Source organism: Aricia agestis, chromosome 5, assembly GCF_905147365.1.
Source record: "Aricia agestis chromosome 5, ilAriAges1.1, whole genome shotgun sequence".
Lineage (NCBI taxonomy): Eukaryota > Metazoa > Arthropoda > Insecta > Lepidoptera > Lycaenidae > Aricia > Aricia agestis.
Genome location: NC_056410.1, coordinates 4,937,450 through 5,042,152, shown reverse-complemented (window position 1 = coordinate 5,042,152; position 104,703 = coordinate 4,937,450). Strand labels below are relative to the sequence as shown.

General features: G+C 35.9%; 1 protein-coding gene and 2 long non-coding RNA genes across 4 annotated transcripts; 1 reads left to right on the top strand and 2 right to left on the bottom strand.

Annotated features, from left to right (window-relative positions):
- Positions 1–19,468: 19,468 nt before the first annotated feature.
- LOC121727212 lies at positions 19,469–34,359 on the bottom strand. The gene is made up of 3 exons (XR_006035626.1): positions 34,289–34,359; positions 29,018–29,024; positions 19,469–19,480 (listed from the first exon to the last, which is right to left on the bottom strand). It is a non-coding gene; the product is annotated as an uncharacterized LOC121727212 (long non-coding RNA).
- Positions 34,291–99,599, top strand: LOC121727207 (scavenger receptor class B member 1). Of its 2 annotated transcripts, none has more exons than XM_042114906.1 (11): positions 34,291–34,455; positions 69,142–69,233; positions 72,848–73,008; positions 74,880–75,021; positions 90,953–91,159; positions 92,327–92,553; positions 95,371–95,528; positions 95,800–95,921; positions 96,598–96,723; positions 97,440–97,582; positions 99,143–99,599. In XM_042114906.1, exons 1-11 carry the CDS (start codon positions 34,398–34,400, stop codon positions 99,252–99,254), a joined length of 1,548 nt encoding a protein of 515 aa, XP_041970840.1. In that variant the 5' UTR covers positions 34,291–34,397; the 3' UTR covers positions 99,255–99,599. The 2 variants fall into 2 exon arrangements, with proteins under 2 accessions (XP_041970840.1, XP_041970842.1); XM_042114908.1 differs by lacking the exon at positions 34,291–34,455 and adding an exon at positions 54,079–54,196.
- On the bottom strand, positions 44,440–64,004 carry LOC121727213. Its single transcript, XR_006035627.1, has 3 exons — positions 63,994–64,004; positions 61,470–61,471; positions 44,440–44,520 (listed from the first exon to the last, which is right to left on the bottom strand). It is a non-coding gene; the product is annotated as an uncharacterized LOC121727213 (long non-coding RNA).
- Positions 99,600–104,703: the final 5,104 nt, after the last annotated feature.

The window sequence follows — 104,703 nt, the reverse complement described above, 5'->3', positions numbered from 1 at the left end:
TTTTTTACAACATTCCTTTTTATTTTCTTCAAGTAAAAAGTAAGTTGTACGTATTTTTGCTACTGTTGTTAATGAAACATTTTAATATTAAAGCAGCTGTTCACAGCAGTGCACTTGCCACTCTGGCTATAAACGCAGCTCAGCATTTTACTCCAGCAACAATCCGAGCATTATCTATCTGTAAGAATGAATAACGATTTTTAGACTTGCTTTATCTAAATTTTAGTCACGTTTTTTGGTTAGTTCAGTACTTGTGAACTTGTTTTATAGCGTGCTAAAGTCACCGATGTTTGGCGAATTATATTGGCTTATATTAAATAACTATTGCCATTAGTTCTTAGCTCTTCTACATCCCTTACATGTCCTGCTAAGACCAATTTATTTCCATTTAGCATATATTGGGCCTTGAAACTTATTTAGTGCCTTACACTCTCAAAACCATTTTTCCACAAGTAGTTTTTAACTAAATCTAACCTAAATACCATTAATTATTGTTCTAAATATATTTTATTTGCTATAATCTTTACAAATAAACAAACTCGTTGTTTATTTTTTGACACATGCCCCTAAAACTTCGTTTGAAATATGTCACTACTGACGTGCACGTTCCGAATAACGGTAAAAATTGGAATTAATACCGGTAAATAACGGTACATATATGTTCTTTGATAACGTTACCTTTTGTAAAATAAGTACTTAATTTTGTGGCGGTACCCACAATTCGCCTAACATTCCTGCATCGCGCTATCGAAGTTTTCTGAGCGCGTCGGTATATATACGACAGCTGAGATGTATCACGTGGGCTTCGGCCTGACCGAGCATAACACCTCGCTCGGTCGGATGATCTTCCTTTGGCGATTACGCATATATCCCACAATTTAATCAGTCAGTATGCACAAAATTAAACTAGACGTGTCTGGTGACCAGTAGGTCTATATACCTATATTAAATTATAGGAAAAATGACGTCTAATGAGAATGACATGGTCAGTAGTTCAGTGCTCTGTATCTTTGTTCAAATATTACTAATTTATGGTTTGTATAGTAAATTTTTGTATTGCCAGCACGTGCGCTGGCTACCGGGCGGACTCTGTTGTTTTGCAGACGACGGGGCGGGGCGGGCTTTTTGTCCACAAAGGAATAAAGACCGCGTCTGCCCGGCGATGTCTGCAGCTGCCCTCGCCGCGTAGGTACACAAAGCACACGACGGGTGGAGGCAGTCAGTTCAGGACGTTCGTTCTAGTGGAGATAGAGAGAATAGAGCTAGCTACCGCCCCGCGCCGCCGCGCCGTGTGTGTGATCCACGGCGGGCAGCCGCCGACATGTCGCGCCGCCAGAGCCCGCCGGGCACCTGCGGCGCGGTCTTTTTGCCATTGGTGTGCGTTGGTAATACATAATATTATAAGACTAGCTGTTGCCCGCGACTTCGTCCGCGTGGACTTCAGTTTATAGCGCGCGATGTCAACAAAATTGGTGTCAAAAGCTTTTATAAAAAAACCCTGGTCAATCATTAAATAATTAAATCAATACAGCTGTGCAGTGTGCACACAATAAGTATTTAATTTTTTTATATTAAACTTTATATTTTATGCCAAATTCTAAAGCTTATTTAGCCCCCCAATTACACAACTTTACCCATAAACTATTTATCATTGATAGGTTTAAGGTTACGTCACTGCACAGATAAAGTACTGAATTATTAATTAATACCGTAGAATAGATATAACAATCGAAAAAAATGAAACTTAAATGTAAGATGATACCACCTCTTATAGAAAGACTTTTGAGCAAGCGTCAGCGCGATGTAGAAGACGCACGGTGCCATCTATTATGAATTTTTGGAACTAACTTAATTTGAACAAATTTACGCATTTTCACCCCCTTACAACCCTTTTTTCCAGTAAAAAAGTAGCCTATGTCCTTTCTCAGGCTTTAGACTATCTGTATACAAAATTTCATTACAATCGGTTCGGTAGTTTTGGCGTTAGGCGTGAAAGCGAGACTGACAAATAGACAGACAGACAGAGATACTTTCGCATTTATAATATTAGTATATATTATGTGCACACTGCACAGCTGTTTTTGGGTATTTTGATTAATTAAGGGCCGCGCTACACCGGAATGGCAGCAGCGAGGCGAGCCCTTTCAGCGCTGCCATTCCGGTGTAGCGCGGCCCTAAGTGGGGTACCACTTACCAGGGTTTTAAAAAGTTTTTAAATTTGACACAAATTTTGTTGACACCACGCGCTATAAACTAAAGTCCACGCGGACGAAGTCGCGGGCAACAGCTAGTTATGAATAAAAACAATAAAGTATGATTGCATTGATATGTTTTCTGGGTGGAATATAGGCCAACACGGTACACTCGAACTCCTTTATTTTAGAGCGCCTTCTGTTGTCAACTTGTCACATATATTAGAAATTCAGTAGAAGTGATAATATTATTAAACATAATATTCTAACGTATTAAAAACTATAAACAAAAACATAAATAACTAATAAGTATGATTATTTCTATGTTACAATGAAGTAAAAAATAAGCCATCTGTTCAGTAGTTTTGGTGTGAAAGTAAGACAGACAGACAGACAGACGGAGATACTTTCGCATTTATAATATTAGTATGGATTCCCTTCGTGCTATCGTTCGCGGCGAAATTGACCGGTCCGGCCCGCCCCGTCGCGTCGTGTGCAAAGTGCCTCTGATCCGACGGGCTACGCTCCTTAAAATATTCTCCGTGTTATAATAGTTACCTATATTTTGTAAATGCTATCATATAATTTTGTGCTTCCTTTTTTAAATGTGTTGATATTTTTAACTACAGTCTACAAAATATATTACAGTCTACAAAATATACGTACCTATTTATTCATCTTAGAATGGGGATTGTCCATTTTTTTTTAATTTTGCTCATTACAAAAACATTTCGAAGAATAAGGTCAGTGATCGTTTTTCTGTATATAAACGAAAAAAATACCCATTAGCACGGACGTAAAAAAAATTTACGTCCGTGCCCATTAGTTACTTATATTTTTGAACGAATGTGTTTAACCTTTGTTTGACCTTCAATGGCGTTAAATTAGCAATAAATTCGACCAACATTACGTTTCGAACTTTTGGTAAGCTTCTCGTATCAGCTTTCACATAATGAGAACTTGCATTGACGAACCAGCCATTATAAATAAGATTGAAAGGAAATTTAAAACATACTCAGAGGTCAATTGGCCGCCGACGTTGACGTCAGAGCGAAACTTTAAAAATTTATTGAGAAAAAACTAGCCAATGAATTTCAAAATTATTTAATTAATTTTGAAATTCATTGGCTTAATATTCAAATTAGCAAATATTCTTAAAATACCATTAGCAAATATTCTTAAAATACCCTATTTGAATGAAAATAAATAAATAAAAAGTACATGTGATTTTTTTTTGGACAATGCCCATTATAGTAATAAATACTAAGACTAAAGACATACAAATAATTATCCATATTTTGCCCATCCCCCGCATTCGCCACAATTAAAACAAGTAAATAAATACGGACATAGGTACCTTGCATAATTTTCTGCATTCATTGACTAAACAAATTGCAGCACCATCTTGACTTGTTAAGTCAAAGTATCTATATACCTACAGTGTTTTACTTTTTACAGCCCATTTTTACTCCAAAACAATAACTATTATTTTTATTATTTTTCTATGCATTAAATTCCTAAAAGTAGGTAAGCATAAATCTCGCCAAAAAAACTGGTGCTCGGAAGCACCAGTAGCGCCCACGTGTCGGCGGCAGTCGACGGCACGTGTCGGCGGCAGTTGGCGGCAGTCGACGGCAACCGTCGACAGTTTATCACGCTTGCAGCTGTGACGTACCGCGTAAAGGTAAGCGTCCACAGGTCTGTATCGTACGCAACGGACGTCTCGCATCAAACGGATATTTTTTTCACAGTACGTCCACTGTATCGGCAGCGTACGGGATACCGACTAGCCAGTATGTTTATCTCCTAATAATTAGTCCAAACAAAGTTCCTAAGTCAAAATGTCTGCTTTCGACTTTCCCATCCACACCCCCTTTTTGAGCATTCATTAATAATTATTACTAGGCTAGCCGGTAATCCGTACGCTACGACGGCACCGACTTCAAAATGATGAAGATTGAGTACAGAAATAGTTGATTTTTAGCCGAATTCGGAAAAAGGCACTATTAGATAGGAAAAATTATTTACTTAATACGTTTTAGTTCATATAATATGGATGTTATTATTGTTTTTACCTTGGAAGTCGGTTTTAATTTTTTGTTAAAAATAATAATTTCACTCTCTTTAGTTAGGTTAGGTTAGGAAACCATCGCGTACTATACTTACGCGTTGACACACCTGCATATTATTCTACGATTTGTTAACAGTCACACATATTATTATTTTTAACAAAAAATTAAAACCGACTTCCAAGGTAAAAATAATAATAATATGAACTAATAAGTATTAAATAACTCTTACTCTATAATAGGGCCTTTTCAGAATTTGTCTACATCTCAACTATTTCTGTACATACTACAGTCCTCATTACTTTGAAGTCGGTACCAGCTAATTTTATCGTGAGTTCAGTCAATGTCAGAATGTCTGAAGCTTTTGGGACTGGTACCGACTTCAAAGTAATGAAGACTGTAGTATGTACAGAAATAGTTGAGATTTAGACGAATTCTGAAAAAGGCACTATTAAAGAGTAAGAGTTATTTAATACTTTTAAGTTCATATTATTATTGTTTTTACCTTGGAAGTCGGTTTTAATTTTTTGTTAAAAATAATAATTTCACTCTTTTTAGTTATCTACACGATAAGGCTTTATGCGTAAATAACCACTACGAATGTTAACTATTCCCATTATGTTACTGTAAGCGAAATTGTGGTAAATGCTTGCAGTTATCTAAGCGATGCTGCAATTTAAAAACTTTTATCTTTAAAGGTTCAGGAGTTCTGTTCAGTGCCTTTGGACCAAGAGACACCTTTGTATGAACTTTCTCTTATTCGTAACATATGTTTCAGTTACTAGAAACAACATTTTAACCACTATGAGTCTTTTGATAAATTGCAAGGATTTCCCTCGATTGCTCATAGATGCCATCATCAGCTCACCACTTTCGTATTTATTATACAAAATCAAGATTATATCCTATACAACAACACAAGAATTTTGAAAATCGGTCCACAAACAGCGAAATAATCATCAAAAACATCTGCTTCGATGCAAAATATCACGAAAAGCATCAATAATTGGGTCATAATGTGATGACCCATGGCATAATTATGATTTTGATGATGATAATCAAATAAATTGATGTGTTGGCTTATGCTTTCAGTTGTTTAAACAACGCCGAAATCCCCGAACCTGTATCTATAAGGATTCAAAAGTTCTGTTGGGTACCTTCGGATCCAGGGTATAACCTGGTATGAAATCTTACTTTTTAGTAGCATTTACCTCGAATGCTTCAGAAAAAATTGAAATCACTATATGTTTCCATACAAATTTCAAGCAGTCCTCTCGATTCCTCCAGGATCCCATCATCAGATCACCACTTTTGTGAACATGGTACCAAATTCGAGTTAAACCCTATACAACACAAAGAGAATTTTGAAAATCGGATCACAAATGGCTGAGTTATCGTTGAACATACAAAAAAAAAGATACATACAGCCGAACGTATAACCTCCTCCTTTTTGGAAGTCGGTAAAAAAGAAAAAATGTAGGTAAAATGTAAATGACGACCTCTGTGGCTCAGTTGGTGGGCTGTTGGTAGCTCAAGCCGGGGGTCGTGGTCCGCGGGTTCGAATCCCGCCGAGGGAACAAACAAAGTCGATAATGAATACTAGCATATTATAATTACGCAGGTATAATTTTACGTAGGTACTCGTAGGACAAAAATGCGTCGAAACTTTACTATGTCGAAACGGTTTGTGTAAATAGTGCACGGCATGCGCGCGGCCTGCAGCTGGAACTCGGCTGCGCACTTCCGTGCGCTTTGATAAGAATATTAAAAACTTAAAAGTATTAAAAATTTGTGTGCCTTTTTCAGAATTCGTCTAAATCCCAACTATTTCTATATACCTAATAGATTATACTCCTTCATTACTTTTGGGACTAACTGACAGATATTCTGACATTCATGACTGAACTTCCGATTAAATTAGCTGGTAGTCCTGGTACCGACTTCAAAATAGTGAAGACTTTAATGTGCAGAAATATATAAGTACCTAGTTGGGATTTAGACCAATTCTGAAAATGGCACTATCCAAGAGTAAGAATTAATGAATACTTTTTAGTTTATATTCTTACGGCTTTTACCTACCCTGGAAGTCGGTTTAATTTTTTTTTTGTTAAAAATATCTAGTAATCTACTGTTTGACATTCTTACGCTACTTCCTAACTTATTTCACATGTTTTTTATCTGACTTGACATACATAGCATTCGTAACCATCACGAGGCAATGGCAAAGATGTTGCCAACGAGAACATTTTTCACAGTTCCAAAGGAAATCCATCCTTTGCATGGACCTTTCCAGCAAGGTGCTGCAGACACGCAGAAGAAACGTGGGTCCAGCTCGTGACTTAGAAAAATTTGCGATTAATTATTGAAAAGCCATTGCAAAATGAACTTTAAGTTGTGAGGCACAAAATTATTGACACGCTTTCTGCAATAATTGTCGGTTTGGCGACGCAAGATTCGAAAGTGGTCAAGCTTAGTCAGTGAAGCGGCGTTTGCTGCATCGCTCGTTGAATGACGAAAAAAATATATAGACAGAAAAAAAACAAACTTGTGGCGCGAACTTATGACAGATATAAATATTCAATATTGTGTAAAAATTATATTGTGCTATTTTTATAAGTCGTGACTACAAACGTAATACGAACACCTCTGCATTCGAAGACTATTCCTGCAGGTAAGAGATACTTACGCATGTTCATAATATTTTGGCATTTTTAGTAGGTAGCAAGAGTAAAGAGAGATCATTTGGTAAAGTGATATAAGGGAAAGTACATAATATATACCCTAGTGTGTTTTGGGAGTTTTCTAGAACCCATAACAATTTATTGGCGCATTTTCTAAGCTACAAATAGATAGAAGATACATAATATTACGAAATTATGTTCAAAATACCACAGGTTTCTATTGGCGCTTTACTTCTTCGAAGGTACCTTTTAACTAAACCTTGTAGATACTAACTATTTCCCAAGTATTTTTATGTACTTATCCAAATCCTATTAGGTACGTAAGAAGAATAAATTAGTAAGTGGGTCAGGTTCCGCTGTGGTCTAAACAACTACTATTTAGTATTTATGCTACCATTTAGAGTAAGCACCCTCTAGCTATGGGCGGCTATAATTCTACCAATATTTAGCAGAGTTTTAATATTTTACTGTAGTAAATGAATTCAAACGGAGTTTAGAGTGGAAATGAGGTCAAGGAAATGAGTCTACAGGGATTAATTCTCTGTGGAACTACAACAATGGCTTGAATATTGAGTGACTATAATTATAGGGGTGCAGACTATTTTTAACCGACTTCCAAAAAACGAGGAGGTTGTAGTATGTTCGGCTGTGGATTTTTTTATTTTAACCGGTTTTGACCGGTTAAAAGGCTTAAAAAGTCAATTTTGTTAAAAGGCTTAAAAAGAAAATCGGATTAGTTCTGTAGTAGTAGTAGTAGTTAATACTAGTTTTTAACCACTGTGTACAGTCTGTCAAGAAAGAGAAAAAATTAAGAAGTGGCAACATCGTAGTGTCATCCCTTTCAAATCAATCTAAGAAAAAAGGGATGACACTACGATGTTGCCACTTTTTAATTTCGTCACTTTCTTGACAGACTGTATTTTTTTTTCTCGCGGACTAATCCGGTTTTGTTCGCCAGCTCCTCAATTAGGTAAAATAATTAATGATTTTGACATAAGCTCCATACATTAGGTATCTGTCAAATTCTTCATTTAATTGAAGTTTGATCATCATATTTTAATGTCTAACTGCCGCACTCAGAGTGGAACATTAATTAATTCAAAATTTTGACATAAGCCCCATACATTATTTGTCAAACTGTCTCTGAGTACGGCGGTCTAGGTAATTATAGTTCACTGACCTCTATAATACACTGGACAGGCTATGCCGTACAAAATGACAGCTATTTCTTATGCCGATTTGAAGCGCCGCGGTGAGCGTACTGTGAACTAATTTATATAGAAAATGACAACCGCCATTTGCAAAATAGTAGTTCCAAGTACACTCACTACTGCTTTCACATAGCAATCAGCGCCAATATGGCGACTTTCAAATAGGCATATTTTATTGATAGCGATCGCCTGTCCAGTGTATTATAGAGGTCAGTGTTATTGTTCCACTCTGAGTGCGGCAGTGAGTGTGCCAAAAGTTATCTTTGTTTTGCATGAGGTAGGTACTACAGACTTACAAGATAGACTGTCATTCTAGCGAGTGGTCAATTTCATACATTGCTCAGTCCATTTCTGAATGTATTTACCTGGACCATAGGGCCATCAAAGCATATGTAACAAAAACACGATGTCAGAGACCAACATGATTATTACCGAAGCGGTCGACCGATATAAAAGTGCGACATACGTAAAATGTACGGCAGGTTACATAGCGGTTACGTGGCGTTACGTCGGCGTGTCGCAACGCTCGTACTTTTAGTATAAAACAGGAAATGATTATGTGGCTACTTTAATACGACATATATGTTTTGTAGGTCAGTAGATAAATGGGGCGCGTACAATGAAGTCTTGATCAGATGTATGCTGCCATCCGTGGATAAGTGCGCCCCAATATGCGCATGTTTCTGAATGCGGTGGTTAGAATGTTTCTTGACGTGGGTTTGAGGTCGGTTAAGATTTTATTAACTTCTTCTTATTATATTCGTACTGATGTAAGGTCTAAAGCACCTGTACATTTATCTATTTGTTGTCTTCACGCACAAATCGGTTTTAATGGAAATTGGTGTGGAACCATTTTGAGTCCCGCGGGAGAGGACAAAAACAGTTTTATCCCGAAACACATAGCGCATCGTTGCGACTTGATTGAAACTTCTATAATACTCCCCCACACCGGTTTCGGTGACGGTGGCCAGTTTCATTGAAACCAGGCCAGGTACGCAGGAGTAATTTTATAGTGCCCAAGTGTGTGCGCAGTACACAAGAGCACTCTCTATTCCTTTTACTCTCATAACCCAGTGGGACGGAAGACCGACACGACTGGCGAGAGATCAGGCGCAGGACCGACTTTTTACATGCCCATCCGACGCATGGATCATCTTACTTGTCAGACAATCAGGTGATCAGCCTGCATTGTCCTAACCAAACTTGGAAATAACATGTTTCCAACGCGGGATTCGAACCCACGACCTCCGGAGTCGAGAGCGACGCTCTAACCACTAGACCACGGAGGCGTTGCAGCGTGAAACTTCTAGTCACTAGCTAGACACGAGACGGACAGGTAATAGGTATACAGTACTAAGTTCACTGGGTCGGCTGGTATTAAGTAAAATTAGAACGGCTTGCGTGTAACAGATCAGTAAAAGGTGTGCGGTAAGGTATACCTGATGAAATCTTTAAATCCATACTTCCATAACCCATACTAATATTATGAATGTGAAAGTGGGTCTGTTTGTTCCTTCTTGACGCCCAAACCGATGAACCGATTTTGCTGATAATATTTGCTATGGAGATACTTTGAATCTCGCGTAAGGACATATGTATGATACTTGTTATCCCGGAAAAGAGTACGGTTCCCGCGCGATAAACGAATTTTAGCGCAGCGGAGTTGCGGGCGTCATCTAGTATAGTAAGTTATAGGTAATAGGTATGTATTCTATTTTCTTAACCGATCAGCTTGTATCCGTAGTGACTTTTCAATCTGTACTTTAGAACACTTTTCTGAGAGGGGGCCACCTAGTTAGGGCACTAGTTTCTTTCTATAAGGGTGGGTTGCACCAATTTACTATAACTGTAACTTTAACTATAACTTTAACTACAATGCAAAATGTCAAATCTTTGGTTAAAGTTAAAAATGGACGCCATCAAGACGCTATATATAACCATAACCATAGAGCTCGATAAGGCTTTAAATGCACGTGGCGAAAAAAAGGAACTAACGCTGTTATCATACAAAAACGCCATTTTTTACAGTTCTACTTTAGCAGCAGCGCCCCCGCCCACGTACTTATAAAGCCTTGTCGGACCAGCAACGTCTTCTGTCAAATTCTGTGGTCAAAGTTAAGGTTATTAAGTTAAATTAGCCTTAACTAAAACCATAACTTTGACCATAGCTTTAACTTTAACCACGCCTCTGTTGCAACCCAACCTAAGATTTTATAAATACATCTTAATAATTGTGCTATATTCGTTTGTAATGTGGGACAAGTTGATAAAGATAAGACAGAATATTAAGAAGTTTCTAGTTCACAAAACAATTTCGTCAAGGCTGTTTTATCCCCTTTTCCGTTTTATGCGAGTTCAAGAGTCACACAGTTAGCAAGATGCGACTTTGCTAGTAATTTGGTAGAACATAAGTCCGTAAAACTTTAACTGTTGGTGATTTGTCGTTTATCCAGTTAATTGGCGTTATTAATTCGCCTAGGTGTCGTATAAGCGTCGTATATACCTCGTATAGGCCACGTACGGTTGCGCCACGCGACACACTTCGCCCATGGTCAGAGGCCAACTTCAGCGTCTAGGTCTCGCATAATTACTCGCCCGTTTAGGTCCGCCTAAACGAGCGTTAAATATTTGTTAAGGTTTTTGGTGTTTTTTTTTGATTTACTACAATATTTTCTAGAAGTTATCAGAACTTACTATGGTGAAGCTAAAAAGAAGGGTTAGGTGTGAACGGGTTCTCAAACTTATTTTGTCTACCGCCCACTTTGAGAACAAATTACTTTACAGCGCCCACAATGTTTATCTACTTTCTTATCCTTATTAAAAGTAAGGGGCTTTTTCCTATTTTTTCTCGATAATGGCACGGAACCCTTCGTGCGCGAGTTCAACTCGCACTTGGCCTTTTATTTCTGGGTCCCACACCGCCCCCCGTTTAGGCTTTTAGCGCCCACTAGGGAGCTTACCACCCACTTTGAAAAAGGGTAGTACCTATAACATAGCTCTTTCACTCTGCACCCAAACTGTTGAATATATTATAAGGTATGGATGGAGCAGGCGCGGTCGCAGCCTGAAATTTTGGGGGGGGTCATACAGTAGTCACTACATTTTTTTTTAACTGCGCCCTAGGACGGTTCTGGGTTTTATTTTATTTTCAATTTTACCTTAGATTTTGGGGGGGTCATGACCCCCCCCTTCGGACCGCGCCTGGGATGGAGGTCCTGGTAACATAGGCCATAATTTGTTGGCCATATAATAAGTATAATATTAATAAATATAAGTAAGTTGGATTTAATTTTTTACCTACTTTGGATTATTTCATCTAGCTAACTGGCTAATAATGCAAATACGAAGTGATAACAAAAAACTAATATTTAGAGAACTTTCTATAGAAAGTTGAACGTTTCCTCACTAATAGACACTACACAGAGGCAAATAAATTGTCATCACGTTATCTACTAAAGGACACATTGATTAATATTTTTAATTTTTATTATAAGTATAAAAATTTTGGTTTGATAGTAGTGCAATGACTTTTGGTTTTACATTTAGAGCAACCGCAAACGCGTTGATGTCGTTTTGATAGACTAGCGTTTCGTAGCATTTTGTCGCTCAGCCTGGCGGTGTCAATTGACAATGCCTTAGTTTATCTTAAACTAGCTGTTGCCCGCGACTTCGTCCGCGTAAACTTCAGTTTATAGCGCGCGATGTCAACAAAATTTGTGTCAAAAGCTTTTATAAAAAAAAACCCTGGTACCCCTTAAATCAAAACAGCTGTGCAGTGTGCACATAATATTTCATTTTTTTAAATTAAACTTTATATATTATGCCAAATTTTAAAGCTTATTTAGCCCCCTTAACTTTACCCATAAACTATTTATCATTGATAGGTTTAAGGTTACGTCACTGTATAATGTATATTATAATATTAAGTACTGACTTATTAAATAACGTAGAAAAGAAATAACAATCGAAAAAAAATCGGGACTCGAAGGTATGATGATACCACCTCTTATAGAAAGATGTTAGTCAAGCGTTAGCGCGATGTAAAAGACGCACGGCGCCATCTAGTATGAATTTTTGGAACTAACTTAATTTGAACAAATTTTCGTATTTTCACCCCCTTACAACCTTTTTTTCCAGTAAAAAAGTAGCCTATGTCCTTTCTCAGGCTTTAGACTATCTGTATACAAACTTTCATTACAATCGGTTCGGTAGTTTTGGCGTGAAAGCGAGACAGACAGACAGACAGACAGAGATACTTTCGCATTTATAATATTAAGTATAGATTATTAAATCTGGTAAGTACTAATACCTGCTGATAAGTAGTTTGGCATGGTTTGTACCAGCGCAACGTTACTATTGCATATTTTTAGATTAAAAAGTAGTTATTGTAAGATAATAATAATTGTAGTAGTCAGAGATACGATATCGCGGACTTTTACGTTGATATTAATGTCCTCTATAAGACTATAGTACATCACTTTGCGATAAGTAAGTATAGTCTATAATTTATAAAGCATAAGCAAGAAGGAATATTTTGGTAGATTTTTCACACAATTATTAACACTTAATACGGTTCCCTTTTTTCTCTCATTAAATATAGCCTATATTCAGCAGAAATAGTGTGGATTAAAAAATATGCATTAATACCTACTCCATCGTGCATCGGCATCGTGGGTATCGCAGACACAATAGATCTTCAATTGTTATGCTGGCAGCCGGCTGCCGCTATTGGAGATTTATAGTTAAAGAAATTAATTAATTATAGTAGCAATCAAAAATAATAGTCATTCAAAACTTATTTTAAAAAGTTCTAAAAATATTACTTTCGTAGTCATAACTTTTAAAGCTTTTTTGAAATTAGGATTATAATAATGAAGCACGATAGTCTATATCAAATCAATAAAGCAGCACCCGGCTGTCGCATAACTATTGAAAATCTATTGTGTCTGAAAATCTATTCCCACGATCGAGGTAATATTTACGTGGACTCTCCGGGCGAGTCTGTGGCACTGATAATTAAATCTCTCCCCTACCGCACGCACACCCGCGCATCGCGCCTTGACGCCCAATTCGCAACGTGCAGCAGAAATCGTAATATTTTAATTTCGCCATAACATTAAAACCAAACGTCCAATTTTAATCATTCAAAGACCGAATATTATCTACATTAACTGTACTTAGTGATGAAATAATTTATTTTGATAAGGGTCAATAGCATGATTTAATTAAACGCATTTAAATATAGTCCAAAAAAATTCTAGATTTTTTAATAAAAAAATGGTTATTGTGCCTCACTCAACATAGATAGGTATAGTGTGTCGCGGACTTTTTTGTAGATATTTAAAAGATCTATAATTACTTAGAACATTTTATGCCTCTATCTTTTATAGTTTAGGCAGCGTACGCAAAATAAGTAACTTTTCTGGTTGATTTTTTAAACCTTGCGTCCGAAAATCCCAAATATCTTACGGAACCTTATATTTTTCCAAAATAAAAATTAGCCTATGTTCAGCAGAAATAATGCAGGATTCCAATGGTAAAATAATTTTTCAAATCGGTCCAGTAGTTTCGGAGCCTATTCGACTCAAACAAACAAACAAACAAACAAACAAACAAAAAATCAAATCTTTCCTCTTTATAATAGTAGTGTAGATATAGATAATGTCTTCTTTGTAAACTGTATAATCTTTATATGAATAATTTATAATATACTGTGTTGACGGTTGATAGAATTTTTTAGAATAAGTTTGAATATTTTATTGAATGGAAAAATCATTGCGTTGTTTAAAAATCTCCGATTTGTGTTTATTTCATATAAAATAAATTTTACTAAATATACTGATGATTTTATTTAAATTTTGTTCCATTTTCCTCATTTCCATGCGAAGTATTCTCGCAAGTATCTGGTTAAATAGGTGTTATTTCGCCACGGTGAAGTAACGACAAACCAGTTCCAGTCTAGTCTAAGTTTAGCTCAGGTAATGCTGCGTTCGTACAAGTTAATGCCATTTGGTCCAAGACATAAGATAATGGCGATTCACTCGATTTATTTTTGATTTTTGATTCGAGTATTAGAGATTATACGTACCATCGAGGAAGTTGATTCCTATGCAATTGACAGACCAACGTTATTTGGTCGAATATGTCAATTCGATTCAATGTTAATTGTGATCTGTCCGCTGGGTTTGACGTAACGCAACCAAACTATTTAGGTCCCCGATTCGCATAGGAATCAACTTCTCTGATAGTACAATAATATATTCTCTGAAATTAATGTTCCATTTTTTCATTCGACGTATGTTTTATTTTATGATAGCGTTGTTTTATTGAGAATGAACTGTGAGTGTAAAATAAAAGAGAAAAATGAACACAATACACACAATAATAAAGTTTAAACGTCTCCGTATTATGTTTAACCTTCAATTTAATGAAAAGTTTGACGATAATGTGTGGGGCTTTTATATGGGGCTTGTAATTTGAATTAAGTACATTTAAGTAATTAATGTTCTACTCTGAGTGCGGCAGTTTGTGTGATAAAACGATCTTAGAGTAAGAGCCAGCGACATCCAGATTTTCTTCATTTTATATCTCCCAATGCCGAACATCAAATCATTGCCATTTTTATCATGAAAATATTATTTCTGTTAACAGTAAAAAACCCATGTCTTGTACCACAGTCTGCTTTCACCGTTTTCATCTTTGAGGCGCGTCTTTTGTGATCAAATCAATAGAGATGATGATATATGACACTGATTTTCAATAAATATTCATAGCTTGCCTTAGATCATTAATCTATCATAGCATGTGTACATATAAATGAAAATGAATTTATAATTTTATTAGTCGCTAAAAGTTGAGAACGGCTGAATCGATTTGGCTAATTTTAGTCTTGTAACATGCGGCGTTGGAGCGAGACAAATGGAAGACCTTGGGGGAGGCCCTTGCCCAGCAGTGGGATAGTAGAAACTTAAAAAAACATTCGTGGGAGTCCAGGGAAGGTTAATATCAGGAAAGTGATACAAAGTTCACTGGATCATCTAGTTAATTATATTTTTGCACGCTTACATATTGCACCTCGAAAAGTCGACAAAAATATGTGAAACACTGCTTGAATTGTATCACCTATATTTTTGCAAATCAAGATTATTGTTTAATTTTTTTTTTGTGTACTAAGTCTTTATAGAATTCTATTTCTGACTCCCGCAACTCCGTTGCGCCAAAATTTGTTTGTCACGTGGGAAACATACAATTTCTCGGAATAAAAATTATTCTACGTCCTTTCTCGGGACTTAAAGTATCTCCATACCCAGCAAAAACTGTCCAGCGGTTTGTACGTGAAGAGGTAACAGACAGATAGACGGACCTTTATGATAAAAAGATAATTATCACCAGTTGTAGATGATACATGTATTTTGTAGCTACTCACTACTCATACGCATAACTGCTCCTAATTAAGAATTGTCCTCTAAATATTTGAATATGTCTCTGACCTTCCTCTTCTTGCGCAAGTAGCATTGATGAGTCCAATCGTGTTAAAGAATAAATTAACAGGAATTTTAAATATTACATAATTTTAAACAAAATGATTTAATTATTGCTGACATTATTTCCGATCGAGTGCCCCCCTTTTTAACTCCCGACGAAAGAAAAAAGGATATAAGTTTGAGGTGTCTGTCTGTCAGTGTGTGAGTCTGTCTGTGGCATCTTAGCGTCCAAACGGGTGGACCGCTTTTGATTTACATACTTATTTTTGTTTGACAGTTTTCATCATGATCGAGACTCTAGTGTCTAGAGTGTTGAAAATTTGGGAATTATCTATTTAATGAAAGTTTGTAAGTAACTTCCAGTGATTTGATCGGCGCAATATTTTGTATATTCTGATTCCTAACACTCATTATTATATTTTTTAAATTTCTTAATTTAACTTTATTTTTAACTAGATGAACCGCGAACTTCGTATCAATTCCCAACTTCCCTGGACATCACGAATATTTCAGGACTAAAATTGTGAAAATCGAGTTTTCGATTCATTATTATTTATATAGATATTTGGTTAGAATATAGCGTGTAACAATTCCTTCTTTAGCCAAAGAGATGGAATGTAAAATAAAAGAGTGAGTGAAACTGCGCGTGCGCACACCAGCCGGCAGCCAGCGTGAACATCGCGCGGTAATTGCCGCAGACGCACTGATCTAGGGAGATATCGCGGTTCCTTGTGATGGATGATGATTTCTATTTATACTAAATATCATCTTCCACTTTTACTACGAAGAATATCTAGCCGTTTATCCGCCGAACTTATAAAGACAATGATAATTTAGCTTTATTTTAATGCCGAACAGTGCCGAATTTATATATTTTTTTAGGCCATTTTACTGTACGAAATCTGTCCTCCTACATGGACGCCGCTGCCCCCTAGAACGCTGCCGCCCCTAGGCCACGGCCTATTTATAAATCTGGGCTGATGCAGAGTTTGACTAAAATGTATGGAACTTGTGTTATAATATCAAAATCTTCATTAACCCATCAATCCCCAAGCGGCAGCCGGCTGCCGCATAAAAATTGACAATCTATTGTATCTGCCACCACCGTTAATACCGCCGTTAACAACTCCATCGTGGGTATACCCACAATGGAGGTATTAAATTAAAGAAATGTTGTCTTTAAACATCTCCGAGTGTGGCCGTAACACCCAAACAAATTACATTCTAAAATCTAGACGCTGTATACTGTAGAGTGTCTAAGAAATATATAGTTATAGTTATTTAAGTAATAAATCTATACCTATCAATAAAATATTTGACTTTATTAATTGTTAATAGGCAAAATATGGTGTAATATTGTAATTATTCGTTAATATTTTTGACGATTAACTACTCCTTACATAATACCTATTAAGTATAGACATTTTAATATTACTTCCAGTATCAGCTAAACATCATGCTCTTGCTGCTTGCTCTAGGTACGTGACGTGCAGATTTTTAAAGATTTTGTCATAAAAACATGAGTTTTTAGGGTACGGAACCCAAAGGGTAAAAACGGATTCATATTACTAAAATTTCGATGTCTGTCCGTCTGTCTGTCTCCAGGCTGTATTTCAAAAACTGCTTTAGCTAGACTTCTGAAATTTTCACAGAATGTGTATAATGTATATCTGTTGCTGCTATAACAACAAATACTGAAAATAAACAAATTAGATACTTAGGGGGGCTCCTATACAAAAAACTCATTTTTTGCCTATTTTTTCTCTATAATGGTGCGGAACCCTTCGTGCGCGAGTCCTAAACGCACTTGGCCGATTTCACTCCTTTTTTTATTCAAGCGAATATTAAATTTGCTTTAATCTTACGGAAGTCGCAGCACAATCATCCGTGATTAACATACAATGTGCTCGGGATGGGTGGCGAAGGTCAGGTTTTTCTTCATTGTTTATTATAAAAAAAAAAATATTGTATAAATAAACATATTAAATAAACAGGGCAAAGTTCATTGTTTCCTTATTAGCTTAGGCCGTAGAGGACCAATTATTCTTGTAGGTATCTTGATGTGATCGAAGTTATGCAAAGCAATATTGAAATTTAGGTACGGTACTGTAAATACTTAGGATATACTGAATTCTATTCAAGTGTAAGGACGCTCAAACCGAGAAGGATCTAAATAGACTGGATAATAATTTGTTAAGGACAGAAGTCAGGACTTATTACTACGGCAGGCTGGGAGGGGTAACTTTACCCAATAAACAGAATTTTGCTAGATCATAGCAGGATCGGACATGAGAGAATAATGGTCATTTTTATGTCAATAGTTGAATCCATTCAATTATTTAAACCACAAGTAATAATGAGCAAGTAAAATAGAATTTCTGATCAATTAGTACCTAAATGATTTTAACAAACATTACGTAAGGATCGACTGCTTGTAAAACTATTCAAGCTTTTTGTTATAATGAGCTCTGCATGCCTTAGCTGTGTCGTCACTCGTCAGCTCTAAGGTGGGTTCTCATTATCTAGTTGTTATAACAATATCATGAGATGTACATAGATGTATTTTTCATCTATATTATATAATAATATTATAAAACAGAGTCGCATTTTTTTCCCTCATATCCATTTGTTCCCTTTAATCTTTAAAACTACGCAACGGATTTTGATGATTCTTTCAGTGTTAGATAGCCCATTTATCGAGGAAGGCTATAGGCTATATTTTATCACGCTAAGACTAACAGGAACGAAGAAATAGAGGAAAATGTGGAAAAAACGGGGAAAATTATTTGAAAGGGCTAACTTGAACGCGCTAATTTCAGGAACTACTGGTCCGATTTGAAAAATTCTTTCAGTGTTAGATAGCCCATTTATTGAGGAAGGCTCTAGGCTATATTTTGTCACGCTAAGACTAATAGGAGAATGTGAAAAAAACGGGGGAAATTATTTGAAAGGGCTTATCTCGCGAACTACTGGAGCAATTTTTATGTTATTTGGCACATAAGAAGTAGACCTCGTGAAGGATCATAGGCTATCGATTTTAATCATATTTTCAGTGGTTATATATTTTATACCCGTGCGACGCCGGGGCGGGTCGCTAGTATTATTATAAAATGAAGCAGAGATCTGAGTCAATACATATTGCCATAATCCAGTGCTTGGTCCAGGCAGTGTCACAAATCCTATGTCACTCAGGAAATTTCCTGCACATCTTTTGTTTTTCATGATAAGACTTTAAAAAAAAGGCTCGGAAAGCTACCGAATTACTACTTTCTTTACGCAAATACATATATGCTTTATAAATCTTAAACAGGTAAAAAAAAAAAAACGGCCAATAAAAACCTTGTGTCAGTAGGAAGTGGGGTTAAAAATTGCCATGTAAACTGTTGAATTGAGGTGTCATTAACTTTAGTAATTATTAAGATTAATCTGACCCGAACGAGGAAACCGAAGCGAGTTCTCGTTTTATTTTAATTTGTAAATAATAAGAAGGTTGCACCAATGTCATACACCTGTTCAGCAAGGTTGCGTCTTCGGCCCGACAACCAGCAGGCGAATATATTTATCTCATTCAGTGTTTTTATCGATTTTGAATCATATTATGTAAGTTGCGACATGAAGAAGGAAACCCGAAGCTACCCAAGCAGCAAAACAGTCGAATAAGGATTTTTTTACTCAGCCTTTAATCGTATAAGAGCCGGGTAACCGTTCATAAAACACCTATTTATCGTATAATAGCGGTTATCTCGACTATTTGGCAATATTTGCTAATGTGTGCTTTAAGGACGTCGAATAAACGTTTACAGCACTATGTTTTAGCCCTTTTACTCCACCTTTTAGCAGATGCTGAATTAATATGGCTAAAATACTCATTATTCGATCGTTTGATCTCTAACAGTCGTATAATAGCTGTAGAATAGATGATTCGCTGAATTGGGTGCTTTTATACAGCCGTTACTCAGCTATCTTTTATGTTTCTATAAAAGCTCTATAAACGCAATCGAATTGCTTATGGCAACATTGCTGCTGTTACTGCACGCTTACAGACTAACTCTTATAGTAGAATTAAAAACGTTCGTATAGGAGCTGTAGTGTAATTAAGAGCTGTTATACGATATTTACGAAGCGAACCCTAAATCCTGTTATCATGGCGACACCTTGTGCTATAAATGTGGTGACCAGCACTCTTACTCGACTTTTAATGGAATAAGTTAGCTGTAACTGCAACTAGATTATCAATGTGGACAATGGCAGTAAAAAAATATATTTTAAGTAAATTTAATTATATTAATTAGTCTTCAAATTTAAGAAAATAGGCAGCGCATGAATGTTTATGTAAAAATGCCTTTGGGTTTATCAATAAAGCTTGTTGCGCATGATGTTTTGGAGTAGCTACACGAACAGTAAAAATAATCACATATTGATTTCTCAAAAACTTGATAATATAAATAAGGATTGAGATGTAGTTTAATAACTATAATTTTTTTACATTAAATTTATGTAGCACACAAGCTCGCACTCTTTACAGCACTAATTTGTCGAGTAAAAGCATTCTATTCGCTGTTATAGAACTAAAAAGGAGAATAAAAGCAATTCGTCTGCTATTATAGCACACTTTATCTGTATAATAGCAAATCAATTGCGTTTATTGAACTAAATATCCTATATACGCATTTTGGTTACTCTTAAAACTCTTTTAGTGTTTTCTACCACTTTTACTCAAATCTTACAGCATCTTTTTGTTGCTTACTCAGCGCTTATTCCACTTTAATAGGACTTTAGTCTGAATAATTTGCGCCTTTTTCGCGTCGAGTAAACGTTTACAGTACTTTTACTCGACTGTTTTAAGAACTTTTATAGAACATAAGCGAAAACAAGAACGTGCTCTCGACCATTATAGCACGTCCATTTGCTGCTTGGGTAGTCTTTGTAACCCAAACGATAGCTCTAAAGTCTAAGGCATCTATAAATGTTAGTAAAAATACGAAGCAAAAAGCTTGAAGAAACCTTTTCCTAAATGTTATAGGGCCTAGGGTAAGCATTTCTTAGATTTCTTGATGTTGTCACAGAATAGATAATAGTAAGTTGATGTTGTTGACTCCGACAACATAGATTGGAGTACCACCGGGCACCGAGTTTTAGTAGGTAGGACCTGCGTTTACTTAAAACATTTTTTTCAGGCTTAGCGGAGGGATTTTTTCAGGCTTAGGAGTCTCTGATCCCGAAAAGCGTATTTTTTCTGAAAAACAATAGATAGACGTCGAAAGGAAAGTCGCGGTACGGAACCCCACAATTAGCTTAGGTCCACTCGCACTTGTCTATTGTAAACGCTTAAACAAAACATAAAACTATGCAGATTAATGTGAGAACCGAGCACACCTAAATATAAGACAATAAGTTTTGCAACTGTAGCTCCCACACCGCCGCGCTGATCTAAATTAGCTGTACTGAAGGACAAGCTACTAATTGAAGATATTGTTGTTAAGGCAACTTAGGATGCCTAGGTCAATCTAAAAGTTGTAATATATTAAATAAACTCTTCCTTTTTGGAAGTCGGTTAAAAATAGACGGGTATCCTACAATAGGGATGATGACAAGGTCAAAGATTAGCAAATTTTGTTAATAAAATAAAGAAATCACGGTAAAAAATAAGTGTTCCCAAAATTTCAGCTTGATAGCATTTGTATTTTTTTTTTTGTTATGCACCTTCAAAGTTGCAGGATATTCAAGTCGAATTTTGTTTCAATTAAATTTCTTAATATTTGTATACAATTCGATAACTTATTCAATTAAAAGCAACTTTTGTTATGAAACTACTTTCATAAACGCAATATTTAATATACCTGTCGAACAAAGTTGTCTCCCGATGCGTACAAACTACGAAAGACTGACGTCATACTTTCGCAGCACTTTGTATGGAGCGTTTCGGGCAGGTCTTTTTTATGAGATATTTGAATTGTCATATCTTGGTGAATTTTTAAGCTATCAGAGTCATTCTTTCAACGATGTTTCTATTTTTTTAAGTGTCTTTCGATTACCGATAAGAAAAAAAAATGTCATCACGCCTATTAGTTTGCTAAGCTCTTAAATAAATAAAACATTATGAAGTCCCGAAATTTAGATATGAAATAAAAAAAAAACTATCAAAGAAATGCAGAGCTATAGTAAAACCACGCGAAATACTCAAAAATTTTGACAAACATGTAGAACATAAATATTAAATTAACATACGAGAGCATAAGTGTAATTTTATAAAATAATAACATTCAGAATCCCGTCACGTAAAAAACATCTAAGAAGTCCGACCTCAGATTCAGAATCCTAATTCCCACTAAGCAGTTACTGTGTCGGTAACTAGTAAAGTTCTAAAAACATTCATCCGTTTGACGCACGCCGTGATCAACGACAATTTTGGCTCACACAATGAGATATTACGGCAATAAAAGTTAAATCATCTGAGAGTTACAGTAACAATAACAGCAAAGCCACATTGCTCCAGTGCGGTGCGTCACTGCAGCGGCAACGCTCCGGGATTGCATGGTCAGCTTATATTGTTATGGACACTGGACAGTCACTTTATAGTCAGCTTTTTTTATCCTTTCCCCTAACAGTGCCAGGGCTCATTAGTCAGCTTATATTGCGATGCTTTTCAAAATTGGAATAGGCGGAAGAGACAAAATCAATTCAAAATTGGAATAGTCGGAACTCGGACCAAAAACGCGGGGGGCAAATCTTTAAATTCAGCGTGTCTTTTTGACATGAAGCATCAGAAATATTTGATCGTAGTGCAGCATTGATGTGTTGCATCTTCGGACACGGTCATTTGACGGAACCACGGACAGGAGATAAAGTAATGGTGCTTGCACACGCGCCGCTACATTACTCATCCTTGTGTTTCTATGGGCCCTTACACACGGCGCCGTGCGTAACCGCCTTAGAGTTTTGGGAATCTGTTATTGGGGCATACAATGCGTGAGTCCGTTTCGACGACGCCCCGCACCGCACCTCACTGGAGCAGCGTGGCCTCGTCCTAAGAGCACGTCTCGCTGGAGTAACACTGCCCCAAATTCTGATGCTTGGACAGTAGCTCTACCATGAGTTTAAAGCTATAGTATTTTTACTTTAGCTTTAAACTCATGGTAGAGCCAGAGTTCACAATATTAATATGGAGAAGTATGTAAATACTGGTTGGTTGTTGGCCAATACTTGTTTGTCAATAGAATGTTCAATGTGACTGCAGTCTGCAACGATGCTGGGGATTCCAGCACAAGTTATACTAGTGGACAGTGCCTTTTGCCCGCTTCTATTGTTTATTCAATATTTAAATAATTAGCTGTTTTTTTAAAGCAAAACACAAAGAAAAGACTCCCTTTTAACTCTGAATTTACCTACTATGTCAAATATGAGTCAACCTAATATACCTAGTCGTCAGAAAAATTATTATGAAGTAATAAGTATTAAATTTTAGTCACGTATGTAGGTTTACTGCATATCATAAGACTAGTGTATACAAAGTGTCCCAACACCGGTGTCCGATCCTTTAATGTTATGATGTATGGGGCATTAGGCGAGAGAAATAATAAAAAAAAAATCTTTCCCCTTTGAAAAGAAATCTCTGGCTCTCATACTAATCTGACCAATACTTCATAAGAAAATCGTAATCTTCTAAACTATCTGACTTAGAGAATAGAAACAAAGGCATTTATTTAGCATAAAAACCTCATATCTATCTTTTTAAAATAAAAAAGAACCAGTTTAATGCGCTAGATTTTCTCAAAAAATACACATTTTTTTCCTTAAACTTTGGTTTTTCTTTATTTTATTCCACGAAATTCATAACGTACCTATTGCCTGTGTGAGCAAAGCTCACAAGTTTAGCCAAATTTCAAATGAGACCTTTTTATCTACATAGGTAGGATATATTTTACATGAGAAGTATTGGTCAGATTAGTGTGAAAACTAAAATGGCTGCAATTTTAGAGAGAAAAAATTTGAGGGTCAATTTATCGATAACATAATATGCCATACATCATGACATTATAGGATCGGACACCGGTGTCGGGACACATTGTATAAATAAGGCTAATCCAGTGCCTATATCTAATACAGTCTAGAGCAGATACCTTCGGACACAGCGAAGTTTGAAGTGACAAGTAATTTTGTCGTTACCTCATTGTATTCATAGATTAGTCAATCTCCAGCGAGCGGATGTCTCAGAGAATAATATGACATGGTCTTGTGCAACGGCTTGGATTATCCAGTTAACAATATTAATGCTATGAATTATGATCCTACTTAACATTAGTGGACTATTACATTGGTACTTGCCCTAATAAATACTCGTACTTATATGTAATATTAGGGTCAAATTGTCCATTAAACCAGATTTATATTTTTGAGTGGCCTAATTCGACATTTGAAAGAAATGTAAGGTAGGTACTTGGACCTCTAAATCATCAGGGATTTAATAAAATGCAAAAATAATTATAGTTCTAAGTTAAGCTTTAGACGTGGGAGAGCCATGCTTCGGCACGAATGGGCCGGCTCGACCGGAAAAATACCACGTTCTCACAGAAAATCGGTGTGAAACAGCGCTTGCGCTGTGTTTCGCCAAGTGAATGAGTTTACCGGAGTCCCAATCCCCTACCCTATTCCCTTCCCTACCCTCCCCTATTCCCTTCCCTTCCCATCCCTACCCTCCCCTATTACCCTATTCCCTCTTAAAAGGCCGGCAACGCACCTGCAGCTCTGCTGATGCTGCGAGTGTCCATGGGCGACGGAAGTTGCTTTCCATCAGGTGACCCGTTTGCTCATTTGCCCCCTTATTTCATTAAAAAAAAGCTGCCTCAGGCTTCTGGGTAAGGTCAAACTTAGTAGAGCCTTAGATAAGTTTAGCCTAGATAAGTTTGAGATTATAGCCTTGGGGTTTAGACTATAATATTATAAACTTACAAGTTGGGACTCATCCTCCTCAAACCTTAGTACATATCAAGCTTTTGACGTGTGGCAGGGTCTTTAAGTTAATACGAGTATTTATAAAATTATAATATGCTGAGTTAACTATCAAGTAGTTAATTTTTTACCTGATTCGTCATAAAAACTGATGATAAATAAACCCGGTTAACAGCCAATGGGAACCGTTTTTAGCACCCCATTGTCATTCGCGTACCACGACGATTATAATCTTAAAAGTCATTATGGTAATTAAACAGAATCATTTAAATAAAAATAAATTAATAATAACAGTCGTTATTTAAATGTTTATCCTCTATATTTTAATATCCTGGTTTAAAATATACCCTCAGCAAATTCATTGGAAATAATATATTTTAAGTACAATATATAATTGTTAAGATTTTAAATGAAGGTATGACATATTAAATGCGTAGATTTTAATTTGGACTCAGAGGCAGCACTATATTATACGAAATTAAATAATGCAAAATACATTTTTTTATATATAAAAGAAAAATATTTATATTATAAACAGCTGAACATAGAACCTCCTCTTTTTGGTAGTCGGTTAAAAAGGCGTTTTCTATGAGCTTCTTGAACATTGAGTCTACGTCTCTCTCCCCCTGGTTCGGGAACTATGCCGGAGAAAAGAACCAATGTAAAAACTTGCCATCTTTTGCGAGAAACATGTTTTTTTTATTGACATTATTAGTTACTGTAGTACGTATGGATTTAAAAATCTTTCAATTAATACTTTTTAAGTAGTCAACTGAAGATACGAGCAAAATGCCTAATATGAGTAAATTGCAAAATGGTTTTGGAGAGAACAGACATTTGTCAACCTTCTATTGGCCCGGTACGGCCCGAAGACAAAGGCTGGTCGGATATAACATACATAATCGCATACAATCGGAAATCCGATATTTGTACAAGAACGTTTGCATCTATTATACTTTATTACGACATATAAGTACAACGTAGAAGAGGGAGAAGCATATTATAACATCCGATATCAATCATAACAAATGCATAGCATCTGTCAAATTGTAATAGTAAAATAGACATTAGATACTCCTTAGTCCTTATCTAAAAGAACACATCCTTGAAAAGAACTTCTGTAAAGTACCTACCACCACAGAAATAAATCCTTAGGAAGTTGGTGGATCTACGTTATTTAGTCGGTGTAAGTCAAATCAACATGGTGTCTGTCGTGGTCATGCAGGCAGGGTTTGCCATAGCCAGATCAAATGACGTAGGACCGTCATGCATATGTATCAATTTCTCTGATAGTATCCACCTAAGGTAGATTACCTTAAAATATCTATCAATTGTAATATTTTAAAAACCAATGAAGACTAGGTTATTTAATATTTATTGGACCTAGAGTCTTGTCATTATTGACTATTTTGGTTTCGCTTGGGCAAAATCTGACATTTCCAATTTTATAAATTGACCTTAATGCTAATTACTATAGTATAGTCTACATCTGACCTACTTCACCAGCTGCATAGCTACTATAGTTCCGGCAGCGAGCGAGGTAAACGTGAACTTATTGTAAAAGGTCAGTTTACGTGCCTGGGTTTTTGTAGTAGCTTTATTTCACCGCCTCGCGCGCTCGGTCGCGTTGAATTCATCTTTTTGAACGTTGGTCCTCTGGTGAAATTGTATTTTTAGGGTTCCGTACCCAAAGGGTAAAAACGGGACCCTATTACTAAGACTTCGTTGTCTGTCCGTCCGTCCGTTTGTCCGTCCGTCCGTCTGTCTCCAGACTGTATCTCAAGAACCGCTATAGCTAGACTTCTGAAATTTCCACAGATTATGTATATCTGTTGCCGCTATAACAACAAATACTAAAAACAAAATAATATTAATATTTAAGGGGGTTCCCATACAACAAACGTGATTTTTTTGGCCTTTTTTGCTCAATATCAATAATGGCAACTGCTAGGCACTTGAATTTTCACAAAGGCCTTAATTATAATATGTATACTTTAATAATTAACAATAATATTTAAATAAAATAAAAATTTCAGGGGGCTCCCATATAAAAACACAATTTTTGGGCTATTTTTGCTGTATAACGGACAGACCCTTCAGAACCCTTCGTGCGCGAGTCTGACTCACACTTGGCCGATTATTTTATGCTGTTCTTAAGATCTTTGAATAGAATTTTATATTTTTTTTTGTTGTTGCTTAGTTAAAGTTTTTGACATAGGCTATTAAAAGCGATTCTAAAATCCTGTAAAAATCACAAAACCGTCCTTTATATTAAAGTTAAAGTAAACGTAAAACGTTCTAGGTATCATATCAAAATTTAGATCGGTTAACCATCAAAATATTGATAGCCTGTTTGTCTGTCTGTCTGTCCCGTTGACAGTGTTAAGTTTCATGCTACTACATTTAGCCTCCGTCCAGGTCAAACGCATTGGAAAGTTCGGGATGCAGCTAGTTACTGGTTGCCAAACTGCACGTGTCGAAACGAACAAGGATTTTAATTTCCTGAAATGTTTTGTAACTACATCGTGAATGGGCTGTATGTGTGAAATTTATTTTCCGCTTCATTGTACTTGATTAGAGGTTAGCTTAGACGAGCTACAATAATAATTGCGGTAAGTACATATATAATATTTTGTTACTTATCCGTTTTTAAATAATATATAAATGTTATTTTCTCATGTCTCACTCGTAGGTGTGCGATTCTATGTACCAACGAAAAAATTGATTCATAGGCAGTTGACGTCATTTGGACGGATTATGTCAAATCAATGTCAAATCAATGTAAGTTAACGGCCGTTCCCAATATTTGATCTATCTCTGGTTTTGCCCTACTAGAGATAGGAATAGCTCACATTAGACATTAGAGACATATATTTTATGTCAATTGTGAGCTATTCCTATCTGTAGTAGGGCAAAACCAGAGATAGATCAAATATTGGGAACGGCCGTAAGTGATCTGTCGGCTGGGTTTTACATAACCCGACCAAACTTCGTAGCAACTACGTAGGTCCACACTCTGCCTATAAATCAATTTGTCTGATACATAGTACCTAAGTCGATGTTTACGGCACACAAAATTGTACAAAGTATTTACAATCCTTTTCTTTTTTTAAGTTTAAACTCCTATTTTATATTTCAATGTTAAATATCCTTAAGCAATTTTAAAATAACGACATCTCAAATAAAAATCAGATGAATAAGAATGATACGTCTTGCTTTTTTGTGCACGATGCGCAAAAACTGATGCCACGAATAAGTTTGTAGTAAGGAAGACTTTTAGCAGAATATAAGAAATAATATTTTAAAATAATAAAATGGATGCTGAACAGATGTAAAACTTTAGCACAGTAAAGTTTTTATGAGTAATACTTTTACGGGAATGTATATAAACGATGATGGAAGTACCTTGAACTCCTGCGGTTGTCAGGCAGACAATGGAAAGTGAATCACTGCGGTACACGGATAAATTAATTATATTACTAAGCACAAGCCCTCTGACTCATAGAGAAGAACATTCAGTAGTAAGACCACACAGAAGCATCCACTCGAGACATAAACCCTCCGTGAAATTTGTCTGTGTTCAATACCAAGTCTGTCTACCCTAACTTCTAAGTATCGTCGTTATACTAATGATACATTTTATGTCTCTTTCCCTCTCTTATCATAACAGTCCTTCTATACTGATTTCAGTACCTATCAGTACCCGGTGGCCAGCTTGACTGATCTACGCAGGACTTTTTACATGTCTCTCCAACACATGGATCATCTTTTGTGTCAGACATTCAGATGATCTACATTGTCATTACCAAACTTCAAAACAACATTTTTCTTGGTTCCACCGCTAGAATGGAACTCACTAGTCACTACCATTGAGTCCTCCTATTAAGTTTTAACTGATACATGGAGTCATCACAACCCATACTAGTCAGTAGTCACACTCATAGTCCAAGAACTCAAGGCGTTTCGTTATTATGTACTAATTAACTCCAAAGTTCAAACTGAATACTCTGAATGTCCTTCTTGTAAGTTGTACCACTTAAAACTATTGTCAAACAAGTTCTACGAGTATATTCTTAAACAAATGCTCAAGCAATTATATAACTCATGTCGTTACTAATGTGCTTACTCCATGAGGCAACAAATCACAGGAATTATTTTTACCCAGCTAATTTGTTATACCTATTAATGTGCTAGAACATGACTATAACTCATTGCATTTTGTAAAATGTCCTTTGCTGCATGTAATATATATTTCTTATGTCAGCAGTGTTGAGAAATATTTATTATAAAAATCCAATATTTAAGTCAGTATATTGGATTTTTATTATAATAAAGGTTGTAACTTGTAAGTAATTAGTAATTTTACCTATATTATGGGTGATTAAACAATCGATAGGAAATGTCATAGTATCATAATATTGTATGAGTGACTTACCGACTGCCTACTTAATAAAATAATCCCAATAAAATGACACACTTACGACATTGCATCGAAATGTATCTTAATGCTTTGAAATAAAGTTTGGAATAGTTTGGCTAGTCGTGGCTCTGCTTTCACTTGGTGTTATGCAAAACTGTGACGTCAACGATGCATTCGATTTTTAAATTTCATACTGACCGATACTACTGTTGGTAAACTCTCAGTTCTTTTGGAATCCATCAGAATCAGAGTTGATCTTATCTTGCTCGTTTTATTTTAGCAGAAAACACAAGTGGCTTTTTAGAGTGTTTTGTTTTTTTTAATTCTGAGAACGAATTCAATTCTAATTATTTTTATTTATTCTTTTTCTATTAAATTAATATTATTTTATTTACTTTGCTTTATTTTTTACCGTGACAATTTTTTCATATATTATGTATAACTGAATATGTGTACTACATATTCAGTTATACATATATCTGTCTGTAATATAATGTTTCTCAAATTAAACTTTTTTCAATGTACTTAAGACGTACTCCTATAGAATCTGATACTGTTATGAAATGTCTAACTGTCCTAGGTAACTCTTTGGCTATTGTTCTTTACTCTACATAAAAAGTATCTATTACGTAAACGTGATACGACGAATTGTTTAAATAAAAAAACATTATGCCAGTTTCCGCCTTAACCGGATAAGCTTGCTAAGTGTTTTCTTGTTTATACATTTTGTTAGCCAACTTCGTAAGTACTTATTTGTCGTTTGGTAACAAGTCATTTTAAGGAAAAATTATAGTATAATTAAATATTTAAGTGTAGCAATCACCTGTTTAGCGTTTATTATAAAACTAGCTGTCCCGGTGAACTTCGTGTCACTTTAAAACCTTCCCTGCCTGCCTACGCCAACGAGATATCTCACTATCGAGATAATTAAAAACTACTCGTCTTATAATGTCAAAATCTCGACATCATCTCGACAAAACTCTATAAAAATGATCTACGCGAGAAAATGTCATGCTAGGGTCAATAGAGATGAAGAGACAAACCATCAAACATCGAGAAAACATGTAGAGTGAGATATCTCGTTGGCGTATGCTAGGCAGGCTGGACTTCTACGAATATTTTGAGACTAAAATTAGCCCGACCCGTTCAGCCGTTTTTGAGTTTTAGCGTTACTAACACAATTGAAAATCCATTTTTATATAAGTATATAGATGTATTCGTTTAGTTTATACTTACAATAATTTAACACAATATACCACCCTCATCACCTTGATGAGGGGCAGTCTTCCACCGTGCATTTTTCGCGTAACTTTCTGCCACGCACAGTTATATTATAAATCTGGAACGAACTGTCGCCAGCAGTATTTCCAGATCAATTCTTTAATCTTACCTGCAAATCTTCAAGATGAGAGTGTACCTATTTACTCTTAAAAGGCCGGCAACGCACCAGAAAATTCTTTCGCCCATGGACACTCACAACATCAGAAGTTCTGATGTTGGGAGTATCCATGGGCGAAATGTCAATTGTAATGAAGATTGAAGAGTCTAGTTGTGTATGTTGATTGTTGTGCTCAATACTCGGAAAGTCAAGGGCAAGAAGAATATCACTTCGGTAATGAAATGTTTTCACCCTAATAAACCTTTCAATAAACCTTAACATATTACCAGCGCAGCCTTACACGGTCTGTGCTATGTAAGGGCCTTGTTACACCTACCGACAAGAGTAGCAAGACTCGGCCGAGCACTCGGCTTGTTTTGTATGGATATGCTCGGCCGAGGGCACTGTCTCGCCAGTCGCCACTCTACTGTAAGGCTGCATAGGCTGTATGTTGTGTTCTACCGACGTTGCAATGTCTGACTCTTGAGTCCTGACCTCAGGCCAAGTGTGAAATATCATTGAACTTAAAATGCTCCATACAATGATATTTCGCCAAAGGAAAATAAATTATTTTTGACATTAAGAATGCCATTAAGACGGAAGTGATTCCGGAGGCGTTCAGACTCAAGATTTGAGGTTTATTTGGTTTAACATGACATTATAAAGAATCCATACTTAAATTATAAATGCGAAAGTGTTTTTGTCTGTCTGTCTGTTATCTCTTTACGCTTAAGCCGCTGAACCGATTTTGACGAAAATTAGGTATGGAGATAGTTTGAGGCCGGGAAAGGATTACTTTTTTATCCCGAAAAATGTACGGTTCGCGCGCTGTAAACGAATTTCCAGGCAACGGAGCTGTGAGTAGTTAGTCTAATATATAAAATTCTCGTGTCACAGTTTTCGTTGCCATACTCCTACGAAACGGCTTGACCGATTCTCATGAAATTTTGTGAGCATATTGAGTAGGTCTGAGAATCGGCCAACATCTATTTTTCATACCAAAAATTATTTATATGGCAAAACAACGTTTGCCGGGACAACTAGTATTATTATAAGTTAGTATTAAGTAATATAATGATTTTTTTAATGTAATAACATAATTAGTTTTTGGGTAGAAAAAATATTTTAATTTATTTTTCAACGTTTTTTATATTAATATTTAATTTACATGACAACAACCGTTTTGCATACTAGAAGATACAGTACTATCAACACGAGTTACAAACGTCATATTATGCTATTACATTTTTTTTTATATTTAGAAGTAGATAGGTAGTGTTGTGTAATACTGGTTTTAATTAAAATAAGACATGAATCATATTAATATAATATTATATGCATTCGGTCTCGCTTCGCTTCGTCAGAGTGCCATCCAGTGATAAACTAATATGTTATCTATGATCTGAATTTAGAGCGGGTGGTGGATAGTAATATATTAAGTATTAAAATATGAGGACCCATTTTGATTTCTGTTAACGGGGTTAAACTCAGAAAAGCATATAAATAATAATTATGATTCTGAATGTTGCCAGGAGTCATACTGGTCCATTTCTTACAAAAAATAAAAAACTTGAAAGGTGTCAAGGGACACCCGAATGGAACGAATTTCCAGTTTATTATTTCTTATGTACAAAAAGCCCTGTATACATTTTTAAAAAATCGGCGCTACACCACACTGTTCAATGCGAGAGAGAGAGAGAGAGAGACGGAGAGAGAAACACGTGCTTACTACTATAGCATTTTTGCTATAGTTGTAAGCCGTAACTTTTCGTCTTATTTTTTTCTGTCTAGCCTCCTTTCGCAACGTCACAACGTGCGATGAGGAACTTCGTTCCAAAAAAGATTTAAAAAATGCATCAATATGACTCCTGCTTGCGCTGGTAGCCGGACTGATAGGAGTCGCAGCATGATTAATAATTTTTTTGGGCCAGTCATCTTATAATCTCAACTACCCTACCTAAAAATTGTGTGCGAAAGAGTCAAGAAGATATTATCAAGAAGTGACGATTTACTTGACATCAGACCAAAAAGTGTGCTAGACTCATTGGTGTGATATTGTCATCTACTCGAGGTTCGCACTTTGATTAGCGAACTTTTCTGTCTCTGTCGGGGTGATGTAAGAAATAGTAAAATAGAAAGATAATGATAACAAAAATGTTTGATAAGTTCATAAGGTCCAACAAAAACTATCTAATTTTAAAACGCTTTATTGCACAACCCTGGCTGCGATTCCACCGGAGATGAGCTAAGTACAAGAACCAATAGAATTGTTGCGCTGAATGTTGTCAGTCAAATGAAGCGTTTCTATTGGTTCTTAAAAACACATTCCTCGCAACGCAGCTTAGCTCAGCTCCAGTGGAAACGCAGCCTTATAGTGGCAAACATCTTCGGTTTTATTACATCTCGTTCCTCGTTCAAATTACATATTATTATCTATACGTCTCATTATATTACATTTTAAACTAATTACTCTTTTGTACCATATATTGCCATAGCTTGTTTAACATGTAAGTTCAATTTCCAGCCTCTCTTTAAATGGGTTTTTATCCTATTCCCTGTGCATGTAATATGAGTTGTCAACAAGTTGAGTGTTATTGCCTTGCAAAACCGGACACAATCCGCGAAACCCGCTCGGTCTTCATGCAATCAAGAATTAGCATGAAATAACGAACAAGGATGATTATTTAAAATCTAGGACTTAAAATTTACATCGAGGAAAATTATATTTCAAGTTTAAAACCATCAATAAACAGGTATTTATGGGTAGTTTTTATGAGTGTTATTTCTCAGAACTTTTAATTTTAAATAGATAAAAGTAAATAAAATATTTGCATTAGACTTATAAATTATAAGTATAATAGACAAAACGTCTTCATTGACTTACAAACTATTATTTGGAGTTTATTTGGGGCGTGCACTCGGCCAGTCTTGTCCTATAGTAGGTAACATTATCAATTCCTATTTAAAAAGGTTAAAAATTAGAACTAAGAAAATTTATTGCAAATAAATGATACCTATGTTATTATATCTATTATAAAATATCATGTTGTATATTATTCTTTCGTCTTACATTTTTTCTCATTAAAGTAGACAATCATAAAATTAATGATTACATTCATGAGAGGACTAGTAGGTAGTAACTAATAAGTTCCATTGCTACCTTTGATCTAGCCTAGACTTAGATCTAGTAGACTACTAGGAATGATGTTGTATTAGTCAGCCTGTTGAAAATTATAGTCAGGGAGCCCTAGAACAATTTTTTTTTCATCACTATCAAGCAAATTTTTTGTGAGTAGCTTCATTTTGATAAGACAAACAACATTTTTATCTGCGAAAAATCTTTAAAGTGGTAGCTAACAGAGATAGAAAGGATTTCATAGTTTTAGGGTTCTGTACCTAATCAACAAAACTTGGTTGACGAAAAACGAAACCCTAACCAGCTGATTTTTTGTATATTGGTAGGTTAATTGTTATATAGTTTAAGAGTAACATTGTCCTACAAATAGAACAATCCATATTTTAGGACCATCAAATCAAAGTATGAAATCCTTTCTATCTCTGTTACCTACCACTTTTAAGATTTTTCGCAGATAAAAATGTTGTTTGTCTTACCAAAATAAAGCTACTCACAAAAAATAAGCTTGATAGTAATAAAAACAATTCTAGGGCTCCCTGACTATTATATTATTTCTTTTCCTTATAAATAATAATTAAAAATATTGTTTACCGCAATGCATATTTAAACAACGCCTAGATACAAGACTTTAAAACATCAGGTTTTTTTAAACATTGGTCATTAAACATAATATGTCATTAAAATTAAAATTGCCATTTAACGAGGAGCCACAAAAATCCTTCATGGATCCTAGCCGTGGCCCGTGATCTTTGATTTTTTCCTTGTTACAGAACCGTGCGCGTACGCAGCTCCAGCGTCAGTCTGCGTGCGTCCGTTACGGGGTGCGGACGTGGATGGATAGTGGTTGTGTTGTGTTTTGTGAATTGTGACAGTCAAAATGCAGGGACGTGATAAATTGTGTGCGAAATTGACCAGTGCCTTCCTCAGGAAATGGTGTAAGTACTCGTATATTTTTTCATACGTTCCCCTTTACCTATGTCATCTGATAAAACCGTGTAGAAACTGTTTATGCACACGTATGAGATTTTCTCTTACATTTATCTAAAACTACTTCCTTTTGGTAGTTTTCTTGACTCCGATCTAGGCGTGGACAAAGTTTGCATGTTTGACCTGTAAATAAAGAACCATCTTGTCTTGCAGCCCCGACATTACCATGAATATTATTTGCTTTGCATTCTCTACTGATAGATGATTTCTTTGAAAATGTTTTTTAATGTCAGAATCGATGTATAATATTAACTTTTCCAATAGGATCACCCATATCAACCTGTCACCAAACTAAGTACTAGGAATATAAATAAACATATTTAACGGTTGATCATATTTTTGCATTTTAGTTGTTCATTAATCTTACAAGGATACCTATGTGAAGTTTTTATTTTGAATAACTCACAAATATCTGCAATGAAATTTAAATAATTTTCATTTCATTTACCCGGAATTTGTATCACATGTGCAATGTTATATTTTATATCATATACCTAAAATTGTGGGTTTATTTTCCAACTGTGTGAATTTATTACAAGGTTGGTGCAAAGCTTAAAAGGCTTTAATCGTGCTGATTTAATGACTGTTTGAATTCCGTTCCCTTAGACGCATAGCAACGTGTCCATTAACTGTTATTAGTAAATGTCCATATTAACTAATCAACCAATTACGTTCATGTACTATGTGGTAAACCATCAATTGATGTAAAAAGGTGTCAGGTAAAAATCTAACATAGTTAGGCTTCTAGGGACATTGAAAACACATACTCTTTAATCATTTTGTACTCGTTAGACAAGTCTTTAATGTTCACTAAGCACAGAGCTTTTTATCTATCTAAACGTTTTGCCTTTGGCTATAGATTCTTCCACCCCAAATTACAACTCTTTATGAACTTACTTTTCTCCTAATTTCTTTAACTTCTACATCTCTGCCACATTCGGTTTTGTTTTATTCTTAATTTTTGAATGTTTCTTTATTTGAATTATTAGACGTTTTTGTTTTAATGATCTTTATTGCGATTCTGATACTTGTTTTTTATCAGTGTATGTGTCTAACGCTATAACTTATAAGCGAAATTAATAACTACGAACTCTCCACTTTTTAAAATTCATTATTCACTATCCAATAGGCAATAACCATAATGAATAAATCATATCACGTCGTTACATTTTTATCGACATGTGGTTTCCCAACACTATTACATAGCCAAGTTCATTTCTCTTTGAAATGCTTATTTAAAGAGTTAGCGACTGGTCCAGTCCGGTGTTTTTGTACCGTTGGAACAGGTTTACATAAGAACTTATTCTAAGCCTTGGGTGCATCAACTCTTCTTTATGTCATTTGCAAGATTTTGATATCCTGCACTTAATAAAAAGTTAGGTGCTCATCTTAATCATGTCGTTAAATCAAAGTTGCCTTTGTAAGTATTTTGGAAACGGACACTTTTTGTAGAATTGTTAAAATGTATTGCCCCTTATGTGCTTTTACAGGTTTTTTTGTTATATTTCTTCAACGTTCATTGGGATTCACTTGTTTGTGTTTCGTTGAATCCGAAGACTAAAAAGCACAATAATCCTTGACTACGTCATAAAATTAATATTAAAAATGCTAATAATTTTAATATGTCGTTAGCGAGTCAAACATGAACAAAATTAAAAGAGTACGTCGAGTAAAGATTAAATTTTGTATTTTTAACGCGACGCGTTTAGACTTTTAATTAATAGGTAATTTTAATTAATGGGAAGATAATAAATAATATTGAATAAGTTTCAAAGAAATAGATAAAGTCTAGTTTTAACTAACATTATAAACAGGATTTTTAAAACCTAAAGTTTTTTGTGGACTATATTATGACTAGAATACTAAGCTGGCCACCGTGTCTTTAGATGTTAGCCTTATAAAGTTATAACCTTTAATAAAACAAACTATTTTGACAAGTATGGAGTTATGGAGTAAACAGTAAAACAGATATGTTTTACTGAATAGTAAAAAAGTATGAACAAAAAAATAATGAGAATACGGTAACGTGAGAGAATCTGTATGAGGTAATTCTACGAGCAATGATCATACTTAAACCTTAATTTAGCGTCATCTTACTGTTCTGGTCAAGGTCATTTATACGCAACATTTTAACTTTTTCATGATAACGACTCGAAAGTTGCCCATGGGCCATGATCCTTGATTTTGTATATAAAAACATGTTTTATGTTTTCTAAGGTAGATTTCCTTAATGTAGCATCGTGCAGAAGACAAATATAACATATTCATTGAGCTTTAAGAGAAGAAAAATTGTATCAACTGCTGCTCATACATTCAACACGCCAGCTGCACTAGCTAATTTCTAGTGCAAATTTAGAAAATATAAATTTTTAATGCATACAATACGGTTTCGATCCAGTCTCAATCCTACTAAAAAGCATATTAAAGCATTCTCATATCGGGTAACAAAGTTGGATTAATAGCAGATCCAGGGAACTGATTTGACTTTTAGAAAATGATCCTGTCCATCAAGAGAAGACCCTGGGTTATTAACGTGGTGTCATTATTCAATCCATTAATTAAAAGGCTGGAATAATTAACCGAAACCCGTTTAATTTTCCTCAACAACAAACTGGTCTCCATCGACATTCAAGATACATGCGAGAGTACGAAGGTTAATCGCAGACCCTGACGTACGAGGTACAGTCAAGAACGTTACTAAAAGGATAATATTTAAAGCAGATTTACATTGAGTCAGTAACTGACGTTAGTCCACTGGCGTGTCAGTACTGACTACTGACCTGGCACTGCCACAGTGTAAATTGATTTCAAGTCATCTTCAACTGAGCATAGTATACAGTGACGACAGCCACTTACTCAATGTAAATCTGCCTCTACAGGTCAGCACTGGCACGTCAGTGGACAGGTTAGTTACTGACTCAATATAAATTTATTTATTTTATTTAATAATTTATGTACACAAAAATGTTATACACAATTTGACTTAGCTTAGGCACATTCGACGGGGGAGTCTTTGCTAATGATAAGATAAAAAGTTCTAGTAGCCCCTCTTTGCTTAAGAGTTTAGATTTATTAATAACTAGATGACCCCTGTACTTCACATCACTTAACTCCTAAATTTTCTCGACGTATAAACGAAGGAAGGAATTCCACGAGTATTTCAAGACTATTATTTTTAAACAAAAAATTGAAAACCGATTTTCAACTCACAAAAAAGAGTTAAATAATAATTGTTATTATTTAAATAGTGGATCAGAACCCTCCTATAATAATTCAACGTTATTTGTACTCAGTCTTCACACTTTTGAAGGCGCGGGCGGTATCAGCCAACTTAAATATGAGTAAATATTCTATTATCAAAAGATTTTTAGCTATTTTTAAGGCTGGCACCAGCGTTGCCAGATTTTTTTTGTGCCAAGTCGGACTTTGGAACTTTTTGAGGGAAAAAGCAGGATTCTTCAGTCAAAAGCGGGACAAAGCAAAAAAACCGGCCAAGTGCGAGTTGGACTCGCCCATGAAGGGTTCCGCAGCAGCAATAAGGTTTATTTTTATGAAATTAAAAGGTTTTTGATTTATTTTCATATTTCAGTCGATTTAATGAAAGTTAAATTAAGGTTTACCATTTATGACGTATAAAAAAAACTACTGGCTAGATCTCGTTCGAACCAATTTTCGTTAGTAGTTTTTGTAGTAATGTACATCATATATTTTTTTTAGATTTGTCATGCCGCTACTTTAGAAGTTAGAGGGGGGGACACACATTTTACCAACTTTGGAAGAGTGTCTCTCGCAAACTATTCAGGTTAGAAAAGAATGATTTCAGAAACTATAATATGATTTTTGAAGACCTATCCATAGATACCCCACACGCATAGGTTAGATGAAATTTTTTTTTGTTTCATTTGTATCTATGGGGACCCCTAAAATTTTAATAATTTTTCCATTTTTGTATCAAAATCTTAAAGCGGTCCACAGATTACATCTACTTACCAAGTTTCAATAGTGTAGCTCTTATAGTTTCGGAGAAAAGTGGCTGTGACATACGGACGGACAGACAGACAGACAGACAGACATGACGAATCTATAACGGTTCCGTTTTTTGCCATTTGGCTACGGAACCCTAAAAATGGTACAAAATCAAAAGTTTTTTTAATTTTTTATCTTTTTATTTGCGTTAAAATAACGTTTACCTGATAATAGATAGCTAAAGTAGCCAAACACAATCCACCCCTCTACCTCCCACACTCTTATCTTCATTACGCACCTTTCTTTCTCAGCTCGCTGCACGTACGTTCGGGCTTTCCCCGAAAAGCGGGACTGAGCCTGTCCCGCGCGGGACATTTAATTTTGGTGAAAAAATCGGGACGTCCCGCCAAAATCGGGACGTCTGGCAACGCTGGCTGGCACCGACTTAGAAAGTGTGAAGATTGAGTGGAGAAAACGTTGAATTATTATAGGAGGGTTCTGAAAAATTCACTATTTAAATAATAACAATTATTATTTAAGAGGATACACAAGGGGCTAGAGAAATGAAAAAAAGTACGTGTAATATCTATAGCTGTCACCCTTACCTCAAGCTTATACCGTAGAACGCGATAGAGACAACTGCAGGAAATCAACGATTCGTTGTCCCCTGATTCCTTCTCCAAAACTTAACCGATTCAAGTACCTTTTTCATTAAAGATTAAAGAAAGGCTTGAGCTGTGTTCGTGTAATCTAGCCAAATCTGTTTTCTGGATGTTTGATCACAGCGGAAAATCTGGTCATTTTTTTGGGTTTTTGAACGTTCATATCTTATTTTAATAAATAAATTATGAAAAAAAAAGAAAACATAGGGACATTGTGTTAGTGGCCGTAGATATTCAGGAAAAAACTCTACTAGCATTATCCAGGGAGTAAACAGGAGACAACGTTTGTATGCAAAAACGGCGGTGTGGACTCCTCTTAACACTTTTTTGTGAGTTGGAAATCGGTTTTCAATTTTTTGTTTAAAATAATAATTTTTCTCTTTTTAGATTATATTATGTAAATTGAACTCTTAACTACTTAGTACAGTTTGGGTATGCAATAAAATTTCACATTACGTGGATCTTTTAAATGAGATATCCCGAACCAAAATAACAAAGAATGCTGCTAGTCTACTGACTTTAATCAAAATTTTATTAACCGACTTCTTTTAATACCAAGATTCAATTAAATGGTTTATTTTACGAGCCAGCGGTGAGCTATAAAGTCAAGGAGTTTTCTCAGAACTAGACTTGCCTCAATAAGTTTAGGATGGAAATTGTAAACATTGAAGAAAATGTATCTAAATTCTTCTATGTTTACAATTTTTATATGCACAGCACATACTCTAATAAAATATATGCTTTGCAGAATAAAACTTGCTGTAGTAGGATTTTTCATATCTTATATATAAAATTCTCGTGTCACAATGTTAGGCCCCGTACTCCTCCGAAACGGCTTTACTGATTTTAACCAAATTTTATATGCATATTCAGTGGGTCTGAGAATCGGCTACTGGGTACTTTTTATATTGATAAGTGCATTTGTTGAATAAATAATAGTAAATTATTACAACACGAGTCTGACGGCGACCATTGTTTGTGTGACGGGATAGCGACGGACGTTCCCAGGTACTCCAGGTAGCACAAAATTGCTGAGTAGCGTCTGTGGGCACGTTTTTTACATCGCCATTTGCTATGAAAAATTGATATATAAGCTTCTACTCAAGCTCTATATGACCTTTATATAGCAAATTATTACTATATAGAAACGATGTTATTAGCTTTGCTAAGAAGTTTTTGTCATTTAGGTCGCTTTCACGTTACCAAAAAACATAGATAATAAAAATCTGAAATATCACACGACTATAAATATAATATGGCGACTACAGAATTAAATAATTTTTAAAACATTGACGTATTACATATATTTTATGAAAATTGTTACTCGCCATAATATGAGCCTAATTTTATATGCAAATTAAGTTTTACTGTTAATGTATCTATGAATTATAAGTAAATTTTTAATGCGCTTCTAATTTTCGATGGTTTCATAAATTGTATTAATAATTAAAACATATTTTTGAAATATTTTATTTTTTATTTGTCACTAAAAGCTGAAATTAAGTTTCCTAAAAGTCTTAATACCTATTCGGTTAACAAAAACCACTGTTAAAAACAACTTATTATTAGGCGTAACCGAAATTAAACGTTAAAATCGATAATTCATAAAATTAGCAAAAATTTTGACAGATTGCACTCCATTAAAACCAATTAAAGGTCTCTACACTAGCATATAATTCACTTTTCATGACTGTTTTTCTTATGAATGCTATGTAATTCACCTTTCAGGACTGTTTTTCTTATGAATGCTGAGTAATTTGCTTCAAAGCAAATTACTCAGCATTCATAAGAAAAACAGTCATGAAAGGTGAATTATATAGCGGTCAGCAAATATTAATAGCTACTAGGCTATATTAATAACTTCTAATTGGCGAAAAGCTGTATAGATGGAACTTACTTGGCTAGAAATTACTGTATTGGGAGCTTCCATATGACAGCTGTGTAAAAACGCTATATAGACGTCTACAGCGCAATTTTACACAGCTTTTAATGAAAAAATATAGTTGGCTATGTAATATGGCGCTATTTGGCTCTTTCTAATGTAAATCACCGCTACATCACTGCAATATGACCAAAAACGATATAAGCCAAATCTTACATAGCATTTGTGCAACATACTTATTTAGTCACTTTAATAAAATAATAATAATTATGATTATTATCAGCCTACAGTGTCCCACTGCTGGGCAAAGGCCTCCCCTCTCTCTTTCCAAAGTTCACGATCCTGCGATGTTTTTGGCCACTCTTTATCAAACGCACCTTTTCTTGGGTCGGCCTCTGTTACGCCGACCAGTCGGTAGCCACTCCGAAACTAGACGCGCCCACCTGTCCGGGTGCATACGGGAGACGTGCCCTGCCCAGCTCCACTTAAGGCTAGCTGCCTTTCTGCCTACGTCAACGAGCTTCGTTTGGGAACGCAGGGTGGTGTTCCGGACGTGGTCAATCCTTTTTATACCTAGAATGCTGCGTTCCATAGCTCGTTGGCAAATTCCGAGTCGGGACTTCTGTGAAGCTGTCAAAGACCAGGACTGGGCACCGTAGGTTAGAATAGGCAAGATACACACGTCCACGAGTTTACGTTTTAGGCATATTGGTAGGTCCCCTTTCATCAGATGTTTCATTGACCAAAAGCTTCTCCATGCCTTCTCAACACGTTGGTCTATTTCTTTGTCTTGCCTGTTATAAAAAGATATTAGTTGGCCTAGATAAACGTACTCGTCGACATAGTGTATCTCCTCCCCATCCACTTTGACTCTACGTTTCGTGCTATTTGACATGAGCTTGGTCTTTGTTCGATTCATTTGAAGTCCCGCCTCGAGGCTCGCCATGCTGAGGTCGTCTAGCATTGACTGTAGGGTTTGAGCTGAAGTGGCAAACAGAACTATGTCATCGGCGAAGCGAAGGTTTGTTAACCTTTTCTTGCCGATAACAACACCTTTGTCTCCCCAGCCAATCGAGATAAATAAAATAATAATATGAGCAAAAAACATTTATATTATGGCAAAGCAACGTTTGCCGGGACAGCTAGTTTTGCTATAATATTAGATAGGATTTATCTTAGTTTGTGTTGACAAATTAAAAATATTATAATGACGAAAAAAAAATTGTGGACAAACAAGTTGTATGTGTTACTTTAAAATTAATATATAATATATTTTTGTATAACTTAAAATATTTAGCGGATTCTGGGAAGGATGACAATGACGGAGATTTAAATTATTTTATTGAATTTTTAACGTCCGTAATCATGAAATGTAAATAGTTCTCTTGGAAGTGCTTCATCGCAGATTAATTTGATAAGAAGCTGATGATCATCATCAAAATGCCCCATATGAATATTCAGAGGACGTTTGTGTCTTTATAACGTCATTTATTTAAATTATTCTTCGTCTATGTGATGTATGAAGCTGGTAATATAATATTAAAAAGAGTAGTAAAAAAGAGTAAGAGTATACGTGGGAGAGACATGCTTCGGCACGAATGGGCCGGCTCGACCGGAGAAATACCACGTTCTCACAGAAAACCGGCGTGAAACAGCGCTTGCGCTGTGTTTCGCCGAGTGAGTGAGTTTACCGGAAGCCCAATCCCCTACCCTATTCCCTTCCCTTCCCATCCCTACCCTCCCCTATTACCCTATTCCCTCTTAAAAGGCCGGCAACGCACCTGCAGCTCTTCTGATGCTGCGAGTGTCCATGGGCGACGGAAGTTGCTTTCCATCAGGAACCCATTTGCTCGTTTGCCCCCTTATTTCATAAAAAAAAGTCAATTGACTTGAAAATGTTGTGCTCTGATTACTCGAGAATCGAGGGTTATGTTTTTCGTTTGTGTGTAATGTCAAATGTGTAATATGTATTAAGATGATCAAGGTTCTTGCAAAGCCTGTTTCACTAGAGTTACAGGAGTATATAATCATTATTCATTACTGTAAAAGTGTTTTTAATGCCCATCATGTAACGAAATGGTTAAGAAAAACTATGGTAGAGTTTGACTGTTACAGGGTGCGAAGACTGTAGAGTAAGAACCTTGACTTACATCATAATAACTAGTTCTAGCCAGTAATCTCATACTGGCATAATTAATAATACTTGTTAAGAATGTTAGGTATTTGAGTAACTAAGTGATGACTGTTACTTAAATGGAAGGGCTTTGACATCCTCTCATGAACCTTAATTGTTTTGTTAATGGATCGGTGATAAGCTAAATATGTAATTACTTAAATTTTAATAAAATACAGGTATTTTATTTAATCAGCATCATAAAAGTTACAGGAGATATTTAATTCAAAGTGTAGGTATTGCTATTATGTTAAACGATTATGGTATTTGCCTGTCATCATTTTGTTTTACTTAGATCAAGTGAGAGCATTACTCTGAACTACAAAATTGTACCTAATTGGCTCGACCGCATTTTATAAGAATTTCTCTGCCCCCCTAGACAAGCGGCAAGCGATTAACGTAAACGCTAACGTTAACGCCACAAAATGTATGCGATTTGACATAAGTCATCGCTTCGCTAGCGAATACTAATGTCAAATCCCATACATTTTATGGCGTTAGCGTTAGCGTTTACGATAATCGCTTGCCGCTTGTCTAGGGGGAATCAGAAAAATTCGGACGCCCAGCCGGAACGCATTCTCTATCACATTTTGTTGTGGACCCCGCATACTATCAGAATACTGACGTGTCTGACGTTCGCGTCGATCGGATGACAGAAATGTTTCTGAACAGATAGATCTGCCGGGCTAAAATGGTCGCTTTGAAGAATCATGATATGAATCATAATATGATTCATTTTTCTAAAATCGCAAAATGCAACTCTGCTTGCAATTCATTTCTGTATTTTTGTACTGATTTGACATTTGTCAGTTTGACAGTTTTGACAATTCATTTAATGAATTGATTGAGAGGAATTGCTAAATGTGACCATTTTAGCCCTGCAGTATACATTTTATACTAGACCCCGCACACCTATCAGAAATTTCTGATAGGTGTGCGATGTGGTACCCGGCGGCGGGCGTCTGAATTTTTCTGATCAGATATTCTTATAATGTGCGGCCGGACTAAATGAATACAAAAAAAGTAACTCGTATTTTTTTACGTGACAATATTTAAGCAATGCACGATGCCAATAAAAATAGTAAAAATTTTCGGTGGCTCTTTCCCGAGTTGCTCAGAGAAGGAAATTGGAATACTTAATTCTCTTTTTAAACTATACTTGCTTTTGATTAATTCATCGTGGTTGCAAGATAGGCTCTTGAGATCAAAATTTTTAAAGACATTTCACAGTTGATCCTTTTTTTTTTGATGCGCAGGGGAAATCCTTTACGGGTACCCCGGGTTGGGGGTGTGCCTCAGTTTAGCTGAAGCACCCCGGGGGTATGTGGGACTCCCGGCGAGAAACGCCGGGCTTACCCACTAAAACCACCTGCTGTTTGCCTTCAGCCCTATACGGGGATGTCCTGGATCTGTCTAACACGAGGACTCTCTCCACGACCGGCCGATCTACCTCAAAGGGGACCGGACTTCCACCAAAATATGGGAACGCTTCGTCAAACTGAAGCGTTTCCCACTCAGCATCTCTTGCTTTAGTCAAGTATAATAGAGGTGGTTCCTCTCCGTGCCTTTACTGTAGGTACGTCTGGCATGGCAGCACAAAAAATACGTCAAAGGCAAATAAATCACTGCAAGAACATCGACAGCGGCTCTGTGGGTATTTGGCAAATCATAAAAATAGCATAAAACAATTTGACAGGGCCACGCCAGAGTCGTTGGCATCGTTTTTTAACAAAACCAAAGAAACATACCGTGTGTTAAACGATCAGAGTTTTAAATTGCGAATTTTCGTTCTTTATAACACAGGTAAAAGAATTTTGACAAGGCGTCTTTCTTTGTTTTTAAGTACGGACAAACCCCATTGTTTATTTTAGTGTATTTTATTTGGAATATTTTGACTTGAGGTATACCTACCTGGACTTACTGTTGGTCATTGACCGAAGTGGAACTTTGCACCTTATACTGCTAAAGTGTGACTTTGAGGTTTCTTTAGACTTCGACAGACGTTTTAATTTATTCGTACATAATATTATATTGAAGGTATATTTAACGTCTAACGAACTACTAAGTACATGTACTTACCCTTTAATTTTTAAAACTAGTAACTACGCAACGGATTTTTATAAGTCTTTCAGTGTTAGATAGCCTATTTATCGAGGAAGGCTATAGGCTATATTTTATCACGATAAGACTAATAGGAGCGAAGAAATAGAGGAAAATGTGGAAAAAACGGGGAAAATTATTTGAAAGGGCTAACTTGAACGCGCTAATCTCAAGAACTACTGGTCCGATTTGAAAAATTCTTTCAGTGTTTGATAGCTCATTTATTAAGGAAGGCTATATTTTATCACGCTAAGACTAATAGGAGAATGTAGAAAAAACGGGGGAAATTATTTGAAAGGGCTTATCTCGCGAACTACTGGAGCAGCAATTTTTCTGTTATTTCATATTTGGCACAGATAAGAAGTAAACCACGTGAAGGATCATAGGCTATTTTTTGTGGACTAATTTGTCTGTGAAATATCTAATTTACGTGGGCGAGGCCGCGCGGAACACAGATAAGAAGTAGACTACGTGAAGGATCATAGGCTATCGATTTTAATATTTTTTTCAGTGGCTATATATTTTATACCCGTTCGACGCCGGGGCGGGTCGCTAGTATAAGTATATATTAATACTTCTTAACGCGAGCGCAGCCGCGGGCAAAAGCTAGTATTATATAAAAAATTAAATGTAGAGTTTTTTATTTACTTCTTTCCGTGTCATAACTGCTATCAACTACTGAAGAGTCGACCTAAAAGTAAGATCAGTCAGCAACATTTTCCTCTCATTTTAATAACAGTAAATACATATTACTTATAACAAAGTAAAGGATGTCGTAGAAAATAAAATGGTATAAGAAACCATACGCTTAGGAAATATGTTAAACTTTGTTGACTGTTAAGTAATGTAACTAGGTACCGTTATTGGTAATATGCACCGAAGATGGCAGACTTTAAAGATGTAATAAAATTCAAAGCCTCTAGTCGCACACCGCAAATATCAAGCTAAAGTACAAAGTCTCAACAAATAATAGTACAGCCAAGGCTACTCAATTTTAAACTGATATCATGATATCTTTTAACAATTTTAAGCTCGACAAAAAATATTACAAGAAGTTGAAGCATCCGAGTCTTATAAATGAATAATTTTCCAAAATTACCCTGTGTAGCCTAGACGCTGAACACCTAGAAATTCTGTCATTGAACTTTCGTTGCTTGTCTCTGTCCCTCGCCTACGTATATTGAGCTATCTCGTTTCCACAGGAAGTGTACCTACGTATTCAAAAAACTTGTGTTCAGAACAGTCGCTATACAAATGCTTTATACTTGGTAACGCGCTAATTCAATCAGCCATGTTGTCATTATTCCTGCTAACAGGTAACTAGACGGTGTATTGACAAAACATTCGTCTGTTTGTCTATTACGTCACAAGTGCGAAAACGTTGGTTAAACAATTTCATTTTACACAGCTTCTACGAAAACGTTTTTAACGGCTGCACTCAGGCATTCTTAACACTAGTTTAATTAAAATGTTGACATAAACTCAATATTATATTCTCTTCAAGGCTTCATAAAATTAATTTTAATCCTTCGATCATGGATTCTTGGATTATGAATGAATGATGAAATCTATTGTTATTCTATTGTGTCTCGCTCACCAGTGAGCTCATGGGGCTTGATGGGTTAAATATCTCAGAGTGATACCGTTACAGTTTTATAACCTAAGTTTTACCTTACCTAGGAGAAAATGGTGTGGTGAAGAGAAAAATCACTCGTTTAAGAGTGATTTTTCTCTTCACCACACTATTTTCTCCTGTGATTTTATTTAGTCATCTTTAGATAGGTACGTGTTTATGCTTAGATTTTAAAATGTCCTATTTTTTCAGTACTTGTAATCAGTTCTTAATTTTGTTTGCATGGCTAAATATTGTTACACTAAAATATTATGTTCGTAAGTACTTAATTCAAGGATGTTGCGGATCCCGATTTTTTTCCCGGATTTTAAGGGGCTCACATCCGCGGATGCGGATGCGGATGTTTCTGATCCTATATAAAATATAAATATACTATACTAGGTGGCCCGACGGACGACGTCCCGTCCCGTCATAATCATATCTCATATCTATGAAGTTTGAATTGTCAATAGCGCAATTACTAATGACATAATTCTATACGGTGGTAAGGAATTCTTAATTTTCCTAATTATCCACGGTTTTTTAAAACCGGATGGTGAAACTAAATATTCTCAAACCTATTAAATAAAACACAAAAAAAATATCATCAGAATCGGTCTAGCCGTTAAGGAAGAGTTCAATTTCAAACACACGTAGGTACAGAAGATTTTTATACATAATATTAAGATAAATGAAGAATTAAAACAATGAAAAAGTATGAATATCTTTTTATTTAAGTATATATTATGTGTTACTAATTTGTTTTATCATACTTTTGTGATAAGTACAGAAATAATTATTTGTCAATGAAAATTAAATGAAATTAATTCCCCTATTTTTAACTTCACAAATTTTTTAAATAATACTCGAAATTAAACATAGGAGCATTATCTATACTAAATATTATAAAGCGGAAGAGTTTGTTTGTTTCTCTGGACGTGCTAATCTCAGGAACTTCTAGTCCGATTTAAAAAAAAAATCAGAGTTAGATAGCCCATTTATCAAGGAAGGCTATAGGCTATATTTTATCACGTTAAGCCCGGGCGCGCACTAGCGGCCAGGCCGCAGCGGACAGGTCGCGGCGGCCATCGAATGTATGATGTGGCCGCTGGCCGCCGTGCGGCCAGATGCGCGCAGTCTATGTCGGTTTCATACTAAGGTATCTATCTCGATGGCCGCCGCGACCTGGCCGCTAGTGCGCGCCCGGGCTAGACTAGCGAATAAGTATAGGAAAATGTGGAAAAAACGGGTTGAAATTATTTGAAAGGGCTTATTTCAACGCGCTAATCACAGGAACTACTGGTCCGATTTGAAAAATTCTTTCATTGTTAGATAGCCCATTTATCGAGGCTATATTTTATCACGCTATGACTAATAGGAGCGCAGAAATAGAGAAAAATGTGGACAAAATGGGGGAAATTATTTGAAAGGGCATTATCTCACAAAGTACTGCAGCATTTTTTCTGTTATTTGGCACAGATAAGAAGTAGACCACGTGAAGGATCATAGGCTATTTTTTGTGGAATAACTTGTCTGTGGAATATCTAACTTACGCGGGCGAAGCCACGCGGAACGTCTAGTACTTAATAAATAGTAAAATTGCCGTTTTTCCGAGTCAAGGCGGTTACGACTTACGTAGAGGTTCTTAAATCAAATCCGCCCCTTTTCTTTCTTGTCGCAACTCGTATGACATCCGCATCCGCATGAAAATCCGCATTGACTTAATGCGGATGCGGATGCAGATGCAGATGTCCAAATTTGCGCGGATGCTCCGCATTTGCGGATGCGGATGCGAATATCCGCAACATCCCTGGACTACTTATCATACAAATTATTCAGATTACAATCGCTGTTATTCTTTTTATATTATATTCTGTATGTTGCAGAGTGTATGTCAATTGAAACCGAAAGTATGGTTTTGTAACATCTTCGTTATTCATTCCACAATGAGGCATAATATACTATTGCAAAATTCATAAAGACATTATATAAAACGGTGGTTAGCTGTAGAAGAATTTGTCTTTAGTCAGTTTTATCTTCAGTACATAATACATAATAATTAATCAGGCTACAATAGACCTATTAAGTATCGTTTACCAGGACACCTCAAAATATAATAAACTTAAAGGATAATATCGTATCGACTGCAAACGTGGTTTAAGTGTGTATTTCCACCTAAGTATATAATATAATATATTATATTATATGCACTAGGGAATGCAATCCCGCAGGATAATTTCAATCCCGGTATTTGCGGGACTGAACCATCACAATCCCGCTGGATCCCGGTATTTGCGGGATCCCGCAGGGTGAACTTAAACTTTTAAAATAAATCGTTATAATAACTTTACTTGATAGAACTCCTTTTATTCTTAGAAACATATAAATAAAACAAACATTGTCGGACACTTTTTTACAAGGGTTTATTAATACTTCAGACTTTAGATATAAAAATATTAAATAATAAATAACTAAACTTTTCTTGAAAATGGCTACGTAAAAAAACTGTTAAAAAAAAACTAAAAAACACTTTTTAACCAACTTACATATAAAAGTATGTTAAAAATGTTAATATATTAATTGTGTCGTCTGCCAAAGGGCTCCTGATATTCAACACAAGGCAAGGTAGCCAGCAGCTGAAAAAGTTTGCTCAGCTTCCACGCTGGTTGGTACAATTGTCATTTAAAGTGAATTATAGGTGAATTGATGGTAAATTGCTTAGTGGGCTGCCTGTAGCCAGTTCACGCACTCCCGCGCGCAGCGTTACACATATGAATTACGCTTTTTTGTAATCCCGCCAGTCTCGCGGGATCCCGCTAAATTTTCGAGCGGGATTATTTCGGGATCCCGGTATCCCGGTATTGCATTCCCTAATATGCACTATGCATACGCCCGATTCAAAAGTGTTGTTAGTTGTTACGCCAAGTCATAGGCCCGATGTAGCTCTGCACTCCGACATCTGTCTAAAGCTCTGGTTTCCTCCAAAAGCGGCGCGGCGCCGTCATGCAGCGGCCGCAATACAGCGATGAATGACGTCACTAGAACGTTGTCCATGTGGGCCGTATGGCGGGTTTCCTAGAGAACGGTGACAATTGCCGTTCTAGTGCCGTCATTCACCACTTTATTGCCGCCGCTGCTTGACGGCGCCGCTTTTGGAGGAAACCACAGCTAGACTACAAACGGTCAGTCTGGCATCAGTTCAGTCCAATCGGAGACCGACGCCAAAATGATGACCGGAAAGTACATACTAAAAAAATTATCAGTCCGTCAATCAAACGGTTACACGATCATTGACGATTGATGGACTGAACTGATGCCAGACTGACCGTGTAACCTGTCTATGATTTCGATTGTTAATTTAGGTTACATGCTGAATGGTTGTAGCCACGTTGTAGCGATAGTGACAAAATATAATGGTAGATGTCAAGTATATAGTAACATACTTAAAACACCTAAACAAATAATGGAATATTTGATGAATATATGTATGAGATTTTTGGCTAGCCTCGTAGTTTTAAATAACATATATCTAGCAAAGAATGTCTTGAAAACTTCATAGGGGTACAAACACATTACATCAACTGTAATCGAACTGTGCAGTTTCGTTATTGTCATCCGTAAAAGGCATTACTGATAAAAAAATCTAAGTCTATGCTGTCTTCCTGCTGGGCAAAGACCTCCCCCCGGGTCATGCAATTTTCTCGCTCCTTCGGCACTATCAGCCAGCCCGGCTGGTATGGCTATTAGCTCGTCGGGCCATCTCTTCCTAGAGTCTTTGGGTACACTACACTCTGTTTGTGTCTTTGCTCAGCGGCGTCAGCGGTCGGAAACTGGGAAGCATACAGCTAATGTGATTGACTGATACTGATAAATATCATTTGCTAACTCCGATAGAGTGGCAATGATTCAGTTCAGTGGTATGTGTCGTCTACATATTACATAATGAGATATCATTTACTGGTGCATATAAAATACATATTGCAAAACTACGTACAATGGCAAACTTAAATAGAATATTAAACGTCGTCTAAATTTATGACTTTTGTGACTAGTTATTAAGCATCAATAGCATTAGCTCTGGCCATGACGATTCTTTTAATGATTTTCCTTTTAGACTGGTAGGACTAGCCTGTTTTGAGTTAATGAGTCTAAAAATTAATTAATTTATAATATTTAATAGTTCTGTAATCAACAAAACTTGGTTGACTACTGAACCCTAAAACGGAACCTTAACAAGCAGATTTTTTGTAATTTGAATGTAACGTTGTTCTACAAATAGAATAATCCATATTTTAGGACCATCAAGTCAAAGTATGAAATCCTTTCTGTTTCTGTTAGCTACCACTTTCAAGATTTTTCGCAGATAAAAATGTTGTTCGTCTTATCAAAATAAGGTTACTTACAAAAAGTTAGCTTGATAGTAATAAAAAAAATGTTCTAGGGCTCCGTTATTTTAAGGCTAAGTTTTGTATAATTTCTGATACTTCTAGTAATACTTGGGCAGTTCATTATTTTATGTGTAGACCAATTTTTTGGCTTTCAGCGTCGAGCGACTCTAGCATATGTTTCAGACTTCCGTGTGTTTCAGCTATGATCACAATATCGTCCGCGAAGCGTAAGTGTGTTAATCGCTCTCCGTTAATATTTAGCCCATGTGACGACCAGTCAAGTCTCTGAAACATTGACTCTAGAATAGCCGTGAACATTTTTGGCCCATAGGGTCCCCTTGTTTCACGCCGCGCTCTACCTGAAAAGCTGGGCCAATTATTTCAGTCTTGATTTTAGCTTGGCAGTTTTTATAAATCTCTTTTAGAATAGCTATGTATTTATTGGGAATTCCTTGCTCTTTTAAACTATTCCAAAGATGTTCGTGGGATATAGAGTCGAATGCTTTTGTGTAATCTACATAAGCCAGATAGATGATTTTATTGTACTCTCTACATTTTTCTATGCACTGGGTCAATGTAAATATATGATCTATAGTGGAGAAACCTTTCCTGAATCCTGCTTGTTCTCTTGGTTGTTTTTCATCTAAGGCGTTTGTTATTCGAGACAATATAACTGATGAAAATAATTTGTAGAGCGTCGGAAGTAGGCTTATCGGTCTATAGTTATCGATTAGGTTTGGATCACCTTTTTTGTAGAGAAGTGTTATGATTGAATATTGCCAATCTGAGGGAATTTCTTCATTTTCGAGAATTTTATTAAAAAGTTTTGTCAACAGGGGTGTAAGAGGTTCTAACATTGCAACTATTGAATCCGGCGAGACTCCTTCTTCCCCGGGTGACTTATTCTTCTTTAAGTTTTTTATTCCTCGCTCTATTTCGTATGTCAGGAAGGCCGGGACATCTTGATTTTTTTCAAAATGTTGTTCCGGATTAGTTTTGTCGATGTTTGAATACAGGGTAGAGTAGAAGCCAGTTGCAATTTTTATTATATCTCTTCTGTTTGTAACTTTTTGACCCGAGACGTTCATACCGTGTATCCATTCCTTTTTTGTATCGAATTTTTTCTTTGTTAGTTTTGTAGAGCTTCGATTTTTAAGTTCATGTTCTAGAGATTGCATCTTTATCCTGTGTTTATTCGATTTTATTAGTTTGACAATTTTTCTATGTAGATGTTTAAGTCTTTTTCTTTGTTCTTTTGTCCTGTGGTGTAGTCCTTTTAAATGTTCTCTTTCCTCGATTAGTGTTTTTACTGCTTGCGTTATTATTTGGGGTTCGGTTTTCTTTTTGTCAGTTGGCAGTTGTGTAACACATTCCCTTATAGCTGATATTGTTGCTCTATATGTTTCGTTTATGTTATTTTTTTCTAAGTTTGGTGATTTTAAGGACATAAAATTTTTCAGTGACTCTATTTCAACAGGGTATAATTTTTATTTTTACAACCAAAATATGAGCGACTCTTCTTGTTTGTGTTAACGTCATACGTCATTCTTACCAATCTATGGTCAGAAGAAAATTTGGTAGAGATTATTTCCACGTTGTGAACCTTATTTCTTTGTTTTACAAGTATAAAGTCTACTTCATTAAGTATGTTCCCTGATGGAGATTTCCACGTCCATTTCTGTTTCTGTTTTTTCTTGAATAGTGTGTTCGTGATTATTAATTGGTTTTCGTAGCAGAAATTTAGCAGTAAATCTCCTCTTTGATTTCTTTCACCATATCCGTAGAGACCACAAACGTTTTTTTCCTCTGGTAGAGGTAACCCAATTTTTGAGTTAAAATCTCCCATAACTATGGTGTCTTTTCCTGTGCTTTGTAGAGCTAGAATAAGTTGTTTGTAAAATTCGGTTACAATTGTTTCTCTTGCGTTTTCTATTGGTGCATATAAGTACTTGAATAATATTGAGTAGAGTTCCATCTTTTAGTTTTAGGTCGAGTCTTACAACTCTATCTGAATATGTTGTAAACTCTAGAATTTTTCTTTTCAAGTATGATGCTACTATGAATCCAACGCCATTTCTAGCCTTTTTGTCTCCTCTATAAAATAGGATATACTTATTTTTCTCTATTATGCTTTCTCCGACAATTTTTATTTCTGATAATCCAATAATTTATTTTACTGAGTGCATAATCTAACTGTATTTTTCTACTGTCATTTTTTAGCGAACGAATATTGTATGTACATATTTTTAAACACTGGTTCTTCTTATGATTTTCTTGTTTTTAAAAAAAACTTTTGCATGGAGGGGTATTAGAAAATACTACATTAATATATAACAAAGCCATAAGTGAGAAAATGGATAAAACAATTAATGCAATTAAGAGAAGTCTCGACGCACCTAGATATTGAAATATAGATTCGTTTGTTCTCTTATAATATTATTAATATTATGATGTTTGCTCTATAATATACATTATCACAGACGTTGAAAAACTAACACACTGCACTTGCATGGGCTTACTTTTATTTTGCTAAAACATCTGTTTTACAGATTTTTATGTACAAAATATATTGAATATTAAATTAGAAAAATAAAATAAAATATTTAAACTTATCGGTCGTAGTCCACATTCATAAATTAATGTACGAATACTGAGGAAACGCTGAAAAAATATAACTGGAACAATTATAAAATGTGCGTCTAATAGTTTTTCGTATATCAATGCATTTCACGAAAAAAAAATAATTGGCGAGTAAAACCTACTTACACCGCGCTCGGCGGCCAGTCACTCGTGCGCCGGCGCAGTAAAATGCTGTACAACGAATTCGGGTCGCGTTAATTCGTATTTCAAAATGGCGTTCACATTTTCCCGTTTTTTCGAAAGTTTGAAACGAAATAGAAGGATAAGTGAGTGTTGTTTTGTGCCTTTGTTTTATGTTATTCGGTTCATAGGTGGGAGAAAATTCTAAAAATTCTAATTGGACAATGGCCAGTGCGTACGAGTATCGTATTAGGAAACTTGACACACTTTGTTAGACGCGCTGTCTATCGTGAAATCTGTTTGGTTCCGGATATATTTGTTTGATCTCTAATCTGTGGCGACGGCCTGCGCTTTTGCTCTTGTTTTTTTTTAATTCCTTTTTTTAAATAAAAGTTTACATAAGGTCGCAATGTTCTGGTTCGTGATAAGGTATTGGCGGAACAACATTCCTGTCTTGGGCCTGTTGTAATGTTGCTACCAGTTCGAAGTTTAAGTCGCGCTCTAACGCTTACCGGTTGTGATTGTTCTACAATATAGAGTGCGTGTAGTAATTTGTCAAGGTAATGGCATTCTGCACCCAAAGTTTTTCGTGATATTAGTTCAGTGATTAGTGAGTGATTAAAAGGCAAGAAGAAGGTACCCTTCAAAATAATGAAATAAACAGCGCATCACTTACAAAAGCTCGTGTCGCAATGTTATGGTTGCGTGCGTCAAAATGACCAGCAACCTTCAGTTGCCTAAAATAAAAGAGTGAAACCAAGAAAATTACTTTTTATAACCAATATTGCTTAACAGTTTTTGCTTATGGATTTATGGAATAGATTATGTCAAGGGTTTTTGCGGTTCTAATTATTATCTTTGTAAATTTTTGCGCTTTAGCCTTAGGGAACACTTTCGCATTGTAGGTTGTTGAATTTCTTCCATTTTCAAATTGACATTGATTTATTAGAAGCCGCTTATATTTTTTTTATTTGACCATTTATTTCAGGCATGGCCCATAATACAAATACCTTACAGACTAACATACATATTCATATTATAATAAATACCTTAAGGACTAACATACATACTTATTATTATTTTAAGTATTCATCAGACTCAACTTTCCGTGTCCGTCTTTGAGGTTGGAAGACAGGAGCAAAATAATAAACAATGATAGATAAGCTAATATAGATACCTACTTATGCCCACTTTCGCAGATGTGGGTTAAAGTTAACACTAGGTTAAATATAACTTTCCTCTCTCGTTCTTCGTATGGAGAAGGATGACTTAATATTTAACCAGTATATATATATCTGTGCAAGTAGGTCTTACAGAAATGCGTCCCTATGCGACCAACAAAAGAATAAAGCGGACTAAGTCAGTCCGTGAAGGTTTTAAACCTCGAATTTTCTAAGATCCTTATGCCGTTAACATAAAGGCTAATAGATGTAGAGAATATAGTGCGTGTATAGTCCCCGTAAAGAACGTCGTAACCGGTAATATTTCACCAGGGCCAAAGGTCTCGTTGCCCCATCAACACATGCAATTATTCTTCAAGTGTCTTGACTTTTAAGTTTAGAAACGATGGACAGGCTACAATGGTACTTAAATCTAATAAAGTTACGGAGTTGTACGTGGTTATTTTCTACATTTACTGAAGTTCTGACAAAAAATCACTTATAGAGTTTTCTAGATAACTAGCTTTAACGTTCGCGCTCAGAGATTTGTAATAATTATTTAACTTTAATTTAATTTAACGCCATTTTTTTGTCAAACTCTTCAATTGAATTAATGTTTAATAATAACTAAATATCTCTGAATGCGGCCCTAAATGATCTTTATAATAATATAGTGTCGTTGTTATTTTTATAAGCGGAGAGAGTGACAACCTAAGTCTTTATAAACGAAGATGCGATACGCAAGGAAAATGGAAGATTTGGCTGTCGACTGTCGTTATACTTATGAAACGATAGTTCCTAACGACATAATGAATTATTAATGTCCTGATAGAACTGGAAATATCTGGGCTATTATAAATAGTATATTGATTTAACAGTTATTTTTCTATCGAGTTTGATTTCCGTTACAAGTTCGTATTCCCAATTTATATTTATTTTAAGAAATTCTGAAAATGCTCTACGTGTTTTAAAACAATATAAATTGTAAATTTTTAATATTTTCTATGTCTTCATCCTTTTCTGTCTCTTGTAAAATCATTTTTACCAAGAAATAAAAATATACATTTATCTACTTTTAGTCCAGCACGCCTTCGGATTTTTTCTATTATTTTTGAGGGTTTATTTTCTATATCATGTACCAATATTATGATTTATGATACAAATTTAATTTTGAAATTATACAGTATAATTATAAGATAAATTTACAAAACCACAAAATAAGACATGAAAACAGGTTGGCCAATAAATAAAAGTATTTTGTTTAATGACTCCTAAGTCCTAACCAGGGGAAATTCCAATTCCATATTAGGTATAGTCTGCTCCGTTTGATGACGTAAATAACACGTAAACAACTTGAATATTATTAGTGCAAACCATTAGCACTATGGATTTTTGTAAATTAAAAACAATATTATGGATACTTACCTTTTAACTTAGTTATTACTTATTTTTAAGGTTTAGTTAGAGCTTTTTAGGTAGATTAGATGGCAGAGCTGCTGGCAAAACCGAATATGTAAACAATAAATTTGTGAAGTACCAGCGGCGAATGATTTATGAAATTATTAAAAAAATTAAAATCAGGCCTAAATTACAAATTGCGTTAAGGTTTATACGTGGGAGAGACATGCTTCGGCACGAATGGGCCGGCTCGACCGGAGAAATACCACGTTCTCACAGAAAACCGGCGTGAAACAGCGCATGCGCTGTGTTTCGCCGAGTGAGTGAGTTTACCGGAGGTTTAATCCCTACCCTGTTCCCTTCCTTACCCTCCCCTATTCCCTTGCCTTCCCTCCCTACCCTCCCCTATTACCCTATTCCCTCTTAAAAGGCCAGCAACGCACTTGCAGCTCTTCTGATGCTGCGAGTGATTATGGGCGACGGAAGTTGCTTTCCATCAGGTGACCCGTTTGCTCGTTTGCCCCCTTATTTCATAAAAAAAGGTATAGGTACAGTGACTTCGAAGTCTTTGGTCTAAAATCACCGGTAGGGACCATTCTCAAATTTCGAATCGTAAAAGATGAATAGCTATCTGATAAACGAGAGAATGGTATTTCGTTACGAGCATGAACAATTAGATAAGGGATACCGTACACTGCAAAAGGTATTTTCTCGGTTGCACAAAATCACGTACTATTCTTTCGATACTATCTCAAAGTGCATCATAATGTTGTATGTAACTTGGTAGATTTGGCGTGACGATAATATAGAGTTTACTGTGTATTTGGAGCTTACTCAGTCAAAACTCCATCGCTCCAGGTCCTAGATGGATTACTAAGGAACAAAAACTTTGAACAAAATGCTGTATGTGCCAAAAATATTTCAAAAAGTTAAGTTGGTCTCGGATGTTTTATCCTTAAATTGTTGACTTAAACAATCAGTCAGAGTTTTAAAAAAACTCATCCTCCGCTATAGTGATAGGCTCGCTCTCTCATACAAGAGATAAATACTCTCATACAAGCAGAGTTCAAACTAAACAGTAGCATCGACGACGTTACAACAGTTCGCCCCGTTTACGGCGGTTGCGCCAGCGCTGATGACGGTTGCGTTATATTTAATCATTACAGTAATGATTTCCGCGTGCAGATCTTATACAAGTATATATCCTTTTTATACACAATCGCCGTAGCTAAATATTGACTACCAGTAATGAGTTTTTCGCAATACTGAAGTAAACCATGTGATTTACTGGGGCACCCAAGCATGCGGAAAGATATTCGGTGAATTTCATGTATTTATTCAAATTGAAATTTCAGCACCAAAATGTTGTTATGTATAAATGTGTTTCTTACGGTGCTTAATTTTTTGTCTTAAAATTGCTATAAGTCTACTACAGTAGAATACAGCAAACTCTACATTTATAATTTTTGAAAAAGCAAGCTCTTGAGGCTGTATATTTTGCTCATTTAAAAAGTTATATGCTTTTCTACATTTTATGTGTCAAATTTTATAAAACTGGGTCTAATTCGAAACATACTTATTTGATTCAGATAAATATTTCCTCTTTGCAATAACTGTTAAGACCATTCATAATATTACATTAGGTGTTCTATTAAAAATCATTTTATAAGGATACTAGCTGTTGCCCGCGACTTCGTCCGCGTGGACTTTACTTTATAGCGCGCGGTGTCAACAAAATTTGTGTCAAATTTAAAAACTTTTTAAAACCCTGGTAAGTGGTACCCCTCTTAGGGCCGCGCTACACCGGATTGGCAGCGCTGAAAGTGCTCGCCTCGCCGCTGCCATTCCGGTGTGGCGCGGCCCTAAATTAATCAAAATACCCAAAAACAGCTGTGCAGTGTGCACATAATCTATACTAATATTATAAATGCGAAAGTATCTCTGTCTGTCTGTCAGTCTCGCTTTCACGCCAAACGCCAAAACTACCGAACCGATTGTAATGAAATTTTGTATACAGATAGTGTAAAGCCTGAGAAAGGACATAGGCTACTTTTTTACTGTAAAAAAGGGTTGTCAGGGGGTAAAAATGCGTAAATTTGTTCAAATTCCAAAATCCAAAAATTCATTTTCGCTGACGCTTGCTCAAAAGTCTTTCTATAAGAGGTGGTATCATCTTACATTTAAGTTTCGATTTTTTTCGATTGTTATATCTATTCTACGGTATTAAATAACTCAGTACTTTATCTGTGCAGTGACGTAACCTTAAACCTATCAATGATAAATAGTTTATGGGTAAAGTTGTCTAAATAAGCTTTAAAATTTGGCATAAAATATAAAGTTTAATATAAAAAAATGAAATACTTATTGTGTGCACACTGCACAGCTGTATTGATTTAAGGGGTACCAGGGTTTTTTTATAAAAGCTTTTGACACCAATTTTGTTGACATCGCGCTTTATAAACTGAAGTCCACGCGGACGAAGTCGCGGGCAACAGCTAGTAACTAATAAGTATGATTAGTTCTATGTTACAATGAAGTAAAAAATAAAACGCCATCTGTTGAATCGTATTAGAACTAAAATGTTCATTGCATCGATATATTTCTGGATTTTTTATAATATTATACATAAAATACAGGGTGTCAAAAGACCGCTTCCGATAACTTCGTGGGGTTATTATAGGGCATGAGATATATCCATTGGTGCAAGAAATTTTCATGTAATCGCCAGTTTTTAAAATAGTCAAAATTTTCAACACGCAATGTATAATGCGTGCAGTTAATGCGCGATAATATCGCCCGCCGCCGATGAATGAAACCCCGGGCCGAGCCGGCCCCCCCCCCCGCGCCGCCCGCGCCGAATACCGCGCGCGCGGCTCTGCGCTAGTCATGAGTTAAGACAAAACAGCTGATCGTGGTGTGCCCTATACCCTAGCCCGTAGGTAGTGAATAAACCACCAATATTGTAATGATTATTAAATTACAATAGTTTTCACGATTTAACAAAATGTTACAATTTATTAATTACCGTTTCTCAGGTTTTTACTCAAAAATACTCAGTTTTTACTACCGGCCAAAAAGGAAAAGAAATCATAATTCACATCCGATCATCATCCGATTTACACATCTGTAAAAATACATACACAGTTACCTACTGCACCTATCAATACCTATCAATGGAAAACATACGTGATCGTTCACTGACCTGTGATCAGCTGTCTGCTTTTATGAAATGCAGTTCGAACTGTGCTCCATGATCCATATAACTCGATGTAGATTGCAGAGTTATTCAACACTTAACAAAAGTAATTACAGGAGACATTCCAATTCTTTAAACACTTTTTATTGTACTGTTACACCGCACTATCGTCTATCGACGACGATGTTCACCTGTTCCTTAAAGCATCGCACATTACGTGTACGTTATTAATTACAAACATAAAAAAAATTGTTAACAATACACAAAACAAGCAATATGACAACATCTAAACGTAAAATTACAAAACTTAAACAAAAACGTCACAGTACCAACACCAGCACGGCGCGTGTTAGACAGCCGACTGAACAAAATTGAAGAAAAAACTTTGTAAAATAATAGGGATGTATCCCTGTGCAATGTGAATATTTTGAGTAATCGATAATTTTTTTATCGATAAATCGTATTAATTGTTTTACATACGATTACGTATTGATTACTGTCAAACTAAAAATAAACAAATACCTACTCAATATTAAGAAAAGCGACAATAATTAAAAGTTATTTAATTAATTAGGTAAGTATTATTAAAGTATTTTCATTGGTACGTAGACGCTTATACGCGCATACGTAGACGCGCATAACGCGTACCACGGTATAACAATCACTTTATCACGTTAATGTAGGTATCGAGTTTAAAAAATGAGATGAGATCTACTAAATAATAGTTATAATTTTTATTATTTAATGGTAATTTAAATATCGACTAAATAGTATTGAATTTATAGGGTACAACACTTAGATTGTCCTTGAAGTGGATTAGCGACACGTGCGTCGTGCACCTGCAGAGCGGCGCGCTTTGTCGGCGCCGCGATCAAAGCAAGCCGCCGTTCGGTGTCTTTTGACTACTTCCGAAAGTCGATACACGACGAACATTATTTCAAAAATTAAAATAGATTTTTTAATTTAGTAGCCATTTGAGCATTGAGGTAATAGGTTGTTAGAGTTGTTAGGAGATAAGTTTGATTTTTTAACAATTACTTCAAGTATCAAAACGTGGTAGTATTGTGTAAAGTGTTAATAATTGATTATTATTTCAGTTGTAATAAAATACTTTGTGGTGTGGTACATTTCGTTAACGAGAAGTGTTTTTGACGTTCTTGGTGGTGACTGGTCTTATTGCTTGGTGTTAAGGACTATTTTCAAAATGCATAAAGAAGTAAGAACACTTGAACTCAACATTTTTCACGTAAGTTAATTGCCAGTTTTATGTATGAGGTTTTTTCGTGTATTATCTGTAATTTCGATTGATAAGTGACGATTGCGGATAAACAGTTCATCCGCATAGGTTTCGTTACTTACGATGAACTTTTTAACTAGTCTAATAATCTTAGAAGTTTGCCATACTGTCGTAAGTTGTTACACATGCACAGACAGTTACTTACAGTTTTCTACATGAGCTACCATTAAACTCTTAACACTGCAAGTAGCTTAGATGAGAGGTCAGAGGTCAGATTTCTAAGTTCCACGTGATGGTGACCTTCATGGGTTTGAAATTGAAAAGACACCACATACATTAGGGTTTCTGTGTGTTCTGTCGTAACTCGTAGTGTATCGTCATTCGTCGCATACGACCTTTGGACTTAGCGTGCGTAGGCCGGAGCTAACAGCTGATTAACGCGGTCAACGTTCTCGGGTTTGTACTCGGAACACGAGAACGTTGACCGCGCGCTTGCAAATGCTTATTGGGGTAAAAATAATAAAATTTAAAAAAAATAAAGAATAAAAAATAAAAAATAAATTAAAAAAAAAATACATATTCGTAATCAGAAAATGTAGTATAATCATACCCCAAAGTTATCGGAAGTGGTCTTATTACACCCTGTATATTTAAGTAAAAAATAAAACGCCATCTGTTTTCATATATTAGAAATGAAATGTTGATTGCATTGACATATTTTCTGGATGGAATATAGGCCAACACGCCGGTACACTTGAACTCCTTAATTTTAGAGCGCCTTCTGTTGTCAACTTGTCACATATATTAGAAATGCAGAAGGAGTTCTATAAGATAAGATAGATTGATTTTTATTATACCAAGTGATAATATTATTAAACATAATATTCTAACGTATTAAAAACTATAAACAAAAACATAATAACTAATAAGTATGATTAGTTCTATGTTACAATGAAGTAAAAAATAAAACGCCATCTGTTGAATCGTATTAGAACTAAAATGTTCATTGCATCGATATATTTCTGGATTTTTTATAATATTATACATAAAATATGTTTTAGATTTTTGAAATTTTATTTTAATACACATCCAAGACCCAGGAACATTGAAAACTTTTTGTTCCGCCTGCGGGACTCGAACCCAGGACCCCCGGGATGAGCGCTGGCCATGCGCAATGCGAATTCATTTTCATCGATATTTTCATGGAAATATGATATTTTCCCACATCAAAATGTAGCCTATGTCCTTTCTCAGACTCTAGAATAACTGTGTACAAAATTTCATTGCAATCGGTTCAGTAGTTTTGGCGTGAAAGCGAGACAGACAGACAGACAGACAGAGATACTTTCGCATTTATAATATTAGTATGGATTAATTATGCACATTAACCTATCAAATGTTATTTTTAGTTCTTCCGCGAGTGAATGACTTCTTTAGACGGGTTAAAAGTTTAAAACGATTGTTCGTTCACAATCGATATTCGAAAAGCAAAGTTTAGTAAACATTGTCCATAGAAGACGCGCCTTTCTACAAAATATTTACCTTCCACTAACAAGTAGTCCCCTTGACCCAGTGAATTGGCGATACGAGGCGGTTGCAAATCGTTACTTGTAGCGCAACCACTGATGTAACCCATTCATTTCTAAACCGATACATCGAGTAGGCTGTATCGGTTAAATGTTACTCGATGTTTGTATATTATAGTTTCATATGTAGAGCGCAGTTAATATGGAACAAACATGAATTGTAGTGTGTCGAAGAGCGACGTAAAATAATAAGGTTAGAGTACAGAATGTCGCCGATTTTTTATTAAATATCGTCAGCTATTGTTAATTATCTTAGTGATATGGTCCCGTTTTCAACCTTTGGGTAATCTTTAGAAACATAGATGACCGAGAACCATTAGCAAGTAAGTTTACATTATATGTATAGAGGTATAGGAGTTTACAGATTACTTATGCTCTACTAATATAGAGAATGGGGATTGTCCATTTTTTTTTTAATTTTGCTCATTACAAAAACATTTCGAGGAATAAGGTCAGTGATCGTGTTTCTGTATATAAACGAAAAAAATACCCATTAGTTACTTATATTTTTGAACAAATATGTTTAACCTTAGTTTGACCTTCAATGGCGTTAAATTAGCAATAAATTCGACCAACATTACGTTTCGAACTTTTGGTAAGCTTCTCGTATCAGCTTTCACATAATGAGAACTTGCATTTGACGAACCAGCCATTATAAATAAGATTGAAAGGAAATTTAAAACATATACTGCAGAGGTCAATTGGCGGCCGATGATGACGTCAGAGCGAAACTTTAAAAATTTATTGTGAAAAAACTAGCCAATGAATTTCAAAATTATTTAATTGATATTCTTAAAATACCTTATTTTAACGAAGAAAAACATAAAAAGTACATGTGATTTTTTTTGGACAATGCCCATTACGCTCTCGGTTCTACTAATATTAAAACTAACTAATACAACACTTGATTTTACAAATAAACAATTCTACAAATAAACAAAGTGGTTTAAAGTTTGGAAGCGCTATCTATTATTATGTATTTGAAAATTATATTGCAATTTGCACTTAAAACTTGTGTCTAAATTCTGCGTTGCTACTAAGGATGTTAAATACTTTAGTTTAGCTAAAATATGTATTAAATATCAGTTTTTATGTTATTTCGTAATTACCAACATGTAAAATATGAATTTATTATTATAGGTATACTACTACTACTTACCTACACTACACATTGTAGTTAATTATAATCGTAAAGTTGTAAAGCAATAAACTGATAGAGTACAACATAATAAATAATTCTAGATATAGTGATAGTATTATAGTAGGTTGTATTGCAATGTTGTGACGAAACAGCAGTAGATTGTGATTTGGGAATAAGGTCAAACTGCCGACGAGACAAAAATATTATTGTTGTGGACTGTGGTACAGTTTCGAAGCAGTTATCATTGTTGAGATATTGAAGATACTAGAGTCTGTCCGCGAATTAAGTAAAAGGATATCCGATTTAAGGTAGGTATAGACTTTCCTGCGAGTGTTATTTTGTAAACAATTTGGAAATAAATCATTTTCATTCATTCATTCACCGTATAAATTCTTGCTGTAAGTGGGTGAATTTCCCAAACGGCTTTTTTTTTGTCTTCGTTGAAATTACTATTAAAAAAAGGGAATATTGTTGTAAATTATTTGTTTTACTATTCAATGGGTAGCTATAGGATTGTGGTAAGAATATAATATGCCTAGGACTATTACACAGGTAGAAATAAATAACTGAAAGATCAATTTTTATCAAATCGGTGCTGTCCCTCTACTTTTTTTACAAACAAAAACGCTTACATACTAGAAAATATGAATAATTTAAGGGTATAACTTATATTATTTCGTAGAATATTAGTTAATCTATTATTATATACCATATTTTATTATATAATTAACGATTATAGTTACTTATACTCATATCGCTGGATAAAAGAAATTTGAGCATTACTTTTCATCGATGAGTCGGGCAGTCTCACCACCCCAATTTTAATTTACTCCTTAGTGTGTGCTTCCACGCAGTTAAGACAGATTTGCATCAAACCGCTGCATATTCGTGCCAACAATATAAGTATGCCATTAAAATGCTCTCGGACAATTATTTTATAATATCGGTGATTGAATTTTTTTAATGTAATTAATAGTTTTAAAATTGTTGTTTGGTTTTAATGAATATATTAAGTGATTAAGCTTCATTATCTGTAACCAAATTTATCTTAGATATAATACTTTTTTTATAATTTCCTAAAAAATGCGTTTTTTCTCACATCGCTGCTCTCATATCGGTGTAATCGGTGGTCATTTTAACCACCGATATGATAATTTACACCGAAATTATAAGAAAAAACGAATCGGTGTCTTAAATCTAATATCGGTGTTTGGAATCATGACCAACGCACAGTTTTGTCACATCGGTGCATTGCTTTATCATATCGGTTGATAATTTTACCATATCGGTGAATTGTTTTATCATATCGGTTGATCTAGTGGCGTTTCGTTAAGTATACAAAGAAATTACAAATGCGCATGATAGTAAAAACGAATGGATGTAAGGATGTATGGGTCATTTAAAGTTTTTACTTTATTTTGCTTTTCACATCTAGTTCATTTTAATAAAGACAACGATGATAAATTTTATTATTTTTTTATTCTATATCCCTACATCAAATAACTAGATTTCCCAAACTATCTTATTTTTTTAAGATATCGTTTTCATTTTTGATTTTAAAAGTAAAACATAACGCTAATGAAGCTACTCAAAAAAATTAGCTTGAAAGTAATAAAAAAAATGTTCTAGGGCTCCCGTACTATTAATTCTGGCAGATAAACATATTTTGAAAGTAGAGCTTTCCATGTTATTTTAAAAAAGTGTTAATATCATTCTCTGTCTTTAATTTGGGCCTATCTTTTTTTTTTAATAATTATTATTTTCCAAGAAAATAAACATAAATAGGCGATTTTCAATTTTGGTGGCTGGTCGCCGAACTATTTTACTCAATATCTAGACCGATTAACAGAAAACTTGATACTGTATTAGATTTTTATTTTTATGTAGTCATTTTATATAGTTGACTCTTCATAATATTATATCAATTTTATTGTGCTAACTTCTGTAGTTGAGTTTTTATGACACAATTTAGGTCTGCCACGGAGAATTTTTAAATGTTGGTGGGATTTACGAAACGTTGTTTCTAAAAGATACCATTGATCCCTTAAGCATAAAAAATACGCCATTTGCTTCATTCAGCCATACGCTAACCCGTTTAGGAGGTGGCTGTGGGCTGGGTCGTACCAGTTTCCAGCCAGAAATGAAAGAAAACCGTTTTATCACAAAACCCCCGATTTTATGCAATTTTGGTGTACTTAAATTATCCTACTTGTGGCAATAACATCATGTTGTTATTTTGAATATCGGTAGAGTTTTGGTTTGTTTATAGTTAAGTTAATGTGATGTAACTTTAGTGCACCTAGTTTCTTTTAATAATTATTTTTCTCGCAAATTCCAATTTTGGTGGGCAAGAGGGTGTGTAAAAAATTATTTTTACAATACCATTGATTCTTGAATCATAAAAAATACGCCATTCACTTCATTCTTTCATAAGCTAATTCGTCTAGGTGGTGGTTGTTGTACCAGTTACCCGTAAACACCTAATCTCCAATTTTGGTGGAAACAAAAATTTCCACCAAAATTGTATAAAAATGCAAGTTGTTGAAATCCACTCAAATATTGTAAAACATTTTAAAAATATTTTAATTTTATTTTAAGTACTCTATTCTTGATCAAAATAAATACATAAGTAAATATAATATTATAAAGATAATATTATCATATCGCTGGAATAGTATGTCATTTCGGTGGTTAAGCTTATCATATCGGTGCACAGAAATAAAAATCGGTGCCGGTTTATCATATCGGTGGAAACCAGAATTCAAACTGAATTTTCTCCTTAGTCTTGAACGATACGTTAGTGATATTAAATTTGGGAACATTTTGTATCCTAAAGAATACATACAACCTGAAAAGTATATAAAATATGTATAAATAAAAAAGTTCACCGATATGATAAAAAAAATGGTCATTTGTTGAAATTAATTTTGATTTTTGATTCATGAAATTCCCAACCTTTTTCAGCCACGGACCCTCAGGAAGTAAAGCACAGTTTTCACGGACCCCCTTAATAAAATAAACAGCAAAAAAATCGGATTACGTATGGTCCAGAGATGACACCGCGGACCAAACATATACTCGCGGACCACAGGTTGGGAAACACTGGTATAGACTATAGTCCATGTCGTAGGGCCTTCTTCCTTTTTTGCTCTTTCTTCACTCAACCTGTGCTATTATTTTTGATAATTATTTTATACGCAAGATATTTAGATACTGATAAGACAAATTACAGGCAATATTCCTAGCATTGGCCAAGACAGTAATTGCCTACCTTGACTTTTGCGTACAATTAATTGTCGTCTCGAAGACGATACAAAGATCGTCATTATGGGGCATCCTGAACATCGTGATTACAACATTAGGAATGTAATTATTATCACGAATCACGATTGACGAAACAAATATAATGAAACTTCCTGATCTACGACGTGATAATCTACAAACGTGGAACCTTGACGGTTGTCGCAAATATCATCTCATGGATATTTTTTAAGGCAAATCTGTATACAACGACAGTCATCTAATAACTACACAGTTAGTCACTTTACAGACTACGCTTACTTAATACTTAACTTGTAGGCTTATACCTATCTCTCTTAGGTGTCTTTGAAGTCATTACAATTTACAACAGCATTCAAAACTTACTTACTGAGTAAAGTTTATAAACTTTTGGAAATCAGTTAAAATTCCAGAAGGGACTAAGTACATTTAACTTGACATCTATACATAATATTATAAAACAAAGTCGCTTTTTTTCCTTATGTCCTACTACGCAACGAATTTTGATGATTCTTTCAGTGTTAGATAGCCTATTTATCGAGGAAGGCTATAGGCTATATTTTATCACGCTAAGACTAATAGGAGCGAAGAAATAGAGGAAAATGGGGAAGAAACGGGGAAAATTATTTGAAAGGGCTAACTTAAACGCGCTAATCTGAGGGACTACTGGTCCAATTTGAAAAATTCTTTCAGTGTTAGATAGCCCATTTATTGAGGAAGGCTATAGGCTATATTTTATAAGACTAATAGGAGAATGTGGAAAAAACGGGGGAAATTATTTGAAAGGGCTTATCTCGCGAACTACTGGAGCAATTTTTATGTTATTTGGCACTGATAAGAAGTAGACCACGTGAAAGATCATAAGGCTATCGATTTTAACCATTTTTTTCAGTGGCTATATATTTTATTCCCGTGCGACGCCGGAGCGGGTCGCTAGTAAATTATAATGTATCAGCACTAATCTCTACTTAATTTGTGAAAATAATAGAGTACTATAAGTGCAATAACTACAAAAAGCATAGTACATATAAAATATACAGTAGCGCACTTTCAAAGATAATGTTTTCTCCGTGTATGACGCGGGCGGTGCTTGTAGAGTGCTGGTACTCATTACTCTGTACGTGTTAAACGTGTTAATATCCGCGACATGAGTCACGCATGTACCGTACCCGTACGTGACAGCCTCTCTTATTGTTTGCTCTGTGCTCGGTGCTGCAAATTCCTGCCTGCCTAGCATACGCCAACGAGATATCTCACTCTCGAGATAATTAAAAACTACTCGTCTCATAATGTCAAAATCCCGACATTATCTCGACAAAACTCTATAAAAATGTGTTATTTCGATGATAGATCTACGCGAGAAAAATGTTTGTCATGCTAGGGTCAATAAAGATGAAGAGACAAATCATCAAACATCGAGAAAACTTGTAGAGTGAGATATCTCGTTGGCGTATGCTAGGCAGGCTGGTTGCTATTTCAGCACTACAACCTAAAGCCCTACACATTTAATTATATTCATTGCTAAGCTATGTGATATGGTAAATGCTGCAAATATTTCAAGTTGCTATTTCAGCATAGCGAATAGCCATGTGCAATAGAATATTTGTTGCTGAGTACTGTGGTCAGTGCTGCAAATATTAGATAAGTAGCTATTTCAGTTCAACAGTCTAGACTCTAGACCCTCACATAATATATTAGACGCTTTGTGCTGTGATTAGTGCTGCAAATATTTCAAGGTTCAGAAATCACATACCGAATAGGAACAGTACTTCAATTTTGACAACCGATATCCTTACATAGTTTAAAGCATAGACTTATTTATATACTGTCGGTTTAAAGAATGCAAAGCATTACACGATTACTGGTTAATAGCTTTGTCTGCCTTATTTATAAGACAAGTATCTCTTTAAAATAAAAGCACAGCTTTATTTTCGTACTTTTGTTGTTTGGTACACATAACCAGAGAAGAAACCTGCTAGAAGTTAGAACCTTATATTTTACTGCAATTAAAATTATTTTTTTCCACACCCGGAATTCCACCAAACTTGCAAATTAAGTTATGAAAAAGTGACTGATTGTAAATTTTGTTCGCAGGGTTTGTGCTGGCCTCCGCAGTCATACTTCTTCTTCTAGGAATAATCTGCGCCATTTTCTTCGGCACATGGATCCGTATGTTTATAGACCACGTAAGTATTATTTATTCATGTTTTCACTTACGTAGTTTAATTTAGGTAACGTCTCGTACTATATAGTACGATGTAAATGTGCAATGATAGCAAAGTTTGGGTCATAACCTACTATGACTGTATGTACTATGTAGTAATTTATAATAGTAGTAATTTAATAATGATTCTGACAATTTAATAATGAGGCCACCTTTTACTGGGGCTGTTTAACTACAAATCCATACTAATATTATAAATGCGAAAGTGTGTCTGTCTTACCTCTTCACGCCCAAGCGCTGAACCGATTTTGCTGAAATTTGGTATGGAGATATTTTGCGTCCCGGGAAAGGCATAGGATAGTTTTATCTCAAAAATGTACAGTTCCCGCGCGATAATCGAATTTAGGCGAAACGGAGTTGCGGGCGTCATCTAATGACTAGTTTCGATACAAAGTGCGTGTTCTGTTCTATTTTGCCCCTGACAACTGAATTAAACTAGTACCTACACTAAAGTACAATTTTGCTTGATTTATAGTGAGATAGTAAACGCCATAAGATTGAGTCAGTTTACCGGAGAGGACAAATTCCACCGGAGCTCTATTATTTACGTTTCACTAGACACGGTCGACCTCGACCTGTTCTTGCCGAGTGCCGAGTGCCGACTGAGCCACGGCTTATCTGATGTAGGTACGGATAGAAAAAATTATTCCTTCAAATTTTTATGTTGGTATCCATTCATATCAAGCTCACAACTTTATTCAACACGAGCTTTTGCCTGCGGCTTCGCTCGCGTTAAGAAGTATTATTAAATTATTATATACAAACTTTCATCCCCTATTTGAACCGCTTGGGGTTGGAATTTATCAAAATCCTTTCTTAGTGGATGCCTACGTCATAACATCTACCTGCATGCCAAATTTCAGCCCGATCCGTCCAGTGGTTTGGGCTGTGCATTGATAGATCACTATGTCAATCAGTCAGTCACCTTTGAATTTTAAATATATAGATTAACAAAGATTTCTATTGCAAAGACACATTTTTAGACATTTTACAGCTTCAGTTTTTACCCATCAAAAAACGTGTTACTATTATATTATTACACAGAGTGTAACAAAACAAATTGATACTACTTTAGGCTGTGTAATGTGTATGTGTCTTACGTAGAGTTCACTGAAAAATAGCAGAGCTGTAAGATCAATTTTTGGTCGTTAGTTAGTCGAACAAATATTTAGTAGTTGTTTGTTAGCGTCATCTTCAGCTTGCCCATATAAAACACAAAAAAATATTTGCTCTTTCTAGGATACTATAGATTAACTAATAAATATGCTCAATGCATGTCTAGTAGTACGTTTTAAAAGAATGTGCTTAGTAGCATAATACCAGTTAAATAGGTAAAAAGATAAAACATAAAGTAAATGACATGAATTAAGTTATTTCTATTCACGTAAGTTAAAGGTTTTTCCTAAACTTGTAACATTTTTGTCAAGTTGTCGTCATGTCATCGGAAAACTGTCATTGTGCGATTTGCTAATGTTAATGGCTGTGCGATTTCACAGTCTTGAGGTAGGTAATTGGTTTTAATTATCAGGAGAGGCATATATCGAAATAGCGTACGAAAATTATTGTTAGTCAATACCTTAATAGTCACTGAAGTAATTATTAAGTAATTGTTTAATAATTAATACTAGCTGACCCAGCCAACGTTGTTTTGCCACATTAATTGTTTCTGGTATCAATATAAAAGTAGATAAATACGTATTCTCAGGCCTAATGAATGTACATGATAAAAAAAATTATTAATATCGGTCGAGCCGTATTGGAAAAGTTCGCGCACAAACACTGTGACACGAGAATTTTATATATTATTATTAGATTGTAATTATTGACATAAAAATGTACGGCCCCAATGCGATAAACGAATGTTTGTGCTGTCAGCATAGATTGGACAATAATTATGTAGTCTTTAAAAGTTACTAACACGAATGATAACATCGTCCTTCTCCAAAAAAATATTCGCATACACACAATTATTAGTCCAATATTTACAAATATAGTTCTGTTTCACGTCTATCGGCTCTAATAGCGTATAACTATATGGGTTGAATACAACGGTACACTATTATGAGGCAATATTTAACGGTCCATAATCAATTCTAAGCTGAACCATGTATGGCAGCTTGCTTGACCTAACGGAAATGCAGTAACTTTTCAATGAAATATGATTGTTAATTGTTCATTGGTGACTGGATTAAATTCCAAATATTTTCAATGACACATACATAATACTGACATTTCTAATTCAGGTATGTGTAGAAAATAACTACGTTCCCTATAAAGGGAATGTACCCAATACCATAGAGATTAAGCGACTTAGATTATTCTCATTACACTAGAAACTTTTTTTAACACTTACTTAGACTAGATATTTTAAAACTTTCGTATGGGTTATGGGTAAATTAATAATTCAGGGTTTTTCTTAGAGACACGTAGGTAGAAGTCAGAAGTAACTCTTTCAGTGCTGCTACTTTCACAGTAAACTTAATGTACCAGGGACTCAATTACACCCAACAGTATTTCACTAAGTATTGTCACTTCTTTATGTTCCACTCTGTATATAACGCCTCCGTGGTCTAGACTAAAGTGGTTAAGAGCGTGGCTCTCGACTCGGCGGTCGTGAGTTCGATTCCTGCGTCGGAAACAATATGTTATTTCCAAGTTTGGTTAGGACAATGTAGGCTGATCACCTGATTGTCTGACAAGTAAGATGAACTATGCGTCGGATGGGCATGTAAAAAGTCGGTCCTGCGCCTGATCTCTCGCCAGTCGTATCGGTCTTCCGTCCCACTGGATTATGATAGTGAAGGAAGAGCTCTTGTGTACTGCGCACACACTTGGGCACTATAAAATTACTCCTGCGTAACTGGCCCGGTTTCAATGAAAATGGCCACCGTCACCGAAATCGATGTGGTGTGGGGAGTATTATTATACTTTGTATATGGGGAAGACTGGTTAGAATCCTTACAGGTTACTCTTGTATCATACGACAATCAAAAATTGGTCACGCGGTATAGGATGTTAACTGCCTTGACTACAAGTGGAAATAAGTAATTGTCTGACGATATCCCGACGTCACTCTACTGCCTACACCCCCAATAGACTAATCGCAAGTGCGTTGACCGCCTTTTAATTATTTTTTTCTTGGCCTTGCCCTCTCGCAATCGACGAAATAGTTTTCTATGAGGTCATGGTTTTGTTTTCACCAATCACGGTAGATCATCAGTAAAGGATAATTGATTTTGCTTTGAGCTCTATCTGCGTAAACATAGTATATCAATCTGGGTGCACGGCAGTGCATCCGCCGAGACGAGCCAAGCGAAGCGCAAGGGCATTTACTGTTTTAAAATAAACTTGAATCCTCGCAAACTTACGAAATTATTTATTTGGGGTTACCCAACGTAATATACCCATATTATGTACCACCGCGACGGTGACCCAAACGTCTGACATTTTCATGAAGGGCCGTCCCGAGTTTCCAAAGATATTCAAGCTATGGGCAGTTCTGACTCTGAAAGAACCTTTAATACTATTGACATAAGGGTCACTCTCATCACATAGTAACCTCATATCCACTTCCAGGAGCTGGTGCTGCGTCCGGGCTCGATGACGTTCGACTGGTGGGCGCGGCCGCCGGTGCGACCGTTCGTCCGCGTCTACGTCTACAACGTCACGAACGCCGACGAGTTCCTCAACAACGGCAGCAAACCCATACTGGATGAGCTGGGACCTTATGTTTACGTGTAAGTTGGAAACACACCCTGTGTTTGCAATGGCACGCACGTTGGGCGTTTTAAGAGGAAACGCTAACACAGGTTTTCCATACAAACGTATTCCCCAATTTACTCCCTGGACAATGCGTCTAGACAAATGATTTTTTATACAATATTGGGATCTGTTAAAGCTGTGCCTCTCCGTTCGATTTTTTCTAAATTTATCAATAAATAAAAAATATGATTCTTCAAAAATCGCAAAAAATTAATGCCCCGTACCCCGCCAAACCCCCGACCATGAAACAAATTTGAAAAATCTTTAAGATAAAATAAAAACGTAGAAACTTATACGTGGGAGAGCCATGCTTCGGCACGAATGGGCCGGCTCGACCGGAGAAATACTACGTTCTCACAGAAAACCGGCGTGAAACAGCGCTAGTGTTTCGCCGAGTGAGTGAGTTTACCGGAGGCCCAATCCCCTACCCTATTCCCTTCCCTACCCTCCCCTATTTCCGTCCCATCCCTACCCTCCCCTTTTACCCTATTCCCTCTCAAAAGGCCGGCAACGCACCTGCAGCTCTTCTGATGCTGCGAGTGTCCATGGGCGACGGAAGTTGCTTTCCATCAGGCCGTTTGCTCGTTTACCCCCTTATTGCATAAAAAAAAGTAGAGGCATATAGACTCACTCTTCCTGAAGATATTAAAAAAAAATAGATAGGCTCTATTTTGAAGGAGAAATCAGAGGACTACGTTACCTCGATTTACTGTATCTGTTTCTATCACAATACACGTGCCGGTGCAGGGTGCAATAGTTTCTCCGTTTAAATTCCATTGCACCCGCGTTCCCTCTTAAGTGTTATGCAGAATTATGGCTCATGCGGTTTGACCCGCCGCGCTTTTGGCTTTTGTTTATAGTATTCATGATTTATTCCATTGTGTATATCAGGGGTTTCCAAGCTTATTTTGTCTACTGCCCGCTTTGAGATAAAATTACGTTTTAGCGCCCGTCATTGTTTCACAATTTAAAATGCATCCAGATGAACTGAACCCCCAAGACTCTACACAACGCCCCCATTTTTTTTCTGGGTCCCGCACCCTTTACACCTGCAGCACCCACAAGGGAGCGTTACTTTGGGAAAGGCCGGTGTATGTGAATGCGGACTATTCCCGCGTGAATAATCAAATCCGCGTGACACTAAATATTGCTTTAAGTATTAGATGATGACAAACAATTGTTAAATGTATGTTTTTAAATTCATGTTTTTGAAAATTACAAAAGCTTGTATGATTTTAAATTCATGTTTTTGAAAATTACAAAAACTTTAGTTTTATCTATTTATTTATTTATTTTAACTTTGAAGTTGGAATTCATGACAGGAAATATAAGAATATAGATTCTTATTTAAAGCCTGAATCACGATGACTTTCATACCCATTGTAAATGTCAATTAATAAGGAAAAAATAAAATTGCATTAATTATAATTTAAAATATTAAATTTAAATCTTAAATTACCACTAATTGTGCGTAATTTCGACGCAAAATTACTTTTCCTGGGTTGTTAAAATTTATTCCAGTTTTCGTAACTCGTCGTTTTTATTAATCACCTATCCTTTCTATGCTCAAAGAAATATTTGCGAGAATTATTAACAAAGATAACTACATTTTTGACTACCCTATCGAAACTCTACACTTCAAAAATTTTTGCCAGAAAACAATAGAAGTAGAACATAAAAGTGAGCCGAAGGGCTGGATGAAAAAATGTTAAAAACTCATATCTAGTCTTTCGTCGGGACGAAAAATTTTGGGGGCGAAAGACTCAACTACTCCTCTGGTCCAAGCAGAAAATTGTTAATACTATAGCTTCTAAAAACTGTCCTATAACCTGATGTGTATTATCAGGGAGGAGTGGGAGAAGGTGAACATCACCGACAACGAGAACGGCACGCTGTCGTTCCACTACCGCCGCCAGTACACCTTCATGCCGGAGCTCAGCGCCGGGCCCGATGATGACTCCGTCGTCGTGCCCAACATACCTATGCTGGTGAGTTTACTTTACCGATTCATGTACTATAAGAGAAGTTGATTCATAGCCGGCCCCTAGACGATCAATAGTATTGTCAATATCACGCTTCAATTTTATTGAAAAGTTCATTTGACAATTAGATTGAAGGCGCGCGATGTTCAATATCAACCCTAGAGGGTATAGGCAATAGGCTGCCTGTGAATCAATTTCTGCGATGGACGATGGTACATATTATAAATGCAATTAGTGTATGTCTGCTTACATCTTCACATTTAAGGTCACAGCACACATATCAACTTGGAAAGGGATCGGCACCGTATCGCCTCGAGCCGTTCAATATTGTTTGTATGAAACTCCATACTGCAACGCACACTAAGGGGAATACGTAATCGCCTCGCCTCGGAAGGGGACAGCGGTCGGTGAGCCGTAAGCGAGGCGTTGCCTAGCCGTAGCCGAGTTGACGTACAGGCGCTACTGATACGCTTTGTTAATACGTGCGTACGTTAGCGATACGGTGACAATCCCTTTCCGAGTTGATATGTACCATTAAACCGCTGAATCTATTTAGATAAATTTTGATATGGAGTTGTAAGTCTCGGGAAAGCACATACATTTTATTTCGTAAACTGTACGGCGCAACATCGTGATCGTCCTTAGAATGACTAGCGATTTGGTCATCTTCTGCAACCAAGTTGGTAAATTCAAAGCCTATTGGCCAAAACTACGAGGCGACACACAAGAATTTATAATTCAAAGATGTCTAAACATGTTTTATTTTTAAATCCACCAGCTCAATTATTTTACCGTCATTGAGTTTTTGTCGATTAATATTTTTTATCACACCATATATTTTATAAAACGAAGATTTTTGGCTTTAAGCAAAACTAATAGTTCTTCACCTCGCGGCGGTGTCACCTTGCAATCTTATTGATGTTCAATTATCACTTTGTTTTGCAGCGTGTTGCTTAAAACTTTTCAAAAACGAAACAGCAGATAATGTCGCTTAATTGATCATTTATTTCATTAATTGCGTGGTTTCCATACATTTCTCAATAATTATAATTTTACTTACCTTCACTAACCGTAATCAAATAAAATGATTGAACATTATTGTTTTGCTGTTACGACATGCTCTATGTATTTATAAGTCAAAGTAGTTTATCGTTTCGTGCTTTCTTTCAGTTAGAATATTCACTTTCTATAATATTTTATGTCCATTATCTGTTACGAAAATTTATGTAACAGATGATTTGTAGCTTGTACAGATGTACAAGCTACAAATGTATATGAATTTTAGAATGTGCGTAGATACGCACATTCTAATATTCATATAGGTACTTACATATTTTCGTTTTCACATTAAATTATGGGAGTGCCTCCGCTGCCGGCGCCGGCTCCCAAATATATCAGTATTGGGAACCGGCGGTAAGTTTACTGCTGGCAGCCGAGATATAAAACAACGGCTGCCGGCGCCGGCACTCAAAATGGGAACCGGTGAAAATGCGTAAAACACTAGGTTCCAGTGCCGGTAAATAAATAAAAAGAAATATAACCTCAAATATTCGACTTTTTAACCGACTTCCAAAGGCGGAGGTTATATGTTCGGCTGTGGATATTTTAGTTTTTTGTGATGCATTTTGATCAAATGTTACCAAAAAGTAAGATTTTGCACCACAGTTCCGAAGGTGCTGAACAGAACTTCGGACTTTAAAGAAGCAAAGGTACCTATATAAGGTACTATGCAGATCACATTAATCATCATCATCATCACTACCATTAAAATATGCATCCTCACATTATGACTTTATTATTGGTACTTTTCATAGTCCTTTAGCTCAAGACGGATGTTGTTGATCAATATTATTCTGTTTTTGACAAGCGATGTTTGCCGAATAGGCATTCGGCAAGCATCGCGTGACTTCGGCAAACTTCGGAAAACGGCGCCGGCAGCCAATTCGGCAACCGGCGCGGCGGCGCTGACAGCGGAGGCACTCCCTTAAATTATACGTAAACAATTATGATTTATGGCATTACAGAATAGAGATTTGCTACAACGATGTTTTTGAAAGAATGCGATTTTAATTCATTTTTTGCTACTACTCCAGAATATATGCGTTATTTCGAATTTTAAATGATTTTTTTATATTTTCTGGTATAAAGGTAGATCACAAGTTGGAAGCCGGCTACATGAAGTTGCAGCAGACGACGTGTCGTCGCGACACTACTGGTTTATATTACAGTATTTCTATGAATAAGTGTCGCTAGCTTCGTGTCGCTAGCTGCGGAGGGTGTTTCATCGAAGTACAGAGAAACCAGTAGTGTCGCGACGACACAACGTCTGCAGTTGTCGCGTGTCGCTCGGTTCCTACTTGTACCTTTAAGGAGTGAGCACACTGAGACGGGCCGTGCCGGGGCTCAGCGTGCCGGGGCTCATCGCAAAAATCCGCCTCCATACAATTTGTATGGAAGCGGAAATCAGCTGCGCCAGTGTGCGATACGCGCATCCGCTTCCATACAAATTGTATGAAGGCGGATTTTTGCGATGAGCCCCGGCACGCTGAGCCCCGGCACGGCCCGTCTCAGTGTGCTCACTCCTCTAGATGTAATTTTTAATCCTTCGATCGCGGATTCTTGGAAATGCTATTGTATTCTATTGTTGTCGCGATCACCGGTGTTCTTATGGGACTTGAAGGATACCTATAAGTATCATGAAAACTGACCATAATGTTATTTTTGATAATATTTCGTGAAAATCCTTCCTGGAAAATAGGCCTATCAGTTTCGTCACATACTTACGACATTTTAATGCTCTCCACTATGAACACTGAACAGCTTTGGTTACGAACATAATACATGTGGAGCCGGACACGCGAGACGATTGCAATTAACCGTATCTAGATAATTGAGCTAACTACTATAATAACGTGTCATTAATTTAACCATTGTTTTACCAGTCATCTTATATAGGATTTCTTTAAGATAACTTATAAGTACTATAAGCTATCAATTGCAAATGTTTTATTATGGTACGTAAATATTTTTAATTTTATAAATAACAGATTAATTTTTTATCTCACTTTTTTTGGTAAAAAAGTGGGCCCCGTGCGAGTTTCTTACGCCGGTTCTTCTCGCCGGGATAGTTTCCGAACCGGTGGTAGGCACCGTAGTACTTATCAACATTCTGAAAGTATTTTCTTAAAATCTACTCAGAAATAAAACAATTTTTATTTTTTATTTTTATACACTTTCTTGGATAAAAACTATATTCTATCCTTTCTAGAGACTCAAGGTATCTTTATAGCAAATTTTATCAAAGTCTTCATCCTAAAGTGGTGCATCTTGTGAAGAAGGACACTTTCGCACTATAATCTGACCTCTTTAGGTCGGGTCGCATTGCAACGTGACAAGGCGATGCATTTTTAAATGAGCCATTAAAATCTGAACTTTATTTACAACACTAGAAAGTACACATCGTCAGACTTGCTATATGCGGTGTTGCGTTGTTCTAAGTTTGAATCGCTCATTCAAAAAAGCATCGCTTCGTTACGTTGCAAATGAATTTTAACCGCGCGGATTTTTGAATCTTTTCTGAGTGTCCGCACTGCAGACGAAAAAATTATATGAATTAATTCCCGAGTTTTTTTTAATGAAATAAGCGGGCAAACGAGCAAACGGGTTACCTGATGGAAAGCAACTTCCGTCGCCCATGGACACTCACAGCATCAGAAGAGCTGCAGGTGCGTTGCCGGCCTTTTGAGAGGGAATAGGGTAATAGGGGAGGGTAGGAATGGGAAGGGAAGGGAATAAGGGGAGGGTAGGGAAGGGAATAGGGTAGGGGATTGGGCCTCCGGTAAACTCACTCACTCGGTGAAACACGGCGCAAGCGCTGTTTCACGCCGGTTTTCTGTGAGAACGTGGTATTTCTCTGGTCGAGCCGGCCCATTCGTGCCGAAGCATGGCTCTCCACGTATATATTATGAATAAGGGCCTGTTTCACCACTTCCTCATAAAGTGCCGGGATAGGCTATCCACAGCTTATTCGACAGATTCTCGATAATTTATCTGTCAAGTTAAGTTATGGATAGACTATCCGGCACTTATCAGGAAGTGGTGAAACAAGCCCTAAATATCGCGTGGTGAAAATTCGCAGTGCAGGCCCTTACAGTTTCTATGAAGATTCAACTGTAATTAGTGTAAGTCGGGGTGACAATGGCCGCCGATCGCTTTCACATATGAATAGCAGTCTTCACGGTGGCCGGTGACGGTGAGCGTAAGTGGACTGTGATGTTCCGATTTTACTGTTTCTGCGATATCGGCAAACGTATATATCACAATGTGTAGGTAGTTTCTTGTGTACATTTGAAGAAATTGATTCATAGGCAGTTGACGGACCAACGTCATTTGGTTTATTTATATCAATTCAATATTAGTCGCGATCTGTCGGCTGGGTTTGAGATAACGTGACAAAATTATGTAGATCTGCCATATTCTGCCTATGAATCAACTTCTCTGATAGTACATTCGACGTCAAAGTAAACTACATATCAACACATTCTTGCATAATTCTGTTGATATGCAATAATTTTATGTGTATCCTTATCTGAAAGTAAACTGTGACAGTGTACAATTGTACATGTTGTCAGTCAGCAGATATTTACTTATATTTTTATTAGGTCTTTAAATACACTAAGCTCTGACCTAAAGTTGACATGCAGGGTAGCTTCAAACTTCTCTCATTCTTCGTATTTATGAAAGAGATGATAATTGATAGCATGATAGCCCAGGGTTAAATCAACGCCAGGTGATCTGGCCAAGATATGTGCTTATGTCACATGTGTCCTCAAGGCTCAGTTTATCACTTATTTAGGTAAATCCAAAGAACTGCTAAAATGTATTTGATTAAAATAATAGAGCTTCCGCTTTACAGCTCTAAATAAAGGCACTATTTTACCGACAACTTTTTTGACAGATTCTCCATACTTGATCTGTCAAGTTAATTGGTGGATAGCCTATTGGCTATTTGTCACTTATCAGGAAGTGGTGAAACAGGCTCTTAATATTATAAATGCGAAAGTGTGTCTATTCGCTGAACCGATTTTGCTGAAATTTGATATGGATATAAATTAGAATACTTTGAGGCCTGGGAAAGGATACTTTTTATCCCGGAAAAATGCGAGGGATCCCGCGCTATAAACGAATTTTGGCGCAACGGAGTTGCGGGCGTCATCTAGTTAATAATATTTTATGCAAGTAGGTACACCAGAATATGTCCTACCTATTTCTTATTATATTTTAGCAGGACCCCTATCATTAACTTTGTCAAAACCTGAGCTAATCCGTGCAGGTATGTAAACAGTTGTAAAGTGAGTGGTTCTGTTTCGGTATCATTTGCACTTTTACTTCTGAATGGTTTTAACCTGTAATATTTGTCTCTGAACTGGATTAAGAAATGTCAAACACGAACGTCAAATTTGACTAACGGAATTGTTTTTTTTTTAGGAATTGAAATGGCTTAGCCATAACGACTAACGGAAAAATTGTAAATCAAGATGAAAATATAGTTTAAAAAAAGATTGATATTTTTTATTATAAAATATACTATTTTCTAATATATAACGTGGTCAATGTAGGAATAGTTACTTTTGCACCGATTTATTGTATTTAAAGGTAATTATTATAAATGTGTAAATGGTTTTATTTATATTTTTTGGTATTTTATAAGCCCTTTATGAAAACACTGAGAAAATAACACTCCTTCATGTTTATATTATCACAAGCATGGCGATCTAGAGGAGAAAGAATTCTCTGACATTGGCAACTAACTGAGTCGGCAATTAAAAAAGAGAAGAAGAAGGAGACAAAAAAAAAAGATAATTAGATATTGTTATTAAGTTTAAAGAGATTATGTTTTAAGCAAGAAATTGATAAGTTTATTATATCCTATACCTATTTGATACCTACGCTAAATAATCTACCATGAAAAAGTCTTAGAAATGCATCAAACTTGTGGATTACAATTACATGCATTACAACAGAGTTGATGTCATGAGTTGAACATAGTTTGTTGAACTTGAACTCATTCTTGAACACCTACGTTTTTTTGAGCTTTCAAATAGGTATTATTGTAACATAAACAGGCAATTTATAAGTTTAATAATCCCCTTTTCGTGCCTTGTAAGGCATTTTACATTATTAGTACTGTGTACGCTGAACCAAATATTTTTCAGGATAAAGGATGATTGCTAACACTGAGATACTATAAGTACTACATTTTATAATAAAGAATTGCAAGTGTAATGATGACGAAGTCCTAGGAAGATAATATATATTCACTCAAAAGCTTTAATTAAAAGAAATTTAATAAATACTCGTTTTTAAATGTTTTTTCATTTATTTTCTCACTTAAATATACCTACCTTAGATACATATTCATACACAGCTTTCATCAATAGGTACTACATTTGTCTTAAACCTTATTATCAACCTAGTATCAGATAGGCAAGTGTTAAATCTCTTTTATATTATACTTATAAAAATATTTATACAGCGGAAATCTTAAACAAGGTCTTGTCACTTAAAATCAAAGAAGATGAATCAAATATCCCTTGTGTAAATATTAATTTATTATTATTAAAGGAGTTCAAATACCAACTTTTGATGAAAGATAAAAACAATATTATAATTTCAGACTTTTATTTGGCAAACCAATAACAATTAGAAACTGCATTGCAAGTTGCAACTATGGGAAATTGCCTGGGATATCTCAGACAGAGAGCGGTCAAGGGTTTTGTGTTCTTTGTGTTGTATTATGTTGTAGAATGCCTCCCGTGTGAATATCTCTATATACTCACACAGGAGGAGTTCTGAATGTGTCAGAATTGCTCCTCAGTCACACACTGACTGCTCCAACGCAAATGCTTCAACGCGTGACCACTCTGTCTGATAGGTCCCTAAAACGACCACATCTTTTTAAAATGTATAATACATGAGGACTTACTAAAGTCCTTATTACATTAAAATTTAAAATGTATTTTAAATTTTAATGTAATAATATAAAACTAATATTATTATTATTGAGGTACAAAAGAATTTTTGGTAATAATAATATAAGTTCCAATGAAAATATTATGTTTTATGAACAATAAGTATGTTTGTTTTGCAATTTTTGTTATGTCTTTTTGGAAAAAGTACTATAAGTAATGTAGGATTATATTTTTGAGTTTTAGTGACTATTCCCATTATATATTATATCATATTGTAGTCAAGAGAAGTTATAAATGAAAAAGTGCATATGAGAATTTAGCTAATTTGGATTTTATATTATCAATGATTTAACTTTTCTAGTAGTTTAGGTGTATGTGTGTGTGTCAATATTTATTCGTGAATATACATGAATCTAAAGTTTCAAAGGTTGTGTTCTCAAAATTCTTATTATTGAGAAAGTAATACCTTTGAATTTACCTCTTTGGTGCAGCGTTTATCATGCATGGTTTACAAGGAAATAGTTTGTGAAATAACACAAAGACCTACTGCAATCAAAAGATTGTACGAAATGCTCCTAAGATAGGTTCCTAAGAAGTACATAGTAAGTCCTCATGTATTTTAAGTTTTAATTTAATATAAAACTAATACTTATTATTATTATTGAGGTAAGTACAAAAGTATTTTTGGTAATACATAATAATATATGTTCCTATGATAATATTATGTTTTATGAACAATAAGTTCCATATGTTTGTTATGCAATTCTTATTAAGTAAGTCTTTTTTGGAAAAGTACTATAATGTAGGTTTTTGTTTTTGAGTAAAATTTAGTGATTTACACTATTCCCATCATATAATACCATATTGTAGTCAAGAGAAGAAGTTATACTTAAATGAAAAAGTGCTCATATGAGAATTTAGCTAATTGGGATTCTATGATATTATCAATTATTTAACTTTTCTAGAAGTTTAGGTGTGTCAATGTTTATCCGGAGCATGTTATACATACATCTAAAGTTTAAAAGGTTGTGTTCTGAAAATTCTTGTTAAAAGTAAGTAATATTGAATTTACCTCTTTGGTGCAGTGTTTATCATGCATATACCAATAATACTTCAGATTTACAAGGAAATAGTTTGTGAAATAACACAAAAACCTACAATGCAACTATAAGATTGTACCTGTAGGTTTTTGGTGAAAATTCATACTTGTTTTACAGTAAGTAATTATACACAACACTTGTGTTCCTTAAACCTTGTATGTGTTTCTTGTGTACTAAATCAATGCAGTCTTAGCTCATCGCACAAATGCAAACCTTATTGTTGACTAGACATATAGGTATACTACACCTCACTTATGTTATTATTCTGAAACCTCACTAACACTAAATGGATTACTAAGGTCTCTACGTTTCTTATGTATCACTTCGTGATTAACTTGAGAATACCTACTTAATCGTTTTCCAAAAATTTGGACACTTCGAATGTTTAGTTTTTTGGTTTTAATAACGAATTATTTTCACTAAAATATATGCTATAGACTAAAATATAACTTATTAAGTAACTAACCAACTAAATAGCAATATAATTTAAGACTAAAAAGTATGTAATATTAATAAATAAAATTACTAAAATGTAAACTATTCAGTAAAAGCTACTCGTTGGTTGGTGTTTATTGAATTGCTGTATTTGACGTAAAAGCAAGCGAGCTTATGTCAGAAGTGTTGTCATGATTCGAAATTATTACTCAGTTAACAATGGAGAAGTGAGTTTTGTGTCACGTGACCACTGACTGGCTGGAAAATAGAGGTCATGGTACCAAAATGCGAGCCACTCAGTATTCTGGCTGGCTTTAAGAGCTCATGATAGAGGGGCAGGTCAGTGATATGCGCGAAACTGCATGATTGCGTCTAGATAACGGGTGTCACGGTCCGCCCCCGGTTCTATCCCGTAGCACACGCTACTCCGACGGTGACCAGCCTTTACCTGTTATCGGAAACTTTACGCTAGTCAGAGTTTATCAGATCTATAAAGCCGAAGAGTTTGTTTAAACGCGCTAAAATTCCGAAGTAAGTACTGGACAAAGTTTTATATAATTTGGCACAAATAGAATATACCATGGGGAAGGGCATAGGCTACTTTTTTGCGGGAAAAAGTACGGTACCACGTCGAACGTCTAGTATTACACGTGACTATGATTGCATTGACCCATGCAGTGATACAGAGTAAAAACTGCAGTCAGCACCACTAGTCCACTACAAGTCCCTGTTTGGGGCATAACAAGAGAAATATGAAACTAGGTTACAGATTACTTCAAATTGTCTCATATTTGTCAGCACGCACGCGCCGTACCCGCCGCTATTTAGAATTCGTTGTATGAAATGATGTGAAACCTCGCACATTCGTCCGCACCGTACGCGATGCATTTCGTGTACTATGAGGCGCGTACGGTGCTGACAAATGTGCGATCAGCTTAAGTGAATATGAAGAAACTAGATGACGCCCGCATCTCCGTTGCGCCAAAATTCGTTTATCGCGGGAACCGTACTTCTTTTTGGATAAAAAGTATCCTATGTCCTTTCCTGGGACTCAAAGTATCTCCATGCCAAATTTCAGCAAAATCGGTTCAGCGTTTTGAGCGTGAAGAGGTAACAGACAGACAGACACGTTTTCGCATTAATAATATTAGTATTGATAGCTATCCAGCGAACGCTCCTACAAGCGTCTGTATAATGGTTACCTTACACGTATCATAAGTAATGCGCATCTTAATAGTGTTAATTAATATTCTTTTTTGTTTTTATTTTGTATCTGCAATTCTGCGAACAGGACCCAGTATCGATGGTATCGGTTGCAATAAGTAGGGTAAATAATTACTCTTCAATACTTTATATTCTAAACGACGAGACGAAAGGAAAACAAGTAATTTTTCAAAAGTTAAATACGCTAATATATAAATAATATAATAAGGTGAAACTGATGAAAAGGTTTTCACAATATCTTAAATTTTACTAGTAGAATTGGGGTACCTACTGAATTCTCTTTCATAACTTAATATTATCTCTTGCCTGCATAGCATGGCACCATAGAAACGGTTTCTTTCTACGGAAGAATAGATAAAGTGACAGTTTGACAAGACAAAGTGACAGTTAGACAATGGAAATCCGCCATTTTGTCGATAAAATCTGTCAGTACCTATGTCGATTCTTTCGTAGAAAGAAACCGTTTCTATGGTGCCATGCTACGCAGGCAGCAGGCTGGACTATCAACAGATACCGAATTTATATTTTTTATGAGTGTAGGCCATTTTATTTCCGCTGCCCCATGTACTAAATCCGTCGGCCCCTAACCGACGCTGCCGTCTCTAGGCCGCGGCCTATACGGCCTATTTATAAATCCGGGGCTAACTATCAATGACGTTAATGATTTCGAACTCTTTATATGGTATGAATAGTTCCGAAACTTTACTTTCACATTCGCGACTTTTGAACAAGAATGAAGGAGAAATGTGAACCCTCGCAATGACATTACAAATGTATGGTACCGTATGAATAAAACATGCTCTTACCTTGGCGTGAAGAATCCTCGATCAGCCTACGTGAGAGAAATACCCTAGCAGGTCATTGAACCCTCCTCACAAGCTAAAACGACCTTTAGCTCGCCGAGATAAGGCTTCTAATCCTTCGATCGCAAAAAATTGCATTGCATACATTTTACGCCTAATCAAAACCTATCTTACCATCTTGTGATAAGGCATTATATTAACTATTAATTAACTGCCTGACTGCGAAGTCTACAGTTGCAATTGTGTCGTAATTATCGCACCCTGACGCCAAAATTTGTTGCAATATTCTGTAATTTGCTATATTGATTTTTACCGACTTGAATGTCCTCCTTTCTTTACACGGTACTTAATATTTTTCCTCTTTTTACCTCCTTTCCTTACACGGTTCGTATTTTTAAGTAATTTTTGATAAACTACTTCTAATAACCAAGATAGTGTATTAATATTATGATCGCTTAGTTATTAAATTGCCTAACACATACATTTGTACTTAAATTTTCAAGGAAATCCAATTCAACTAAACTTTTAATTTGTTTTTAAACAAGAACAAAAAATATTATCACAGTAAATAAATATATATTATTTGACCTTTAAACTTAGACCGTGAATATTTCCTGTTTGAAATATCCAGTTTCATAAATTGAGTCAGTTTTGTACGCCAGCATTGAAAACATTAATTTGATTAAATACTTAATTAATTATACCTTTTTTTTTTTGTTGAGGAGGGGAAATACGTTACGTATCCCCACCCCCTCGGGGGAAGGGGTGGGGGTATGTGGGACTCCCTCTCGCGGTTTACCCACTAATAAAGCCGGGGTTCGGAAGCTTTCCTCTACCTTTAAAATTTCCCAGGTCGCTTAGATCCGCAGGCGTGGTAGCATGGTGTGTGCGGGAGTGGACCCATACACGTTCCCTTGGTCCCGGCCGGGGCCCGCACGCACCATTTGGATAACCTGCTGCGTCTGATGTTCGATTGTGGCCTGGTCAGGCGTGGTATAGTCTGTTGCTCTTGGTTTTCCCCACGTTCTGTCGCGGGGGTTTTTCCGTAAAACGGTATATAAAGAATGGTATTTTCCCATGCAGAGGGGTATAGCCCCTGGACATGGTTTCCCACCCGGGGCCCCTTCGCGGGCCTTGGCGTGTGGGAAGTTACGACCCACTAAAACCCCCCCATGCCCTCCTTCCAGCACCATTCCAGTGGGACACGGGAACTCTACAAACACCGCGTCCTCACTATGCTAGCCGCGTCCGGCACATCTCCATTTCCTAGTGATATCATTTTTATGCCTATGCCCAGTGTTTAACATTAATATTGTTACGTGCAAGGGTTCGAGGATTTGGAGAGAAAGACCTGGTGACTCTCTTGAAGACTTTATTAACACTATGATTAGCACAACACTTAGCACTAAGTCCAAACACTAATCACTAGGTCCAATCACTAAGCACTATCACTGTCCTAGGTCGTAGCCAAGTCGCAGGTTTCACTGGTTCACTCACTATTGATCACTTGTTGTCGCCTCGAAGATCGCTCAGATTGAACTGAACTCGCCGGGCCTGCCTGCGGCTTTTTATATGGCGAGACGAATTCCAGAAAGTTCCCGATTCACGTAAACAAGTACTTCTTCTTCTTCTTTATTTATGGCGGCCTCAGTGAGTTGCCAATGTCAGAGTGGCTGAGTTGACTTTGCTCTATTATTGTAGGTCTGGTGAAACAACAAGGTATACCATACCTAAACGGAATCTAATTTAGTAGATTATCTGTTGAATAACGTAAACAAGTAAACAACCGTGGGAACTTTCTAGGAGGCTCGGGCATGTACCACAATAAAACTGCCGTCCTTACGATAAGTGCAGTAAGTTCAATTTAATTTAGACCTTATGGACTCAGTCATAAGGTCTAAATTAAAACACGTAAACACGCAAACAAATAAACGGTAAACACGTAAACAAACATTGGACCTTTCTAGAAGGTTCGAGTATGTACTTGCGCACCTCATGCCATCTAGTATTGAGTAGGGGATTTATGTTGCCTGTGCTCCCTCGGTAAGCTTCGCTGGTTTGTCGCTAGATGGAACCACGTGTCCGTATACCATGTACCGTAACAATATTATTATTTTAAATACCCATCCAAAAAGCCCTTGACAGCTGTGGATATTTTTTTACAAATATTTGTTCACTAATAAGTAATATTGGCCAGTCCCAGTTCGGCCTAAAGCCTAGAGGACATTGTTATGTAAACTATTTAGACATTGGGTTAGACAAGAGTAAAAAGATAGAGATGTTATCTTTGATATCTCTATCCTTTTACTCTTGTCTGTCACAGCAAGATTGCTGTGTCTATCATGGCCATAGTTTTGAGACCGATTAAACGATTCATACTTAGATAAGAATTTTGTAGTTTGCGAGGCCTTTAAAATTGAAATATACCAGGCAGCAGGCTACAATGCAGTAGGTATCTTTATACTTTGTAATAATAATTATTATTTATCAATACTTTTATCTTTTTATTTTTCTGTAAAGCTTCTTACCAGTGTAACACGTGAGTCATATCACATATCGCATACCATGGATTCCTGTTCTACGAACGATGATACACTGTGTTTACCACTAAACTAATTGAATTTTAAATACTTAAGAGAATCGATATTGAAAAAGTATATTTAAAGTTCAAGTAAGCATAATATATTTACTTCAAAATAAGTATATGTATTCAGTGAGTAGGTACAACTTTTGAACGTTTCGGTATACGTAAAACCTGGAACTATCCTGACGAGAGCCGAAGCTCATGTTTTTATACGACGCGACGTAGATATTATGTAATTATGGAAGATTACAATTTAAAAAAAACGGGCATAAGGCCCACCACAAATTCCCATTTCCCGTCTCTGCAACTCCTGTGTCGCCAGGATCAACAGTGGTAACCAACCACGAAACCCTTTGATATGATATCAGGGGTGCCCGAGAGACAAGCTAAAGGTCTTGGGACCCGCTAAGAAATTAATCAGAAAAAAGTAGGAGGAATAGGAGATACATAGAAGATTACAAGTTACAAATCTTTTACACATAAACTAATGAAACAATAATAAAACGATTGAATTAGATACGTAAGTAAATGCTAGGTTTGTTTGCTATAACCAGGTAAAATCATACATCACAGATACTTGATAAACATTAATTTAAAACCAATGATTGCGCTGATGCAATGAGGAATACCCAACCTTACTTCTTGAATTTTCAAGTAGGTATTTATAACGTAAGGACAAACCCATTATACTAATTACCGGGGCCGTTTAACCAGTGTTAATGTCCTTATTATGTTAACCGAATTGTCGGTTATCTGAGGGTTAAAAGGACGTCGTTGACGGGTTAAGTTGAGGGTCGGATGACCCTAAGGCCAATCCACATCCGTAAGCATACCTTGAAGTTCAAACCAAATAAGACTTAAGCTCTTAAAAGTAGCTTTCGGCATTTATAAAATCAAAGAATATAAAAAAATTAACAGATCCGCAAATTTTTTTGCCACCCAAAATAGGTATAATAGTTACTCAATTTTATTTAATAGTATAGTAATTAGAGTTCCGTACCCAAAGGGTAAAAACGGGACCCTATTACTGAGACTTCGATGTATGTCCGTCTGTCTTAAGAATGGTAATAGCTAGAGAGTTGAAATATTCACAGATTATGTATTTTTGTTGCCGCTATAACAGCAAATAATAAAAGCAAAATAAATAAAATATTTAAGGGGGGCTCCCATACAACAAACGTGATTTTTCACACATTTTTTGGTCGGTATCAATGATGACAGCAGGTAGGTACTTGAAATTTTCACAAAAGCCTTAATTATATTATGTGTACTTTAATAATTACGAGTAATAATAATATTTAAATCAAATTTAAATAAAATAAAAATTTAAGGGGGGCTTCCATACAAAAAAGCACATTTTAGCCTACTTTTGCTCTATAACGGTACGGAACCCTTCGTGCGCGAGTTCGACTCGCACTTGGCCGATTCTTTTTGTTTAAGCAATAAAAAAGTGGAAGTTTTGGCACTGGTCTTTTAATGGATTTATAATCTGCATTATATATTTAAATTCCTTAGTACTTGTTAATTAAAGTCAAGTATCTTGATACTTAAAGTAATTTAAGAAGACATTCTCCTTTGCACGTTTTTATAAAAGGCTTTATATAAAAATTATAATATTACCTGTTATTTAAATTTAAAATACCTACGTAATGTTTAATTTGACAAAAAGAAGACTAATAAATTATTACAACTCATGACTATGATGAATGGAACGCATTTTATGGTTTCAAATATTTATATAAATTATATTATAAATGACCAAACGAGGAACAGCTAAAATCTCGTATAGCATAGTTAATAGTTGTAATTATCTTATCGAATTGATTCATCATCAGTATTCGCCAATAAAATCGCAATGATATCGATTGTAGATCGAGTATGTTCTTACGTACCAGGGTCCGTACCACGAAACGGTTTTGAGACTCAAACAATCGTACGAGAATGTTGCGTCCTACTCTTACAAACGTGAAATGACGTTGTTAGAGCAGGACGCAGCATTCTCGTCCGATTGTTTGAGTCTCAAAACGTTTTCATAGTAGGCCTACTGCTACGTCTTCCGTCTAGCTTTTTTACCATCTACGGTCTACCCCTATCATAAACGTGGCTTGTTTTTTAGAATTCCGTTCCCTTTGAGTAAAAGAGTAAAAATAATAATTTATCATGGCTTTTTGACTGTGTTTAATAAAATGTTTGGGAAGCGGAAGGCGTTTTTCGTAGTCAATCGGGCTCACATACATTAGACTTGTACGCGCGCGATGCTCCCTGATTTTTTTTGAAAAATCTTTTATCATCAATGATTTTTATTCGAACGGTGATTTCTTTTGTCACTTTAACTATAAACTACAAATAAAGAATTAAAAACAAATAAATAATTGGGTAATGTGGTTTTCTATGGTGTTATTTTTCCATAAGTTTATTCTACTGGAAACATGCTAGGTATTTAACATTGCTTTGTTAGGTTTTGCGTTGACGTGTTCCTAGTATAATTTACAGATTGTTACACACACGCAATACATTTATCTGTATTACTTATTAATAATTAGTAGGTGCGCAATTCAATACAGAGGGTACCTACTTACTAAGAGTTACGTACTTACGTAGTAACTATGTAGTAATCTGTGCTAAGGGCAAATAGCCACTAGATTAACAATGGCTCACGATGGCCCACTGCAGGCCACGCCATTGCACGCCACGCCTGGAAGTCGTTCGCCATCACCGTTACCCCGTCTACACAGTACACACAGTAGTGGGCAAGCGTGGACCATTGTGAAGATACCTTTATATCTGGTCACAGACTATAACAAACAATATTTATTCCAGAGCGCGACGTCCCAGTCGAAACACGCGGCGCGGTTCCTGCGGCTGGCGATGGCATCCATCATGGACATCCTCAAGATCAAGCCGTTCGTGGAGGTATCTGTCGGTCAGCTGCTTTGGGGCTACGAAGACCCGCTGCTCAAGCTGGCCAAGGACGTCGTGCCAAAAGAACAGAAGCTGCCGTACGAGGAATTCGGACTGTTCTATGGTGTAAGTTCAGGGCATGTAGCCAAGATGTTTTCTTTATGGCTTCTTTATAGAATAGCTGATCAAACGAGTCGAACGTCAACTTTATATTAACGAACGCTTATGCCAATTCCATACATTTTGATCGGCGAATCTATAAATGAGCAATAAAGAAAAGTTCTTGGCTAAAGGGCCAGGATTTCTTTAGAAAGCACATTCTAGAGAGGTACATGATACATCTTTTACCCACGACGGAACAAAGAAGTACTTATAATATGCCTTAAGGATTAGAGAGGGAACATTAGGAAGTTTGACGGCTTGACGCCTATTCTCTGAAAGGTTGCAGAATTAAATTTACCTTTCAGAGACATAATATCCATTTTGTTATGAGTAGAAAATATCCCTAATAAAAAAGAAGTTTAAAGTAAGGCTTATTAAATTTTAAGTAAAATTGTTCATTATCTAAAGGTTAATCAATACATAATATTCAAGTTTGTCAAAAAGCGGTTGGGCGTTGATATTTCATGGTTGTCGACTGTCCGCGCCTAGAATATTTTAGATATTTTTTATCGCCAGTCATAAATCAAACAAGCTAGTATTTGGTAATAAATGTAAAACAATGTGATAGAAGACCGCTCCCAACACAGTGAATAAGTTACATACAATGAATGTATAGAAATTCTTGGCTAAGTACCCACGGGGGTAAAGTATAATATTATTAGGATTTCTCAATTTTTTTTGTTTCTTATTTAACTTTTTCGGTATTATTATAATTTTAAAGGCTTTAGAAAGCTAGAACATTTAAGGTAATAATGGTAACAGTAGCAAAGGTATCATGACAAGAACACAAGACAAAATGAACTTGGAAGACAGTACCTATCTACTTGTTATCAACATTCAATACATACGAGAGGCACTCGCACTTCTAGGAGTGTAGTCTCATAACTCGAATATTGCATCTATGTCAGGCAGTTTCTACTGGCAACGCCAGGTTTGTTGTCGGCCTTCTAATGTTGCGAGTGTCCATGGGCGGCCAACCGACATCAGGTGACCCGTTTGCTCGTTTGCCCCCTTCATTACAAAACCGTGGTTATGGTGCGAACTTTGGCAGCAACGCAACAAGCATTAAATAAAAATAAATAAATAAATAAAAGTTATGACAATATGACATTCATTACACTTCGTTTTCAGAAAAATGGCACTGCGCCCGAGGAGGTGACGATGTTCACGGGCGCCGGCGACATCACGCGGTACGGCATCATCGAGCGGTACAACCACCGCGACCGCCTGCCGCACTGGCTCACCGACGAGTGCAACAGCTTCGCCGGCTCAGACGGCTCCATCTTCCCGCCCCACATCACCCGCAACGACACTCTCGCTGTTTACGACAAGGACCTGTGCCGACTGCTGCCGCTCAAGTGAGTACCTTCGTACCTGGCAAAGAGCCGCATACATTTTTTAGGGACATCCGGTGGGAAGTTTTTATTTTACAGGGTGGCAAAGAGAGCCGCATAAGATTTTTAGGGATAGGATGGTGAGAAGTTTTTCTTTTACAAAGTTGCAAAGAGAGCTACATAACATTTTTAGGGACATTCCAAGATGAGGGAATTTTTTCTTTTACAAAATCTTCGGAGTCCCTTTAACCCAAGGGCAAATCATTTAAAAACGTTTGATGCCTTCGGCGATAGCTATGCCATAAACCGACATACCAGCAAACCCGATGTGAGAAGTATTAGGCAGTCATTAGCACGCATCACACTTACAAATAACTATATGCCTGCATGCAGATATAAGTAGGTGTCGGTTAACCCAGCCTGCATGTAGATTGTAGATGTAGTGGAATTCTCTTACTTTTTGCCCACGACTTAATAGACTATAATAGCTAATGGTTTTCTTATTCTTAGGCTTAGTGATAATTAGTAAGGAAAACGTTTTCTAAAGACAAACATTGCGAATGCATTGCTCAACGCTATGTTACGTTAACATGTACCTACAGAAAGTGGGTACAAGACTAGATGATAGATGACAGTCGACAAGTCGACCTACCTAACTGTTGCTACTTGTTAGTACCTAATCTACAAACACTTATAAATCTACGAATAATAAAAAACTAAGGAAACTTAACTCCCATACTTCAACCGTTTTGAATTTGGTTCCTTTTCGCACATTAAAATATTATGACAATAGCTACGAATTTTTTACGAATTTTGGCCCATAACACGAAATAATAGCCGTTGACTTGTCAATTCTATAAATACACAAAATTGTGTACCGAATACATGCATAAAATATGCATGTATTCGGGTCTCATTTTGTAGACTCGTGGAACAAATTTTTATTATTCGTAGTTGTAAATTCATTAAGTACTTAATTTTTATCATAATAAATACGGAAGTGTGTATGTTACCTCTTGATGCTTAAACGACTGAACCGACTTAGATTTTGGTATAGAGACACTTTGAGGGATGAGAAAGGACATAGAATTATTGTTTTTGTTACGGAAAAATGTACGGCTTCCATGAGATAAACGAATCTCAGCGCAACGCAACGGAGTTACGGACGTCATCTCAGTATTAAATGAGTATAATATTATATTATTATACCTAATGTAGTAAATTCTGTACATTCTTAGGTAGGTACTATTGTCTGAAATCTTACTTCGTTAAAATCTATAACAAACAGCTGATAATGTTTGCGAACAAAGGCAATGAAAATCAACACAGCCATGCCGTTGTGAAATAAACAAACACCATGAGAACACCGGCTGCCCATCACACCGATAGGCTATATGTAACGCGAGCGAAACTGGGCTACGGCTAAGTAAATATATTAACACTTTAGAGAGTTTCAATGCATGTGATATATTACCTACGAGATGTTTTATGCAGCTTTTTCCATTAAAACGTAAAATAACTGCTGACCAATTGACCTTCCTTGTCCAGACATAAACAGTATACGATATACGAGAATTTGAAAACTGCAAGTTGGTTAACATAAACGTATATCGACAAGATGAAATTACTACAAGCGACATAATAGCATGTGATTAAGTATAAAAAATATTATTTTAGTCGTAACTTGTACAAGTAATTAAAATGGCGGTTAATGTATGTAATTGAGTTAATTATTTCTAGTTCGTTCCGTCATTAATGTGGAGTGTGGACTATATACCCAGTTTTTCATCCTATTTCTAATGACATGCAACGAGCCAATGATTAGGAAATACATTTTATACGTTATGAACAGAGCAATAAGTGCATCCTGCCACCTATTACACTTATTTGTTAAATTCAATTCAAATGATAAACTCAATTTTTAAAAGTATTATTACTACATTTAGTATAATTATAATATTATAGATATGGATATTATTTCGTTTTTTTTTTTGCTTTTGCCCCGGTGGACAGTCGGAATATTTTGTGTTACAATTAGGTGTAAACGCAGCCGCTAACAATACGTTTGTCTCACGGACGTGTTGTGTAACGATATTCTCGTAATCGATCAAATAATGATTCAACGCTTTGTTTATTGATTCCGTTTTATCTACCTATCTACTTTAGAAGCCATATTGTGTTGTAAAATGAGAAAACAAATAGAAGATTAGGTACCTACCCTGCTTATCATGAGTGAATTAGGTACTTAGGTATTTCTTAAAACTATCTGAACTTATATTTTTACTTAACTTTATAAACCGTACTACCTCTTAGTTTTAGGCTTGTAGCTGATACGGTTTTATCCTGTACAATCTTAAAGTCCTGTAAACTCGCAGAATACGACAAGAATTAAAATATCGAGATTACAAATAGGTAGGTACTTAAGTAGGTAGATTATTTCGAATAATGTAGAAGCCTCACAGACTTTGTCGTGATACCTCGACATTGCGATCATCTACTCCTAGGTTTTGCATATGCCTCCCTATTTAAGGAGTTGTCAGAGTGATAAAGCAATTAATTTTCACTTTTCAGTACTTATTAGGTATGATTGCCATGCAACAATGTGAATTGTGATGTTATAACAAACTGTGAAATAACTAATAAGTAATTAGGGACGATCCATAAAGTATGTCACACCTAAAGAGAGGGGAAGGAGGTCGACGGAGTGTGAAATGGTGTGACAAGGAGGGAAGGCAAGAGGGTCTAAAAATCATGAAAATAGTGTGACTTTACTTTATGGATGGTCCCTTACATACAAATAGGCAATGCCCGACTAACACTCCATATGCTTACTGTTTCCAGATACCTCAAGGACGTAGAGTCGGCGGCCGGCGTGTCCGGGTTCCGGTTCACGCCGCCGGAGGACGTGTTCTCTGACGGCGAGCACAACCGCTGCTTCTGCCCCGCCGGTCCGCCCTGCGCACAGTCCGGACTATTCAACGTCTCCCTCTGCCAATACGGTACGTACGTCCTACTGTGTGTCCAAGTGTCTAGAATTACTGTGGTCGGCAAAATTTTTGCCGGCAAAGCCACAAAGATGGCTAAATAAACTAATTTCCTGCACTTAGAATAATTATAAACCATAAACTATGCCTTTACATCCGTTGTGGATGATTTATACAGTATCCGGCACTTTATCAGGAAATGATGAAGCAGGTCTTTAGAATGAATGATTTGTAGACCATCAATATTTAGGTAGGTACTTGATAAATAATAAGTTTTGTTTTCCAGATTCACCTATCATGCTATCGTTCCCTCACTTCTACCTGGCTGACCCGAGCTTGCGAGAGGCCGTGGAGGGCGTCTCACCCCCTGATCCGGAGAAGCACAGACTTTACATCGACGTCCAGCCGGTCAGTTATCTTATAACTTTAAACGAGCAATTCTTGTATATAAATAAGTATATAATTGGAATCTCGGAATCGGCTCCAACGGTTATTATTAAAAAATATAATAAAAATTTAGTATATACGGGTTTCGGGGGCGATAAATCGATCTAGCTAGGAATCATTTTTAGAAAATGTAATTTTATTCAAAGCTCGGTCATATAAGTAGCTAGTCGTTTATAATTCATGATATTATCTAAATTAAGTAGTTTTTATAATTCTTTATGTATTTTATCTAAACGAGACTTCAACTTTATTTTTTAAAAATACGGGATTATACGAGTTCATGCGAAGAAATTTTTCCCATATATGATGCGAATTTTGTTGCATTTTGCAGGTTATCAATTTATATAAATAACTAAACAAAACCATTCCAAATTCTAGAAAATCCAGACTTAAAAGTATTAAGTATCTTAAATGTTTAACATTTCCAGTCGTTGCTTTTAGATCTCAGAACATTCTATTTGATTAATATTAACTTAATGTTTTGACATTAGACGAGTCGAACGTCAACGTCATTTTAACGAACGCTTATGCCAATTCCATACATTTTGATCGGCGATTCTATATAAAGAAGTGATAAAGAAAAGTCTTGTCTAAAGGGCCAGAACAGATTATACGTCATGTAATGTGTATTTTCCAGGAGATGGGTACGGCGATGCGCGCACGCGCCCGCATCCAGATCAACCTGGCCGTGTCGCAGGTGATCGACATCAAGCAGGTCGCCAACTTCCCAGACATCGTCTTCCCGATATTGTGGTTCGAAGAGGTACGTGCTGCCTGGTATTGCTTAGAACCAGAACAGTGTTCCGTAAAATTTTTGTGTTCAAGATACGTCTAGTAAATGTCAATTTTTGGAGGTACAAGAGAAATTTATCAGCGTGTATGGGGGGTGATCTGTTCCCAATTCCCATTCTTTTCGTCGATCGTCCTGAGATGATGCCTCCTTTTTGGTTCTTATAAACATTAAACTAGGAATATGTAGGTAAAATGTCATTTTGTGGTACAGCAACTACTGGCCAGGGTAGACCAGTGTGCCGCGATACACCTTTTGCGGAACATTGGCGACTGCTTATGGCCAGTTTCTGAGGTGTTTTAGTAAAACTTCTTTGGGCACGTCTGATGCCTTGTCGCTTGCTTGTGCTTGCTTGTGGCCTGAGGCAATAAAGCCACATTACAAGCCTTATCTAAAATAGTTTTGGTTTACTTGATCCACCACTATACTGCAAGTAAAAACCATCAGATTCATAGACATAAGATGTTTAATAAGTTCATTCGTCTTGCAAAAACCACCTTTTGCAAAAAAAAAGAGAAAAAATGAATTAAATTAGAACTTAAAAAATTTTATACTTACAAAAAATGGCAACATTCTTAGCATTTTACGTCAAAAATGTGACAGCTACGAGGAAACTAGCGCCCTCGTTTTATATTTACTCTTTTTGGCTAAGCTATAATCGTGTATTATATTCTAATTCACTTGTGTAGGGTATAGACGAGCTGCCAGAAGAGGTGTCGTCGATGCTGCGGCTGGCGACGCGCGTGCCGCCGCTCGCCCGCGCCGCGCTCGCCGGCGGGCTCGGCGCGCTCGGCCTGCTGCTGCTGCTGCTCGCTGTCACTTGCATCATCAGGTACACACACATACACACCACACATACCACACACACACACACACACACACGTCATTCCTAACGAGAATATTTTTCTTACTAAAACCGCTGCACTCGGCCAAATTCTTTGAATGTAGCACTACCCGAGCCTACGCAGCAGCGGCGCTAGTGACACAAAAAGTTAATCCTATGAAACGTGAAGTGTCGCGTCGCTGCAGCGTAGTGCCGCTGAGTGCTGTCTCGCCTTCAAGCAGGATGTATGCGATGTCACGCTCTAAAATTTACAAAACGCCATCTATTGGCACATTTTAGAGGTAAGGTCAACGTGACGTGCCACAGTGTGATAAAAACCTCGATTTTGTTTCACCGCGTTTTTCTTTCAAAATACTATAGTTGATAGCTATATAAACATTAGAGTAAAACTCCGAGATCGATATTCTTTGTAGTTATTTTTTTAAAGAGTGTCAAAGTTTCCGTTTTTCCGGGTCAAAAATTTGTATAAAAATTAATTAAAAAAAAACTAATCAAGTAACATTAATTTTGTATATACCAATTGAACAAGCACTTAATACTTTACTTTTTCTCCGAATTTGGTTAACCTACTGTGATCAATTAGGGAGATATTGATTTATTTAGTAATTTTAGTTTTTTATTTTAAATTTCGCGATTAGATCGAATTAGAAAAAGTTTTAAGGATGAAACGATAGTGTGAGTAATCCTTTATCTATGTTATCAAAAATCACACTCTAATAACCTCTGTGTCAGAAGTTATATCGTATTTAATTTTTTTTTTAATAAAAATTCGGATTTTTGTACCTAAGGTTGTCACTAAAGGTCTCTTGTTTGATTTATCCGGTTGATACGCAAATTCGCAATCGATATCCTATACAAAAAATATCAGGATCACGTTTAGGTAGGTCTAATAATAAAAAAACTAAAAAGTGAAAAAATATGACGTAAATTAATGATTTTATATGCTCAAACAGTATCTAATCAATAATCACCTTCTGATGTAGTCGGGGAAAATAAAATATCAACTTTAGTGACAACCCTAGGTATAAAAAATCCGAATTTTTATAAAAAAAAATTTGAATTGGATATTACTTCTGACACAGAGGTTATTAGAGTGTGATTTTTGATAACATTGATAAAGGATTACTGACACTATCATTATATGCTTAAAACTTTTTCTAATTCGATCTAATCGCGAAATAAAAAATAAAAAACTAAAATTAGTAAATAAATAAATTTCTGCCTACTTGATCACAGTAGGTTAACCAAATTCGGAGAAAAAGTCAAGTATTAAGTGCTTGTTTAATTGGTATAAACAAAATTAATGTTACTTGATTAGTTTTTTTTTAAATAATTTTTATGCAAATTTTTTACCCGGAAAAACGCCAACTTTGACACTCTTTAAAAAAATAACTACAAAGAATATCGATCTCGGAGTTTTACTCTAATGTTTATATAGCTATCAACTATAGTATTTTGAAAGAAAAACGTTGTGAAACAAAATCGAGGTTTTTATCACACTGTGCGTGCGTTTGAAGTTTGTAACATAAAACCATTGGGTTTTTCCAGATCGTCCCACAGACAGAGCACGTTGCGACTGGAGGGTCACGCGGTGGCCAAAGCGACTCCCGCCAAGACGCCGAGCAAAGACAACGGCTACGAACTCAACAACAGGAGATAATTGTCGCCGCGACGACCGCTTGAACTGTCTTATTCGTGATCGGGCCCAGACCCACGAACTATATGTTTAAATATATACAAATTAGGTTGACTTCGAACCGATATAGCCGCATGATTTTCAATAAGTAAGAAATATATCATATTAGTTATACTTACAGGAGATTGCGGAAATCGAGTTAATGAGATTGAAAAGTCGAAAAAATCTAAATAAGACAGATGAAGCGTATCATAGACTTAATATTAGCCACCTCAAAATGTAGATGTTAAAGTTACGTGTTGAGAATAATTTGACAGCAGCTAGGGAAAAACATCGATGTAAGCATTTTACGTAGGTACTTACCACCTTGAAAATACTGAGTACTTATTCTTTTCGACGATTGTGATACTTTTATACAATAATTTTTATTTCCGAACAAATCTTAGTATTATTTTGACATTGACGAATGACATTTATTTTTAATCTGTAAATACTTCGGGCTTCGGGTTGCCATTAAAAAAATTGAAACTTATTTACCGATAGCTACTAGTCTATATGGGTCCGTCCTTTAGGTATTTAGGCTTTTTACCATTTTTTCTTAGTCCTAAATCTTTTGAAGAATGGTTTAGGTTATTTGTATTTAATCTTTTTACATCACAATTTTATGAATCTTATAAATATCTATTTTAAATAAGTAAGTACTATATTTTATATTTTATCTAAATGTGAAGTTACGTTTACTTATTGAATATTAAAACGTTTTTTTTAGTAATTTTATATATCACTTGTGTAAATGTTAAAAATAAGAGACAATATTGACATCAATAATATTGACTCATTGTTGATTTAGGAATTATTTAATAGTAATGTTTTTACAAAAAATGTGGTTAAAAGGTGCTTTTGTCTACTCAGACTAATAATTATTTTATCATTTGAGAGAATTGTGTCCTGACATAATATTATAATAAATGAATCTATTTCGGTGGCAACATTTGTGATCTAAAATTATAAAAGAAATTATTTATAGTAAACTATTATAATAGTCATCCTTACTCTTAATTATTAACTAAAGCACCATAAAATTTAGACATCTATCCATGACTACGTTCTTTTATTAATTAAAAATTGCAAGTGTTGCTACACTAACTACTATTTTGCTCAAATTTGGGGACTTAATAAATGTTTATTTTTTAAATGTAAGTTTTAAATTGTCTCTAATGTAAATAAAGGTGTAAGTTATATTATGCCGTTGCTTTTTCTCATTCCCAATTCCAAGAAGTATGGTTTAATGAAATGAAAAGTTATATTCAAATGTACACAATAATTATTATTATGTAAATTAATACATCGTTTAAATATAACAACAAATCATCTTGATATATAAAAATTTAACTTAACGAAACATTTGCCCTTTAGTAATAAAAACATTAATACAATGAATTTATTCGTGTTTATCATATTGTGACTTTTCAAAGTTACAACTTATCAGACAAAGCTCTGTGTAGCGCATCCACTGTCGTATTACATTTTCTTTCAATAATAAAAACTAACTTAGAAGTAATTTTAATAAGCTATACAGCCTTATCAAGCTAGCCCATGATGAACAACAACAAACACTTAATCGGTCATGTGGCTTCAGCTCTATTAAAACTCCGTTAGCTACTTCCCTGAACAACCTGGTTCATCTGCGTGCTGGCAGGCCGTGGGTGCTGTCACCTGCTGTGTGCTGTATATCAGTGGGAAGGTACCGAAAACTAATGAAAATAATAATAATTTTCCTACTTTTAATCATTACGCTGGCAACCCCTTCCAACCACCCGATCGATTTAATTTTTTTTTGGGTGCACAGGAAGTACAGACCAACTGTTTGGAAAAAAAATTAAAGTCGCTGAACCTACATTTTTTCCATTTTTTCCCCACCCCACTACACCCACACCCACCGCCCACGGCCTGCCAGCACGCATATTGTCAGAAAAGGTTGTGCAGGGAAGTAGCTAACGGAGTTTTAACACAGCTGAAGCCACATGACCGATTTGGTCGTCAGCTCTTAGGCCGGTATAAATAGTCAGTACTCAAGATGCATCTCGGTCTCAAGACACGGTTCAGGCTCTGTGGTTGGTTGGCTGTCAAAATTTGGCCCAATCCCAGAGCCAAACCGCGTCTTGAGATCGGGTCGCATCTTAAGTACTGACTATTTATACCGGCCTTAGTCGAATACTGCCGCACTCAAAGACGAATATTAATTACATTTATGCCCGGGCCGCACCTGCGTAGTGCTTCGTGCTTAAAACATATCATTGGACGATGTGCGTGTATCGTTCAATGGTATCGTCTCATAAGTCATAGCTCGAAGCTTCGTACGATAGACGCATGTGCGGCCGCGGCATTACTGTAATTAATTAATGAAGATTTTGACATAAGCCGCAGAGTCAAACTGTTCATTAAATTGAAGTCATTCATCCAATATAGCTTTGTCCACGCTGTGCATTTTTCTGTTCGTCAAGGTATGCGTTATAGCGCAGTCTCAGACTACTAAGGGGATACTACGTATCTCTATACGTAGTATCCCCTTAGTAGTCTGAGACTGCGCTATAACGCATACCGCATACCCAATATGCAGTCAACAGCGAACGTAAGGCATGCCCGCGACGCATGCCCTCTGACCGTATCCAAAACTTCAAAAATGACAATATTGGCGTTACGTTCCTTGACGCATTCAATTATTGAATGTGCCAATGAGTTTCTAAAATACTAGAGTAGCAATGTCTTACAAAAGATTCTCAGAAATGCGTAACCACTTTTTTGATCAAAAGACAATGTCAAGTCATATATTCGTTATGTCATTATGTATGTGAGATATGCCTGCAGGCATCTTCGAAGTGGCAACGCGTTGCTACCGTAAACTTCCAATCTAGTTACGTTAGTAACATAGAATATCATTGGAATGTGCCAATATGAAAGTTGATGACGAAAATTGAAGATGGAAGTGCGGACAGGTGGTGACAGGACAAGTGTGACAGTGTGGACATAGCTATTGGGTAAACTTATTTTCCTGTTCTGAGGGTAAATGTCCCTTGAGTGCGGCGGTATACACCATACTTAATCTGCATCTATTTACAGTATCTTCAAACATTATCAAGAAGTCGACGTGTTTGACGTGTCATTCAGATTTAACAATTTAGAGGCTGTTTTTATTGACCTGAGTAACAGCAATGGTCGTGCTTACTTAATTTTTATATGATCCAGTCATCCGAGTCACTGAGAAGTTTTATTTCAAAGAAAAATATCACCAGCATCAAAATTAAAATCTAGCAAAAATGGGACAACATTTTTGCTAGATTTTAATTTTGATTTATGTTATGAAAAATTACATAACATAAAATACATTTTACAATAATATTATGTACATGTGTAAATGTAAAAGTAACTTTACTTTTAAATTACATTATTATTATAGCAGCGTGAAGAAAAATTTACTGCCGCACTTCAGAGACGAATTTTAATTACATAGTGGTAATTAATCCGTCGATCGTGGAAAAATGAGACACAATAGAATTGGTCGCCGGTGATCGTATGGGGCTTGAATCTTGATGAATTAAATGAAGATTTTGACAAAAGCTCCATATTTAATCATCATTAGTTGCCTCTGAATGCGGCAGTTATTTACTTAAGAGGATACACCAGGGGCGAGAGAAATTGAAAATAGGTATTTGAAAATGTATTGCTGTCTCACCAATCTCAAGTCTCCCACCGCAGAGCGCGATAGAGACAACACGACAAAAGTTCTAATCAAAGAACAGAAAGTCTTCGATTCGTTGTCCGCTGATTCCTTCTCCAAAACTTAACCGATTTAAGTACTTTTTTCATTAAGAATTAAAGCAAGGCTTGAGCTGTTTTTTTTTTTTGTATATTTTAGCCAGTTTTGTTTTCTGGGTGTTTGAACACAGAGGAAAATCTGGCCATTTTTTTGGGTTTTTGGACGTTCTTATCTTTTTTAATAATAAAATTATGAAAAAAAAAAAAAGGAAACATAGGGACATGCTAATAGTGGCCATAGATATTCAGGAAAAAAATCATAACTCTACCGGCATTATCCAGGGAGGAAACAGGGGACAACGTTTGTACGGAAAAACGGCGGTGTGGACTCCTCTTAAATGTTTTTAATTGGTGACTCATTTTATTAATTTTCAATGCAACACAGACTTGTTAGTTTAATGCACACTTTCCCAACAATTTTTCAATTGTATGTAAAAGTTCACCACGAACCCATTTTCCCACTAAAATTTACTTATTACGAAACAAAAAATAATGTCTCTTTGATACACTACACAACTTCATTATTGTGTTGTAGCACTCTGGTCCCAGCAGAATATCAAGGCAGCAGAGTCGCTGCTAATGCTGAGATTAGGTCCATTTTTGGCATCACACAATATAATGTTAAATTAATAATTGTATTGTGTTCTTGTTCTCTCGTCTGCTTGTAAATATTATGTTGTGTGATGTGCAAAATAAATGTTGCTTATTTTTCATTTATAATTATAAATACCATTGTCCGAGTCATGTTATCATGTATGCCATATTTTATCGACAAACTAACACATTGACATTAAAGAATCGGACATTGGTGTCGGGACACAGTGTAAACTCGACATATAAATAATAATAATAAGTATTAAGAGGATACACCAGGAGCTAGAGAAATGAAAAAAAAATGTACGTGTAATATCTATAGCTGTCCCCCTTACCTCAAGCCTATACCGCAGAACGCGATAGAGACAACTGCAGAAAATCCAGAAAATCAACGATTCGTTGTCCCCTGATTCCTTCTCCAAAACTTAACCGATTTAAGTACTTTTTTCATTAAAGATTAAAAAAAGGCTTGAGCTGTGTTCCTACGTTTTGCTTTTTTTTGTATAATCTAGCCAAATCTGTTTTCTGGACGTTTGAACACAGCGGAAAATCTGGCCATTTTTTTGGGTTTTTGGACGTTCATATCTTATTTAATAATTAAATTATTAAAAAAAAGAAAACATAGGGACATTGTATTAGTGGCCGTAGATATTCAGGAAAAAAAATATAACTCTACTAGCATTATCCAGGGAGGAAACAGGGGACAACGTTTGTATGGAAAAAAGGGCGGTGTGGACTCCTCTTAAGTAGTTCATAGTTTAGAAATATAATAGAGCAATTTTAGTTATACTAATTGGTTTCCCTAGAAACTTAAAAAAACAAATATAAACATTAATCGATTTACCGAATAATATTACAATAATATATAAGGCAAAAAATGTAAGGCGTTTTTAGCCTTAGGGTCAATTCAGACCGCAACGCGACGCGTAGATGCATTTCTAAATTTGTATGGATTTAACATATTTGCAATTGTCTCACGCTCACGAAATTGGCAGATTTCGATACAGTACAAATTCAGAAATGTATCATCAAAGGTGAAACCGCACTAATGCGACACGACACT

Coding starts and splice junctions, on each gene's coding strand:
- LOC121727207 (XM_042114906.1), top strand. CDS start 34,398: ATGCAGGGACGTGATAAATTGTGTGCGAAATTGACCAGTGCCTTCCTC. Junction 73,009..74,879: donor CTGGGACCTTATGTTTACGT/GTAAGTTGGAAA, acceptor GTGTATTATCAG/GGAGGAGTGGGAGAAGGTGA. Junction 95,529..95,799: donor CGTCTCCCTCTGCCAATACG/GTACGTACGTCC, acceptor TTTGTTTTCCAG/ATTCACCTATCATGCTATCG.